The sequence below is a fragment of the Eretmochelys imbricata genome, chromosome 24 (assembly GCF_965152235.1).
Source record: "Eretmochelys imbricata isolate rEreImb1 chromosome 24, rEreImb1.hap1, whole genome shotgun sequence".
NCBI classification, from domain to species: Eukaryota; Metazoa; Chordata; order Testudines; family Cheloniidae; genus Eretmochelys; species Eretmochelys imbricata.
The window spans coordinates 1,159,885-1,261,473 of NC_135595.1; the positions used below are offsets into that span (position 1 = coordinate 1,159,885).

At 62.3% G+C, this 101,589-nt stretch overlaps 5 protein-coding genes across 5 annotated transcripts; 2 read left to right on the forward strand and 3 right to left on the reverse strand.

The window, feature by feature from the left end:
* The first annotated feature begins 12,468 nt into the window (after nt 1-12,468).
* UBE2Q1 (ubiquitin conjugating enzyme E2 Q1) lies at nt 12,469-27,006 on the forward strand. The gene is made up of 13 exons (XM_077841707.1): nt 12,469-12,818; nt 15,748-15,852; nt 16,270-16,374; nt 17,289-17,339; nt 20,853-20,993; nt 21,815-21,899; nt 22,508-22,568; nt 23,142-23,232; nt 23,328-23,386; nt 23,966-24,014; nt 24,796-24,891; nt 25,456-25,522; nt 26,567-27,006. Exons 1-13 carry the CDS (start codon nt 12,543-12,545, stop codon nt 26,596-26,598), a joined length of 1,218 nt encoding a protein of 405 aa, XP_077697833.1. The 5' UTR covers nt 12,469-12,542; the 3' UTR covers nt 26,599-27,006.
* A 2,597-nt stretch (nt 27,007-29,603) lies between these two features.
* On the reverse strand, nt 29,604-40,330 carry TDRD10 (tudor domain containing 10). Its single transcript, XM_077841590.1, has 13 exons — nt 39,913-40,330; nt 39,521-39,860; nt 38,052-38,128; nt 36,662-36,723; nt 35,915-35,985; nt 35,188-35,347; nt 34,623-34,665; nt 33,698-33,779; nt 32,940-33,087; nt 32,147-32,292; nt 31,247-31,401; nt 30,158-30,228; nt 29,604-29,761 (listed from the first exon to the last, which is right to left on the reverse strand). The coding sequence occupies exons 1-13, from the start codon at nt 40,328-40,330 to the stop codon at nt 29,705-29,707; spliced, it is 1,830 nt and encodes a 609-aa protein (XP_077697716.1). The 3' UTR covers nt 29,604-29,704.
* A 416-nt stretch (nt 40,331-40,746) lies between these two features.
* Nucleotides 40,747-50,366, forward strand: SHE (Src homology 2 domain containing E). Its single transcript, XM_077841486.1, has 6 exons — nt 40,747-41,220; nt 43,228-43,354; nt 46,488-46,802; nt 47,285-47,444; nt 48,132-48,251; nt 50,180-50,366. Exons 1-6 carry the CDS (start codon nt 40,747-40,749, stop codon nt 50,364-50,366), a joined length of 1,383 nt encoding a protein of 460 aa, XP_077697612.1.
* Nucleotides 50,367-54,753: 4,387 nt separating this feature from the next.
* IL6R (interleukin 6 receptor) lies at nt 54,754-64,612 on the reverse strand. The gene is made up of 10 exons (XM_077841024.1): nt 64,502-64,612; nt 60,346-60,585; nt 59,954-60,077; nt 59,405-59,586; nt 59,034-59,194; nt 58,046-58,190; nt 57,882-57,925; nt 57,499-57,580; nt 57,023-57,131; nt 54,754-56,019 (listed from the first exon to the last, which is right to left on the reverse strand). The coding sequence occupies exons 1-10, from the start codon at nt 64,572-64,574 to the stop codon at nt 55,812-55,814; spliced, it is 1,368 nt and encodes a 455-aa protein (XP_077697150.1). The 5' UTR covers nt 64,575-64,612; the 3' UTR covers nt 54,754-55,811.
* A 3,293-nt stretch (nt 64,613-67,905) lies between these two features.
* Nucleotides 67,906-95,792, reverse strand: ATP8B2 (ATPase phospholipid transporting 8B2). Its single transcript, XM_077841160.1, has 28 exons — nt 95,654-95,792; nt 92,010-92,077; nt 90,351-90,409; nt 88,364-88,477; nt 88,027-88,125; nt 87,695-87,756; nt 87,338-87,410; nt 87,031-87,101; nt 85,766-85,845; nt 84,419-84,577; nt 84,116-84,204; nt 83,224-83,420; nt 78,894-79,102; nt 78,327-78,370; nt 77,926-78,091; nt 77,439-77,627; nt 76,776-76,891; nt 76,356-76,520; nt 76,149-76,260; nt 75,701-75,806; nt 75,408-75,564; nt 74,924-75,107; nt 74,525-74,748; nt 73,713-73,796; nt 73,061-73,306; nt 72,564-72,702; nt 71,253-71,383; nt 67,906-70,789 (listed from the first exon to the last, which is right to left on the reverse strand). Exons 2-28 carry the CDS (start codon nt 92,038-92,040, stop codon nt 70,505-70,507), a joined length of 3,591 nt encoding a protein of 1,196 aa, XP_077697286.1. The 5' UTR covers nt 92,041-92,077; nt 95,654-95,792; the 3' UTR covers nt 67,906-70,504.
* Between the last annotated feature and the right edge of the window lie 5,797 nt (nt 95,793-101,589).

A 101,589-nucleotide genomic window follows, 5' to 3' on the forward strand; every position in this document is an offset into this window, starting at 1 on the left:
GAGCGTGTGGCTCATGCAAAAGAATTTAGGGCCCTTCCGCAGTATTTTTATCCTGTCTAATGTAATGGCAGCGGCTGTCATCATCCAACTTAGTGTGCAATCCTGCTAAACATTCAGGCTTGGTTATATCTTGTGGCAAGGAGTTCCGCAGGCTATATATGCACTGTGAACATTTATTTTCTCAGTTTTACATTTCTGGCCATTCAATTACAAGTGCGTGCATGTGTGTGTGTGCACCTACCCCCACACACCTGGGGCTCAGGTTTCCAGAGCTGCTCAGCATCCAGCAGCTGCTTTGGTCACAGCTGGGGAGTGCTGGGAGTTGGCCACCTTTGGGGAGTCTGGACAGATGATAAAGATGCACACGCGGGCACACGCAATTGATGTACAGCCAGAGAGCGTGTTTAGATATAACCAAGCCTCTGGCTCTGCCGGAGCACAAGGCAGCCAGGGATGACTCAGGCTGGGAAATAACTGAATGTGAAGTCGGCACCGTATGGGAGAGTCCCCAGCAGCCTGGGCCCGGCAGGGCTTGTCAGTAGCTTTGTCTCTCTGTGTGGCCTGGCAGCTGGACGCCTGCGTTGTGTTACAGCTGTTGACACAAAACCCCGCTGTCAACGCCGGGGTGCCCAGGCTCTGTGACTAATGGGAGTCAGCGCAATAAATCACGTGGAGCAGCCAGCCTGGTGCAGAAAAGCTGGGGGAAGGGCAAGGAGCTGGCGGGACATGTCTGGGGCTAAGCACCACCCTGCCCTGCGAGAGCTACAGGACCATGGAGTCTGCGTCTGGCCCTGGGCATAGGCCCAGACACTGTCTGTCTCTCTCTCAAATCTCCATGCACCCCGCCGCTGTCTGTCTGTCTAGCAGCCCGTGCTGTGGCATCCGAGCACCGTTTCTAGCTGAGGGGAGAGGGAGGGGGGCTTTGAAAGTGCCTGGCTAATAAGGGAGAGCTGACTTTCTCTAATCTCCCTTGTTCCTCTAGAAATTAATATGATCTCGCGCCTAACTGAACAGAGGCGGCCTGCTGCTGCTTGGAGTCAGAGGCACAGAACGTGGCCCGGGGTGAGTGCGTCTGGGGGGGTGTATCTGTGGGCCTGGGTGTGAGCCCACTAGACACACACGCTCTAGAACTGGAAATATTCCCTGGCAATCAATTCGTCTGGACTGAGGAGATTTGGAAAATTCAAGTCCACTCATGGGCCGCCGCCATTCTCTTTAGCAACAGGCAGGCAGCTAACCAAGACCAGCAGTCCAGGGGTGCACAGATCTGAGCCCAGGGGAGATCCATGGAGCGATGGCCCTTTACACCCACGGGGGACACGCGCCCACCCCGCACGGGGGGCAGCAGAGCTGGGACTAACCCGGTAGACAAACCGGACTTGGACAACCCAAGCAGGCGGAGAGGCCAAGGCGCTCTCAGCCCTGGCCCCCTTAGCCCGGCCTCGTGGGGGCAGGTGAGCTTCCGCCTTTGGGGGCACGCAGAGAAGGAAAGGCCCTGTCAGCCCCAGCCCCTGGTGAATGGGAGCCCCAAGGGGCGCGTTGTACCCACCGGGCTGGGCTGGGGCTGTTATTAGGGGCTTTCTCTTATATACACAACGCTCCCCCCGCCCCGAAAAGTCTCCCGATTTCCCCCACTTGCTCTCCGGTCACCCTGCGCCAGCCCGGGCACAAACGGGGCCATGCCGGCCCAGGGCTGCACCGCCCGGCCCGGCCCCCCACCCCGGGGCCGGGGCTCGCAGGGGCCCGGCGGGCACTTACTTCGCAGGAGCCCGAGCAGGCAGAGGCTCAGGAGCGAAGCCAGGGGGGCGGACGGCGGCTGCATCCTCCCGTGGCGGCGGGACATGGCCCCGGGCCGGGCGGGGCGGCGGGGACCCGGCTGCGGGCTGGAGCGGGGCGGCCCGGGCCGCGGACCGGCGCGAAGCGGCCGCTGTCCCCGGTGCTGAAGCGGCTGCGCCGGCCCCCGCGCGGCTCTGTCCCGGGTGCTGAAGTCGGCGGGGCCGCGGGCGCTGCTCAGACCCCGGCTGCCTGCGCCGCCCCCGTGCACCGCCCTCTGCGCGCCGCAGCCGCTCGGGCTCCCCTCCCCGCGCTGCGCTGCGCGGCCGCCGAGCGGGGCTGCCCGGGCCAGCGGCTGCCCGCGCAGGGCGGCTGCGGCGGGGCGGGGACCGGCCCTGCCCGGTGCTGGGGACCGAGCGCCCCGCGGAGCAGCGATGGGGCGGGCGGCCCCCGCCCCGGCTGGCAGGCGGCTGAGCACACGGGGATGCGCGTGCGTGTGAGAGAGAGATCAGTGTGTGTGCGCGTGTGTGAGTGATCACTGTGTGTGTGAGAGAGAGATCAGTGTGTGTGTGATCACTGTGAGTGTGAGAGAGAGATCAGTGTGTGTGTGATCACTGTGAGTGTGAGAGAGAGATCAGTGTGTGTGTGATCACTGTGAGTGTGAGAGAGATCAGTGTGTGTGCGCGTGTGAGAGAGAGATCAGTGTGTGTGTGATCACTGTGAGTGTGAGAGAGAGATCAGTGTGTGTGTGATCACTGTGAGTGTGAGAGAGAGATCAGTGTGTGTGCGCGTGTGAGAGAGAGATCAGTGTGTGTGTGATCACTGTGTGTGTGAGAGAGAGATCAGTGTGTGTGTGATCACTGTGAGTGTGAGAGAGATCAGTGTGTGTGCGTGTGTGAGAGAGAGATCAGTGTGTGTGTGATCACTGTGTGTGTGAGAGAGAGATCAGTGTGTGCGCGTGTGTGTGTGATCACTGTGTGTGTGAGAGAGAGATCAGTGTGTGTGCGCGTGTGAGAGAGAGATCAGTGTGTGTGTGATCACTGTGAGTGTGAGAGAGAGATCAGTGTGTGTGTGATCACTGTGAGTGTGAGAGAGAGATCAGTGTGTGTGTGATCACTGTGAGTGTGAGAGAGATCAGTGTGTGTGCGCGTGTGAGAGAGAGATCAGTGTGTGTGTGATCACTGTGAGTGTGAGAGAGAGATCAGTGTGTGTGTGATCACTGTGAGTGTGAGAGAGATCAGTGTGTGTGTGATCACTGTGAGTGTGAGAGAGATCAGTGTGTGTGCGCGTGTGAGAGAGAGATCAGTGTGTGTGCACGTGTGAGAGAGAGATCAGTGTGTGTGTGATCACTGTGTGTGTGAGAGAGAGATCAGTGTGTGTGTGATCACTGTGAGTGTGAGAGAGAGATCAGTGTGTGTGTGATCACTGTGAGTGTGAGAGAGAGATCAGTGTGTGTGCGCGTGTGAGAGAGAGATCAGTGTGTGTGTGATCACTGTGTGTGTGAGAGAGAGATCAGTGTGTGTGTGATCACTGTGAGTGTGAGAGAGAGATCAGTGTGTGTGTGATCACTGTGAGTGTGAGAGAGAGATCAGTGTGTGTGCGCGTGTGTGAGTGATCACTCTCTATGCCTGTGATCACTGCATGAGGGGGTGCATACAATTACTATGTGTGTGATCACTGATTGTGTGGGTGTGAATATGAGTGTGTATGGGGGGGCATGCGTGCCCCACAGACCCACCTACATTGCTCATGTCCCACTTGACTTTGACTTGGTCCTGTCGCTCTGGGCACCAGACGACACCCTGGGGTGCTGGGACTCGGCGCTCGGGGCTGTCATTTACTCCAGCGGGTGCAGGGTGCCCCATGCTGTCTGGGCACCACCCGGCTCCTGCTTCGCCCAGAGGTCACTGTGCAGGTCAGTGGGGCTGTGTCAGCCGGGCTCACACACTAGACAAGGCAGCAACGGGAGGCTTCCCAGAGCATGGCACAAACAAACCCCCATGGGGCTCGGCTGGGCAATTGTGGGGGGGGGGGAAGGGGGCTGGCACTGGTGAAATGCTTCCTGTAAGGACTTACCTGCAAACAGCGCCAAATGCAGGGCTGGAGCCAGGGGAGGGAGGTTTGCGGCACCCTCCAGCAGGAGAAGCGTGTTTATGGGGCAGAAACTCATGGAGCTCGTTGGCCCTTTGCCACATTCCTCCTCCCAGGGTAATTTTGGGCCTAGCACAGGGGGGCTCCGCAGGGCTCTGGCTACGACGATGGGGGCAGGGGATGCTCCCTACTTTGAAAGCCACATATGAAATAGTGCAGCGAAATCTTACAGCATTTCCCCTGGAGAACAGCCTGCTGGGCTGGTCACCTGGGGAGCGCTCAGATACCGGGGGGACGGGCACTGAGGCAGAGCTGGAGGAGAGGCAGGCCAAGGCGCGGGAGGCAGAATAGCAGAGCCAATCTGGGTTCATGCCTATCAGGCAGGCTTTGTCTCTGGGCAGGGGCCAGCACAAACCCACCCCTTTCTGAGACAGGCCGCTGCAAAGACCTCCTGCTAACCGGCTGCACAGGGCCCAGGTCACCCGCACAGCATCCGGGGTGCTCACACCCTCCTGCGGAGCATGTCCCGGTCGCCCTTTCCCCTGCCACTCGGTGACATTCCTTTAAGCATCACCTGCACGGCATGTCCCTAGCGCCAGGTGTGGAATCACCAGCTCTGTGGTCCAGCCACAGGCCAGGTCTGGCTGCTTCCTGCAGAGCACACCCCTTGTAGGCCAGGCTTCCCTTACCAGCCTATGGGGAGGGGGGTGTCTCTATGGGTGCTTTGCTCAGTGGATCTAGAGGCCCCAGCTGGGATCAGGGCCCTGTAGTGCCAGGCACAGAGCCCTTGCACCAAAGAGCTCACAGTCTAAATAGACAAAACTGACGAAGGGGAAACAGGAGAAACTGAGGCACAGAGTGGGGAAGTAACTTGCCCAAGGTCACCCAACAGGGCAGGGAAGAACCCCAGCCTCCTGCTTCTCTGTGCAACGTCCCAGCCACTGAGCCAAGCTGCCTGAAAACTCTAGCATAGACCAGGATGGGAATGGTGCTTCCGACGTGTTTGTACTAAGGGCCCCCCGACTCTGAACGCCCCACACCAGTCAATAATAACAGCAGCACATTCCTCCCCGCTCACCAGGGGCCGCCGTCCTCGTTATCGCTAATCCCGCCCTGCAGCCTGCGAAGTCGTTGTCTCCCTTTCTCCCGCTGCTCTGTGACCTCGTTTTAGCAAGCGTGGCGATGGCGGTTGCTAGAGGCCACGTGACCTGCAATCGTGTTGACGTACAGCTGGGTAAGGAGAGGGCTCGCAGAACAATCCAATGGCTGGAAGCTGGAGCTGGCTGGATTCCGGTGCAGTTTTGTACCAGGGAGGGTGATTGGCCAAGGGCCAGGGGGATTCTCCATCACTGGCAGGTTTCAATGGAGCTGGTCTGTTTTCCCACACGATACTTCCTAGCGCAGGCCCAGCGCTTGGCCTGGAGGCAGAGTTCATTCAGGGAAGTCCTGTGCTATACAGGAGGTCAGACCTGGTGGTCACAGACAGCTGTGCTGGCCTTAGAACCCCTTGGTGCGGCTGGATGCCCCCTGCCTTTCTCTTCCCGCATCACATGGGTGCAAGGGGACAGGCCACCTGGCCCCACAGGGGAGACCATGGGCCAGCTCCCCAGTGGCTGGAAACCAGCCGAGCCCCACCGACTCCAGAGGAGTTCTGCTGATCTGCTCCTGCTGCAGACCTGCCCAAGGAGCTAGTGACTGTATTTTCCCTGGTCCTGAGCACGCTGAGCGTGGGGGGGAGAAACCAGCCCAAGGCCCTGGCGGTTCTCGCCAGGGTTTGCTCTTAGGCCCAGGGCAGAGAGGAGCTGGGAGGTGGCTGTTCTAGGGGGAGGGGACAAGCCACAGGGGTGGGGTAGGGTGAGGGTGTTCCTCATGGAAAGATATTGCTCTCCGGGGAAGGTGCTCACAGGGAAGAGACCCCAGCAAGCTCCCCATGTCCCCCAGTCTCAGGTGGAACAAGTGAGCCCTCCCACCACTCCCCAGGGCATTTGCATCTGTCCCTCAGCCCTGCCAACACCCAGCTGGGACATGGGACAGGGCCTGCCAGGAGGAGCTCAGACCTCTGTTTACAGGTGTACTTGCTATTTAATGATTAATCAGCCCTGCAGCTTAGGAGCCTGGTTTCCTGCTAATTCACATAATCTGGCATTTCAATGCGGGGTTAATCATGTTCTCTTGCCTGCATCTGCCCGCTGCCTTGGCTGAATGAGACTGAAATTCACCTGCTTGGCGGCAGGGCTGGAGGGGGGTGTTTGTGGATAGGGTCCCCATTGCTGGGTCTAGGTGCTACTGCGGTGTGAGAGGTCAGCACCCTCTGCTGCACTAGCTGGTGCCTGGTGCCAGTGTGGGGGTACGTGCGGACCAGACGTCGCCCTGTCACCATGGTAGGTCATCTCAGCACTTGTGGTCTGTGACGGTGCCCCCCATAGGGCTTTATGGAAATATGCTTATGAATGTATATATGACATAATGGAATGTGTTTTGTGCTAAATATGCCATGGAACGTATCTCTGTAGAGGTTATGATCTACTGAATCTATTCATCCTATTTGTGTGCATGTCTCATTGTTGTATTCGAAGTTATGAATGTTTGCTGTGTACTTGTCTGATTCTGAGTAGGTTTTAGTGAAGCAGTTGGTCGGCTTCCTGAGAAAAAACCATTCTCAGTAAGTGCCCTGTCAAGAAGCCCTTAAGCCAACAATGAACTTGGAGACGCCAATCCACATCTGAGCTTTTCCAGGAATGTGGCTTGGCTGGTAAGGAACTCAGGGCATGGACATGTGTCTTGCCCAGGTGACTCCAAAACTCCATTTTGTAGCTGGGCTTTGCATAGGAGAGAGGAGGGGGTCTCTACCCACAAGAGAAAGTCTATTTAAATCCCTGACAGACCCCTCCATTTTGTCTTCAGCTGGCTAAAGAAAGAGCCTCCCCACTCCCAAGGATACTTGAAAGAAACTGGAACAAAGTACAGTAACTACAGGGGGTGTGAGTGATTGCTGGACCCAGACTAGAAGGAGACTATGCAGTTCTTAAGTATCTAGGTGGTGGGGTAAGGATGTATGATCATTGCAGAGCCCTAGAGGGCATGTGTGTGCAGGAGTCTGGACACAGAGAATGGCCGACACCCTGTTTCCTGGCCACTGATGGCCTGGGCCCTTCCCCCCTGCAAGGTGAGAGCTAAAGGGCTGGAGAACAAAGGAATCAGCTGACCTCCTGGCCCAGGGAAAGGGACAAAGCCCAGAGGAGGAGGGGCTGGAGGGAGTTTCAGTTGGGGGCTGGCTGGGACATGGAGTGAAGGGCAGACGTGGTTGTCTGGCTCACTGCCCCCCAAAATGGACCCAGCTGAGGGGTCCTGTTCTCTGCACCTGCAAGCTCTGTTTTAGACCATGTTCCTGTCATCTAATAAACCTTCTGTGTTACTGGCTGGCTGAGAGTCCCGTCTGACTGCGGAGTTGGGGGGCAGGACCCTCTGGCTTCCCCAGGAGCCCTGCCTGGGTGGACTCACTGTGGGAAGCGCACGGAGGGGCAGAGGATGCTGAATGCTCCGAGGTCAGACCCAGGAAGGTGGAAGCTGTGTGAGCTGTGTGTCCTGCAGACAGGCTGCTCACAGAAAGGCGACTGCTCCAGAGTCCTGACTGGCTTCATGGGGAGCTGTTCCAGAGCATCGCCCGGGGACTCCGTGACAGGCTCTGAGCTGGCTGCAGGATGGGGACAGGCAGGGCACCGTGGCGGGTTCACCCAGGGCAGGTAAGTGAGCAGGGCAGGGCCAGGCCAAGCAGCGCACAGGGTGCTCTCAGCACCAGGGGGCAGAGCCGGGATTGTTTTCCCTCTGTCCCCAGTTTCCACTCTGCCCTTCTACATGGGCTCAGGCCTTCTGAATCCCCAGCGGAGCTGGGAGGAAGCTCCCCCACAGCCATGCCATGCTACGGCCATGCCAGGCCTGCCTGTTTCCCTACCGGAGATGCAGAAGATCAAGGAGCGCAGGGCTCCCGAGGGTCCCAGAGAAGCCCCGTCTATCCCGTGCCCAGGAGCAGCATCGGTCCCTACAGTCTATTCTCCCAGGCTCTGGTCTAGTTTTAAACCTCCCCAGTGAGGGGGCTCCCAGCCTTGCCCTAAGGTCGGTGGAGGCTCATTCAGCCCCAGGCTCCACCCTCTGGGGCAAGTGACCAAGAAACCCCCGAGCCGGAGCCCGTGTCTGCACTGTTGCTGGGGGAGGGGTTCGCTGTGTGCCACGGGGGAAGGGGCGTCATATGCATGTGCCAGGTTGCCACGTGCCAGCCAGTGCAGCTCATGGCTGGGAGCAGCCAGTGGGATCATCTCCCGCCTGCGGCTCCGGCCCAGCGAGGCGGGGAAGGGCCCAGGCCAGGCGGGGCCCCCCGATCTGTGCTGGGAGCCTGGCCTATGAGTGACAGCAAGGGGCCTCCAGCATGTCTGTGTGGCTGGTCACAAATCCTTCCCCAGTGGCTCGTGAAGCTGCCAGTCTCAGCACCAGGCGTCCCCCTCCCCCTGCTGCCGGCGAGGTCCCTTGAACACAGAAACTCCAATACCGCAGCCAGCAGCTCCTGCGACCTTTCTCTGCACAGACAAGGTCAGGATCTGACTGCCCTCCCCCCCCCCCCCCCCGCCGCCGGCCAAACGCCTCCTCCCCTCCCTCTCTGGGCGTATCTAGCTCCAGGTCTCATCTCCCCTCCACCACTGCCAGCCTGTCCCACTGGCAGGCCAGGCCCGTCAGCACAGAGACTTGGCACCAGGCAACGTGAGAGAGAACCGCCGAGAGGAGCAGGGCTGGAGGACGCAGCCACCCCCGGCAATGGCACCTGCTCAGGCTGGCAGGAGAGTGTCGCCCCTCGGCCAGGTGAGGCAGGAGCCGTGGGAGCTGTCCAAGCTGGGCAGTACCCACGTGGCAGAGCAACGCCCCCATCTCTCCGCACTGGGGTGGAGCTGCTGGACGGCCGGGCTGGCGGAAGGCAGGGACACTGGATGCAGCCTCAGCACCTGGGCACCAGGTTCTCCCTGTCCAGGCTGGCACGTGCAGCAGAGCCCAGGGAGTGGAAGACCTGCCAGGGGACTGGATCACGCTCAACCCCTGCTGCCCGCTGGTGGAAATGCCCCACGCTGCCCCCTGTGCACTGGGTGGACACAGGTGTGATTTACCTGCCTGGGCATGTCTGGGTTACATGGGGGGCTGGTAGGGCTCCGTGTGGAGGGAGCCCAGGGCTGGGGTAGCAGCACTGATTCATTGCCTGTAAGAAAGCGGCCAGCCAAGCGGAAAGCTGTCAGATCACAGCTTCCTTGCGGCTGCCAGCCCTCAGCGTGGACCTGCCCCCACCTCTTCCCATCTCTGTCCCCCCTCTCCCCCCCGCACTTCCAGCATGTCATGGTGGAGCCTGACTGAACAGGACTGGTCCTGCAGGGAAACCCCTCCCTCTGCCAGCTGCAGACTCACTCTGTCCACTCCCAGCAGAGGCCATGGGGGGCTGCACTCAGCCCTAACCCTGCTGTAGTTGGGTGGGGTCTGTCCGAAAAGCCACTCCCCCCCCCCGATCGTTCCCCAGTGGGAGACGGAGGGAGCTGGCAGCAGCTCATGTTGCCATGGGGTGACATAAATGGCATCCCCTGGCTGGCCGTGGGAAGCTGCCGTAGCCCACAGAGAGGCGTGGGTATTGCCAGGTGCCTCGGATGCTACCCCAAGAGGCGCCCCAGGCTGGATCCCCCCCAGCCTGTCTGTCAATTCCGCTCCAGCTTCCAGTGACCTTTCCGGACACCATTTGCCTGTGGCAAATGCTGACTCATGGTTGCAACTCTGGGAGCCGGAGCCCCCGCTGAGCTGAGCCAGGTGGTGGGCGCTGGTTTCCAAGGCCAGGGGCGAGTTCCATTTGTCTGCATGTTCAGACAAGCACACGTGACGTGCCACGGGAAGGATGGGAATGCCACAGCTGGGCCCACCTGACTGGTGGGGGGAGACCTCCAGTTAAATCGCTTCAGCATCACTTCTGTGCCCCTCCCGCCCCCCCCTCGGCTCTAAGGTGTGTCTACACTGCAAAGAAAAACCCACAGAGCCCGGTCAATGGACTCAGGCCCACGGGACTCGAACTGTGGGGCTAAAAATAGCTGTGTCAAGGCTTGGGCTGAGGTCTGAGACGTGCTGCTGCAGGGTTGGGTTTTGGGACTATCGTGGCCCTGCTCCTGCCCACCTTCATCATCCCTGTTTAGGAGCCTCAGCCCTCTCCACCAAAGTCCCCCAGGGATTAAAAACATAAATGATGGCTGGGTGGCTCACTGCTCCTAATCCCGGAGAGCAGAGAAGCCTCCCAGAGGGTCAGTGCGGGCAAGGGGTGGCCCCCTTTCTACAGCAGCCCGGATTCCTGTTGTGCCTGGCAGAGTGGGGAGAACTGGAAGCAGGTGCTGCTCACTGAACAGACGTGGGGGGAGAATGGGGGTGTGTTTTGCTGCAAGGAGACCTTCCTGTGTCCAGCCAGGCAGAAAATGCCCGTCAGAACAATCCTGCTTGCAGAGCAGCAGCAGCTGTCGGCAGCACCAGTTCCAGGAAGCAGGGGATGAGCTCTGAATTTTCCACTAGGCTGGAGCCTGGGAGACTTCGCACAGCAACTTCACCCTGGAAATTTGGCAGCTCCAAGGGGTTCGGATCCTCTCCCCACACAAAGGGGGGGACAAGGAGAATCCTAGGGAGCAGGGAGCTGAAAGCAATTCCGGAGCATCACTGCCATGGCCTAATGGCCTCAAGGCCCTGACTCAGCACTGCTGCCCTGAGAGCCGTGCACTGGAGAGGAAGGTGGGTCTGGAACAAGGTGCAGCATCATTCCAAGCCATGCACTTGAGCTGGGCTTTCAGGGCAGAGCTCATACTCAAAGTAACTCTCCAGGTGAGCAGGAGTGTGGTAAGCCAGACATGAGACGCGGTTCTTCCACTCTACTCCATGCCGATAAGGCCTCAGCAGGAATACCATGTCCAGTTCTGGGCACCACACTGCAGGAAAGCTGTGGACAAACTGGAGCAAGTCCCGAAGAGAGCAATAAAAATGATTAAAGATCTAGAAAATACGACTTATGAGGGAAGTTTGACAAAACTGGGTTTGTTTAATCTGGAGAAGAGAAGACACAATAACATGATTTAAGCAACATGTAAAAGGTTGTTATAAAAAGGATGGCAATAAACTCTTCTCCTTAACCCCTCAGGACAATGGGCTTAAATTGCAGCAAGGGAGATTCAGGTTCAACGTCTGGAAAAACTTCACTGCAAGGGCGGATAAGCACCAGAGCCAGTTACCTAGGGAGGCTGCAGAGCCTCTGTCATTCGATGTTTTTAAGAGCAGGTTATAGACAGACGCCTGCCGGGGAGGGTCTAGGTAATGCCTGGTCCTGCCTCAGAGCAGGGGCCCAGGCGAGAGGCCCAACCAAGGTCCCTTCCAGCCCCGCAATTCGCTGATCCCTGAACCCAGCCTTCAGGAGGGGGAGCGAGTTTCAGCGGCGCCTGGCGAACCGCACCGAGCCCTGGACGGAGGCAGGAGCCTCACCGCGGTCACGCAGCTGCCCCGCTTCACGGGGATTCCCCCGACCCGCAGGCCCCGCACAGCGAGAGGGCAGCGGCCCCGCACCCCTGGGTGCTGGATTCCCAGCATCCACCACACTTGGGGGGGCTGCGGGGCCCGGGCCCCGGGGGGGGCGGGGGCTGCGGGGCCGGGGGAGGGGCCCGGGAGGGGGCTGCGGGGCCCGGGAGGGGGCTGGGGGGCTGCGGGGCCCAGGGGAGGGGCCCGGGAGGGGGCGGGGGCTGCGGGGCCCGGGAGGGGGCTGGGGGGCTGCGGGGCCCGGGCCCCGGGGGGGCGGTGGGGGCTGCGGGACCCGGAGGAGGGGAGGGGGCTGCGGGTCCCGGGCCCCGGGGGAGGGGAGGGGGCTGCGGGTCCCGGGCCCCGGGGGGGCGGCGGGGGCTGCGGGGCCCGGGGGAGGGGCCCGGGAGGGGGCTGGGGGGCCCGGGCCCCGGGGGGGCGGCGGGGGCGGCGGGGCCGGGGGAGGGGCCCGGGAGGGGGCTGGGGGGCTGCGGGTCCCGGGGCAGGTCCCCTGGCTCTCGGCCGCTGCCGGGGTCTCCCGCCGGGGGCCTCCTCCTCTGGCCCTCGCTGGCCACCCGCCGGCCCAGGAAGGGGCTCGGGGCCGGGGCCAGTCGGGCGCGCACCCCCAGGCGATGCCACAGCAGCCCGCCCGGCTGGGGGGGGGGTTGTCACGTGGCAGGGGCGCCCCCGCTGCTCCCCCCGTGGCCTGAGCGCCGCCCTCCACCAGGGGCAGTGGGGGAGGGGCCCCGGGATCCTCTGCGCCTGCGCCGGGAGAGTTAGCGAGGGCGGGGGCCACTTCCGGCCAGGGTGTGCCTGTCGGGGAACTCACTTCCGGGCCGCGGTGCGTTGGATCTGGTCGTCACTTCCTCTGTCCGGCGGAGGAGCTCAACGTCATTTCCTCTGCGGCTGCGGCTCCTCCCAGCGACAGGTGTGCGGGGGAGGGACCACTTCCGGTGACGGCGACCCGCCTCCTGGCGCGCGGGCCGGTGGGAAGGGGCGGGGTGACTTCCGGGCAGCGGGGCCCGTCCCGGCCGCCATCTTGGGCCGGCTCCTGGCGCTGAGGCGGGGTCGGCGGGGCCCGGGGCCGTCGGCGGCGGAGCGGGTCCCTCCATGGGAAGATGCAGCGGGCGGGGGCGGAGGAGGCGGCGGGGTCGCAGGCGGCGGCGGGGCCCGGGCGGAGCGGGGGCGGCGCGGCCTCCCCCGGGCGGCTCCTGAGGCGGGAGCTGCGGCTGCTCGAGTCCATCTTCCACCGGGGCCACGAGCGGTTCCGCATCGGCAGCGCCTGCCCGGACGAGATCAGCTGCGAGTTCGTGCCCGGGCCGGGGGCCCGCGCCGGGGGGTCCGGGAGCCGGGGCCCGCCCCCCGGGCCCGTCCGCATCCACTGCAACATCACGGTGGGGGGGGCGGGGGCTCGCGGGGCGCTCCCGGGGGGGCGGGGTTCGGGGGAGGGGCCCCCGGGGGGGGGCTCCCAGGCCTGGTGTCTCGTTTCCAGGCGGTCGCTGCGTGGGGCTGAAACGCCCCAGCCCGGGGCTGGCTCCGGGCCGGCGTCTCCGCCCCATCGCCGGGTGGCTGCGAGGGGTTAAAAGCTTCCCCGTCGCACGGGCCGGCCCCAAACCCTCGGCTCTTCGGCCAGCACGGTCGGAGCGGCCACGCTGCAAAACCAAACCGCGCCGAGCTCAGAGCCGGACCGGCTCCTTGGGGCTCCCTCCGTGGGCCTGGAAACAGCAGCGCGCCGGTCCCCTGGGGGCTAGAGCCCCGGCGAGCGGGTGGGTCTCCGAGCCAGGGCTCCAGCCCGAGGTGGGACTGTCTACACGGCTACTTGTCCCCCTGCGGCGTGAGCCCAGTCACTTGACCTTGGCTCGGAGATTCGCTGCCACAGGATTTTAGGTTTTTTAGTTATTTTTTTAGCAGTGTAGATGTACCCGTTGAGAGGCAAAGTTCAGTCCAGCCTGCTCTTCTTCCTTGCTGTGAATCCCAGGAACTAAAGGGCTGTGGTAGGAATGCTGAGATGAGCCCCTGCCTCCAGCGCTATATTCATCCTCACTAAAATGGTAGTTATCTCTTCCCCTAAGGAACAGTTCCCTTGGCTCATTCAAGTTTAAGCTTCCTGTCCTGCACCTGCTCACTCTCTGGGATGAGCAGGAATGGGTTGGGCGTTTAAATTTAAAAGTAAATGACCCATTTTAGTCCCCTTTTCAACATGAATGTAACTGATCTGAAATGCAAATGCCACGCTGCCCCAAAAGGTGCTGCAGGGTTTCCGAGCAGAGTGGAGCTAGAGCAGGGGCAATACGACATGGAGGGAGAGATGTGCATGGTGTACCTATGAATAAATCTCTCTTCAGTCAGGTGGGATTAGCTTCTGGATTAGACCCTGAAATCTCTGCCCTTTAGACACTCAGCTGTAGGTACTGCTGTATGCAGACACCACCTCAGCTGAGGCTGGCTAAACTGGGGCTTGTTTGATGTGAGGTTAAAGTGCTAGGGGTGAGCAGTTTGCTCCTAAAACCCTGACTGCATGTTCATTTCCAGTAACTAGTGAGACACAGCTGCCTCAGGATGCTGTAACCCACTTCACATGTTATGCTGCCTACGGTGAAGGGGGTTTGCAGATGAGCTGCGCCAATTATTGTCTCCATGGTGCTGGGAATATCACTCAGAACCCCAGGTGCCACTCTCCTCCTGTTCTGATTCAGATCTGACAACTGGGGACTGTGGCACCCCCATTGTCCACTGGGAGGAATTTGGATTATGGTAGACTTGTGCTTGGTGCCAGTTGTGGTTTGCAGCCTGCTCTATGGTGTTGGGTGAAATTCCTTAGGTGGGCACAGGATAACCCAGTCTGACCTTCTGCTATTTCCTGAAACATCAACATCCTGCTTCAGAGCTTCTGCTCTTTGCTTTCACGGGGAGGATGGCAGCAGGATTGCAGTGCACACACAGAAGCCAGAAGGTCACTGGGCAGAACTTTGAAATGGTAAACTGCAGTCTAGAGCAGCCTGCAGTGCACACAAACCTTGGTGCAGAGTGCACGTTGGGTTGGTGTGTAAGCAGGGTCTTACTGCAGGCTTGCCCTAGTATTGGCGCAGTCTCTGAATTGGATTGCTCCTGAGATTGCAGGAGAGGGATGGTGTTGGCCTATTGTGACTGGACAGTTGCAGCAGTTAAACTGGCCACGGTGATTCTTGGGTCGGTCTCCCCTTCTGGGGGTCCCAGTGGGAATTCTGCTGGATAGAACTGCGTGCATGTCTTTGGCCCCAGAGGGTTTCAATTATTATTCTGTTTCTCAGGACACGTAACTGTTGTAAGCGTTTAGTCCAAGACAAACCTCTCTGCTGCCCACCCACGCGCAAGGTCTCTGCCCAGGGTGTTTGCATGCAGCTCAGAATGAGGAATTTTTGTTGAAAACACTGGTTTAGCTGTGTTTGAAATGAAACGTCAAATAAGGACTTGATCTTTCTGGTGCACATGAGACTCCTGGCTCTGCGTGGGCTGGATTTTACAGGACTCTGTTTGTTGTGGGTAAAAAGCAAAGGCTGAGAGTTCCCTTTCAGGGAGCAGTTGAGCATGTGCAATAAGAACATTAGCACGCTGCAGGGGCTTTGGAGCTCGTGGGCCATATGCTGCAGCAGCCTCATTGACTCAAACATTCTTGTTGTACCTAGGTATTGAGGCCTGCTCAGGTAGGGTAGGTTAAAGGCTGGGGTTGCAAGCAGCTTGTCCTGAGGAGAAGCCACATTCTGCACTCCCTTGCCCAGGGGTCTATTTCCATGATGTGAGTTCCGGGATGATTTTCCAGAGGGCTTATTTTAAAAAAAAAAAAAAAAAAGATACATTACCAAGTGCTGTCAGCAGAATGCAGGGCAGAGGGGGCCTGCTGCCTGCTCTTAAGAGGCTGACAGGCAGTGGTCTGCGTAGGATGGGAATGTAGAATTTAATTCACTCTCCTCGCCATTCCTGATCTGGCCCTAGTGCCCGTAGGCAGTAGTGTGAAGTGACATAGACTTTGCACTTTTCTTTCTCTCGCCTCCCCATCCAGCAGAGAGCTTGTGGGTTGGAGGGAGTGTAGCAGCACAGAATTGACACAGATTAGTGCCATCAGAGCTATTGTTTATTTTGCCTCCATTGAGGATTAGTCCGGAGGATGGAGTGCATTTGCTTGGACGCTGTCCTGCTGAGCTATGTGTTTGTGAGGGAGGAGAGACAGGACTGCAGCTTGCTGCACCAGTCAGAGGGATGCTCCCTCTGACATCCTAGGCTGGGTGGGGTTGAGGTGCACTCTGTAACAATGGCCCAAATGTGACCTTTTCCCCTGTTCTGTAGGAGTCTTACCCAGCTGTTCCCCCAATATGGTCTGTGGAGTCGGATGATCCAAACCTGGCAGCTATCTTGGAGAGGCTGGTGGAAGTCAAGAAAGGAAATACATTGGTGAGGGTGGCAAGGAGTGGGGAAGGGCTGGATGTGGAGAGCTTGAGTAGTAAAAGCCCTACGAGTCCCATCTGCTCTGTGGTTCTCTAGTGTTCTGCCTGGTGTGATTGTAAAGGGATTTGGAGAGTCAAGCCGAGCAGTTCAGGCTTGTCCAGCTAGTGAGTCTCCCTATCCTCTTCTGTTGCGTGGGATGTGGCTTGGTTGCTGGTTGCAGCCTGCAGTCATTCTGGCATACAGCCCACACTGGTGCGGTGCAGAAGCTGCGTTCAGTAAGGAGCTTCTCCCATGACCTCCCCACGTATCTGAGTTGCATGCAGTGAAGAGTGTGGTGGTGTCAGGGGCTGCTTAGGCTGCACTCTATTGCTGGGGGCTGTGTGTCTTTTTCTAATGCTGCTTGTCTGTCTCCTCGCTGGGCAGCTTTTACAGCACCTGAAGCGGATAATCTCCGACCTGTGCAAACTCTACAACCTTCCCCAGCACCCAGATGTCGAGATGTTGGACCAGCCTCTGCCGGCAGAACAGGTAACAGGCCTGAGACAGGCTGCTCCGACCTTGACCTGGGGGAAAAGCCTGCTGAGAAGATGGCTTTTGTGCAGCTTTGCCCTGCAATGGCCCTTCTCCCATGTGCCCAGCCCAAGCTGGCACTCTGTCTGTCGTGGGATTCTGTGGTGCTAGATCTGGGGGTGCCCTCCAAACGGGGTCTGTTTTCCAGGGTTGTGGCTTTCCTTGCTCTCCTGGAGCATGGCAGATGGACTAGTACCTGTTTTCACCAAAGTGCTGCTTGCCTAGTACTCAGCAATGCCCTGCATCGCGTGTGCTTCTTGTAACATACAGAGAGGGCAGTGCACTGCACGGGTCCTTTTCTTGCCCAGTCTCTGCGGGTGTCTGTGGAATTGAATGTGTATGTGTTTAGCTTCCGTACCTGAGACGAGTACGTCACCTTGGCATTACTGGCCAGCTTTGTTGAGCCAGGTTGCCTGTGCGGTGCTGGTAGAGCCCCGACTTGGTGATCTCCCCAGTCTGGATATGTATGCCAGTATGTCAGATGTTGCCCACTGGGCTTTCTCTGGTTACTGCCCCAACTTAACCCTTCACCTCTGAGGCAGCTATTCTAGAACAAACAGCCTGTAAAAAGCTTCTGGCTTCACTTTGGCTTTAAGCTGAATTCTCATTGTCAATCCTCATCCAACCTTCCCTTTGAAGCATTACAGGGGATTCTGGGGGCTCCACTTCCTGTTAATGAGGTACAGAATTGCCTAGGCCCCTGCCCCGGAGCACCTGTCAGCGAGCTTTGCCTGGTGGTAGCTTCCTAGCTGAGGTGCTGCTTGTTAGCGCAGGCTGTCTGGGTAGTTGTCACTCAGCTGGCTAGCTCCTCCCTGCAGAATGGCAGCGAATCCACAGGGGCCATTCTGATGCTTGTCTCCGTCCTCCCATAGAGCACCCAGGAAGAGGGGTCCTCGGAGGATGAAGATGAGGAGATGCCAGAGGTAAGTGCCGGGGAAGTTCACACTCTATCCGGCAGCAGGGGTGAGGTGGGGAGAGCGCTGTAGTGACATGTGTCAGGAAAGGAGCTGAGGCAGATTAGCCTGAGCAGCAGTTGTCAGATTCAAACCTGGCTTGTTCCTGTTCAAAGCATGAGCAGCTCCTTATGCTGGCCAGGTTGGGATCCGTCACTGAGCGTGTTTGGGAGTCATTGGGTCTGCTTTACTGAGAGCCTTAAGGAAACGATACTGCTGCCATCCTCTGCATTTGGTTGATATCAGAGACCCATGTTTTCAAGACTTGCCATTGCCAGGGGGAGATGAATTGTGAGCTGGGAACGGAATCCCTTGGCTTGCTGCTTTGTCTGTTTGTACTGCAGTTCTCCAGAGCCTGAAATTTACCAGCTAAGCTCTTTGATCTCCTTGGTGTGGAGTTTTGAGTTGCCATTGCTGGCACTGAAATCGCATAATGGAAATCTGAGCCCTGGAGAGAGAGGGTTAGGCAGGCTTGTGAAGTGTGCAAGCAAGAGACTTGGCCAGGAGGTGAGAGGTAATCGTATCTCACTGCAGGCTGGTGAGGACTCAGTTTTGCTGTAACTCCTGTCGGCTTTAGCTGTTGGTTTGCGCGCTCAAGGCCTTTTCAAGGGGATGGAATAAACCTGACTCTGCGTGGTGATGTTGCCTAAGATGCCTCTGGCTAGGAAATGGGTGTGCAAGGTTCATACAGTTCTTCCCAGCCATTACAGCAGAACCTGGGGGGCAGTTACAGGCCCTGTACAATTAGTGGGGGGTGGTACAGTGTAGGGATAGTAGTGAAGATGAGAGCCTGTTGGATCAGGGATAGGCTCATCCCCTGAGAGAGGCTGTTGTGCGTTAAACTGATACGCGACATCACATACAGTTTGTGTAAACTCACCCACTTTCCCAGCCTGCCTGTGACATATACACTCCCCCACGCTGCGCTGAGCTGGAACTGTCAGTAGTGAATGGACCCTTGAGAACTGGGTGGTAACTAGAGTCTCATGCTTTTTACAAATGTGGAATAACATAATAAAACGAAAAACCTCACCCTGCAGTTACTGCTGCATCCCACAAGGCTGGGCCTCTCTCCTCACTCCAGGCATTGCAGCTGTGTTCAGGGTGCAGTGCTGCTTCAGGTTTGGCCCAGCCATCCTTCCATCATGACAATGGGGGCGCAGCTGGGCCAAATTTGAGTGAGTGGCGATGTGACCCCATGCACCAGGTCACAACGTCACTCTCTCAAATCTGGCCTGGCCACTGCTGTCACCCCTGCACCCACTGTTGTCATTTTGGGCTAAACCGGAGTGGTGATGTAACCCTGTGTGCCTGGTTGTGGTGCCTGGAGTGGGGAACTGGGCTCAGCCCTGTGGGACAGGAACCACCACTGTGGGGTGAGTGCAGGTCAGGCTCACTTTCAGGGCCTCTGAGCCCCTGGGGCGGGACCAGACCCTAGGGGGAGAGTGGGTGGAAATGGATAAAATGAAATGAAAAAATCACATGGTCCTAGTGATAACACACTTGGTCCTGAGACTCAGCTGGACTAACTCTGACACCTCCAAAATGACCCCTGATCCTGGGCCCTGTGGCTTCCATCAATGTGCTGTGGCCAGGATCACTGTAGGGTGCTGTGCAAATTAATCCCGTTTGGAGGGGTTTCCTAGGCAAAGCCCTTCCCAAAACACATCGTTTCTCCGGAATAGCGACAGGTGCCCTGGAGAGTGTCGAGAGCAAGGTGCTCCGTCGCGGAGGTTTAAAACTTCATTGAGGTTCTGCACATAGTGAGGAGGTTGGTGGAGTCGGCACTTAGCTAACAGAGCTTTGTATGGAGGGACACTGCATCTCTCCTGAGTGCCGAAAGCCATCAGTGCCTCAGCGCAAGCGACAAGTGCAGTCTGCGGATGCAATGGGTGTAACGCAACACATTGCTGCGCTGGGGAATGGGGCTTCTGACCATGCTCTGTGAGGGTTGAGGAGCCAGCGTGCTTTGGCTCTATGTGGATAGTGTTTTATGTCCCACTCAGCTACCTTCCCTGGCGAGCTGACTGTGGAGGGAGGGAAGGGGGCTGCAGAGCTGGGGGTGATCTGGAAGACCCTCCACAAGTACCCTGAAATACGGGACTACTTACAGAGAAAAGGGCTCTGAGCTGCTCTGGGTTTCACAAACACAGAGGCCCTGGGAATCTGCCCTGGGTCCCTTCCACACGCTTGGTGACCACAGCGTTTGTCTCCATGTATTGAGACAGCTCCGATCGCTTTCCCCCTTCACGAGCAAAGGCTGAGCAGAGCTACGGAGCCTTCCAGTTCGGGGGAACGTACATAAGGGGATAGTGGCTAATTATAAGAAGAGCTGGACTTGGCAGCAGAGAAGCCGGTAAACAAGGAGCTGTACGTGCCAACTTTACATGTGGAAAGGAAACATGCCTGAGGGGAGCAGAGGGAGCTCACCTGGAGTCTGCTCAGAAACCTGCTTAATTTTGGGTCTGGGTTTCCTCTTTCAGAAATCTGCAGCCTCCGCCAAGGGGTTCCCCGATGAAGTAAGGGAGCAGGGACAGCGTTGGGAAGGGGAAAGGGCAGGATGGCTGGTGGTTGGGGAGCAGTTGGATACACAGTGAGATTCTCATGTGGCAGCTGAGACCAGCAGAGCCTAGTAATGACTGGATGTGGGATTTCACCTTTGAACGAGCTGCAGCCAGTTCCCCGTGGGAGGGCTGGGGCTGTGGGAGTGACTGCGGCTACAGAACCTCAGTATTTCTCTTGCTCTGGAGATGAGAATTTCTCGGAGTCCCATTGTTGAAATCGGGGTGAGTTTGCGTGTGCGCTCCAGGGACACGTGTAGTCTGCATGGCTACACGTGGCCAGTAGCTGTGTAGCAAACGTGCTGTCTCCAGTAAAGGATGCAGGGATAATCCAGAGAGCTGCGTCTGCTCTGGGATCCTCGGGCGTTCTGAGCCTTGCTGTTCACTAGAGGCAAAGAGCCGTCTTTACTCGTGCTCGCCTGAGTGCAGCGACAGCTCGGAGCTGGAGAAGTGCAAAGGTGTCACAGCTGTATGGCGTCAGGGCGATGGAGTTTGCAGCTTCCTGGCACTCTTTACCTACTTGTCCTGGAGGCAGAGCATTGCAGGATGGGCTGGGGGCCATTCCAGGTAGTTTCCTACTCTCTTCCTGATCCTCCAGAGGAGTGAAGTGCAAGTGGTGTGCTGGACCCAGCTCGCTGCCCAGGGACTGGAATTTCCCATCCCATAGCTCAGACCTGGCTTCCCTCTGCCCCACGCTGGCTTCTGACACCACAGGCCCACCAGGATCTTGTGACATCTCTGCACATGTTGGGAAGGGAGTTGCTGAGAATTTCCACTGAGGGAGACTGGGAGCCCAGGGTGCTCCTGGGAGCCTGCCCTGGGTATCGTACGTTCCATTGAGTTGCTGTAAAACTGCAGCTGCCGGGAGCATTGAGGAGTGGAGCTGGGTGTCTGGTGTGAGATCTTTCTTCTCCCTGCCCAGGACACTGAGGACTTGGATCACTATGAGATGAAAGAGGAGGAGCCAGTCGACGGGAAGAAGACTGAGGATGACGGCATCGGGAAGGAAAACCTGGCCATCTTAGAGAAAATCAAACAGAACCAGAGGCAAGATTACTTAAATGTACGTGTCACTAGGAGGGGGGAGGGGCTGGGGCACAGAGGGGGCCAAGGGATACCCCGCGAAGCTGCTGCACCACTTGGGAGAGCAGTGCTCGAGCCTGCGTCGGTCCCCTTCTGCTGCAGTGTTCTAGCTCCCTAAGCACAGTGAGCCTCAGTGACTCCGGTTTCCATGGAGGGATCTGCATTTGCTCAGTGCTCATGACGCTTGTAGTCTGCATGGCCACACCTGGCCAGTAGCTGTGTAGCAAACGTGCTGTCTCCGGCGAAGGATGCAGGGATAATCCAGAGAGTCCACGTGAAGACAACTGTGCTTGGGTGCCTTATCCAAAGGAATCTGGCTCGCTTACCTCTAATGCTACTGGAAGCAAGTGCAGCTGCTTCTCCCACTCCTTGCTGGAATTCAGGCCCCCTCCTCCAGTACAGCTGAGCTGGAGCTCTGCCCTGCACAGCACCAGGAGGTCGGACCCTTCCTGGACTCCTCTGTTTTTGCTGGGGTACAGCAGGTGTCTTGGGGTAACACAGGTCTCGCCATTGGTCTGGGCTTGTCTTCGCTGAGCTCATCTCGGGCTCTTTGCCTGCCTCCTAACTTAGAGGATCTGAATGTCTGGTGCAGCTGTCACTGGGGAGGGGTGGCCGTTACCTGGAAGACTGGAGATCTTGCAGTGCAGAGGAGGGGGCTGCACTGAGGGCAGTAACCCACCTGGGCCAAATCTCCCAGGGCAGGAGTTCTGGCTCAGGCCTTGGCTTCAGTAGGAATGACTGTAGTGAGACCAGTGAAACAATGTGATTGCCTCCCCATCCCTCTTCCCGACCCCCTCGCAGGGCGCAGTGTCTGGCTCTGTGCAGGCCACTGACCGGCTAATGAAGGAGCTCAGGGATATTTACCGATCACCAAGTTTCAAGGGCGGTAAGTGGTGACTAGTCTTGGGCCTGGAAAAGGGGGAAGGAGGGAGGGGCAGCTTCTGACCTTACTTGTGGAGGGCCCTGCTGTGTCTGCCCCGCCTTAATCTGATTGCTTGGGTCATGGTCGTGCCAGCCGGTAACTAATGGCCAGGGAGAGCCGGTCTGTTGAGCAGGTCACTTCCCTTCCCTATGTCCTAATAGAATGGGCTCCCCAGAGCCGTGTTTGGGGTTCAAAGGAGATGGGGGAGCTGGACCAGTGATATCCCGATCAGTGTTAGAGGGGAACAAGGAGCTTATGCGTGGGGGGGCCTCTGAGTTGGTAGTTGCTTCCCTTAAGTCTCTAGATGGGTGCGATGGCCCTTTCACCGTGCGCATTGGTGGCGGTAGGGGGATGACTGTCCCCCGCCCCTACGCCCCAAGACTCTGGGAGGGGCAGTCAGAGTTGCTGGTGCCCCATGGGGACAGCCTGTCTAGACAAGGGCGCTCCCTGCCAGGTTGAGCTCGTGCTTTGTCCCAAGGTGACTTGGATCCAGAGGGCTGCTGCTCAGATCCTTGTCCGAACAGCGACTGCTGTCTGCAGTGGCGCTGACGTGTCCTTTCTCTGCTCCGCAGGAAACTATGCAGTTGAACTAGTGAGCGACAGCCTGTACGATTGGAACGTCAAACTCCTGAAGTAGGTGGCCTGGCTCGGGAGGTTGTAGGCAGAACTTGGGTTGGCTGGGCCCTGGTACATAGAGCTTGTGTGTAGCGGGAGAGGAGGTGGGAGCTAGTGACTAGAGCAGGAGGTGATGCTTGACAGATCTGGGCTGTGCTCCAGACTCTGCCACTGAGACTCACATGCCCTGCCCACTCTGTGCCTCGGTTTCCTCTTTGCTTCGAGGGAGCTGTGGAGCAGAGAGCTATTTGCTGTTTCTGGAGCTTTGGCATGGGTGCATATGACACAGTCCCGCACCCCCCTGCCCTCCAAATGCAGCCACTCCTTGCCTAAGGCCACACATGCTTCCCTAGGAAGCTGTCGGTGTCGCGCCATGCTCCTGCTGGGGGGTCCTTCCGTCTCCTCCCCTGGTGCATGATCCTGCTCTTGCCTGGGGAGCAAGGGGCTGGGCTGTGAACCTGAATCCCTTCGTGTTTGTGTTCCAGTAGGAATGGGCTTGGGGTCAGCCAGGTGCAATTGCCCTGAGTTCCTGTGGGCAGTACAGAATATTGCCTGCCCTGCGCTCTTACCCCATGGGCTCTTCCTTTGCAGGGTTGACGAGGATAGCGCTTTGCACAATGATCTCCAGATCCTCAAAGAGAAAGAAGGGATGGACTTCATCCTCCTAAACTTCTCCTTTAAAGTAAGGCCTGCTGCCCCCGGTCCCTTCCCGCCCCACTCTGCCCTGCCGGAGCTTGTATTGTGGTTCTCAACAGCCCTGTCTCTCTCTCCTTGCAGGATAACTTCCCTTTCGACCCACCGTTTGTGAGGGTTGTGTCCCCTGTGCTCTCGGGCGGGTAAGTGACCATTCAAATGATTGCGCTTGCCACCAAGTGCTTTGGCTGCGGCAGTCCCTTGTCCCAGATCTAGGGAGCTGCTGCTGCGGCACAGTTAGATCTCTGCATTAGTACCAAGGATGGTGGTTCCTCTGGGCTGGGGAGGGGGTGTAGATAGTCTCCGTATCTCTTTGGTCCAAGTCCCCTCGCTGGGTCTGCAGAGAGCATTTGAGGTGACGCTCCAGTGACTCCACTCCCCACCCCAGTAGGTCAGTGGCCATCTCCCCAGTGTGCTGTTTGCTATTGGTGACTGGAGGCGCTAGAGGGGGAAGGTGACTGGCCTTTCGTGGGGGAGTGCAGGGCCCAGCATGGGAGGGTGACTGTGGAGGTGACAGAGGTGAAAGGTGCCGGAGACCTGCTCAGCTCCTGTCTTCATAGCAGCTAACTAGTGCTGTTTGTGTAGAACTGCCACCCCCCTTTGACGGGGAGCAGTGACTAGATACCTCAGGCTCAGGAGGGGGAAGGGACTAGGCATTGCTGCAAGAGATCTGTGTGATTGTCCTTCGTGTAACTCTGACTCAGGTCATCTTCCCTCCCAAGGTATGTTCTGGGGGGAGGTGCCATCTGCATGGAGCTGCTTACAAAGCAGGTGAGTGTCTTCTCTGCAGCGTAGGCTGCTGCACTGTGGGAAGGCCTGTGTTCTCACAGGTGGCCAGTGTGTGCCCTGGGCACCTAGTGCTTAGGTGCTGGGAGCGCTGCTGGTGTCTGAAAATCCTGCTGCTAGTGTTAACGCTCACACGCTGCTCTGACTCCTTGACTGCCTGGCGTTATGGGGCTTCCCTGTTTTGTACAGCACTGCTGTCTTCGTTTTCGGGGAGGGAGAAAACATTTGCTTACAGGATATGGCAAAATGTTCAGTCAGTGGGCAACAGTGCCAAGCAGCAGTGTTTTCAAAGCGGGGGAGGACTTGAAGACTGCAAGGTGTTGAAACTTTCAACACAATCTTAAGCAAAGCAAATCTCTTCCCTCCCTCCCCTTTCCCCCCCCCCTCGAGTTAGTGTTCCATCAGCCTCAGAGAACACCCCCCAGTTCTCTAGGGCTAGCATTGTTCTTGTTCTTTTCACTTTTATAGGCCAGGGTGAAGAGGGTCATGAAAATGTCCCTCTCTGAACAAGGGGTGACCAGCCTGCAAAGATTGACAAACACTGGCCTAGCACACTGGTGCAGCCTGAGGTGGGCAGGCTGCTGATCCTCTGTTAATAGCCGTACCCCAGCATTGCTGGATGGGGCCTGCCTGGACCCCCCCAGCAGAGCCCAGCCGAGAGAAGCCAGCTCCTGCCAGTCAGGAGCAGGACGCCTTCTGTTGGCTGTTGCCTAGTCACTGGGAGGGCAGGTTCCCGCCAGTCTCACTGTTTCACCTTGTTTTGCAGGGCTGGAGCAGTGCCTATTCTATTGAATCAGTGATAATGCAGATCAGTGCCACGCTGGTGAAAGGGAAAGCAAGGGTGCAGTTTGGAGCCAATAAAGTAAGGCCCTGTCTGGAGCAGCAGGGGGAGGAGGGAGTGTTTGAGACCTTGGTAATGTTTCAGAATCATCTACTGTGTGGATGCAGTTTAAAGCCAAGATTCCCAGGTGCCTTAATACTTGGGAGTTGCTGTTTCCTTGGCTGACGTGATGAATCAGAAATGCCAGCAGTGTGCTTTGTCCAGGGCTGTGGGATGGAGCCAATAATCCCGGTGTGAAGCCCCCTGTGCTGTCATGCCCTTTGGGGCCGCAGTACCCACCTGCGTCTCAGCACCCTCAGAGCTGCCAGGCATGCTCGGGAAACCTGACTGGGCTTGGGATGATGTGCTGCGTTCTTGTTACAGCTCTGGAGTGGGGGCTGGTAACCCTGCGCAGATGGGATCAGTCGCAAGCTGCCTGCCACCATCAGCTCTGATCATTTGCAGCCTTAGGTGTTGGTCCCAGAAATGGGTATGAAGTGACTTGGGGTGGGACATCCCATGGTGCTGGCCCGGGGCAGCTGGTTTAACTGATGCCCGTGTTCTGTAGTGCACTGACCTGACTGTCCCTCTGGCTTCCCCTTGCAGAATCAGTACAGCCTGACGCGAGCTCAGCAGTCCTACAAGTCCCTGGTTCAGATCCATGAGAAGAACGGTAAGGCCTCCAGTGGGGGGTGTGTGTGTGGGGGGGTGTCTGCCCTTGCCATGGGGCTCCTGCAGAGGGCACAGCAGAAGAGACAGCATGTTGAGCCTGTCTGTGCCCACTTCAGAATCACTGCTTGAGAGCAGAGTGACTGAGTGGGATGCAGGCAGTGTGTCTAGTGAAATACCCTGGTTCTCATAGTTGGACCTTGTACAAAGCCTCCTCTCTTGGCATGTGGGAAGGACCCTTCGCTCGCTGCAGAAAGAGACCGAATGTAAGTGTGTGTCGCGCAGGGGAGATGCTGTGGCATCTGTGCAGTGGCAGGATGTCTGGCCTTGTTAAAATGTTCCTGCGCCCGCTTCGCGATGTCTGACTCCATGAGGCTTTACCCATCTTATCCGTGTGGAAGCTAGCAGCTGGGGCAGAGCAGGACTGCGAATAACAAACCCAGCTGGATGGAGAACTCGGTTTCTGAAGAACTGCAGCAGCTCGAAGGAGCTGAATGTGTAATACCTTACTTGGCCTGAGACCGAGATGAGTTACTGCTGACACAGTTCTCTCCTGTTTGCTGAAACTATCCATCTCTTCCTCCACCGCTTCTCAAATGCAGGTGCATGGGGCATATTACAGGGTGGGTTAAATTTGGTACCCAGCTAATTGAACCATGTAACGCTGCCAGCTAAAAACGGCTGTGTAGCAGAGCAATAGCTGGGTGATGCCTGGCCTAGCCATCCTGGGGGTGCTTGTGGTCCAGCAGAACTAAACCAGGTATTGCATGTGAAGAGCTGGAGTGCTCGAGATGGAGAGTATTTTCCTGCCCTGTGCGTGCAGCATGCATACTGTGCAGTGCTTCAGTGTGGGCAGAACCTACAGGCAAGGCATGGGAGGGGGGAGGAGACTGTCCAGCTGTCTGCTATCGCAGAGCTGCATGGTCTCACATGTGAGGCTCTTGTCACATAGAAGGTTGCAGGAATCTGGTGTGACTGTTCTGGGGAGTCTAGCTGTAGTAGTGGGGTGAGACTTGTCCCTCCCATGGAGTCTTTGCTCTTGTTTCAGGCTGGTACACACCACCCAAGGAAGATGGCTAGCACTGACAGCTGGCTGGGCTCTGCAGGACCACTTGATTACTTTTGAACGCTGTACTTGGCCCGTAAGATGCCCCTGTGGCTCCCTCCTGGGATGTGATCGCTCTGCCTGTTTGCAGGACAGTAATGTCTGTCATAAACTCAAAGGGGAAAACTGCGTAATCAGTCGGACTGACATGAAACTCTTGCTGGACCTTTGCTAGCAGGCATCCTTATTAAAACAAAACTCTTGAGCCTCTTGTATCGCTGGAAACTTTCGACTCCGCTCCGGTCTAGAGCACCCTCCTCACCTATGCTACGGATTTAATTTATTTTCTTATTTCATGTACACTGCTTTTTTTGGTTACAGTGTATGATGGATGTGTATGGAAAATGTATCTTTGAAGAAAAATTACAGTTTGTTAATTTGAAGATGCTGGTCTGACTATTTTTTCTCATGTTACTGCTGGGCTACACCATACTGCTCTGAGCCCCTTCCAGCGATGGTGGGCCAGCCAAACTCTGTCTTCAGTGTGGTGGTGGAGCCGTGTTGGGGATGGGGCAGTATGTCTGTCTTTAACTTATGGCTGGCCAAAATCTGCTTGAGATCAACACTTCTGAAATCCCCACAGGAGAACTGAGTGGGGAAGTCTGGTATGCAAATGACTTCTTTGAGCATCCAAATTCCATGCTGTAAGGAAGAGGTGGTTAGCCTGCTAATCTGCTAAATCAAGAACAGATTTTCCTTCTAGAAACCACAAAGTGTCTCACTTCTGGAGAACAGAGGATAAAGTAGCTATAATCTGTATGTGCTCTGGGGGGGAGGGGGCTGTCGCTGCTGGGGGGCACTGTAAGAAGCCCTACGCTTGCTTGCATGTGAGATGTTGCCCTGCTCTCTACCCTGTTCCGGTTTTGTCTCTGCCAGGGCTGCTGTTCAGTAAGACACGGGTGAGCAAAGCACCTCGCATTCAGGGAGACAGCAGGTTCAGTACTAAACTGGCTAATAGCTGGGCCAGTTCTGTGCTCCCTGTAGAGGTAACGGAGCATCTCTACCTCCTACACTAGTGAGGCAGGTTACTGGCTGAGGGGAGGTTTGCCTGGAAAGGCAACCCTGTTTATGCCCCCCAAATTCATGGGGTGCTGATGAACTGATTATGGCAGCTGGGCTCTATCCTGTAGCCTGACTCCATTTCTGAAGAGGTATATGACTGCCCCTTTTACCCTTGCTGGCAGTTAACTATGTGATCTCAGTCCCCTGGACCTGCTGAGTACAGCTGGGCTTCTGGGCCTGGAATTGTCAGTGTGCAAGATGATGTGAACCCTCTGGCTTCTGGCCTCTAGCTATGGGCCATGAGACCAGCAGATCATCCCCCATCTGCCTCCTGTGTGGTTGGTTCCTTCCTTCCTGAAGCAGCTGCTGCTGGCAGCTGATTGCCCAGAGGTCTCCAATAGGGTAAACTGCCCCCTACTGCTCTCCTGGAGTTCAGGCACCAGGGGAGGGTGTGTGTGTTGGACAGAGTACTCCCTGCTCATCCCCTTGTTCGCTTCCTGTTCTTATCTTCCATCCCTTAAACGTGGCATTTAGATGGCCAGTACTGTGACTTCATCGCTGCTGTAACATCTAGACCTGTCAGCATGAACTTTCTCGAATAGAAGCTACCAGAACTCACAGGCACTCAGAAGATGCCCATTATCTTAACCAGCAGCCCTTCTGCATCTGTGCTCTGGAATTACATGGACCATTTCATGGCCTGCTTGTAGGCCAGTTCTGTTCACAGAATAAAGGAAGCAGAGTGTCATTTGGGAGGGTCCAGGCTGTTTTCCTTACCAATTTTAGAGTTCCTCTCTGACTGAAACCTGCTTCACAAATGCCCTCCACCCTTTGAACCATGGTAAAATACCCATGTCACTGCGATCCTTCAGTAGAGTAAGACCCCAGGACAGGTTCATGGTGGGAGCTGAACTCCTGTTCTGATGTGCCATCAACCAAACACTGCCAAGCCACTTAATGCTAGAGAGAATTTCCCTCAAGCCCTAGCTAAAATAAGACTTTCCCTGTGATTAGAGCTTTAAACTCACACACTAGATAGCTGGCTATTGTGTTGTAAGCTAGAGCACCTCACTAAAATGTTCGATCCAGCTTCAAAGCTGCCTGCCTCATGCAGGGGTTTTACAGCTTTGTTTTGCCTTTCAGAAAAAGGCTTCTATAAGCCAGGTTCACCATCCTGGAGGTTACTGTGGGAGAATCTCAATGGTTTCACAACAGCCAGCTCTACCACCTGACTTTCACTTGTGAAATTAAGCTTGACAACTTCTGATCTAAAACTGTGGATGAGGTGGGAACCTGAGGCCATTTTACTTTAAATAAGCTTCTCAAGCTAGCTTTGCTCTTTCACCCAGAGGACCAGACCAACTTTGCTCTGAGCTACTTAGCAACTGAGCCCCAAACCCAGACACTAGGGGCAGACCTGAGTTATCCATAGCCCTGATTCAATTAGTTTCTTCCTGCCTTCAAAAACAAACCAACCTCTGCCCTTAAGCCTTGGCAGTTTAGTCACTCTTAAGAACTGTGTATTTGGACCCTGTCCAATCAGAGAAACAGAAATTGGGGATTTGTACCTACACTTTAAGATACTTTACCCAAATGAGCTTGCGGGCACAGCGTGCCACAAGGCAGCGGCTGAAGGCTCTAGTCCTGCTGAAGAAAGGGCTGCAAGGCCTTGTCCTACTAGCACTGAGGGAACAACCCTCCCTTGGGCCCAAAGAGGTGATTTGTTCAGCAGACAGGCACTCTGGACAGACCCACACCTAGCTCCAGCATGCCTGTAAACACATCAGCTAGCTGAGGCAGCATTAGTGGGACTTGCCAGGGTCCATTTAATAGTCAGGCGCCAGAGGGACAGTCAGCAGCTCCCTCACAAGTCTACAGAAAAATCAAAACTAGATAACTTCCCCTTGAAGCTAAGTGGGGACATCACTAAACCTGGAGAAATAAGAGACTCCCCCCACTCACAACAGTGGAGCCAGTTAATAAGGCTGGTTCAGGTTGAAGACTACTTTTCCAAGGTCCAGCAGTTCTCTACCCCGCTCCTCTGGGCAGCTAGAGGCAGGTGCAGCCCCGCAGGGGACTTCAGCTCAGAGCTTCCTCTTCCTCCTCTGCGCAGAAGGTGAAGCTCAGGATGTGAGGCTGGCCCAAGGCAAGTGGGGCAGCGTTAGCAGGTCTCACCCACCATTTCCAAATCCCTCCTCTACAAAGCTGCTATTGGCCTCCCTTTCCCTCCCCCTAAGCCCGTGACCCACTGCCACTCACACCCCTTCCAGGTAGGCTGGTGGCAGATGGGTAAAGATGTCACAGGTGTGGGAAGGAACCCCAGGGGACCTGGTCACTGCTGTACACACACCAGAAAGCTGGCTCAGGTATGTACGTTGGTCCAATGGTTAGACACATTCACACCCAATAAAATAGGACCCCAGGGTTTGTGATGACAGACGTGACCAATGGTAATGTGCATTTTGGGGAGGACAGCATCCCCTCAAATAACAGGAGCCTTTCACACACCAAGTGTGCAGGGCTATGTATTACCTCCAGGCGAGACGGGCCAACCACCTTCCCTCGCAGGATTTGCCGGACCATGGGTCTTGCAGAGACAATCTCTAAAAGACAAGGAGGGTTCAGTGGGGTTCTGCCCTGCTCCAGATGGAGGAACGCAGGACAGTAACTCAGCACTTTAAACAGCCAAGTGATTCCAGAGTTTACAGGGACCTGGCAGGATGCTCCTGTGTATAAGTTGTTGGCCTGGGAGGTGGGAGACCCAGGGTTAAGGCCCGGCTCCATGTGACTTCATTCTCCACCCGTAAAACAGGGGCATGGTACCCACCCTAGGGAGGTTGTGAGGATACAAAGACAGGCAAATAGAAACCATCTCTTCTGTTTCCAAGCGTGCTGTGGTAGACCCCATTAGCAAGGTGGTATTTTAATCAGAGGCATTAACTAGTGATGGCAGGACGAGGGATGCAAACCAGCAACTAGATTGGTAACCAGGGGGAAATGAGAATTCAGTCCACCCAGGAAAGCCAGTACAAGGTGGGCTTCCTTCCTGTTACACCCAACCCACGCTAGGAGCTGAACTGCTCTGAGGAGCAGCAAACATTTTATGGTAAATTAGGAGTTCGTGATACGTTGTCACTAGGCAGCAACCCAGCAGGAGGAGTGAGAAAGGAGAAATAGGCATCAAAGACCTTCAGGGTAAGATAAGTTCTACTATGTTCCTGGACGAGCGGGTGACTGTTTTGCCACTGGGACTGTAAGTATCCAAAGCAGAAAAAGCCACAGTGCTTTTACAGCTGCGGAGCGTTCTTCCAGCCCAGGTTTGCACCTCCGCATTGGGAATCGGGGGTTTTCATACTGAAAATGCTGTTTTTTACTGAGTGTAATGGAGAGACAAGGTTAACCTTGCTGCCAGTCAAATGCAATACACCCACCTGGCCAGCAAGTGGCACCACCCTACCAGAAGGTTGTTTCTACCAAACTGAAGTTTAAAATCCGAGGGCTGTAGCCATGGGAGGCTGCAAAGGACAAAGCGATCCAGTCAGAGCATCAGTGGGACTCCACACAGCAGAAGGGTTCCAGGTGATCGGATCCCTTTGCAACATCGGGGCCTTATGCTAGTACCTTTCTGGAAGATGAAGGGCTGGGCCAGCGGTTTTATGGCCCAGATATCGTCTTCATCCAGCTTCCGCAGTGAGTTCAGAGGGACAGTGGCTGAACGGCCAAAGTCAACAAAGAGAACCACTGCAAGATCTTCCACTTTCTCCAAGACCCAGCACCTGTGAGGGTCAGACAAGAGCCCGTGAGCCCAGAAAGAAGCTACAGGACCTGGGATTTAATATTTGTCCTGCAAAGAGGAGAGAGAGAGAAGCCAGCTGACTGCCTCAGGGGTTAGGGGATTTTGGTTGTTTTTCTTAAACAATGCAGCTTAAAGTATCAGCAATATGGAGTTTTGGCTGCAATATTATCTACTGCCATCTCAGTAACTCCGACCGGGAGAGCGAAGCCAGGGCAGGCCCTGTCAATACCTGCATGAGAGACCTTCAGGGAAGAAGCCAGGTGAGACAAGAGCTGGTTCTGGGCACTCAGCAGGGGGCACGTTTCACCAGCGTAGTGCGAGGTGACACTGTGCGGCTGGTGAACCGCCAAGCTTGGCTAGAGCGGAACGTGCTTTGTTTGAAGGCGGCCAGGGGTTCACCCCAACACCCGGACAAACCCCAGCTTGGATAATTGCACTAGCTGAGTTGGACTGCCCCTCTGCCAGGGGAATTCACGCTTCGTTCCCCAGTCTCAGCAGCAGCTAGGCAGCTCTGGCACAGAGCGGTTGCAGCTCGGTAGCGGGGACAGAGGCTCCTGCACGTGGTGAAGGTGCGCTAGGAAACCTGCAGCCCAGGAAAGGTGCCACACGCCCTAAGTGCACAGTGGGAGGGGAACAGATATCAGTAAATGCCTCCCGCCCCTTTGGTCCCCGCGCTGCCTCGCGCCCAGCTGGTCCATTCTGAGCATGCAGCTTGTTTCCTATACCTGTTCCACGCTGCCCCGTCGTCCCCCAGAATGCACTCTGCCATGCAGCGGGTCCCTCGCTGCACCGCCTGCTTTGCCAGGCAGGGCTGCTTGGACTCCTCTTCCGCCAGCCGGCCGAACAGCTTGTGCATGTTCGAGTGACTTTCCTGCGGAGGAAAGAGCAGACTCCAGCAGCCACTCCACCCCTCGCGTCAGGCTCCCAGAGCTACTGCCCAGCCGCCACCACTCACTTGTACTCTTGTGCCAGCCGAGGGTCACAGCCTTGCTCTCCCCTCCCCTCCGCCCTAGCTTCGGACCACCCGTGCACCCAGCTGGACTCTGACTCCCTCTGCAATCCAGCAAATCATGCTTAGCCCCCCGGGGCCTCAGCGGGATTTCAGCACGATGCTGGCTCAGGAGCGAAGACCCCAGAGCAGAAACAAAACAGGGCGGGGGGGGGGGAGTGGGAGGTCTTGGAACTTGATCCCATTGTGCCTTTTTCTCGTTAGATTTGAGCCTTGTAAATTCAAAGCACAGAGATCCCAGCATGAAACCGTGCTCAGAATGGGCATCAATCATCCCGTTCCCAGAAATCAGAACTCCCTGCGGTTCCCTTTGCATGTTTGGCCTTTTCCTCTCGGGCCTATATAAACCTTACACAGACTGCTCTTAGACACCAGCAGGCTTCTCACCCCAGGACGTGCTAGCCCAGAAATACGTGTTACAGTCCAGTACGTGCACACCAAGACCAAGGCAACCGTCTCACAGGAGGCTCCTGTGAAAGGACTCACAGCCCAGCTTCCGCCGTGCCTACCTCTGTGAGGTGTATGGCCCAAAAGTACGGGGTCTGTGGCAGAGCGTCCGTCACCAGCAGCCCTGCCTCGCCGTGCAGCTTTGCAATCGCCACTAACCAGTTTAAATCCTTAAAGCAGTCTTTTAGCATGAGTGCCAAGAAGGACCCTCTGGAGAGGAAACAAACTAGCTTAAAAGGACAGTCAGCAAAGGGAAGGCGTCTCCTGGGGTACAGCCCTTAGCAAGGTGGGAAAGAGAAGGGGTGCAATCTAGCCAACTGAAAGAGCTTCTCATCCATGGCTGCTCCTTCCCTCCAAGGCTCATTTCCAGGGGTCCTCAAGCAGCAGCTCGGCCTCTCGTCTCCTGCCCTGCACATTCGATATGTGCAAAGCAAGGAGCAGCAGGTGCTCCGTTGCCAGCTGGAATGAATTCGTTCTACGGGTTATGAGAAGACAGTCTGGCAGGGAGAGGAGAGGAGCCAATGAGAGGTTGTGGGGTGGGGATCAGGGACCTGGGTCGGCGGAGTTATGGTGTGTCCAAAAGCTGTTTGAGCTATTCTGGGGATGAGGTGAGTGGATTGGTGCCCTGTCCTGTCCTGGTGGAGATCAGAGAACTGAAATCCTCCAACAAGGTTACAAGCCGTCTGGAACATGGCCGCCTCGACTGAACTAGCAGGGGAGGACTGCCAGAGCCAAGTGGGAGCATTAAACTTCACAGCTCAGTTATCCCTGAGCCGGGGATGCCGGGGTGGGTGCTGGAGTCCCTGGCACGGGTGCTTACCTCATTTCCATGGGAACCGCATAACAGATCTGCCTCGCTGCATCGGGAGGCGCCGGCTGCAGGGTTTTGTTCTCTGCCTGGGCTAGGAGCAGAGGAAGAACAGGACGGTTTGAGATTTAAACGAGCCCTTTAATTAAAATCCGCCAGACAGGATTTCAGTCGCTTTCCCCTCCTGCCCTGGGAGCTCTCGCGGCGGCTGGGGAAGGCTGTAGGAGAACGGGTTTGGAAACCTTACAGCGAGATTGAACAGGAGCAACCGAAACGTGCCCAGCGGCATTTGTCACCCCCAGAACCGAACCCCAAATTAGCTAAGCCGGTCCCTCATGCGGCTGAATTCCTTCGTCCCCAACAGGCCCACGTGCGCCAGGAGCCCGAACGGCACCAGCGTTGCAGCCCCCTGCTCAGGAAGGACAGTTCTGGTGTTTGGAGCCAGTTCTGTGTTTTGTCCTCCACAGGGCGAGCTGCTGACAGCAGGGACTAAGGAAAATACAGGTGAGCTCCTGCCCGCCAGGAAACAGGAGCCCCGCTGCATTTTCCTTAGTCCCTGCTGTCAGCAGGGTTTGCGCGATTAGACAGTTGGCAGCCCAGGCAGGCACGTGGAAGCCCTGGCCATGCCGGAAGAACAGGCCCAGCCGGCAGCTTGCTGGGCACCAGCCAGTGCAGACGCAGCACCGCCCGAAGGTCAGATGTCCGCGTGGGCGCGGCTCGTGCATGCGGGGGCCCCACTGACGGTCCTGCCCGGGGGCCGGGAATTGCCGTCTGGGGGCCTGGTCTAGGAGGACTCCAGAAGGGTGCGGAGCAAAGGGGCGTGGGGCAGCCACCAAGCTTCATTCCCCATGGGGGTGGAAGGTGGGGAGCTGCTGATGGAACCAGTGCCCGGAGGCGGCAGGCCTAGACCCCAACCCCCCGCCCCCCGAGAGCTTACCATGGCTCAGACCAAGCTCTCCCCTGGGGACTCTCTCCAAAGCCTGCAAAGAAAACAGAGCTGATCTCACATTACAAGACAGAGCCCCCACAGCCTAGAAGCACTCAGAGCTGGAGCTGCGTCCTGACTGCTCCCCGCAGCGGGCAGCGCAGGGCTGCGGACAGTTGTATTCCAGCCGGCTCTGCGGGACAGGGAACACGGTGCACCGACACCGGGGCTTTCCTCCAAAGAGCCCAGCGTACTTTGCAAAGGTGGGTTTTATTCTCCTCTTGCACCAGGCAGGTCTCGGACACTGCATCCCCCCGTTCTCCCATTCACACCACGACAGGGCTGGCAACATCCCCCAGGCTTCCTGGTTCGAACCCGGGTCCGTCCTGCCTCCCACGCCCCCCTCCGGGAAGCCACCCCCGCGCCTGACTGACGTAACGTGGAGAGAAGGGATGGGTGAGTGTCTCGGGCGCCACCACAGAGCGAGCAAAGGGCTCGGTCCGTCTTGGCCGCACACACTGGCGGGGGGGCCTCCCCTGCAGAAAACGGCGCAGCTCAGAGCTCGCAGCAGTCGTACTGGCATTTCCATGGTGCTCTGGGTCTCAGCCGGGTCCTTCCTCCCTTTGCCTGCACCCGTGCAGCTCAGAAACAGGCGACGTCCGTTCACGAGGTGCCCGCTGAAGCGCCGGATTGCGGCCTGCGCCTGCTCAGAGGAGCCGAGATCTACAAAGGCATAGCTGGGGAGGGGAGGGGGAGACGTTACACAACTGCGTGTCCAATAGCAAGAGGCTAGAAATGGCCCAGCAATGAACAAGTGCCACTGGGCGGACCTGCAGGGAACTCAGGGCAACGAGCCAGACTGCCGTAGGGCAGAGAGCAGCCCAAACCAAGTTATCTCCAGGAACCGTTCCCGAGAACCTACTCCTTGGGCTGTCTTTGCCTTCCCGTCACACTAGCTTGGTGGGGACACGGGGGGCAGGTGGCAAGAAGCTTCCAGGGTGACCCCAGAAGATTGTTTTGCTGTTTCTGGACAGAAGGGAGAAGTTATGGCGCCAGCTGGGGGCTCTTCTGAAGACGCCCCCTAGAATGAAATAACGTGGTAACTACCCCGACCACCCAGTCTGCGGAGCAAGCTAAGGAAAGGCCAGGGACCAGGTCCTGCCCCATCAGCCATTTGCTCTCCAAGGCGGGTATCAGCAACTAGCCTCTATCATCACAGAGCAAAGCCCCCTGGAGCAGGGACGGGAGCCTGCTGAGCCGGACAACAGGAAGCAACACTAAGGGCAAAGGAAAAACAAACCTACCTTCTCAACCCCGCCTGGCACCTCTGAATACGCTGCGGGTGGAAGTCCCTGAGCAGGAGCAGTATGTCCTCCTAGGAAAGCAAAGCAGCCCAGGGTCAGGGGGAGGCCTCGTTACGGCAGAGACACCGACAGTGGCTGCAGCAGTCGGTTTATTTGTCAGAGTCAGGACAGCGGGTTCGTCCCCTCCCCAAAGGGACAGGAGCACATTTTATCTTGGGTGAGTCCAACCCTTGTCTGTGCCGCCAGGCAGCTGGCAAGGCTGCGGCGAAACCTGGTCCACACAGGCCGGCCGGCCCTGGAACGAGGTCTGCTGGCGCGGTTCCTGGGCAAAGGGTCATGCGAACGGAGCAGACGCCTGCCCCTGGTTCTGAAGGACAGGCAGTAGGGAATGAGAGCAGAGCAACCCCGGGCAACCGGATGAAAGCTCCTCTGCCCGGATCAGAGTCAACTGCTGAGTTCCTGCTGCAGGTCCCCCCCAAGAGCATCACTAATCCCATTGCCAGCACCAACCCGCCACCTCCTTGTCTCCACTCACACCGGGACAAGTGCGGATGCTTGCAAACCGCCTTTCGGTTCCCCTGGAAGAGTATTTGGGGGCAGAGCAGGGAAATCAACCCAAGTAACTGTATTCCGAAGAGAGTTAAGGACAGCAGACTGCACGTACGACTCGGTGGGACGTCAATGTTAATTGCTTAGCTTATATCATTAAAGCAGAGAATGCCCCTTCCAAAACAGCGGGGAAGATACCTCCTTCATATCAGGTGGGACATTTCCAACATAAACTTCCGAGTCCTTTTTCTTGGTGATGCCTTGAAAAACAAGCAAGAAAAACTCCATTTTGTGCTTGCAGCGGAGCAGGGTCTTGACAAGCTCACGGATAAGGCTCGACGCAAATCGCAGGCCGCCACTTTCTTCTGGAAACAGCAACTTGGTTTTTTTAAATAATTGCAGCAAATTTGACTCAAATTTTGGCCCAGCCACCCGTGCACCATGCCTGCCTGTGAGACCCGAGCAGGACACACAGGATCTCCTGGTCTGGGAGGTGTACACCTGGAATGGCCACTCTCACAAACTGTGACTGCAACTTTTGAACAAAGAAACAAAAACAAAAAAAGCCTCCCAAGCAAAGACAGTCTTAATAACAAACCTGAGAGTTGTCTGAAGGGACCCCTCTCTCCCGCTTGTTTAGGGGAAAGGGACAAATACATATTTTGGTAAATAGCTCCCCCTCCACGGTAATACCTGCTATTACATAAATACATTTTGGGCTAAGTTCTGATGATGGACATTAGCCCACAGATGCTAACAATGCCAATCTGCATATCTGTGCACCGCACACATCTTCAGAAAATTCTCATTAAAATTAGTATTTCTGTACACACACAGACATACACACACAGAATCTCTGGGACGTTAGTTACTTTACTCCTCAAGAGATCAACAAGCTGTATTTTAGTTACAATAAAACACGTCTTTTATCTTAAAAGCCAAAGATGGATTCCCCCATCACTCCCAACCTCGTGATCCAGGTTTTGGATATTAGTTTCCAGGAGGAGATGCCAGTTTCCTTTGACCCCTGTAAAAGGGTTTATAATGGAAATTCAGGTACAGACTTTTGATCCTGCAAAAAATTACCCACGTCCTTAATGTGTATTCAGTTTAACATCTGCATTTTGTGGGGCTACGTACGGGTTTAACCATTTGCCAGATTAAGGATTTAGCTTGAACTGCCACACGTGGATTACTTTAGATCCCACTGGTGTTGATAACAAACAAAAAGCAGTCTGTCATTGCTAACAGCAGGAGCGTGCCCCACAAAAGTGCCTGCAACTCTAACGACTGACTTGTTTGCAATATTAAAAGCGCAGTTGTCAGAAGGTCACACGCACAAGAGATACCCGTCCTGTCACAGGACACAGCTGTAAATCACACAGACCGGCTGTTCGACCTCTGACCCCGTAAAGATGACGGACGCCTTGCAGTGCAGCATTAAGCTCTTTTGGAGCAGTGCAACACACAGCGGTAAATCCTAGACCCACAGAGAGTTAATGATTCTCTTGCTTTCCTGGGGAGGATGCAAAACAAACAGCCACATGAGCAACCCCACCAGCAGTGGGGAAAAGGAACCAAGGTTTACCTGAGTATTTGAGCTGCTCCGGTTTCCCATTTGTCTTCTGGGGCCTGGGAGGGCCCCAGACACCGCTGCTGCTTGCCCTGAACGGCAGGAAGGAACAGAGGACATGCGCGTTTTGTGAGCTTTTAACTACAGCAAAACGAGACCACCCACCACCCGACAGTCACAGCGTGGAAGGAGGGTGACGTGACAGGGAGCTGCGGGTGCTCAGCGCCTCTGGGAAGGTAAATAAATCAAGCCAGACACACGCTCACAGGGCCCCGGGGCCTTGCAATAGGCCACACACGCAATTCACCCCTTGCACCAGGGCGCCTCTCTTGCGCTCACTCACACCTGTGTTTCAAGCCTTCATGCCACCGAAATAACCTCAAAACAGGACCAGGGCCTAGATCACAGATCCCAAGCCCAGAAGGGACCACCGTGATCGAGTCTGGCCTAGCACAGACCAGACATTAGAACCACCCCAAAATAATTCTGAGAGCCGACCTCTTAGGAAACCAGTGCTGTGAGGTTTCCTGAGTTTGCAGCAGCCTGAAATGGTAGCTCTGGAAGGCGTGAACGGAGCTGCGGGGCCCTATGCCAGCGGAACCCCATGCTGCCAGATTTAATTCCGGATAAAGATTTTTTGACGCCGCCTCTGGATCCAGGGATGCTGCTGCAGAACTGGGATCCAGTTGGCCATGGGGCCTGACACAGGTCTGATCGGGGGCCGGAGCTTTGTACCGGTAGGGCCGCCCCAGGACGAGGGTGGGGGAGGGGCAGTTGCCCAAGACTCTCCCCAAACCGAGCGGTGGCGGGGGCAGCACCACAGAACCCCATGGCACACACTGCAATGTGGGGGGCCAGGAGCTAGGATGGGCATTTCCCAGCCCAGAGCCAGGAGAGCCCCCCCCCCAATCCCGGCCTGACAGACACCGAGCCCCCCAGCTCACCGCCAGCATGAGCTCATCTCCCCCAGCTACTCACATGGCTCAGGGGTCACAGGGCCCAGCAACCTGCAAAGAGACCAGGAGAGACCGAGTGAGCGTCGGGGGGCCAAGGCCCGTCTGACCAGGCTCTCCCAAGGGTGGGGCCGGCCGGCGCGGGGGCAGCCTGCGGATGGGAACCCAGGGAGGTGCCCTCAGAGATGTGCCCATTGCAGCCAGGTGTGCACCCCTGGGCACCCCCACCAGCTGGCCCCACCTGGGAGGGGCACCAGAGGCCTATGGGGGAGACCCCCTTGCATGGGGAAGGGGGCAATTTCCCTTCCAGGGGTCCCCCCAAAGGGGACTATATAAGGGGGCCAGTTATCCCCAGAGAGCCACATGGGGGAAGGGGTGGGGCAGTTCCCCGAGGGACCCTGATGGGGAAGGTTTGGGGGGGGGGTCCCGTGCTCAGCCCCGTCCCTGGCCGCTACCCAAGAGGGGGACGGACGTGCCGCTTCCGAGCTCGCGGCACCGCCAGCTGCCAGCAGCCCCCCGCGTCCCACGCACCGGGGCCCCCTCGGGCACCCACCCCTGCGGTCCGGGCTCGCCGCGCAGCAGCCAGGGCAAAGCCGCCGCCGCTCAGCCCGGAGCCGGCTCCGAACCCGAACCCCGCGGGAGGAGCGGACGGACCCGCGCCAGGCCCAGAGCCGGAGGGCGCAATGCCCGTCGCTCACTGGAGCCGGGTGTGAACCTGCCCCGGCGGGAAAGGCCGCGGCCGGCTGGATAATCACGAATGGCCAGCGCGGCTCATTGCAATTATCGCGCACACGCAGCTTGTATCCGCCGGCCAGGTCTGCAGAGCGATTCCCGCTGCGGAGCTTGCGCGGGGGCACGAAGGTTTTGCGCCCTGGCTTGCGCGGGGCCGAGGGTTATTCGCAGGCGGAGGTCGCAATTCTCACCCGCGCGCAGAGCGTTCAGCGGCGCGCAGGGGCGGCGATTTACAAACCGGGCCCGCAGGCACAGCGCGCAGAGCGCGCGCCCCAACACCGCTGGAAATCGCCCTGCTCGCTGCGCGGCAGATTGCGCCCCCGCGCGGTGGGGGTAGCTCTCTGCAGGCCAGGCGCCCTCCCTCTTGCGGCCGGCCGGGGCCCTGCGCCGCCCCCTCCGGATCTGGGCGGGGAGCCCGGGCAGCGCTGGCCGGCGGCCTCGGAGCGGAGCTGAGCGGCAAGGAGCGAGGCGCAGGAGACGCGGAGCCGCCCCCGCTGCGCTGCGCCCCCGCAGACCCCCTCCAGGCCTCGGGGCTGCCCGGGAGCTGGGCGCCCAGTGGCGCTTCGTGGGGCCCCCTGGGGCGGGGTGCAGGACCTGGAGCGACTCCATCTGATCCCCCCCGGGGTGAAGGAGGATCCCCACCCCCCTTCTCCTGCAGGTGAAATTCTCTCCCCCCCCCCACTGCTGCACCCCCCATGGGTTAAGGACCAGCCCCCCCCCACGAGTGACTCCAGCTCCCCACCTCTGCGATGGGGGCCCCCTTGCCATGACTCTCCCCCCCACGCTGGGACTGTGATTAACCGGGGGCGAGGGGGAAGCAGGACCACCCCGTCTCCCGAGCTGCATCCCCTGCTGGCTCTCAGCTGGCACGGAGCTCCCACGCGGGCCCCGTGTGTGGGGCACACCCCCTCCCCCAAGCCACCAGGCTCCGGATCCCCCCATCCCCACCAAAGGTCACCCCCCCTTCTCCCCCAGCATCTCAGCTTCAGCTTTTCCCAGCCATAGCCCGGCGGCCCCCCTGCCCCATGGCGGCCAAGTGGTTCAAGGAGTTCCCCTCCAATCTGAAAACCGCTTCAGAACGGGCCAGGCCGGGCAGCGGGAGCCTGGGCAAGCTGTGCAGTGCCTCCCGGAAGCCCCTGGGCCCCGCTGAGCCAGGCCCCGGCCCACTGCAGGGCAAAAACCGCAAGAACTCGGCGGCCGAGCTGGGGGGTTGCAGGGCAGCTCCGGGGCCTGGCAAGGATGGCGGCAGCAGGCTGTCCCGGGACAACCTGCAGGGACTGATCCAGGCTGCCACGGGCAAGATGCGCAAGAACTCGCGGGTGGAAGGCAGCCCCCAGGAGGGCCCCCCCAAGGGCACCGGCTGCAGCACCTACATGAACCGGCTCATCAAGGTGGATGCCCACGAGAAGAACGGGAAAAGCTACCCCAGCAGTAGCCCAGCACCAGCTTCCAGCCCGTCGCCGGAGGAGGACAAGGCCAAGAGCGCCAAGCAGGAGACGGTAAGGAGCCGTGGAGGGCCTAGCAGGTAGCGCCCGGAGCTGGCTTTCGCGGGAGCTGTTGTGTGGGCTTGGGCTTGGCTTGGGCAACTCTCCCAGGGGCGCCTACATGGCAGCAAATGGCTGTTCTTAACTCGGGGTCAGCCCCCGGGAAGACACGGCCACTCCGCTTTTCACGGGCATTAGCAGTGCGGCCCTTGGGGCTTTAACTCCGGCGGCTAACCCGCGGTCAGAACGCAGTGTCCACATGCCCTATGCCTGGAGAAGGGGATGGTGCTGCCCTGCCAGATGGAAGTATCGGTGCCTAGAGGGAGCCAGCGCCCTCAGGGAGAGCGGCGGCCCCCTTGCCTGGCAGAGATCCCGTGCGTGGCCGTGGGCAGGTCACCTTCTCATTCCCCCTCCCCATACCTGCGAAATGAGGGACCTGAGGAAAACTCCTCGAGCAGGCAGCATTCAATGCCATCGGCTCAGCTCATTAGCCCGGCTAATTCTGTGCTCCGAGCCCTTTCCCTTCCGCCGTCTCTTTGTAATTCCCTTTATCCCAATCTCGCTTTAATCCATCACAGGGAGAATAGGCGCTCTGTCCCTCCCGCCCGCCCCAGCTCATTGATCCCATGCTGACCTCGTTTAGTCCCTGCGGGCTTGGCTGCTCATTAAGGGAAGGGGTATGAAAAGTCTGGCTGGAAGGATCCCGTTTGCTGGGGAGCGGGACAGGCTGAGTTAGGGGCTGCGGTTTAGCTAAATAAAGCGTCTACGTCCTGGAATTGGAGAGCCGCTGGCAGCACTGGCCTGAGCCATGATCCTGACCTGCAGCTCTCCTGCTGGCCCAGACAGAGGTGCCCCCGGCCGGTCAGCCCTGACCCACAGAGCGTCCCCCAGGAGCCCCGGGCTGCTCTAATGCACCTCGATTCTGCCCCACAGCTCTCGCTGCTCTTCCTGCCCAGGGCCCCTCCTTGCCCGCTCTGCAGATACGCCCCGTTCCGACCTGCAGCTCTGCCGCTAGCCAGCCCAGCGGCCAGCCCCAGCCCCCCAGCCTCACTGGATAGCGAGAGTGGGGGAAATGGGCGCTCGGCATGTCCTGTGTGCCCGCCGCACCCACGCTGATAGGCGAGTGCGTTTCACGTTGGCTTCTGCAGCCAATGGCCTCATTAACCCTCTGCCCCTGCTGGCACAGGAGCCCTCGCCTGGGCACCCCCCACTGCCTGCAACCCACGCGTGTCTCTGCCTCTCAGGTCCCGGGTCTCGAATTCAGGGTGCTGCGGTTGCACATCGGGCCCCCTTTGTGCTGGGCGCTGCACTGATGCAGAGGCCTTGTCTTCTCCGGGGACGCTGGCATGCTGCCACCAGCTGGTATGATCCCCGTGAGCGTGAGGCCGTTGCGGTTGTCGTGTGCGTTAGCAGGTGACAGGGAACCCCAGGCTCCCCGCTAGCATCACCGCGACCGGCCGGCATCTGTGAAGGCTGCAGGCCGCCTGGTCTGTGCTGGGAGCTCCCCATGTGTCAGCTGCGTCGACGTGAGAGAGAGCCTCTGCGCCGGCGGCCTCACGGGTCCGAACAGGCAAAGTGTGGGAGGAGAAACTGAGGCAGAGAGGGGGGAAAGGGACGTGCCCAGGGCCACCCAGCAGGGCAGGGGCAGAGCAGGGATAGAAGCCAGGTCTCCTATGTTCTCCCCACCAGGCCAGGCCACCTCGTCTCTCTCTGTCCCTACCAGCTTCCGATCCCTCTGGGATTATATTGTCTCCAGCCGTGAAGCATTCCCCTCACCGTGCGTGCGAACGCAGTCGTGTCGCACGGCTGTGCCACCAGTGGCTGTGAAGCAGGGCCTGGAGCTGACGGTGGTGGTGCTGCTGAGCATCCCCCTCTCCATTTGAAGGTGTGGGGGGCTGTGGGTCTCAGCACTGCCGGAAACACAGGCCCTCCCGCCCCAGAACTGGGCCCGCTGGTGCTGCGGCCCTTAGGGGGCTTGTGGTTGTCCTGGCTGGTATGTTGGGAACTCTTTGCCCCCCGCAGGTCATCATTCTGGAGGACTACGCTGACCCGTACGACGCCAAGCGCACCAAGGGCCAGCGGGAGGCGGAGCGGCTGGAGGAGAACGACGGGTACATGGAGCCCTACGACGCGCAGCAGATGATAACAGGTGCATGGCCGGGGAGCCGCGGCGGGGCTGGCCAGTGCCCATCAGACCCCAGGAAAGGGAAACTCTGGGCGGGATGAGGCATGGGTCAATATTTAAATCTGCCCCTTGCCAAATCGGGGAATGCCTGGCTCTGGGGAGGCTCATTCACGTGACGTGAAGTCCCATGCAGGGGGGATATTCGCAGATGTTAAAGACCCATCCCCTGAAGCTATGGAGCTGGGTATGATGTGGGTTTGCTCCAGGCTGGGCAGACTCCATCCTTGCAGCAGCCCTCAAAGCGGCCTGTGGAAATGAAACCGAGCTGGAGCAGGAAGCCGGCTCTTCTGTTTCCTGTCGCTCTGCGGGGAGAGATAAGGAGCAGAGTGGGCTCTGGCCAGGGCCTGACCCGGGGGTCGATGGACTCTGACCTCTGCTCAAATCCCTCAGTGAAGGGAAGTGAAATGAGCACACACCCCCCGCCCCAGGAAGCTCTCCATGAGGCCAGGTACTGAATCCCTCGTGGGCCCGATCCTGGTGTGCAGAACCCCCATCGTCCCTGGAGTCCTTGGCCAGACTCAGGTGGGTCGGGCTCCAGAGCTGTGTCTACCTGTGTCTGGGCCTGTTCGGTTCCCTCCCTCCCTGCTCTCTCGCCCGTGTTATTAGACCAGCCAGCTCAGCTCTGCTGCACAAAGGCCTGGCCAGCGACAGCCCCAGCGCACAGGGCTCCTTCCCCATCGGGTGACCCGGCTGGCTCCTGCCTTCGCCCTGTGCCGACCCACCGGGGCTGGGAGCTCTTCGTTCCCAGGGCTCGAGGGAATCGGGGGTGGGGGCCTGACTCTGCCTTCGGTCACTGACCCCGGGAGGCGGCTGGGTCGTATCTCGGGGCAGGCATGGAGCGTGGCGCTTGGCCCCGTTCGCACGTGGACTCCAGGGACTGCGAAGGGTCTCAGGGAACGAGTACACACGGAAGAGCTTTGAATTCCCTGGGTTACTGCTTACGCCTCCCCTGGGCTCTGATCCAAAGCCCATGGAAGGCCCGATTGGTGTCTGGCGGGGGTCAGGTCTGGGGTAGCCAGGGGACACTGGTGTACTTAAGAAGTGACTAGCACAGCAAAGGGGTGTGTCTCCATCCCCTGCCCCCCCCCCCCGACCTGGTGTGCCGGGTGCGTGGCACCTCACTCTGAGTACTGCTGGGCCAGGGAGTGGGTGGTAATCCGTGCCCGTGAGCCTGCCCTGCATAATTCAGCCAAGCCAGAGGCTGGGTGGCCGACGCCTTGGGGAGAGGAGGGGGCGTGGGAGCAGAGTTAGGGCTCTGGGCTGTTTGCGGCTGGAGCTTTGAGTCCCTCCAGATTGCTGCCGGGTTCCACGCCCCAATTCTGCAAAACAGCCGGGCACACGCCTGAGCCTCGTCCCAGTCGGTGGGGCTGGAGCAAGTGTGTAGGGACTCTGTCAGCCGGGGGCTCGGCGCCTTCCCAAACCCAGGGTGTGTCCATCACTGTAAGCAGTTGGGCCGGGTTTCTGCTGCGCCCTCAAGACTGCCCAGGCCTGGGTAATCGCAGCGTCCCCTGGTCAAATGGCAGGGCTTCAGCAGAGCCAGTGTGCCCCGGGCTGGACCAGCAGGGGCTGTGGGTCAGGAGTGAGGGGCACTGGCAGAGCCGGGTGGGGACCCCTGGGCTGGACTAGCCGGGCTACAGGGTGGGATCGGCAGAGATCGCTGGGTGAGCTGGTGCAGCACGTCTCCCGCTTTCACCTCTGAGGTTCTCCCCGGGCGTCTCCGTGGGCAGAGGTTCTCGGGCTTTGTTCCTGTCTCCAGCGCCCTGGGGGTGGCGTGCTCCTGGGCTGCCTGAGGCCCAAGGGACAGCAGCGGGGGCACGGGGACTATCTGGGAGCGCTGCGGTTCCCTCGAGCCCAGAGAATCGGGGTGATTTACAGCTTTGTTTCACGGCAACTTTCTCCCGCTGCCCTTTGAAAAATACATCCCGCGGGTGCCTAGCAACCCGGCGTGCTGGGCTGCCCGGCTCCCAGCACAGCCGCCTCCAGCCCCAGCCCGTGCCGTGCTGCGCTGGGCCCGGCTCGCCCCGGCCAAGCAGCTGGGTGGAATAACAGGAAGCCAGTGGAGCGGAAGCTGGAAATGAAAGATTTGCTGCTGGCTGATGGGTTTTTTCCATGCAGGGCGCCGGGGTTCGCAGTGGACGGAGAAGGGTTGGGGGCAGCCGGGTGGTTTTATTGAAGGCTCGGCTGTGCCCACGGTGGCCCCGGCCGCAGGGTAGGCTCCTGTTGCGAGGCGCTGGGCAGGGTCCCTTCCCCGGACTGCCCACAGCAGCCATGTGGGAGCTCCCTCCCTCCGGAGCCAGCGCCATGTGGGAGCTCGGCCCTGGGCCCCCTTCTCCTCAGGGAGCAGCTTGGCTCCGTGACTTGGGGGATAAGGGTCCCGGTGCTGAGTGTGAACATGGAGTGGGGACCGGGGTCAGTCCCCAGCCCCTGGTCAGCTGCATGCGTGTCCTGAGGTCGGCAGGGTTAGCCTGGTCCCAGCCCTGCTTCGCTGCGCCCGCTGGCCTGCCGTGGTGTAGGGGCTCCTATCGGACAGCCAGGGCGTAGCTTCCTGCCTGCGTTTCCTCTGGGAGCCTGTCCTGCACGTCCCGCTCCATTCTCCCAGCAGGAAGGATCCCTTTGCAGCTCCAGGATTGTTCCTGTTACCGTGGCGCCTTAGGGAGGGGCAGAGAGACCCCAGACCCCCTGGCACTCATCTCCTGATCTGGACCCTAGTGCTGAGACCAGGGGGACACGCCCTCTTCCCAGCTCCATAGCATTCAGGGAGGACAGCACCTTGCCCTCCCAGCTCCATGTGCTGATGTCCCACAAAGCAGCATTAATCCCCTGCCCCCCGGAGCTTGGGTTTGCAGGGCCGGGGGTTCCCAGGACCAGCTTGGGTCAGCCCTTGGGTACAGGCCTGGCCAACGCCTGTGGGGGTCTGTGGGAGTCTCCCAGGGCGGGGCGTGTTGGATTGAGCCCTGACATTGCAGGTTCCAGGGTGTTCACCCCAACCTTTGGGTCTGGGGGATGACCTGGGCATTATTATGGGACAGGGGCATGCCCCCTTGCTGCCCCCTCCCACCCAGCTCTGGCTGACTCTGGTTCTCCCCTGGCCTTTCAGAAATCCGCAGGCGGGGCTCCAAGGACCCAGTGGTCAAGGCCATCCTGCTGCTGGACGGGCCCGGGGAAGTGGGGGAGGGTGGCGCCCGGCCGGACACAGTGCCCAAGCGGCAGGGCTCCAAGGAGCAGGTGGGGAAGGCCCCGCCGCAGCTGTATGATACCCCCTATGAGCCCAGGGAGGCACCGGCCAGCACCACGCAGGACAGGAGGGCGCGGGCCGTGGACAGCCGGCTCCCGGAGAATGACGAGCGTCCTGCCGCAGAGTACGAGCAGCCCTGGGAGTGGAAGAAGGAGCAGATAGTGAAGGCTCTGTCAGGTAGGGGGAGGGGCTGTGGGGCGCTGGCCAGCGGGGTGCGGGGGGGGCGCACTGGCTGGCGGGACACTGGGGCTGGCAGGGCATGGGCCTGCAGATGACAGAGGCATACGGGCACATGCCTGGGGCCTGCTCTCAGAGGAGCAGCCATGGGGTCGCTCTGGTTTCTGCATGGCCCCAGGCTGCCCCACTCTCCTGCTAGCAGAGGCCAGGATGTCCGTCCACGCCGTGTGGTGCCCATATCCAGTGGGCAGTGCCCAACCCCTGGCAGGGGGCTCAGGAACATGTCCTTGGGGGTGAGGAGGGGATCTGGGCTCCCCAGCTGCTGGAAGCCCAGGAGCTGGGGAAGAGCCGAGCACAAGGGAGACACGGCTGCCCTCGCAGCCATGGGGAGACGACCGCGGCCCATTCAGGCTGGCTCTGGGGTGGGGAGAGTCGGGCACCTCTGCCCGTGGCTGGACGGCAAACGGAGCCCTTCCTTCCAGTCCAGTTTGAGGGAGCAGAGCGGGCGGGCACCCCCAAGGATGAGGTGCTGCGGCAGCACCATCGCCAGAAGAGCTGGACTCCCAAGACCCTGAAGCCGACGCTCTCAGACCACGGCGAGGGCGAGCGAGTGGACCCAGCCCTGGCGCTGGAGAAGCAGCCGTAAGCCCCGCGCCCGGCCTCCCCCTCCCCTGCCTGGCCCCGTGCCCAGCCTCTGCCCGGCCTCCCCCTCCCCTGCCCAGCCCCGCGCCCCAGGGAGCGTCCCAAACAAAATGAGGTTACTTCATGACTTTGGTTCACCATTGCCCCTTCCCACCAGCCTGTCCCTCCGAGGGCTTTGGGGTGTCCCTCGTCTCGACCCCTCTGCCCCAGGCTCTCCCCACTGCCTTTGGGAGATCAAATTTTTCTCTCCTCCCCCTCCCTCCAAATCTTGGCTTTTTGAACGAGGATGTGGAGGAGCTGAGCAGTGGCTCTGGGCCAGCCTCGGTGTTGGGGTCCCTTCCTGGCCCCATCTCCTCCCATCCCAGGATCTCCAGCCACTTCCTAAAGCTAATGAGATTATCAGCCTCCAACGGCCTGGACACCCAGCCCTTAAATGCATCCCCCGCCCTGCTTCCTGGGCCATGCAGGCGCCTTTTACTAACATGAGAGGGAAGTTGGAGACTGTGCTGTGCCATGCACCCCCAGAGCTAACCGCCCAGCAACTTGAGCGCTCCTTTGGGAGAGCATATGAGGGGTTCCTGTAGCCCCCCATTGCTGGGGGAGGGGGCCACCCCACACAACCAGAATTCAGGGGCCCCACAGGACTTGCCATGCTCACAAACCCAGCTCATTTTCTGCTCCTCGCAGCTGGTACCATGGAGCCATCACCCGGGCTGAGGCTGAGAGCCGGTTGCAGCCCTGCAAAGAGGCCGGTTACCTGGTGCGGACCAGCGAGACGGGGAACGGCAAATACTCCATCGCGCTCAAGTAAGTCGTTGAGACTTTTGCCCGCAGGGGGGCGGGCAGAGCTGAGATCAAGGCCCCAGCCTTGGGTGTTGGATGGGCCTGGCTGAGGGATACGGCTCCCCTGTGGCCAGGAGGGTTCAGCTGGCAGGGCAGTGGCTGTACCATGGGCTGGGATCCATCGAAAGAGCCGATCACTGGTGGGAGATGCAGGGGTCAGCCCCACTGAGACAGACTGAACTGGGCGTTTCCCGGGAGCGAGGTGACTTGGCCCGTGGGGAAGCCCTGCTGCTGGAGACTTTTACACGGGATAAAACGGGGGGTGACACCCCTGGGGCGGTCATGTCCAATGGACACCTTGCACTGGCAACTACCAGACCCCAGGCCCCTCTGGGCCAGAGGTAGAACCCAGGAGTCCTGGCTCCCAGCCCCGCTGCTCTAACCCACTTGACCCCAATCCCCTCCCAGGGATAGAACCCAGGAGTCCTGGCTCCCAGCCCCGCTGCTCTAACCCACTTGACCCCAATCCCCTCCCAGGGATAGAACCCAGGAGTCCTGGCTCCCAGCCCCGCTGCTCTAACCCACTTGACCCCAATCCCCTCCCAGGGATAGAACCCAGGAGTCCTGGCTCCCAGCCCCGCTGCTCTAACCCACTAGACTCTGGGCCCTTCCCAGAGCCAGGGAAAGAACCCAGGAATCCCGGCTCCCAGCCCCACTGCTTTAACTCACTGAACCCCATGCCCCACCCTGAGCTGGAAATAGGACCCAGGAGTTCTGGCAGGGCTCTGTGGAGCTGCCTTGCAGAAACATCTTTGCTGGGCAGAAGGGTCTCTGGGGAGCAGACTGACCCCCTTGGTTTCCGTGCCTTGTGGGTGTGGAGCCCCATGGGGAGCCTCCATGCGAGGCATGGGGCAAGGCCCCGCTCCCTGTTGCTGGCTGTGTCCTGGGAGGGCGGCCCTGAGGGCCGGCTCGGGTCGTAACGATGCCTGGCCCCTGGCTCTCTGGCACAGCGCTGGAGGATCGTTGTCGGCAGTGCTGGCGGTGTTTCCTTCCTGAGGAAGTGGAGCCCCTGGAGCCGAAACAATCGGAGAAGGGAAGGGAACAAACAGGGGGGCTGGGCTGGTGACGAGGCAACCGCGGGGCCGGAATGGCCCTGGGCAGCCCCCAGCCAGGCCCAGCCCAGGGAAATGGGCAATATACCCAGGGACTCGTCAGCGCCTCATGCGGCTGCTCCCGTCCCGCCTGGCCGGGAGGACGATGGTGTCGGTCTGGCATGGGAAGCAGTGGGTGCAAACGGCAGCCCAGAGTGCTGGCAGCAGAGAACCAGGCCCTGGCAGCAGGTCTAGCTGGCAGAGCCTGGAGGGGGTGGTGCCCAGGGCTACACCCCGGGAAACACCCCCGCCCCCAAGGCAGCACGCTGGACAAGGAGCCAGCCCGGAGCTCTGCACCCAGCAGTTCCTGTTGGGTCTGATCCAGCTGCTGTCCGTGGAGAAGTCTCCCCCTGGAGCCAGTCACTGCTGCTCTGGGGTCACCCTTCAGTGCACAGTGTGGGGGGAGCAGGGCACTGGGAGACCAGACTCCTGGGTTCTATTTACAGCTCTGGGAGGGGAGTGGGGTCTGGTGGTCAGGAGCCAAGACTCCTCCTGGGTTTTCTTCCTGGCTCCGGAGGGGGAGTGAGTTCAAGTGCTTAGGAGTCAGGACTCCTGGGTTCTATTCCTGGGTCGGCCACTAACTTGCTGAGGCCCAGCCTCCCTGAGCCTCAGTTTCCCCTCTGCACAGTGGGGATAACGAAGCTGCTTGGGCTTTGCGAGGTTTCACACCTGAAGTGCTGGGAGGTCTGGGACGGGAGGAGATAGAGCGAGGACTGCAGCACGCAGGGCCCAGGGACCCCGGCTGCGGTCGCTCCCCATGGGCAGGGCTGATCTCCCCCCCACCCCGTGGCTTTGCTGCAGGACCAGTCAGGGATGTGTCCACATCCTCGTGGCCCAGACCAAGGACAACAAGTACACGCTGAGCCAGACCAGCGGCGTCTTCGGCAGCGTCCCCGAGGTGGTGCATCACTACTCCACCGAGAAGCTGCCCTTCAAAGGGGCGGAGCACATGACCCTGCTGCACCCTGTACACAGCAAGCTGCATTAGCGCGGCTGCGCCCAGCCAGCTGCCTGGGCCTTCGCCATGGACATCGGGGCGGCCAGAGGGCCGGGCAGGCGGGCGCGCGCGTGGAGCCAGGTGCATCGCAGCAGCGGCAGGCTCTCCGGGGCCCGCTCTGGACAGAGTCGAAGGCCCTGCTCACCAGCACGGCTGAGCTTGTTCCGTCCGGGGGAACAGCCTGGGAACACTGCCCCATGGAGAACCCCCTTGGCCCTGCATGGAGCCGGAGCTGCCAGGCTTTGGTGCCGGTATAAAGGGATGTAGGGATCACTAGCCTGTCTCCCAATGGCCTGCCCCGCGGGGAGGTGCCCCAGCCTCAGGTGACCCTGTGCTGCCTGGGACTGTCAGTCAGCATGACCCTGGGCAGCTGGTCCTGGTCTCAATGCCCTTAAGGCCAGAGGGGCCATTTGGCTCCTCCGGGCTGACCTGCCTGACCTGCCACAGGCCAGAGCTCCTCCCCTGCTGACTCCTGCCTCCCGGGCCAAGCCAGAGCCGCTGTCTGAGAGGGTGACATCCCCTTTGGCTTCCTGGGGTCTCGGACGGTTGTGGGCAGCTGGGGCCTGGCACCCTGGGCAGCCATTCTGCTTCCCTAGACTCTCCCTTTGCCCCAGTGCTTCCTGTCCAGGCCAAGATGGTTGACTCAATCGCAAGGTGTCTCCCTGCTGTGAGCATCCTTGTGACCCTCCACTGCCAGCTCATTCCGCCCTCCATGCCTTCTCTTCTCTCCGGTCTGTCCTGCCCTGGTGTAGCCCAAAGACAGGGCCAAACGCCCTGTGGCGGTAGGAACGGAGGGCAACCTCTGTGTTCGGGTAGTGCCCGACGGAATGCGTTCCCACCTGCCGGCGGGGGCGTGCGGGCGTCTTGCTCCAGGTGGCAGGAAGGGCATTTTTCTGACATGCTTTCAAGTCCCAATAGGTTAATTACTTGTGCTGAGTGCCAGCTTGGAATTAAGTAACTCCCGCTCGGACTGTGGCGCTTTACATGCCCTCTGGGGGGAGCAGCAGTTGACAGAGGGGTTCTTCCGGGTGCCCTTGGGCCCGTTCCCAGGGGCCTGCCTGCCCATACTTCTGGCAGTGCCCTAACGAGGACTTGCCTAATGGAATGGGGGCACACGTCGTTACCTATTCCTGGTAACTTGTGCCAGTTGCCTCTCCAGGCTCTAAACACCTGACTGCTCCTTTGGGGCATAACTGACGGGGCGGCCGGCAGCCATCCTGGCCGCGCCTGCATCTAGATTTCTCCCTCTGAAAACAAATTGATGGTGCAAGTGTGTTTTAAAAAAGGGCTCCAGCAACCCTCCCATCACAAACCAGCCTGTGCACGGTGGGACGGCCGCGCTGCCAGGGGGAGAGAGGTGAAATTCACCCTGGTGCAGAGCAGCCTGCGCCAGACCTCGAAGTGGGCATGAAGGACGGACGGGTCCTGGCAGATGGCTGGATTTCCTCACTGCCAGCATGAAAGTCTCTCTTCTGTCTGATGAGGCCAGGGCTGCTGGGGGTAAGTGACCCCTGGGCTTACTGGAGTGGAGAAAGGAGAGAGCAGAATTTCTCAGGGGGCCCTGGGGGCCCAACTTCAGCCTGATCCCTCCCCCTCTCCCCCCACAGTTTGTGACTGGTATATTTGACAGCACATGTTCGTTGCGTTCATGGGGTTCCCTGTGGGGTAGATACGGCAGCTGGGACAGGACGACACCAGCACAGCCCCCAGGGTGGGCACCCAGCTGCCCTGCACTAAGGGTGCTCCTGGTCCCAGCCGGGTGAGGCCTAGCTAGTGTGACACAGCCTGTTACCCCAGGCTAGGGGGTTGTGCGGTTCGACTGCCCTGAGGTGGGTAGAGCAGCACCGTGGCTCTGCTCGGCCCCAGCCTGAGTCAGGTGATTCCCTCCCCATAAGGGGGCCTGGTCAGCAAAGCCCCTGAGCATGTGGCTAAGCCCCGGGGCGTCGCTGGCCGGGGCTCAGGTCAGCACCTGCTTTGCTGACTTGGCACCTGGCAGGGGTTTGTTATGGAGGGGACGCAAACTGCCAGCAGAGCCCCAACTCCTACGGAGGCCACCCCCTCCCCACTGCTCTGCCCCCTACCCAGGGCCAGGGCCTCCCCTGCTGCACCCTTGGGTGGGCAGAGACCAGAAAGGGGCCAGTTAGTGGTTGGGACAATGCTGCCACCGTGTGGCGAGGACTCTGCATTACAGGGTGGGACCAGGCAAGGAAGGAAAATGTTACTCACCCCTTGGTTGCCGATTCGATTCTCCCTGCTGGAGCGTGGCCGGAGACCCGGCTGGCCAGCTGTGGCCTCAATGCAGGGTTAGCTCCGCTCCATTGACCCTGTGCCAGCACCCTCGCGGGAGGGGTGCGGATGGCGTGGGGTTGACATGTGCATTGGCTCAAGCCCTGAGTGCCTTTGCCCCACTGAAGGAATTGAATCCCCTTCCCAGCGCAAGCCAGGCTGCTGCTTGGTCTAGCTGTTGTCCCGGGGCATCAGGGTAAAAGGTGCACGCAGCATCCAGCTGGACCGACGCTCCCGGTGTGCGTATGGCCACTTTATTTTTAGGACAGGGCAAGTGACGGGCAGGTCATCCCGGCTGGTCATCATGCGTTGTTTGGTTCAGCAGGTAGCTGAGCCCTGTGCCACGTGTGGATCGCTAGCTAGTGTTCGACCTTTGGTTTTTGGAGACTGTGTCTTTAACCAGCTGCTTGTCTGTATTAATTGTTTTTAATGTATTTATGATGTTGCCCAAGAAGGTTTTATGACTTCTCTGAATGTCGGGTGAGAACGGGCACAAGGCTGCTTGTAGCCATGGAGCTAGGAGGAAATAAACTCTCTCTTCAAGGAAAAGCCTTGCCCAGTATCTGTGTGTGTAGCTGAGCCCTGGGCAGAAGAGACGCTCGCTAGGGCTGCAGTGGCAGTAAGTGCGTGGTTCCAAGCCCGTTGAAATCAGGGGCAAGGCTCCCTGGGCTTTGGATTTTCTGATTTGCATCAGCACGAAGGGAAAAAAAAAATCTTTCCTTCTCCCTTTTCAGTGACAGAGACAGGGTTAGTCAGCTTCCTGCTCTCAGCCGCACTTGGGGAACTTTGTGTCTTGTAAAATGTGTGACCAGAAGTGAGAGAGAGACAAGTCACACAGCTGGTCTGAGATGGAGTCTGCTGTTAGCCTGGGGTAAATCTGGCTTTACTTCTGGTCAGGCCTTGTGCAGCTGGGGCCGGCAGAGTTGCTATGGAAGAACCCGCTCTGCATTAGCCATTCTGGTCCAACGGCCTTTGTGGAGGCTCTGGTCTGGAACAGCAGCGACTGTCCCACCCAGAGGGGGAATCGTACCAGGATCGCTTTGCTGGGCAGTTTCCCCCCTGTAGACAAGGCCTAAGAGCAGCATGGGTCCCCGGCCCCCCGCCTGCTGTCTGACCAAGTCTGGAAGCTGTGTGAGCTCCTGCTGCTCTTGGGGGGCCAGGTTGGCAGAACGGCTCCATGAGAACCATGGCGAACCCCTTCCCCCAGGCAGAGAGCTTCAAAAGCAGCCCTGGGCATGCTCCAGGGGGTGTTTTCCTGCCCGCGGGCTGGTTCCCAGGTTGGTTCCCCCCAGCTTGGGGGGCCTGGCTCCTGCACACCGGGGTGAGGGTGTTAACTCTCACCCTGGGGGCAGAGGGACGCTCGCTCACCTGTCAGGCCCTGCCACCAGCTGCTCTGGGGGGAAGGGGCTGACTCAAACCCAGACTAGAGCTGATGGTGGCAGGTACTTTCAGGGTAGGCCATTTACATAGCAGGCAGCAAACCTTCCTCTGCACAGCCCTGGGCGGGGGTGGGGGATGCCCCAGCCACTCACACGGAGAGGGCGCAGACAGCCGTGGGGCTAGCACCCCCAGGGAGGCCCGGGGCTCAGCCCACAGCCTGGCCCCTGCCCTGTACATCTCCCCTTGAATCCACAGCCCTGGGCCCCGCTCCCCCTTTGAACCCATCCCTTCTCCCATGTGCCCAGGGCTCGAGCCCTGCCATCCCCCCAGCTGCTGCGAAGAGTTGGCCAAGACCCTGTTGCCTTCGCCCCCCAGTCCCAGGAGAGACAGCTGCATCCTCTAAGGCAGGGGCCAGCCCCAACAGGGACCCGTCCCCTTCACCAGCTGCAGCCCCCGTTTTGCTTTCTCAGGTTTGCAAAACAAATTGTAGGCCTAAGAGCCAGGACGCCTGGGTTCTCTGCCTGGCTCTGGCCTGGGCTCGCCAGCCACGGAGGAACATGTTAGTGCTCTGCTTCCACCTACGCCTCTCCAGCGCCAGGTACGGCTAATACCCCATGAGCAAACCCACCCCAGAGCAGCTCCCCCATCCCATGCCCCCACCCGGCCAGCAGTAGCCCTATGCACGCAGTAAAAAACATTTATTGGACACACGTTTGCCAACACACAGTTCTTCCTGTACAAACCCCTGTTAACACAAACACCAGTTTGATGGGGGGGGCGGAGAATCCCATGCCCAGCGCTGCACCGGGGAGGGGCGGAGGCCAGTCACACGCCCAGCTGAGCATTTGTTACGGCCCCACACAAGCTGCTCCAGGGAGGCGGGGAGGCCTGGGTTCTGCCAGTGCCTGGCTGGGGGACGCTCGGGCGCGTCCTGCCCCCCACTCTGAGCCGCTGTCCCCCACGTCCATTCAGACGGTGAGCTCCCCGCGGCAGGGTCTGTCGTCTGTGGCTGCTGCGCCTGGCACCGCCAGCCCCGTACAATTGGTGGGGGCAGTGGGATGGAGCCCACTCTAGCTGCCGAGGGCCAGGCGTGGCCCACTCCTGCCGGAGCGGGGCAGGCCCTGAGTCCGTCTGCCGCTCGGATGCCCCTGCCCCCCGAGGCCGTGGCAGCTGCTCCCACCTAGCTGCAGTGCTGGCTCAGACTCTGCTGGCCCTCAGGCCCTGGTGAGCGCCTGGCCGCGGGGCAGTGCCCTGCATGCCCAGTGCCTGGAGCTTGCCCGGCTCTACCGGTAAATGCCCCTCTCCCAGCAGTGGGGCCGGGCCAGCCCTTGCCACCTTCCACGTGGAGTGGGCTCATTGGACGCCCTCCACCCCGTGTCACTCGCGGGGGCGCCGGCCCCGCCCACACCCAAGGACTGTCCAAACCCCGTCACGGGGCGGGCTGGGAAACACTGGCTCCGGCTGCTTGGGGGAGACCGTGGGAGAGCTGCTTGGCTGCCAGTTTGAGCCCCGGGCATCGCTGCAAGTGGGCGCGGGTCCATCTCCCGGGGAGGGCAGAGCAGGTTTGGCTCCTTCCAGCAGCGTCCCTGGAACCGCCAGGAGCCCAGAGCGGCCCAGAAGCGTTGGCACAGCGGCCCCAGCCCGCCGGGGCAGAGGTAGAGCCATGGTTAAGGGCTGGGCTAGTTCTAGCTGAGCCACAAGGTCGGGCCCCTGGCTTGGCGCCTGCTGGGGCAGTCGGTGTGTCGCAGGCCAGCGAGGCAGGTTCCCCGGCTACTGGGGGACGAGGAGGTAATCCATGTTGGTGACCTCGAAGGGGCCCGTGGAGCCGACGCTGCCTGGTGACGCCGGAGGGGAGAGGAGCGGGGCTTCGCTTACCGGGGACGTGGGGCTCGGAGGAGCCAGCAGCACCAAGGGGTGCTGGACCACCACGCTGGCCTTGCCCTGGCCCAGCGAGCCCCTCCTCCATTTCTTCTTGTACCTTGAACACAGAGCAGGTCAGGAAGGGGCCAAGATTGGGGGGCTCCTGCCCCACAGACACCCCAATTCCTGCTGGCAGCGGGGTTGGGACTCAGGCCAGCATTGGCAGGGTGCCCATGGCCCCGGGACCGCAACACGGCTGCCCCAGGCCCATGGCTCTCCCCGGGGGCAGGCAGAGGGCAAAGCCCCACTGAGTCTCCATCAGTAATGGCCTGTGAGATGGGGATTCAGGGCAGCTCTCCGTGGCGCAAGGGCCAGCAGCAAACACAGCCGGTGGTGACTGGGGTGTCCTGTTCCCCCCCACACCTGAAGGCAAGCGCTGGCTGGGGGGCCACAGAGAGCGAGATGCACCCCGCTGCTCCCATGGCAGTGTGCCCGAGCCCCCCACTACACCGTTTGGGTCAGTCACTTGCAGTGGAAGGAGGAGAGTCGTGCTGGGGGCAGGGCTTGGGCCCCTCTGTAACAGATCAAGCCCGGCTGCCCAGCACACAAAGATCAGCTAAGGCAGCCCACAGCCCTCAGGAAAGGACCCCGGCGGAGAGCCAAGCAGGAGTCCATGCTGCTGGACTGCAGGGAAACAGAGCGGGGCTGGAGGGGGTTCTCCCAGCCCTGCCGGGGCCTCAGGGGCATCTCTCGGCTGGAGGGAGACCAGGATCTGACTCCCAGAGAGCTGCCCAGGCCAGCAGTGGGCACCCATATAGGGGGCAGGGGCCCTTTCCTGTTCGCCAGAAGGCCCCAGACTGCTTTATGGAGATGGCCTCTCTTGGCTCCGCAGGGGTAAGTCCGGCGGGAACTGGGCTGAGCCCAGCAGGCCAGACCCTGTCCTGCCCTGGGAGTCACTCCAGACTCACACCGGAGTAACAGATCCGACCCAGGCGTGCACTGCTTGGCCCGGGGCACCAGCTGAGAGTGACTGTCCCTCCCTCAGTGCTTCCCCAGCAGGCCAGCGGTAGCATCGCCCCACCCAGGGCCTGGGACCCAGCACCCCCCCGGCCACGTCTCACCTGAGCACGATACCAGCGAGCAGGCCGGTGCCCAGGAACAGGCTCCCTCCGGTGACCAGGAAAGTGTGCAGGGGCACAGTGGAGCGGTCGCTGACACCAAGAGCCTCCCCTGCAAACCGAGGGGACACGGTCACCGTTACCCAACATGGCAAGGCCCAGCGCCCCCCTCCCCAACCTTGTTCACTTTGCAGGGCTGGGTATTGCTGGGCCACCTCCCAGCGGGGGCTTTGCAAAGGCCAGGGGAGCCCTGGAGAATGACGGGGACCACCTGAGCCACTGGCCCAGCCTGGGGCCCACCCATAGGGCTGCCACCTGGCTCACTTTGCCCCGATCAGCCCGTCCTGAGGCAGCTGTACTGGGCTTTCTGTCTGGGTGCTCAGCTCATGCTGCCAGCTGGGCTCTGGGTCGCCCCACATGTCCCTGGCGTGGGAGCCCTGGGCCTGACAGACCAACAACGCAGGGGGGCATCTCATTACCGTTAGCGCCCTCTGTGTTGCTGCTGTAGGGCCCGGGGGGGCCTGTGAACGTGTCGCTGTAGAAATCATAATCCGAGGGGAACTGGAGGAAAGAGACGGGGGGGGGGGTTAACAACAGGGTCCCCCGTCCCCGCCCGTGACACCCTCAACACACAGCATGTCCCCCGTCCCCGCCCGTGACACCCCCCAACGCACGGCATGTCCCCCGTCCCCGCCCGTGACACCCCCCAACGCACGGCATGTCCCCCTTCCTGCTCCCCCGTCCCCCAGACCACAGAGCCCTTGGGTGGAGCACACACAGTGCTAAGCCCTGAGACCTATTCACCCTCCCACCAGGGCCCACGGGCCAGACGGGCAGGCAGCTCCGGCACCACCCGCCTTACCTGCGAGCTGTAGGATCCTGTCTGCCACTCGAGGCTGTTGGGATCTGCAATCCAAGGAGAGGAACAGTGACAGAGTAGCCCTGGGAATCGGGACGAGGGGGTGGGGGTCTAGGGACCCAGCTCCTCCCAGAGGACCCCTCCCCTCCCATCTCCCTTAGTCCTACCTGCCCACGGGGTGCCCACGGCCTCCTGGCTCCACTCACTCCACGAGCCATGGCCAAACTCCTCCAGCCCCCGCACCTGCACCATGTGCCGTTCGCCGTGCCAGGCATCATGGATCACCAGGGACGTTTCTCTTAACTGGTCGACCTGCAAGCAACAGGCAGAATTAAACCATGAGCATCAGGACTCCCACAGCTCCCCTGTGACCCCAGAACCTCGTGATGCCAACTAGCCGAGGGCACAGGGGGCGCAGAGTTTTACAGGGATCCCCCGAGTCCGTTGTCTAGGATAATTCGCCGAAGAGTGGAGGGGGGGAGGTCTCTGCTGGGCGTCACCACCCCCGTGAGACATGCGCACGGATCCTCTGGGGGAGCTGGGTCCCTAGACCGGAGGTCTGTAAGGTCTGGGAGTTTAAGCAGGTCACCGGGTGGTGAATGTCTTCCCTTCAGGCAGGCAGGAGACGCGCTGCGTACCCCAGCTAACCGAGATCACAGACCCCACAGGAGCAGACCCCCCAGCCAGCGGGGGTTGGTTTGTGACGAAGGCTCCAAGGACAGTCTGAATCTCTCTGGGCTTGTAGCGGGCTAGCCAGGGAACAGCCAGCGGGCTTGCTGCAGGAATGGAAGAGCCCAGCCACGCCCAGCAGCAGTACGCTGGGAGGATCGGGGGCAGCGTTCGCTCCTGGCCCCGTACTAACGTCCCATTAGTAAAGCTCCGGCTCAGTCTAGGACGTGTGTTATGACGCTAGCGAGGTGCCTCCGAACCCTGGGTACCCCGGGAAGCATCACAGTCCCCCCTTCCTTTCCAGCCCCAGGGAGCTGGGTAGCACCCTCCCCGTCCACAGGGAAACGCAATGCACCAGGGCCTTCTCCCCAGGCTGTAACTCTGGGGGCAGGGGCCCAGGCATGGGAGCCCATCCTGCCCAGCAGCTGCAGGGCGGGGCATGCGTGGAGCTGGCCTGTCAGGCGCGGGGCGAGCGGGGGGGCTCACCTCCGTGTAGCTCTGGGAGCGCTCAGCCCAGTACCGGACCTGGAAGTGCAGCCGGTAGAACCTGGAGTCCCAAGAGGGCGGGTACATCCAGTTCACACGCAGTTTCTGGGGCGCTCTCTCCACCGGCTCCACCAGCACGTTCACCGGAGGGTCCGGCTTCACTGTCAGGGAGAGGGGGGTTGCCATGGCAGGGGGGTCTGGTGCAGCACGTTTGCCCCACCAGCCCGCACCCAGCAGCCCCTGGGGGGAGACCCGGCCGGAACACGGGCAGGACGGCAGGCAGAGCTCCAGGGAGGGGCAGGGGGGTAGGCAGGGGGAGAAGGGGGGCAGCAGGAGGGGCAGCGGGGGTGAGGGCAGCGAGCCGTACGTACAGACGCGGTTGGCCGAGATGACCTGGCCCTTGCTGGCCACGCTCCCCGCCCCGTTGCTGACAGACACGGAGACCAGCAGGAGGGTGTCGTCCTCGCTGGGTGGCACCGTGACCCGGCACGTGAATTTGTCCACCTTGGGGAAGTAGCGGCAGCGCTTCTCCGTGGCGTTCTCCCCGGTGAACCTGCCGGGGGCCGGGGACACAGCTCAGCTCCAGGCGCAGCACACAGCCAGCGGGCCCTGCCCCCCCAGCTCCCCAGGGTCCCGAGATCAGCTCCAAGTCACAGCAGGGTCTGCCCCGGGCTGCAACATCCCCAGCTGAGCCAGGCAACAGCAGCCTCATGCCCCGCTCGGGCATGCCCCGCTCGGGCATTGCCCCTGGCCAAGCATGGCCATGCATGGCCATGCTGGCTACAGCTACGCCAAATCCTGCCCTGGCCTGGCTCTCATCCCCAGCTGGCTCCACGGCTAACAGCTACCCAGGGCTGGGTGCCCCTCGCAGGGCCTCAGGGTGCTCCCCGACCACGGCCCAGCTCCCCCAGGCCTCTCACCACTTCTTCACCCACAGCGCGGCCCTGGTCCGGGGCGACGGCCTCCTCCGTGGCTGCCACTCGCACAGGACGTCCCTGACATGGCTCCTCCGGTAGCAGGAGAAACCAGGCGGCTCCGGGGGCTCTGGAGTCAGAAGAGCAGCGGTGAGGGAAGCCCCTGGACTGTGAGCAGGGGCTAGCGGCTGCAGAGCTGGGCAGGGGGCAGAAGGGGGGCCAGCCACGCCAGCCAGGCACTCGCCCAGTGCTGCCTTTGGACCCTGCAGGAGGAGTCTGGCAGCCCGGACGCTGCTGCAGCATTCTGCAGGCATGGTGGCCCCCGCAGTCCAGGCGCCCGTGGATCTGGACACCCCCCCCGGCCGCTGGAGCAGGCACCCCCGCCCCGAGCGACTCACCTTCCACCAGCAGCCGCAGCGCGCGCACCAGGCAGCCGCCCACATAGCAGCTGTATCTGCCCGAGTCCCTGTCCTGCACCAGGCGCAGCAGCAGGCTGGCCCCCAGCACCGCGCGCTCCGAACTCACAGCCTGGTTCTCCAGCTTCCAGCTGACGGTGCCGTTTGGCTCCAGCTGCCACTGCAGGCAGGGCAGGGTGACATTTGCTCCCACCGCGCTCAGCACCGTGTCAGGCGGGAGGGCTGCATGAGGGGAAGTTCCATTAGTGCAGAGGGAAGGGAGTGCAGTCTAGGGGTGAGAGCTGGGGGGACCAGGACTTCTGGGTTCCATGCCCAGCTGAGCCACTGACTCATTGCATGACCCTAGGCAAACAACTTCGTTGTGCCTCAGTTTCCCCTTCTGTTCCATGGGGATTGCCACCTTCCCTGGGTGCCACAAGCTGACCAGGAGATGCTGTGACAGGAGAGGAGTCTCGCTGGCTGCTGTGTGCCATGGTGGTGCTGACCCTCCGTCTCACCGCCAGGCTGGAGGCCAGAGCCTCGGCCACTCGGCAGCCCCTTCCCGGCTCCTAGGAAACCACTCGGGAGGGGCTCCCTGACGGAGGAGACAGCCAGCCCGGGTCAATATTTGCTGGAGAGGACAAGCCTGAACGAGCATCTGCCTAGCTGAGCTGTCACTGCCTCACCCACCTCTTTCCAAGGCACTGCGGCTGGGCCCCACCACCATCAGATCCCCCCTTCCCAGCCCGTGCCAGCCACAGCTTGAGACGTCTGGCCAGCCAAGCCCCAGCCTGGGCCCTACCCGGGGTGCGTTAACGGGGCCGTGGGCTCCTCATTTCCCTGAGCAAGCTGGGTGCCCAGCAGCAAGGAGGTGCCTGAGAGTGCCCGGAGCCGGTTGCAGGAGGGGTGTCAGGGCTCCTGGGGTGTGGGGAGCAGACTCAAGGGATCCCTGCTCCTCCAGCTCCCAGAGCCTAAAGCCAGGGTACACGGCAATCACAGGGGACCCAGGACCCTGCCAGCAGGGCAGCCACGCAGCAGCAGGGCCCTGGAGGGCTGCTGGCCTCAAAGGGTTAATCCTCAAGCCACCTCTGGGACAGGGTCACCACCGGCCTGGGGATGGGGCCAGAGCTGGGTTTGGTTCAGCTGGATTGTGGCTGGGCCAGGTGGTTTGTAAAGGTCAGAGGCTGACAGCTCCCCCCGTCCCCCCAGCCAGGACAGGAGCTGGGATTTTTGCAAACCCACAAGCGTCAATAACAAAAGCAAACACTCAGGTTTCCCAGCGCCCAGCGCCCGCACGGCCCTGCCAGGAACAGCCAGTCCTACCCGAACCCACTTACGCAACGGTCTGGCTCAGCACAGGGACCTCTCAGCTGCCTGCTAATCCCGGGGGCACGTCACAGGCGCTGCAGGGACCAGCCCCCCATGCATGGGGCTGAGAGCCAGGAGAGCTGGAGTCGAATCTGGGCCAAGCCTTGGGGGGCAACCCCTGCCCCCCAGTAAAGTGGGGGTAATAGGACACCTCAGGGAGATGCTGAGGGAGGGGGCCACCTCTCCGCTGAAGGGACCAGGCACTGGGCTGGGACCCAGGAGAGGTGGGTTCAGTTCCCAGTTCTGCCACAGGCTCCCTTGGGGCAGCTCCGACACCTCCCCAGCCCTCAGCTCCCCGACGGTCCGGCCGGGGGAACCGCCCTACCTCCCTCAGCTCCTTAGGCGAAGCTTCTGGGGCAGGAGCCATCTGCTTCCGTGGCTCTGCACAGTGCCTGGCTCAAGGACCCCTCAGGGGGGTCCTCTATGCCAGGCCCCCAAACACCCCCGGAACTGGCAGGCTCGTGCCCAGGGGCTGTGGGGCAGAGTTCCTGGGGACTGGAGGCCACGACTGGGCAATTCCAGACCTGTGCTTTTCCCCCCACCTGGGACTCCTGGGCTGGGGCCCCGCCCTGCTGGGTGGGTTAACCCTTCCATCAGCAAGGGGCGCCCCGGGTATAAATAACCAGGGACAGTGCGAGGGCTGCTGGCTCAGGGGAGACGCACGTGGCAGCAGGCTGCTCAGAACCCAGCCAAACCCAGCGCCAGGGGCCTGGGCAGCTCCGCACCGCCTGGCCTGCATCCGAGGGACCCACTCCCTACTTGCCCTGCAACAGCAACTCAGCCCTTGGCTATCGGCACACAGGAGGCCTGGGCACTTCCCCATTGTGCTGGGAAGTTTCAGTTCCTCCCGGGGAGAGCAGTGGGGGGCTGGGAGGCAGGACGCCTGGGTTCGTTACTTGGCTCTCCCCAGAGTCAGCAGCTCATTGCTCTTTGTGTGGCGTGACTCCACCGCTGCCCCGGCCTGGTCCCTGGGTGGCCACGGCCAGACACAGAGCAGGGAAGCTCGGAGGCTCCACGCAGGAGAACCCAGATCCCAGCCACAGATGTGGGGCAGTTGGGAGCCCTGCTCATGAGCCTGGCGCAGCCCAGCCGACAGGGGCCATGGGGTGACGCTGGGTCATGCAGGCCGAGAGTGGGGAGGCAGATGGGCACCAGGCCAGGCCTGACCCAAAGTTACCCTCCTACAAGTGCAGAGTTCTCTGCGCCCCCCGGGGCCCCGTCTGGCCCCGGGGGGAGGGGTCTGTGCGGCTTTGGGGAAGGCAGGATGAGAGCAGCAGCAGCCTCTGCCCACATCCCCTGCCCAGGCCGCAGTGGGCTCCACTCCGGTTCCTGTGGTGCCTGCAGGTCACAAGGGCCCAGCTCCCCCCTTTGCAGCGTGGGGCCCCCCTCCTGCCCAATCCTAGGCCGGGGGCAAGGTGCTCCCTCTGCCCCCACTCCCTGGCAGCTGCAAGAGACTGGGACAGGGGCTCAGAGCACATGGGTCACTCACAGACTGCCATGCCCTCTGGGGACCAACCCTTCCCCCAGAGTGCCCCTGGCACCAGGCAAAGGAGTGGGGCCAGCCCCCAGGCAGCCCCAGCTGGGAGCTCTGGAGTTAAGGGCCTCTGAGCCCCCCGCATTTCCCCCAGCTCCAGTTCAGCTTAGCCCAGGGACCTCCGGCCAGGAAGGGGAGCAGGAGCCCGTGGCCAGCCCCATGGGGAGCCCCCAGTGGGGCCCCGCCATTCAGGGGACAGAGGAGGAGGTTATGTGGGGGTCCCAGCAGGAGCATGCCAGGGGGGTGGGGCAGCGCTCACCCCCGAGTCACAGCGGGGGGAGCGAAGAACAAGGAGCAAATAAATCTCAGCCCTTCTCAGCTCAGACTGAAAATAAGGCGCTGCCATTCCCCAACCCTGGGGAGCGCGGAGAGAACCCAGGAGTCCTGGCTCCCAGCCCGCACCCTCCCTCTAACTCACCAGACCCCACTCCCCTCCCAGAGCTGGGTTAGAACTCAGGAGTCCTGTCCCCGCCCTCCGGGAGCCGGGACCCGAACCCAGGAGTCCTAGACACACACCGCGCTCCGAGAACAGAACCCAGGAGTCCTGGACAACACCCCTCCCCCCCGCCGCTGGGAGCCGGGAGCAGAACCCAGGAGTCCTGACCCCCCTCTTCCCTTCCGGGAGCCGGGAACAGAACCCAGGAGTCCAGATCCCCCCTTCTGGGAGCCGGGAGCAGAACCTAGGAGTCCTGACCCCCCTCTCCACCTCCGGGAGCCGGGAACAGAACCCAGGAGTCCTGACCCCCCTCTCCACCTCCGGGAGCCGGGAACAGAACCCAGGAGTCCAGATCCCCCCCCTCCGGGAGCAGAACCTAGGAGTCCTGACCCCCCTCTCCACCTCCGGGAGCCGGGAACAGAACCCAGGAGTCCAGATCCCCCCCCTCCGGGAGCAGAACCTAGGAGTCCTGACCCCCCTTTCCACCTCCGGGAGCCGGGAACAGAACCCAGGAGTCCAGATCCCCCCCTCCGGGAGCCGGGAGCAGAACCTAGGAGTCCTGACCCCCCTCTCCACCTCCGGGAGCCGGGAGCAGAACCCAGGAGTCCTGGCTCCCAGCCCCCTCCCAATCTTTGCAATGTCCCCATGGCGAAAGAGACCCCCCCGCCCGCGGCTGCCCGGAGCCCCGATCTCCCCGCGGGGTCCCGGCCGGCCGGGGCTGCTCACCTGGCTCCAGGGGACCCCGCGGAGGAGAGGGCGCAGCCCGACGCCCCCCCGCCAGGCGCCCCGCAGCGAGCCGCCCCCCCGGCCCCCGCACCCACCTGGCCGCGGGCAGGGCCCCCCCGCGGCGGCGGCGAGCAGGCAGAGCAGCCCGGCGGCCCGGAGCGCCCACATGCTCCTGCGCCCCGGGGGCTGCCGGCGTCCGCCCCCCCGCGAGCATCCCGCAGCTCGGGCGCCGCCAGCCTGTGCGCACGGGCGCCGCCCCCGCCCGGGGCTTCCCCCGGCACGTGGCGGGCGGGGGGCGCGTCTGGCGGCGCAACAGCAATTGAGGAACTGGGGGGGCTGCGATTGTGAAAGGGGCGATTGAGCAAGGGGGGGGCGGAGCGCGTGGGAGGGTGGGGGGCACCTGCAGAGACGCCCCCCACCGCGCCCGCGACTCCCGCCCCCAGGTGCAGGCTGACGTGGTGTCAAGGCGCGGGGGGGAGCCGGGACTCCTGGGTTCTACCTGGGGCTCTGGGACCCGGTGGGGTGCGGTGGTTAGAGGGGGCAGGGCTGGGAGCCAGGACTCCTGGGTTCTAGGAGCCTCTGGGGGGCACGGAGGGGGGTAACAGGCAGCCCCCTCTCCTAGGGCCTGCTCTGAAGAGTTTGGCTGGGATGCCCCCAGACAGGGGGAGCTTTGTGGGTGTGATGGGGGATCCCGCTGGCAGCCAGCCTTGGGCAGGTCTCTGCCCCCCAGTACAGCACTGGTTACTCGGCCTGGGGGGGGGACGCGTGAGCAGCCCTTGGCACTAACCTAATGGGCACTGGGGAGACCCAGCTTATGCCCCCACTGTGGGTATGGTCAGGGCTGGGAGGGGGCGGCTGTTTGTCTACCAGCCTCGTTAATCAGTGACAGCCCGAGGGACATAATGCAGGCAGAGGCCTGGCCTGCCCCCAGTTCAAGGTGAGCCCCCTCCCGCCCCAGCTGGGGCCTGTTAACCCCCTCCTGGCTGGGGCTGTGTCCCTGCCCCGCTCACACGGGGGTAAAACTCCTGATTTCCAGGGGCGGGCAGGAGAGCGGGTGGGGGCCCCGCTCCAGCAGCTTGGTGCCAGGAAGCAAGCACATGCTGGGGGCCGGGGGCGAGGGGGGGTGTTACAGGACAGAGTCAGAGAGTTTAGGGCCAGAAGAGACCCCCACAGCTCCACACTAAACCCAGCCACCAGCAGGGACCGGCTATCACAGGAGCCCAGACTAGCACGTGCCAGGGAGTGGGAGGCCCTGAGGCCCCACAGTGGCACAGAAATGAAGTGAGACACCCCGATAATCCTGCCAGTGACCCGGGTGGCAATTCCTCCCCACCCCCACCCCTGGCCCTCAGTGGGACCCTGAGCATGTGAGCAAGAGCCAGCCGCTGCTCCATGCCACCTCAGGGCCCCACCACTGGTTCTGAGGGAGGAAATGAAAAACCCTCCCAGAATACCGGGGGGGGGGGATCCCTGGAGCTCATGGGCCAACTTCTCAGCTGGTGTAAAGCGGCCACGGTGCAGAGCAGGGGCGTTACAGCAGCCGAGCACTGGGCCCCAGGGGCGTTTAGAAGATAGGCCCAGTCCCTTGGGCCAGTTCAGGCTAAACACTGGTCATGGGAACTTGCCCTGCAGGGCTGGCCGGGGAGCGAGGGGGGGCCTCTCTGCCTTTCCTGTGCCTGTCCAAGTCGGTGCTATTTAGCTGTCACCCGCAAAGCAGGAAGAATTTGGAATTTAAAATAAAGTGCATGAAGTCCTGACCTCAGGTGATGCCCATGCAGCTGGGGGGGCTGGGGGTGTCCCGGAGTCCCCGGGTGATGCTCTGGACCTGCTCCCCACAAAGCCAGGCAGGACTCTGGGGAAGTCTTCACTCTGGGAGCAGCCTGTCTGCAGGACACACAGCTCACCTGGCTTCCACCTTCCTGGGTCTGACCTCGGAGCATTCAGCATCCTCTGCCCCTCCGTGCGCTTCCCACAGCCAGTCCGCCCAGCCAGGGTCTTGGGGAAGCCAGAGGGTCCTGCCCCCCAACTCCGCAGTCAGATGGGACTCTCAGCCAGGCAGTAAAACAGAGGGTTTATTAGACGACAGGAACATGGTCTAACACAGAGTTTGTAGGTGCAGAGAACCGGATCCCTCAGCTGGGTCCGCTTTGGGGGGCAGTGAGCCAGACAACCCCGTCTGCCCTTCACTCCACGTCCCCAGCCAGCTCCAAAATGACTCCCTCTCCAGCCCCTCCTCCTCTGGGCTTTGTCCCTTTCCCGGGCCAGGAGGTCACCGGATTCCTTTGTTCTCCAACCCTTCAGCTCTCACCTTTGTGGGGGGAAGGGCCCAGGCCATCAGTGGCCAGGAAACAGGGTGTCGGCCATTCTCTGTGTCCAGACCCCTGCACACACCTGCCCTTTAGGGCTCTGCAATGATCATACCCCCTTATCCCACCCCCTAGATACTGAAGAACTGCCTAGGGGAAACTGAGGCACCCCCACAATATTCAGAGGAAACATTAAGAACAGTCCCACTTCATCACAGGGGGGGTTCAAAGCGACAGTTATGCTGCTTTAAGCACCTAGGGAGCTAGCTTGTATCTCCAGGGAAGGGGGCCCAAAGCTGACCTGAGAGGCCAGTTGGGGCTCGAAGAGGGCAGCTCTGAGCAGGCGGATGGTGCATTCTCCTATGCAGTGAAGGGCTCAGGTTTGGGGGAACTTTTGCTCTTTAAACAAAAGGGGGGCTAGAACTGAGCTGACAGGTTCCCCCAGTAACACAGAGTTAAAATCCAGAGCCTGCCCCACAAGGGAGCTGTTGGGTAAACACCCCAGGCTGAGCCCCATGGGTACCCGGGTTCCACACCCAGCTCTGCCACGGACTCCCCCACCCAACTCTCAGCGTCACGCTCCCCAGCTTAGGTCCTGGCTGCAGAACAGAGAAGACAATCCTGCCTTGGCTGTCCACGGAGAACAGAACCCTGAGCTGGGCTAATGCTGGGCAGGGGCGGAGGCTCCATGCGCCCTGCTCCCGATACAAACAGGGCCCTTGGATTCCACAGACACAGACTCAAGCCCTCGCCCCAGCATCACAGGTGCTGCATTACCAAAAACAAGAAGTTTCTCGGCTGTGCAGATGTCGTGACAGTGTAGCTGATGCCTGCCTGAGTTTACAGAGAGCCTAAAACAACAGCTCCACAAGGTGTGAACTGGCCCATGCCCTCGCTCAGGGCCCCAGTTTGTGTGTGCGAGCAGCAAACACACACAGAATTCAGCTTTTCAGCAGCCAGAGGGGTGTTCGCACTGCAGAGCCCGGCGTGTGCAGGGTTTACATGGAGACACAACAAACGAGCGTTGTGCAGAATCTGGTCCGTTGTCTGCAGAGCACCCGGGGGCGAGGATGTGATGGGTGGCCCGGAGGCAGGGCTGGAGGAGTTGGGGGCAAGCTCCAGCCCTCTGGCACAGGCAGGGCCTTGGCCCTCTCCCCTTTCCCAGCAGAAAACAGAGGCTACGTGAGACGATCTCAGAAAGAGACGTTTTTATAAAAGGCTATTTTTTTTTCTCTCTTTATACCCATAAAATGATACAATTCTGCAAGTATAGAAATGTGTAATAAATTATACCGACTGCTCCTCGGCCCGGCCCACGCCACCTCCCCCCACCAAACAAACAGAAAAAACCAAAAATAGATACTCTAGCACACGCGCACCCAGCCAGCTCCCAAACAGACAGTTCCTCTTTGGTATAAAAGTCAGACACGGGGGGCCACGCCCTCCCCCAGCCAGGCCGCGCCAGCCCTCGCCCCTTCCCAGAAGGGCTTAACACAACCACAGCAATGCCCGAAGCTGCCTCGACCTTCCAGAACCCAGCCCCCCAGGAGACTCTAGCACTTCACGGGAGGTGGGGGGTGGGGAAACTGAGGCACAGAGCCAGTCACAGGGTGTCAGTGTCACAACTGGGAATAGAACCCAGGCGTCCTGGGTCCCAGACCCCACTCCCCCGCTTCAAGCACACTGTTCCTTCGTCAAGTGGGTCGAGCTCTGTAGTCAACCCCAGCGGCTGCGGGTGGGGAGAGAATGGCTGAAACTGTGACAGCACCCACCCGAACCTGCCCCTGGCTGGCAAAGCCCCTCCCATTCAAAGGCAGAATGGGACGGGGGGGAGTGAACACTGGGTCCTCCCTCCCCCCACACCCATCTTATTTGGCACCCTGGACAGACACGGATCAAGGGGAGGGAGGAGGGGTGGATCAGGAGGCATGCCCTGCACAAGACTGGCCTGGGCCCATTGTGCCTCCCCCCCCCACCCCGACTGACCCTCCCCAGGGGGTGTCCAGGAGCAGTACGGGAGAACCCCTCTGCCTCCAGCTGGATCCCACATCGCTGGGGGCTGACACCTGAGCTGATCCCCACACTGGGGGCCCTGGGACCTTTCCCAGCCTGCCCACAGCCCCGGGTCTCCTACATCCTGCAGCCTCAAGCAACTCAACCTCCGAGGGATCCAGAGCAGCTGGGGGTACTGACCGCAGTGAGCCGGGCGCGGGCAGTGTGCGTACCAGGCGTGCCGGGGGTGGTACCGGTGGGTAGGGGCCGTGCAAAGGACATGAGGAATGCATCACAAGAAGCGTGCAGAGATGAGCTACGAATACGTGTGCAAGAGAAGGGCCATGCACCTGCCAGCGCGGCACGAGGGAGCAGCCAGCAGGCTTGACGCTTCCCCAGGGGAGCGTGGATGGGAGGTGGAGGGGCTGGGGAGCCCCAAGGAAGGTGGCTCAGGAGACCCACCCCCCGGGACCCTGCCCATTCCCAGCACAGAGGGGAAGGGAAACAGAGCCCAAAACACCCAGACGATTGTGAAAGGCTCCCTGTTGCGGGGAATGAATCACAATCAGCCCGTCAACAATGCTGACCCCAGGACCCAGCCCCTTGCCTAAGCCTCTGGCACGCAGAAAAGAAAGGAGTTGGGGTGGGGGGGGGGCTGGTTCCCCTTTCAAATCCATCAGCTGGGCTGGTCCCAGGACCTGGGCAGAGGTTGCACGAGGCCAGAGCCAAGCTCCACCAGCTGTCGGGGTAGGGGGGGTGAACTAGCAGCCAAAAGCCCTGCGGCTGCGCCCCCCACCCCCAAGCTGGGAGTACCTTAGGGCCGCCCCTGCAGCCAGGAACCCCCAGAGCCCGGCTCAGGTCAGACGCTGGGCGTTTCCTGGCCCTTTCCACCGCGGTTTTGCTCTGGTCTGTAACAGCTCCCTAGGGCCCGGTTTCCTCCCCGGCTCTGGCCTCGGCTCCAGGTGCCACAGCCCTCCAGCCCAGGGGTGGGCACTGACTGGGCGCAGCACCCAGGGGGTTGGGTCTCCGCCCAGCCACGTAGGGTTTCACCATGTGTAGAAACCAGCCGGGGCAGAGGAGAGGGCCCAGCCTTGCTACAGCACTTGCCCTGCCCCAGAGAGGGCAGGACCCATAACTCCTCCATGCCTGGGCATCCCTCTCCCCACCCCACCCCTGCCCTGTTGCAGGAGAAGGCCAAGGCCATAGCCCGCCCTCCTGGGGCGCCCACGCAGCCCTGGAAGTGGCACGGCTCGCGTGGGGAGCACGTCTGTGCCAGTCTCTGCTCAGCCAGCTCCTCCCCAGGAGCAGCCAGTGCCAGCGGGGACAGAGAAGAGTCACTTTGTAAACGTGGGGGCTCCGTTGGCTGCTGTTTTTCTCATTTTATATATATAAAAAAGACACGTGTGGCGGGGGGGGCACGCGCTGCCAGGCCCAGCTGCCCCCTGCCTGTCTCCAGCACGTTACATTCGCGCGTGACTCAGGGTAGCTGTCCGCTCCGGCTGGGTGGAGGTCCCGATTAAAGACACTGCAGGCTTTCTGCGCCCGGGCTCCGGATGGGGGAGCCGCCTGTCCCTCTGGGTGGGGGGATTTTTGGTTACACGGTTGGTTGTGGTCCAGATTCCGCCTCCAAACCTCAGCACCTGGAGAGCCTCCCGGGGCGCTCCTCCCCCTTGCCATGGGTGGGGGTCTCCCAAGCGAGCAGCACCCACAGCAGCCAGCCACGGTCCGCGGTGGGAACAGCCGGGGGCGCTGACGGGCCGCCCAGCCCCCGGCGGGGGTAAGAATCGGAGCCCCCCAGCCTCACCCCTTGAGCGGCTTGTCGGCCCCCCCGCTGGGGCTGCTGGCGGTGCTGTCCCCGCCCTTCTTCTTGCGGAGGGTCTCGATCCAGCTGGAGCTGGAGCGGGCGGTGAAGCTGGAGAGCGCCAGGGAGCTGAGCGGCATGTTCTTGCCCGACATGATGAGCTCGCCGAAGCCCTCCTGGTGGGAGAAGGCGTAGCCGGAGCGCCGCGAGCCGGCACGCCCCACCCGCCGCATGCAGCGGTGCTGTGCCCGCTGCTTCTTCCGCACCAGCTGGGTGTAGCGCACCTGGGGGGGGGCAGAGTGAGCAGCCCAGCCAAAGACCCCACAACCCGCCCTCTTGTGAGACTGCAGGGGGCCAGGCAGAGGCGAAGGCCCAGCCAGGGTGAATGGGGGCCGTAAAAAGCCTGCCCGAGACCCCCCAGCAGCTCCTGCAGAAGGAGCTGGTCAGAGACGGGGGCAGGGGCCAAAGCGATGGAGACATTCCAGTGAGGGGGCAGTAACCTGCGGGGGAGGTGAGATCACTGGGGGCAGACAACTCCCCACACAACCCTGGCCGAGTGGAGATGGATCCGGCCCCCTGCTCCATGGCAAGGCCTTTCCCGGCACTGGTCAGAGGGGGCGCTGCGGGGCAGCCCCCTTGCCCTCAGCTGAGCATGGGGGGCTGGGGGTGAGAGACGTCCAATCCCTGGGGGGGGTCTGCTCCGCGCTGGGGATGCGCAGGGGCCCCGGCTTGGCCGCACGCACTCACCGTGTCCGACAGCTCAGGCTTCAGGTCCAGCTTGAGGAATCGGAAGGCCACGACTGGCATTATGCAGACCACGGTGGTGAGGGTGATGGTGAGCCAGACTGTGGGCTGGGCCAGCGTGTTCTGGGCATTACCTGGGCAGCAGAAGGGGGAGAGACCTGAGAGCCAGGCAGGTGGGAGCAGCACCAGGAGCGGGGTGCAGGAGGCAGCAGAGAAATGAGGCTGTCACCGGGGTCTCCCCCCGGCCCCCGGGAATCAGGCGTGTTGCAGGGAGAACAGCAGAGTTCACAGGGGGCTCTGATCGGGAGGGGGATGGGGCTCCTGTGACGAAGTGGGAATGTTCTTAATGTTTCCTCTGAATATTGTGGGGGTGCCTCAGTTTCCCCTAGGCAGTTCTTAAGTATCTAGGGGGTGGGATAAGGGGGTATGATCACTGCAGAGCCCTAGAGGGCAGATGTGTGCAGGGGTCTGGACACAGAGAATGGCCGACACCCTGTTTCCTGGCAACTGATGGCCTGGGCTCTTCCCCCCTGCAAGGTGAGAGCTAAAGGGCTGGAGAACAAAGGAATCCGGTGATCTCCTGGCCTGGGAAAGGGACAAAGCCCAGAGGAGGAGGGGCTGGAGGGAGTTTCAGTTTGGGTCTGGCTGGGACATGGAGTGAAGGGCAGATGGGGTTGTCTGGCTCACTGCCCCCCAAAACGGACCCAGCTGAGGGGTCCAGTTCTCTGCACCTACAAGCTCTGGTTTAGACCCTGTTCCTGTCATCTAATAAACCCTCTGTTTTACTGGCTGGCTGAGAGTCAAGTCTCACTGCAGAGTTGGGGGGCAGGACCCTCTGGCTTCCCCAGGAGCCCCGCATGAGCGGACTCGCTGTGGGAAGCGCACGGAGGGGCAGAGGAGGCCGAATGCTCCAAGGTCAGACCCAGGAAAGTGGAAGCTGTGTGGGCTGCTTGCCCTGGGGACAGGCTGCTCACAGAGAGACTTCCTCAGAGTCCTGACTGGCTTCGTAGGGAGCAGGTCCAGAGCATCGCCAGGGACTCCGTGACGGCTCCCCAGCAACCTTGCCACTGCCCCACTAGAAACCTGCTCTCGCCTGCCTTGGGGAGCCCCGCAGTGGGGTCAGGAGTGAATTTCCCCCCAGGCCAGATCGGCAGGCACCAATCTGGGGGGTTGTTCCACCTTCCTCTGCAGCATGGGGCGCAGTCACCAGGGCATGTCTCATGCAGTCAGGCCCTGGCATCGCGGGGATCTCGGGGACCGGTCGGTCCCGCCTTGGGCACCCAGCACCAGGCAAATGCAGCTGCTTGGACTCACCCACGAAGCGGAACTGGTTGGGGAACATCTGGAAGAGGCCGTCGCTGTGCATGGCGAAGAGGATGGCGAAGTACACAGCCAGGCTGCCCCAGATGAAGAAGTGGTTGATGGCCGTCCAGAACCCCGTGTCCAGCCCAATCTGGGGGAAGAGGGAAGAGCTCAGGGGGGAGCGCAGACAGGCTGCCGAGCCAGGCAGAGAGAGCCGATGGGCAGCCCCGGGGCAGTGCCCTCAGTCCCCCAGCATCACAAACCACATCGCACTGGCCCACCGCCCTTCTCAGGGCTGAGCACCACACACTCCGGCCAGCGCCAAGATGCAGCCACCTCATCAACAGCTTAGATCCAGGCTGCTTCACTTCCTGGGCTACCTGACCCCGTATGGGACCCATGAGAAACGTGGGGCTGGAAGGGACCCGTGAGGTCAGGGAGTCCAGCCCCCTGCGCCGAGGCCTGCGGGACCAGGATACACGAGCCGGGGCTGGACGGGGGCCGCCCACCTGCACGCTGACCACGATCACCAGGGAGGTTGCCACGGTGACAGCGAAGGACTGGTAGTCGGCCAGCTGGGCACCGTCGTCACGGGTAGCGTCGGCGAAGACGCCGTAGGGGATGAAGAACATGAGGACGGAGGTGTAGATGCCCTGGGCGATGCAGATGAAGAACTCCCGCTTGTTGAAGAGCAGGTTGAGCTGGCCCGGCTCGTAGAGCTTGGGGTACTCCATGCTGCGCTGCTCCGTCACGTCCTGTGAGGGGGGGGCATGGCAGGGATGAGCCTGGGGTCCCCGCGCCCAGGAGCAGCCCCCTGCAGGGAAGCTGAGGGCTGAACAGGCCAGGGACAGAGCCCACCTCTTGCCCCTGAGGAGGGGTCCCAGCAGGGCAGACGAGTCACATGGCGGGGGGGAGGGGAGGGTTCGCCCTGACCCCACCCAGCTGGGTTAGGGCCCTGCAGTGCCCAGGGCCCCAGAGACGGGGGACCCCCAGCCAGCCTCCTGCTGCTGCGGCCCCTCCAAGCGGCCCCCACAGAATTCCCTCTCTCCCCGCCTGCGGCCCCTCTGCAGGGTGGGGGCTCCAGGAGCACAGGAGACAGGCTGGGCCCCCCCAGCCACCCCAGCAGGAGCAGATCTCCACCCTGCCCCAGCCCCACCATACCTGGTCGAACACCCCCATTGCGAGCACGGGCAGCGAGGTGTAGACAATGTTGTACAGGGTGATGAAGTACTGGTCATAGACCGTCTGTCGAGAGAGGGGAGGTCAGGGCAGGGGGGCGGGGAAAACACCCCCTGCCCCACTGCATGCAGGAATGGACAAGGCACTCACTTGCCTGTCTCAGAGACACACATGCCCCCCCCCGACTCGCTCCCCCCGTCAGACACCCCCCGGCTCTGTGCTCCCCCAGCCAGACGTGCTTCCCCCCCGGCTCTGTGCTCCCCCCGGCCATCCCCAAGCGCTGAAGGACCCGACGACCAGCCTGGTTCTCTGCCCCCGGCCAATGAATCAGGCCCGGGCAGGGTGGCCAGAAGGGAGCTCACCTGGGGCCTGCCAGTCCTGCCTGGGCATCCTCCAGGCTCTTCCAGCAAGGCAGGGAGGATGCAGCCACGGCAGAGCCCAGCTCTCTGAGCCCAGCCCTGGGTCGCAGTCACACGGCAGAGGCTGTGCTTCCACCCAGGTTCAGTGCCAGCCGCTGACCCGCGACAGGCTGGGTGCTCGAGGCCCCAGCGCAGCCCTCCCCCGTCATCACCCTGCACACGGGGACCTGCCGGGCAGGGCCCCTCCCTCCCTGTGTCCACGCAGCAGCCGGCACGGCAGGGCCCTGATCCTGGCTGGGGCCCCTGGGTGCCGGCTGGGGCCCAATCCAGCAGGCACAGCCTGGAGGGAAGCCCCACGGCCCCGGGTAACCCTGCTCCCCCAGCCGCAGGAGGCTTCAGCCGGCCTGTCCGGGGCCCAGCAGCCTGGCACCACACCTGGGCCGAGAAGCCGCAGAAGAACCCGAACCAGAAATGGACCATGGTGAAGGCGAAGTTCTTGTAGAAGAAGTAGCAGAGGAACTTGCACATGCGCAGGTAGGACCAGCGGCCGTGCACCAGCAGGAGGCGCTGTAGGAACTTGAACTGGGAGAAGGAATAGTCGGAGGCCAGCACGGCCTGGATGCCCTCCTGCCCGCTGATGCCCACGCCAATGTGGGCAGCTGTTGGGGGAAGAGATGTGTGGGTCAGCAGGGAACTCAGAGCAGCCCTGGCCGCAGCAGCTTGTGCCCAGCCCCACACAACCCCCTGCAGTGGGAAACCGGTGCTCCCCTCCCACCCCCAGCCCGGCCCCGCAGGCAGAGCCGCCCCCCCGGCCAGCACGCCCCCAGCGCTCACTCTTGATCATGCTGACGTCGTTGGCGCCGTCCCCGATGGCCAGCGTCACGGCCTTCTTGTACTTCTTCACCAGCTCCACCACCTGGGCCTTCTGCAGCGGGGTGACGCGGCAGCAGATCACGGCCTTGCAGGCACAGGCTGTCTCCAGGAACTCCAGCTCCATGTCGGCCTCCAGCGCGTGGGCCTGTGGGGAGGGGCACGGATGGGTAAGCTCATGGGGGATGAGGCCCGGGGTCTGACCTGAGCCCAGCAGGGACACCCAGCATTGAGGGCAATCAAGGACGGCAAGGAGCACCGAGGGAGAGAATGGCAGGGGGTTACCGGTTGGGACGGGGGGCACCGGCAGAGCTGGCGGTAGAGTAGGAGGAAGCCAGGGGGCTGCGGGTCAGGACTGAGGGGTACTGGAAGGGGAGTGGGGAGTTTGCCCTCAGTAACACCACTCCCCTCCCCACCCGGCCTGGCCAAGTGTCGTCACACCCCTTACCAGGCTGTGGCCATTGATGACCAGGGCGTACTCGCCCGCAATGGCCTCCAGCACTGAGGCGAGCCGGGAAGCGGACGAGGAAGAGGAGAGTTTCTCCTGGCAGGAGAAGCCATTGCCCATGGAGCGCGACGAGTCCATCATCTTCTCCCGGGCTTTCCTAGGGGGGAGGAGAAGGCTTAGCCGGGCTCCCACCAGCAGCGCAGGGACTGGGCTGGGGTGTCCTCCCTGCTCCCCCCCCAGCCCTAGGCCCCCCCCCAAGCTCTGCTTTCCCGCAGCCCCCCCCCAGCCCTCACCTGAGCTCCTCCCGCACCTCCAGCACCGTGTGGCCTGTCACGATGAACACCTCGGTCATGTCATCCGTCAGCATCTTGCAGGAGTAGCCAATGTTCACGGCCGTCTCTGGGGACGGGAGACACAGGCTGAGCCAGGGAGCTTGTGCCCAAGCGCTGCCCATTGGACCCCCTGGGGAGCACCCCTCCCCACAGACCAGCGGGGATCAACTCCCCCAGCCCACTTCCCCTCTGTGTCACCCCAGTCTCCATCACCACCCCCCCATGACCCTGGGGGCACCAGGGCTTTGCGCCCCAAGGTGCCTTGCAGGAGGATTCCCTACACTGCTGGCCATCAGATGCCTACGGGGGTCCTGCCCCCAGGACAGAGGGGCTGAGTGCTCTGCCTGAGCCTGGTGCCAGCCCAGAATGGCTCCCCTCCACCCAGCCCCTGGCGCAGAGCCAGCCTCACCTTGCTTGTCCCCGGTCAGCACCCAGATCTTGATGTTGGCCAGCGTTAGGATGGCAATGGTTTCGGGGACTCCCTGCTGCAGTTTGTCCTCAATGGCGGTAGCCCCCAGCAGCTGGGCAGAGAGAGGAGACACAGCAGTGATTCTGGGGCACCGCCTTGCGCCATGGCCCCGGCCTGCCCCTCAGGCGGCGCCCCCAGCCCACCTACCATCATGTCCCGCTCCACCTCCTCGTACAGCCGGGCCAGCCGGTCCTCGCGGCCGTCAGGGGCAGTGCCGGCTCGCAGCAGCTGCTCGGCCCAGTCCTTGTAGTAGCCGTCCTCCAGGTCCTTGTAGGCCAGCACCAGTGTCCGCAGCCCCTCGCCGGCGTACTCCTGCAGGGCAGTGGCTGCGTCAGCTCCCAACCCAGACGGGGGCCAGGCCAATCCCAGCGCAGCGAGGATGGGTCCCCCCAGCCAGCCCTGGGGGGCAGAGGCTGGCAGTGGAGTTCCAGGTCGACGCGCCCCACGGCGGCACCCAGGACCCCGGGTCGATTCGAGGCTGCCCTGTGATCCACCCAGTCCCCGAAGGATCAGGGCCCCTGGCCCCCGGAGGGCCAGCTGCAGCCCGCGCTCGGGACTCCCACTCACATTCAGATGGTCGGTGGTTACGTTCAGCAGCTCGTGGTGGGCTGGGTGCAGCCGCTCCAGGAGGATGGTGTCGGCCCCTTTGCAGTACAGACGGATCCGGCCCTCGGGGCTCCGCACTGCAGGGGGAGCAAGGGACTGCTGGGACATGCAGGGACCAGAGCGGCCAGAGACCCCGGTGCACCAAGGGGAACAACCCCCGAGCCCAGCGCTGCCTGGGCCCAGCCAGGTCAACGTGCTCTCCCTCCATGGGCAGACGGCAAAGGTCAGGCCCCTGGTGCCGAGGGAGGGGAGAGGGGTCAGTGATCCTGCACCTCCCCAAGCCCCCCCGTGTTCCCCAGTCCCACCCTGCTCACTGTGTGGGGCATGGCACGCTCGGCGGCTGGACCCCCAGCCCATCGGGCAGTGGGAGCTTGAGGACCAGCAGCCTCAGGCTGGCAAATCCTAGGGAGCCGAAGGTCCCCTCCATAACCCCTGCTCCCAGTCCCTGCGGCTGATCCCCCTGTGACCCCCAGGCACACACACTGCCAGTCCCCATGGGACCCTGCCCCTGCCGTCCTCCACCCCACTGTTCACAGGATCTCCCCCAAGCCTGCCCCATTCCCCACCCCCCCACAATTGCCACCACCCGCTGCCACCCCTCTGTGCCCAGCCCGCCCGGCTCACCGATGACGGACATGCGCTTGCGGACGTTGTTGAAGTCCAGGATGGCCAGCAGCTGGTAGGTGACGGCCCGGCCCAGCTCCTGCACCGTGATGGTCTTGGGCGTACGCGAGCGGAAGACGAAGCTGAAGTTCCTGGCGGCCGTGACCAGCGCCCCCTCGTCCGGGGACTGGGCCTTGTAGTACAGCTCACCTGGGGGGCACAGCGGGGGGGGGGGGGGGTTGGTCAGTGCTTGGCCTCCACCAGCAACACCCCACACGGGAGACAGGCCGAGCCCCTCTGCACCCACTGCACCCCAAGGGGAGACGGCCCAAGCCCCCCAGCCCCTCAAAGCCAGAGCCCACCCCAGGGGGGACAACCCGAGCCCCCCGCTGGCCCGAGCCCGCCCCAGGGGACGGCCCAAGCCCCCTTCCCACACCCCCGGCTGGAGCCCTCCCCAGGGGACAGCCTGAGCTCCCCCCCGACCAAAGCCCCCGGCTGGCCCACCCACCTTCGCTCTTCTCCTCGGACATGACGGTGTGGCAGAGCGAGAGCAGGCGGAAGAACTCGTGCACGTGGGGGTTGCCGAGCTGGACGGCCTGCAGCAGGCTGGCGTCCCAGAACCGGAACCGCGGGTCGGCCAGCGGGTTGAAGGAGAAGTCGACCGGCTCCCTCCTCTAGGGAGGGGGAGAGAGTTACCCCCCCCGTCCGGCCCCCGCTGCCATGGACAGGGGCACGCCAGAGCCTGCCCCCCACAACACGGAGAGGCCTGGAGGGCAGGGCTCCCCCTTGAAATGCAGAGACCACCCCCAATGCCCGGGATCTGCACCCCAAGCCCCCTATGGAGCCCACCTCCCTGGGACTCTCTGACCATCTCAGTCACCTCCCCCCAAGGGATGGGGCAGCTCCTACCTCCCCCAGCTCCGCCTTGTGCCCCAGCACGTCCAGCATGTCACCTGCAAATGCAGAGGGCAAAGGGTTAATGTGGGGACACCAGCCAGCACAGCATCGCTGGGGGGGGGATGCTGGGAGCCCCCCGCCCCACAGGAGCCACGCTGTCCCCAAGACAGAGCCGCCCGACAGAACGAGCAGCTGCCCCCGTCCCACCCAGCTCCACCTGCTTCCCCCACACCCCGAAGCAGGCACAGACGGAGAGCAGGTGGACACAGGGAGCCTGCAGAGGCACCAGGACTGGCTCCTTTGGCTGGTCCCCTCCCAGAGCTGCTGCCTGGACAGCCCTGGCAGGAGGGGTGTCCCAGCATCCAGGGAGCTGGGGGGCACCCCACAGTAAGTGCCCCAGGGAGCAGAGGAGCATGGCCACCCCCGCCTGACCTGGGGATGGGGAGAGCCACCACCAGGGCCACGGAAAGACGTCCTCTCCCCCTCCCACTGCCCTGCTCCCCAGCCCCTCTGGCCGCCAGCCCCCCAGCCGCTCTGGCCCCCGGCCCCCCCGCGGCTCTGGCCCCCGGCCCCGCTCACCGTAGCTGCGCCCGTTGATGGAGCACTTGCTGAAGATCATGATGTTCTGGGTGAGGGTGCCGGTCTTGTCGGAGAAGATGTACTCCACCTGGCCCAGCTCCTCGTTGAGCGTGGTGGTGCGGGCCTCGGCCGGCGTCTGGCGCTGTGCGCAGTACATCTTCTTGTCCCAGTTGATGAAGTAGCTGTGGCCGAGGCGGATCACTTCCACACTGCACGCAGGGAGGGAGGGGGCACAGGGCTCGGCACGGCTGGGTGGGGAGCACCCCGCTGGGGAGCAACTCACTGCCGCCAGCCGCCAACCCCGCAGCACCCCTGGCACTTCCATCAGCTAAGCCATTTCACAGGGTCAGCACTTACCCTACAGTCACACAGGGCTGGGGTAGAGCTAGGGAGAGAACCCAGGAGTCCTGGCTCCCAGCCCTCAGCTCCACTCTAACCACTAGACCCAACTCCCCCTCCCAGAGCTGGGGATAGAACCCAGGAGTCCTGGCTCCAAGCCCCCATCCCCGCTCTAACCACTAGACCCCACTCCCCTCCCAGAGCCAGGGATAAAACCCAGGAGTCCTGGCTCCCGGCCCCCACACACTAACCCACCAGGCCCCAATCCCCTCTAGGGGGATAGAACCCAGGAGTCCTGGCTCCCAGCCCCCACACACTAACCCACCAGGCCCCAATCCCCTCTAGGGGGATAGAACCCAGGAGTCCTGGCTCCCCGGCCCAGTGCCCACTCTCTGGACCATGCTAACTCCTCTTACATTGGTTTCCGGGCCCCCCTACGCTCATATTGACCAACACAGGCGAGCGCAGCCCCTTGGCCGCGGTCTCTGGCCTGGAGAAGCAGAAGCGCTGCAAGCCGAGGGGCTCCGGGAAGGGGGGTTTGAGTGGGAGTGAGGGGCAGCACCAGCTGACCCCCAGGAATCCTGCGCCAGGCCCGGTGCTAGAGCCATGGACTAGAGCTGCCCCCATCTCCCCCCTGCCCCGGCAAGACCCCCCAGCTCCCCCAGCAGGAAACGGAGGGGCTAGGCTCAGGGGAGGGGCGGGAGTGACCCGTTCTTACCTCGGGGCTAAGGGGACAGAACCATGCTGGGGAACGAAAAGAGAGAGACATTAAGAGAGGGAGAAGGGGCGGCAGGGGCCGGGCGAGAGGGGCACAGGCAGCTGGGTCAGACAGAACCGCGGCAGCCAGGCCCGGGGGACCAGCAGGATGGCACGGGGGGCCCTAGGCCTCGGAGACGCCGACGTGTTTCCCCACCAGAGAGCAGCAGCACCGCCCTTCTCGGGCACCCCGCACGCAGCCCGGCACCCCCTCCCTGGGCACCCCACACACACACGCAGCCCAGCACCCCCTCCCTGCACCGCTTCCCCCCACACGCAGCCCAGCACCCCCTCCCTGCACCCCACACACACACACAGCCCAGCACCGCCCTTCCCGGGCACCCCGCACGCAGCCCGGCACCCCCTCCCTGGGCACCCCACACACACACGCAGCTCAGCACCCCCTCCCTGCACCGCTTCCCCCCACACGCAGCCCAGCACCCCCTCCCGGCACCCCACACACACACGCAGCCCAGCACCCCCTCCCTGCACCGCTTCCCCCCACACGCAGCCCGGCACCCCCTCCCTGGGCACCCCACACACACACGCAGCCCAGCACCCCCTCCCTGCACCGCTTCCCCCCACACGCAGCCCAGCACCCCCTCCCTGCACCCCACACACACACACAGCCCAGCACCGCCCTTCCCGGGCACCCCGCACGCAGCCCGGCACCCCCTCCCTGGGCACCCCACACACACACGCAGCCCAGCACCGCCCTTCCCAGGCACCCCGCATGCAGCCCGGCACCCCCAACACACACACAGCCCAGCACCCCCTCCCTGCACCCCTTCCCCCCACACGCAGCCCGGCACCCCCTCCCTGGGCACCCCACACACACACGCAGCCCAGCACCCCCTCCCTGCACCCCTTCCCCCCACACGCAGCCCAGCACCCCCTCCCTGGGCACCCCACACACACACGCAGCCCAGCACCGCCCTTCCCGGGCACCCCGCATGCAGCCTGGCACCCCCAACACACACACAGCCCAGCACCCCTCCCTGCACCCCTTTCCCCCACACGCAGCCCAGCACCCCCTCCCTGCACCCCACACACACACACAGCCCAGCACCGCCCTTCCCGGGCACCCCGCACGCAGCCCAGCACCCCCTCCCTGGGCACCCCACACACACACGCAGCCCAGCACCCCCTCCCTGGGCACCCCACACACACACACAGCCCAGCACCGCCCTTCCCGGGCACCCCGCATGCAGCCCGGCACCCCCTCCCTGGGCACCCCACACACACACACAGCCCAGCACCCCCCCCTGCACCCCTTCCCCCCACACGCAGCCCAGCACCCCCTCCCTGCACCCCTTCCCCCCACACACAGCCCAGCACCCCTTCCTGCACCCCTTCCCCCCACACGCAGCCCAGCACCCCCTTCCTGCACCCCTTTCCCCCACACGCAGCCCAGCACCCCTTTCCTACACCCCTTCCCCCCCCCACAGCCCAGCACCCCCTTCCTACACCCCTTCCCCCCACACATAGCCCAGCACCCCCTCCCTGCACCCCTTCCCCCCCCACACAGCCCAGCACCCCCTCCCTGCACCCCACACACAAACATGCAGCCCAGCACCGCCCTTCCCGGGCACCCCGCACGCAGCCCGGCACCCCCAACAAACACACAGCCCAGCACCCCCTCCCTGCACCCCTTCCCCCCACACGCAGCCCAGCACCCCCTCCCTGCACACCCCCATCACACTCACAGCCAGGTACCCCCTCCCTGGGCACCTCCCTCAAACACAGCCAGGTACCGCCTCCCCAGTAACCCCCAACACACACAGCACAGCAGCCCCACCCCAATACCCCTGCCACACACACAGAGCCCAGCACCCCCCCCACACACACACAGCCCAGCACAGCACCCGCCCCCCACCACACACAGCCCAGCACCCCTTCCCCAGCACCCCCCCCAACACAGCCCGGTACCCCCTCCACAACATCCCCCCCCACAGAGCCCGGTACTCCCTCCACAACACCCCCACAGCCCTGCACCCCCCTGCACACACACAGCCCGGCACCCTCTCCCTGGTACCCCCCACCGACACACAGCCCAGCACCCCTTCCCCAGCACCCCCTCCCCAAACACAGCCAGGTACCCCCTCCCCAACACCCCCACAGCCAGGTACCCTCTGTGACGAAGTGGGACTGTTCTTAATGTTTCCTCTGAATAGTGTGGGGGTGCCTCAGTTTCCCCTAGGCAGTTCTTAAGTATCTGGGGGGTGGGGTAAGGGTGTATGATCCTTGCAGAGCCCTAGAGGGCAGGTGTGTGCAGGGGTCTGGCCCTTCCCCTCTGCAAGGTGAGAGCTAAAGGGCTGGAGAACAAAGGGATCCGGTGACCTCCTGGCCCGGGAAAGGGACAAAGCCCAGGGGAGGAGGGGCTGGGGAGAGTTTCAGTTTGGGGCTGGCTGGGACATGGAGTGAAGTGCAGACGGGGTTGTCTGGCTCACTGCCCCCCAAAATGAACCCAGCTGAGGGGTCCCGTTCTCTGTACCTACAAGCTCTGTGTTAGACCATGTTCCTGTCGTCTAATAAACCCTCTGTTTTACTGGCTGGCTGAGAGTCAAGTCTCACTGCGGAGTTGGGGGGCAGGACCCTCTGGCTTCCCCAGGACCCCGCCTGGGCGGACTGGCTGTGGGAAGCGCACGGAGGGGCAGAGGATGCTGAATGCTCCGAGGTCAGACCCAGGAAGGGGGAAGCCGTGTGAGCTGTGTGTCCTGCAGACAGGCTGCTCCCAGAGAGGAGACTTCCCCAGGGTCCTGTCTGGCTTCGTGGGGAGCAGCTCCAGAGCGTCGCCCGGGGACTCCGTGACACCCTCTCCCTGGGCACCTCCCTCGAACACAGCCCGGTACCCCCCCCCCCCCGCATCCCTCCAAACACACAGCCAGGTACCTCCTCCCCAGGCATCCCCCCTCAGCCTGGTACCCCCTCCCCGGGCACTCCACACACACTGGACTCTTGTCCCTCCCCCCATCTCCACCACCCCACACTCCCTGGATTCCCCCAACACACACCCTCTTTCCCTGAGCCCCCCAATCACAGACCCCTTTCCTTGGCCTTCTACCTGCACCTCCCATGTGCCACCTCCCCTGCCTTCCCAGGCTGCCCCACCGGGCCTGGGCTTCTGCCCCCCAAGTGACTGTGCCCCCTGACCCCAGGGAAGCACCACGGCAGGAGCCCGGCAGCGGCCCCCAGCCCCACTGCTGCCGGCTCCTGCTCTCCAGGTGCTGCCTACCTGACGTAGAGTGAGATGGGCACCACGGTGTTGAGGATGATGATGTAGGACCAGAAGGAGAGGAAGCCGGAGAAGAAGGCACTGTCCACCGCCTCGTCCCAGGGCAGGTAGATCTGGAAGCAGGCTCCCACCTCGTGCTCCCAGATGGCATTGCCGATGGCCAGGATTACCCCCATGCACACCAGGAACCCGAAGATCTGCCAGAGGGAGAGCAGGGGTCAGAGCCCATAGAGAGATTTGCACTGCTACCCCGTTCCGACTGGGGCTGGCCACGCACCTGGGGGATGGGGCCAGGTCCCCCAGCCCGGGATCGGGGCCAGCCGTGCACCCGGGGGGTGGGGCCAGGTCCCCCAGCCCGGGATCTGGGCCGGCCGCGCACCCGGGGGGTGGGGCCAGGTCCCCCAGCCCGGGATCGGGGCCGGCCGCGCACCCGGGGGGTGGGCCCAGGTCCCCCAGCCCGGGATCGGGGCCGGCCGCGCACCCGGGGGGTGGGGCCAGGTCCCCCAGCCCGGGATCAGGGCCGGCCGCGCACCCGGGGGGTGGGCCCCGGTCCCCCAGCCTGGGATCGGGGCCGGCCGCGCACCCGGGGGGTGGGGCCAGGTCCCCCAGCCTGGGATCGGGGCTGGCCGCACACCCGGGGGGTGGGGCCTCTGCAGTTCTTTATGCCTTTCTAGGTTTAAAAGCTTCCAGGAACGTCATGTCCTGGTGCCTCAGCACCACTAGGGGGCAGCCCTGCCCTTTGCGCCCGGAAGGGAGCGATCCGGGGCCAGCCCGGAGGGCCGTGCGTGGGGGGTGGCGGGCTGTAGCCGAGACGGGGTAACAGAACCAGCACACGGGAGATCTTCCACCCGCCCGGGGCGTCTCCTTCCCACAGCCCCCATCTCACTCGCACCCAGAGCACCAGCGTGTTCATCAGCCGGTCGATGCTTGTCCTCTTGAACTTGGTCCGCCCGCTGTTCTGCATCAGCTTGGTGTCAGGACCTGGGGGGTGGGAAACACGTCACTGGGCGCCCCCTGGCTCCCACCCCAGTGCCCCCCGGGACTCCCACCGGCCCATGCAGGGGGACCCCGCTGAAGCTCTGCCCGACACCTGGTCGGCCATGTGGCCGGGAACAGCCCCCTCCATGGGAGGGCTGACTCCGGGCTGTGGGGATGAGGGGACGGGCCCCGGGCTGTGGCGGCCCCACACCCCCACCTGCGAAGACGACGAGGCCGAAGCACCACTCGGTGTTACGCAGCACGCAGCCTCGCAGCAGCATGTGCTGGTTGCTCAGTGGGTATTTGTTCTCCTTCCAGTACAGGGTCCCGCTGAACTTGTCCAGTTTGTTGTTGGGGGGCTCGCAGATCACCTCACCTGGGGAGAGAGCCAGCAGCCTGGTACCCCTCAGCCCAGCGCTGGACACCGGAGCCCAGCTCCGATCCCAGTGCTCCTGGCACAGCCTCCAGCCCCACAGACTTCGGGCAACCTGGGTGCAGGGGCTGGCATTCAGACGGGGCTGAGAGCTTCCTTCAGACATCCCCGGCCCCCCCCAGCAGGGGGCGCTGGAGAGAGCGGGGCAGGAGCAGAGCTGGATCCAGGGATGAGCCACCCCGGTGACACAGACACACCAGGGCAGGAGCAGGCAGGTCTATCACCCCGGGTCTGACCCTCTCCTCAGCACTTCGCCCCAGGGGGTGGGTGCTGGCCTGGTTCCCGCGTGCTGCCGTGAGGGGGAGGCAGGGAGCTGCCCCAGCCAGGCTGAGACGAAGGGCAGCTGCCAGACCGCCTGTGTTTCCTAGCTGGAGACCTACGGGACAAACAAACCCCGAGCGCTCTTGGCAGCGGAGCCGCTGGGCTCAAAACCTGTGTCGGAGCAGAACCAGCCCCAGAGGTGACCCGTGACAGGGACTCCGCCAGCAGGGTCCGGCTCATGACAAATGGCTCCCTACTCTCCGGACGGGACACGCGCTGCAGGGACCAGGCTGTGGGTGAGAAATACCGAATGAGCCAGGAAAGTCACTGGTTACTAAGTCCAGGCTATAAACTGCGTCTTACGTTCCTTTTACCGGTAGCCTTAACGTTTCCAGATCCTTAGGCTGGCTTATGTCGGAATCTCTCCCTCGAGCTCTGTTCAACCAACGCCAGGTTGGTTTTACTCTAAACCTGCCAAAGTGCCTCGTGCTAAGGAGAGTGTTGAACTGGGGGGGAACCCGTGACCTGGGTGCCCTGCTTCCCCAGAGGCAGCGAGTCGGTGCCCCTGGGGGTGCTGGCAGCTGGGGATGGGGCACTTGAGCGTACCCAAGTGGGCTGGGTAAACCGCTGGCCTGCATTGGGAAAGGGCAGGGCTCCCGGAGCGGAGCACCTGTGTGGCCAGCAGCTGGTGGCTGGGGAGCATTTCCCCTGGTGGGCACAGACAGGGCTCCCTCCCGCTGTGAGCAGGGGGTAGGAATTCACCCCAAACGCCTCAGGTAACCCCCAGAAGCGTCACCCCCCCCAGCACGTCATGAGAATGCAGAGACAGAAAGGCTGAGGGTGCAGAGCCGCCCCGACCCCCGCACTCACCATCAAACTGGGCCAGCTTGCGGATGTCCCCCAGCTCCGAGGTGACAGGAATGGCCTGGCGCACTTTCATGTTGGTCTCTCTGGAAGGAGAGGCAGCGTGGGCCGGGGCGAGGGCACAGAACAGGGTCCTGGACACCTGGGTTCTAGTCCCAGCTCTGGCCCCACTCCCTGCCTAGCCTGGGCCTGTCTCATGCCCCCGCTGCATCTGTGCGGTGCCCGGTGCGATGCCCCCGTCCTGGCCAGCGGCCGTGCCCACACGGGAAAGGCCTGTAATACTTGTGAGACTGACGCGCCGGGCCGCAACTCACTGGGCTTGGCGCTACCAGCCCGCGGGTGCCAACGGGGGGACGAACTGCTCCGGGGCAGAGCTGGGTCACAAAACGGGGCAGCACGGCCTGGCTGGGTCCTGGCTCAAACCCCGCACGGGGACGGAGGGGCCGCAAAGACCGAGCAAGTGACGCTCCTGAATTCAGCCGGGCCTGCGGGAGCTGGGATAAGGGCAGGCTTGCGGGGGAGACAGCTCTCAGCGGTGCCTGACTGAGCTGGAGAGCCTGAGCCAGGAATGGAGCCCACAGCACCTGGCTGGGTGGGACGTGGGTCAGGCCAGCCGATGACGTAACCTTTATTCTGTGGGCGAGTCTCAGGACTCCCCACACTGGGCTCCGGGGCTCTGAGAACGCTGCCGGGTGCCCTGCCAACCCCAGGGATGCCTGGACCCCGCAGGGGCCGTGGGCGTCGGGCTCAGTCGGACTCGCTGGGCAGAGCTGACGGGGCGAAGCAGGAGGGCTGCAGCCCAGAGGCTCGGTCTGGGAGGTGCTGCGGCCGCAGGGCCTAGCCTGAAGGAAGAATGGGACCCCTTGGGGCATAGCCAGGGCTGGGGCCGAGCGCCCGCCCTGTGGGTCCGTGACAGCGGCACCTGGCAGGATGCCCCCATCTCAGTGGGGGCCTTGAGGAGTCTACAAGGGATCGAAAGTCCAGGTCTCCCCTGGCACCTCAGGGCTGCACTCAGCCCAGATGGTCAAACTGAGCAACTACCCTGCCCCCACCCCAGCCCCCCACCCCACAGCCCCAGCCCCAAACTGCCCCTGGCTTGCAGATCCTGCTGGTTCTGAACCGCCATGCTGATGGGCGCAGCATCCATGCTGGGGGTGCCCCCACCTTACTCCCCTGCCCCCACTCCCTGAGAGGCTGGCGGTCCCGCCCCCTTAGCCCCGTGGGGGGAATGCGCGTGGCTGGCAGGGCGAAGGAGAGGCGAGGTCACTCACCCGTCGAGCTCGGCAGTCTCTATGTAGCACAGTCCATGGGGCTCGCTGCTGGAGAGGAGCAGGAGGTCAGCCTGCCAGGAGAGAGGAACGGCCGGGGCTGAGCTGCCATCGGGGTCCCTGCCACCCCCCAACCCCAATGCTCCATATCCCTGCCACTGGGGGAGACGTGGGCTCCGAGACCCAGACAGGCCAGCCAGCCTCCGGCTGCCCAGAGCGCCCCTCGCCAAGGCGGTGGGAGCCAGCACATCCCCGGGGGGAGGACCTCTTGCCCCCAGGCTCCTGCCCCCCACCTGGAAGCCAGACTCACCGCCACAAACTGGTTGTTCTCCAGCTTGATGATGTCTCCGACGCACACATTCATCCACTGCTCCTGCTGGAGGCTGTGGGGCGCGAGGAGCAGAGTCAGGGGGGCCAGGGAGTCCCCCTCCCACCGTTATCTCAGCCGTGCCCTGGCTCCAAGGCCTTTGCCTGCCCGAGCCCACGAGAGCAGCGGCCCTGAACCCCCCCCACCCCTTCTTCAGAGGTGGCCTGCTCCCCCCAGCCCCTCTCCCATGGGACTTCTGTGCCGGATGCTGGGGGGGGAGACAGCCCATCTCCAGCTGGGGAACCTGCCTCCCTCTGGCCCCCCAGGGGCTCCTCCAGGCCGGGGCCCCGGGACACTTACGTTCCGTTGATCAGCACCTGAGATTGGCGATTGTTCACCTGGTTGTCGCTCTTGTGGCGGAACTGGAGGGGGAAGGCAGAAACCTTGGTCAGGGGATCCCAGGAGGGGCTCCATCCCCCCACCTGCCCCCAACACGGGCTGCCGAGCCTGGGCCTTGCCAGGAGTGGGGTGGGGGACAGCAGCTGGGCTTGGCAGAGCCCGAGCAGCGCCCCGCTCCATCCTGACCACACACTGGACAGCGGAACCAGCTCCACCTCCCCATCCCCAGGGGCCGCTGGAGGGAACACTGCTCCCCCCCAGCACCCGCCCCCCCCCACCCTGGGGGCACTCACGTAGTCGTCAGTGGCATCTTTGACAGCTGTGATGGTTAAGACGAGAACCAAAGGCACGATGGTGGTGAACCAGGAGAGCGAGGAGATCTGGGGAATCAGCTGGAGAGAGGGGGCTGGGGTTAAACACAAAAGGCACCCCACCTTCGCCGCCCCGGGCACCCCAGAGGGCACCCGTGCAGGGAGGGATGCTGCATGCAGAAGGCACTGGATCCTCCCCCAAGTCTAGGCAGGGATCCCCAGCAGGGCTCCACACAGGGGCCCATCCCTTCCCCTCCCCATGGGACGCCCACCCACCAGCCACTGTATGGTACCCCAGGGCGGGACCGTGTCCCCCCACCTGCAGGATGAGGAGAAAGAGGAAATAGGTGTTGGCCACTTCCTGGAACTGCTCGAAGAGGTTGACGGGCAGGAAGGTGATGATATTGTACTTGGAGGTCTGGATACAGTTACTCTGGGGGTGAGATGGGCAGGATTAGGAGAGACACGGACCACAGGCTCCATCCTGAAGGGCCCAACCCCAGCCATGGGGACCCCCTAAGAATCTCCCCCCACCCCCGCCCCCAGCTCTCCAAGATTCCACACGCCCCAAGGCTCAGAGAGGAGGAAAACCACCGTCTGAGCTGGCAGCCTGGACTCCTGGGTTCTGGTCCCAGCTCTGACTCGCAGGGCCGCCTTGGCATGTCCCGGCCCTCTCTCAGCCTCTGTTTACCCCCCTGTACACGGGGGGTGGGGGGCGGTGTTGAGAGTCCCAGGAGGGAGAACGGGGCAAACAAGCAGAACCAGCTGTGATGAAGCGGGACTGTTTTTAATGTTTCCTCTGAATAGTGTGGGGGTGCCTCAGTTTCCCCTAGGCAGTTCTTAGGTATCTAGGGGGTGGGATAAGGGTGTATGATCCTTGCAGAGCCCTAGAGGGTAGGTGTGTGCAGGGGTCTGGAGACAGAGACTGGCCGACACCCTGCTTCCTGACCACTGATGGCCTGGGCCCTTCCCCTCTGCAAGGTGAGAGCTAAAGGGTTGGAGAACAAAGGGATCCGGTGACCTCCTGGCCCCGAGAAAGGGGAAAGCCCAGAGGAGGAGGGGCTGGAGGGAGTTTCAGTTTGGAGCTGGCTGGGGACGTGGAGTGAAGGGCAGACGGGGTTGTCTGGCTCACTGCCCCCCAAAATGGATCCAGCTGAGGGGTCCTGTTCTCTGCACCTGCAAGCTCTGTGTTAGACCATGTTCCTGTCGTCTAATAAACCCTCTGTTTTACTGGCTGGCTGAGAGTCACGTCTGACTGTGGAGTTGGGGGGCAGGACCCTCTGGCTTTCCCAAGACCCCGCGTGGGCGGACTGGCTGTGGGAAGCGCACGGAGGGGCAGAGGAGGCTGAAGGCTCCGAGGTCAGACCCAGGAAGGTGGAAGCCGGGTGAGCTGTGTGTCCTGCAGACAGGCTGCTCCCAGAAAGGAGACTTCCCCAGAGTCCTGCCTGGCTTTGTAGGGAGCAGGTCCAGAGCATCGCCCGGGGACTCCGTGACACCAGCATCTTGGGAAGTGACGCTGGCCCCCTCCGCGGCAGCTTGCCAGGCAGGGCACCACCATCTCCCAATGCCAGACACTCCCAGACCAGGCCCCGAGCAGCAGCCTGGCCCCCGGGTCCAGCTGCCCTGAAATAGCACAGAGGCTGGGCCCGGGGAGCAGCTACTAGTAACCTTTCCCTGCCCCCTCCCACAGCAAAAAGGGGGAAGCCAAGGTGAGCTGCTCCCTTCCCCCCACCGCGTGCAGGCTGAAGGAGCTGGTGGGGGCTCCCCTGGGACCTCCAGAAGCCGGGGGATGGGAGGGTTTGCGGCGCAGGAGCAGGGCCCCATCCTCGGCCCGCTCAGCTGGGACCTCCCAGCCCGGCGTTATTAATAGATGCTCAGCAGCAGAATTTTCTCATGGACAAAACCCATTTTTAGCTCCCACCCCCGACCCCCAGAGGAGTCAGATGAGGTCTGTGACCCGCAACCCAGAACCACGATCCCCCCAGCACTGCAGGCCCCCCATCCCCCAGGGCTAACAGAGCCACCCCCCCAACCCCGCATTTCCCAGGCTGGGCCCCACTCCCCCAGCCCCATGCAGAGACCTCAAGCCAAAGCCCACCTCTGCCGGGGCCCTGCTCAGGAGAGGAGAGCAGGGGTTCGGGGACAGATGGGGAGAAACCTTTGGGGTGGGCCCCTCCACCTCCCTAACCCCCACCCCATGAGTCCTGCCCAGCTGCCCTGCCCGGCAGCCCCCCTGCCCGTACTAGCCGGGCCCTGCAAGGTGGGGGGCAGCTGCATACACCCCCTGTGGGCACCGGGGCACTCACCGCATACTGGAACTTCTCGTTGTACTCTCGGGCGTTGGCCTTCACCCGCCTTTCTTCCTCTGCAACAGAACCCGGGTCAGAGGGAGCCCGACGGAGCCCTGGCACATGCCCCCCACCCCGCCCGGGCCACCACCCCAGCCCATAGCCAACGCTCTGGGTACAGGATAACCTTGATGGGACACGGGCCCACTCCCCCCACCAGTTCTGCCGGTGCCCCTCACTCCCGACCTGCAGCCCCTGCTAGCCCAACCTTGGGGGAGTTTAGGGGGCTGGCCGCCCTCACTCGGAGCCGCTGGTTACACAGGCCCCTGTGCTGAGGAAGAGGCAGGAGCCATAGCGGGGTGCACACTGCAGCCCTGCCCTGTGCCCCGTCTCTGGGAGGATGCACCATTAAGCCCCCTCCCCCCCATTCACACTGGAAGTCACCCCTGGCCTCCAGCCCCCCTGCCCTGCACTCCACTTCCTGGGAGCCAGGGCCAAGCCCTCCAAGGTCACGCAGGGACTCGGGCGAACCCTGGGGCAAGCCGCCCCCCCACCCCAGGAAGGGGCTGCAGCTGGTCCCGCCCGAGGGGCTGGTGCACGGAGACCCAGCCCCCAGGAGCTGCCGCCCGGCCAGCTCCACAGCCCCACTGGCAGAGCCTGAGCCCCCCCCAGCTCCTCCCAGCCCCACTGCACGCGGAACTGCAAGCCCGTCCCCCAACGCTGCCAGCCCCGCCCCCCATTGCAGGCACCTGCCCCCCCAGCCCAGCTCCCCACCCCTGCAGGCACCTGCCCCCCCAGCCCACTCCCCATGCAGACCCCCTCCGCAGGCACCTGCCCCTCCCTCCCCCCTGCTGCAGGCACCTGCCCCTCAGCTCCCGCTGGCCCCCGACTATTTCTCCAGCATCTCCCTGGGGCCGGTCATGGCTCCGGGGCAGCTCCGTGCTCTGCAGCTCCTGCCCCCGTCCTAACCGGGCCATCCCCACTCCCCTGCCTGGGATGCCCCCTCGGGAGGGGCTCTGCCGGGCTCACCCCCACCACGCACCAGCCACTGGGGCCGGGACGGTGTTGCCGGGGCAACCGCTGCACTGAGCCCGCCCCAGAGCCCCCCATATCCCCCCCCAAGCAGACACGTGCCCGGCTGTGAGGTTCCGGGGGTGGGCCTGGGAGCGAGATGGAAGCTTCCCTAACGGCCCCCCCGTAGCTCCCCAGCTCTGCCAGACCCCCCCAATCCCTCCAGCTCTGCCAGGCCCCCCCAGTCCTGACCCACAGCCCCCGCAGCTCTGCAGAAGCCTCTCAGTCTGGATCTGGTTTCAGGTCAGAGCTCTGGAGTGCAGGAGCTCTGCTCTGCCCCCCTTCCCCAGAGATTAAGGGGGTGGGAACTCTGCGCCCCAAGGGATGTACAAGCGCCCCCAGCTCTCCAACCCCCCCAGTCATACAGGAACCCCGAACCCAAGCTGCAGGCCCAGGGCAAGGGGGGAGAAGAGAGGCAATTTCTGCAGTGTACGTCCAACCTCATTGGCCCCAAAACTCGTCACTGCCCCCAAATTAACCCCCCCCCCATGACTTTAGCCTTATTTAAATATTTAAAGCAACTCTGCTCCCGCGGTGGGTGGGAATTGCAGAAGGAAAATGTGACATTCTTCATTACACAGACCTGCCCCCCGCAGGACCCCTTACCTGGGGGGTGTTTTTTTGCACACAGCTCCATGGCATCCACGTCCGGCTAGTCAGGCCCATGGGAGACCCTGCACCGAGGGGAAGGGGGAGAAAAACACATCAGGAGAGCCAGAGACCCCCTTTCCCACCCTGCAGCTCCTGGACCCACAGCCCAGAAAGTGCCGGCAGCTTCTGTGGCTCCCCGACTACCCCCTCCCGGGGGCTGAGGAAGGGGAGGGGATTGGGGGTGATTGTGATCAAGTCAAACTGACCAGAGCCAGGAATAGGGCAGGAGCCCCCAGTGCCAACCTGTGATGCCCCCCCCGCCGCACACAGACCTGTGTCTATGCTCCTCACTCCCGACCTGCAGCCCCCTGCTACCCCAGCCCTGAGCGCTCCCCCCTCGCCCCCCACCACACACAGACCTGTGTCCATGCTCCTCACTCCTGACCTGCAGCCCCCTGCTTCCCCAGCCCTGCCTCCCACCGCTCAGCAGTTGCTCTAGAAAGTCCCTAGATGCACCCCTGGATTGGGTGTAGGCACCCCCTTCCCACACGCCAGCGGAGAGTCCCGCGGATCCTGCACCCGATGGAGCCCGTGGGGAACGGAGGCATCCCAGGCTGTGGGAGCTGCTCCCTGGGAGCCCAGCAGGGTGAGCGGCTCCTGCCCGGCCAGGACACAGCTCAGCTATGCAGCCCCAGGACACGTGTGGCTGTGAGACCCCCGAGGCAGGGCTCAGCCACCTCCCGTCTGGCTCGCTGGGCCTCCTCCCACGCCAGTACCTGGGCCAGGCCTGCAGTGGGGGGAACGCCCAGCACAGGTCCCGTTCCCATGCTGCCGATAGGGGCACTGCCTATGGCACGCACAGGGCCTAGAACCACCGACCCGTGTGCCCAGGCCTGGCCCTCCCAACCTGCCCCCGACACACCCTATGAGCCAGGTTACCAGGCCACCCAGCTCTGCGCCTGGCCCCAGTGGAGACTCGGAGCTCCGGGCCGGCCCCAAGGGTCTGAGACCGTCACTGCTGGGCTCAGCGTGGCAGGAGCCTCCTCAGAACCGTCAGAGCAGGGGGCGATAGGGGCCCACACACGGCAGCACCCGGGGGCTTGGCTGTTTCCTGTCCAGTGTCCGTGGGCAGCAGGGGTCAGCCGTGTCTGGAGCTCCCGCCTGGGGACGTGCGTGGCCTCCTCCAAGCTGCCCAGAGAGCCGGGGTGAGCTACTCCGGGAACCCCAGGCATTGAGCTCACACGCAGAGCACCCTGCCCAGGTTGGAGGCGGCTCCCGGAGACCCTGGCCTAGATCTCCTGCACCGTGTCCCAGGAGCCGGGAGAGGCTGCAGGCAGCTAGACCAGACCCCACCTGGCTATGTCAGACGGAGAGCCATTGACAGCACAGAGAGTACGGCCCCATGCACCCCATCGCCCCATCTTCCAGAGGCTGGCCGGGCCCGTGTTTCCGGTGCTGGGCTGTGACTTGGAAGACCTGGGTTCAGCTCCCAGCTCTGAGGCAGACTCCCTGTGAAGCGGGGAGGGTCTCCCTCTCCCCGGGTGCCTTGCAGCCCCTGGCCAAAGGGGGTCCCACTGCGCTGCTGCTGCCCGCGCACCCCCAGCTTGGCTCTGACTCCCCGCCAGGCCCGGGGGTCTGCAGAGGCTGCTGGATAACCCTGCCACGGGCCCCCGCCAGTAACACGCCCAGCGCAGAGCGGGGCCACGGAGGGGCCACGGAGGCAAGAGCCTGAAGGGTGGGGAAAGGCCGCCGAGGCAGGGGCGCAGCCGGGCAGAGGACCCAGGCGTCCTGGCTGCTCATCACGCCCCTGCGCGTGGCCACGAGGTGCAGGCCAGCGAGCCAGGCCCTGCACGCCGGCCTCGGCAGCCCCGCCAGGGCCTGAGAGCAGAGCCGCCCCGGCGACAGGAAGCGGAGGGGGGTGGGTCGGAGGCCGTAGGTGCAGAGACCACAGTCATGCCACAGGGGGCCCAGCCAGGGGGGTGGAGGTAGGGCCCCAGCTTCGCCCCCCTCCCTGCCCCATGCTCACGCCTCTGGGGACTCCGCAGGCGGCAGCAGCTGGGCCTTCAGGGCAGAGAAGGCCCCAGGCGGGGCGACCCAGAGCAGAGAGCCCTAGCCAAGGACTCCTGGGTTCTATTCCCAGCTCTGGGAGGGGAGTGGGGTCCATGCATCCCCCGCTAGGGGCCTGCAACCCCGAGAGGTTAGTAACACACAGCCCGGACTGCAAGCAGGGCTCGGGCTGCACCGCTCCCAGGACCACGGGGCCACTGCAGCTAGGCTGACCAGACGTCCCGATTTTATAGGGACAGGCCCGATTTTGGGGTCTTTTTCTTATATAGGCTCCTATTACCCCCCACCCCCGTCCCGAATTTTCACATTTGCTCTCTGGTCACCATAACGGCACCAGACATTTCCTGCCCGGCTGCAGCTGCTCAGAGGCTGATCTAGGACAGGACACCCAGCTGGGAAACCAGAGAGCTCGGTTCCACTCCTGGCTTTGCCACCGAGGGCCCTTGGACCCGTCACTGAAGCCCTCTGGGCCTCCGGTGCCAACTGTAAAAGGGGAGAACAATCCTGCCTAGGCCCATTCAGGTGGTGATTGCAGGGACTGCGTTTTCCTCGGTCTCCACAGACCTGGCACAATGGGGCAGCCCCTGGATCTCGGTCAGGGCCCGGGCACCCGGCACAACAGGGTGGCCGCCCTCGATCTCGGGGGGGCCAGGTGCTACTCTGACAGGCAGAATAAAACTAGAAGAAACGGCCCCAGGGGAGCTGGCTGATTTCTGCGCCCAGGGGCCACTTGGGCTCCGCCAGCTCCTTCCACTGGGGGTGGGAGAAGGGGCCCCCCAAAAAAACCCTCCTGCCAGGTTTAAATATGTCCCCAACACATTTGGAGCCAAACCCAGCTGGGCTGGGACAGGAGGTTTATTCAGACCGGCGGGTGCGACACCCCCGAGCTCCCCAACACGCGCTCAGACCCCCGGGGCGCGGTCCCCAGGTGGGGGCTGCATGGGGGGTGGAGGGGCTGGACTCCAGCTGGGGCTCACAGAGCTCGGGGGTAAAGCGGCCTCCACGGGGATGGGCCCAGCCGGTGCCTCTCCCACGGGGAAATCCGGGTGTCCCCCCCCAGCCCCGGTCCCTGCCCCCTTCCCCAGCCCGGCCCAGGAGCAGGGAGCGGCCCAGGCGGGGATGCGGCGCGGGCCCTGCAGGCTGCAGCACCGGCCGGGGGGGCCCCCAGCCCGGATGACACGAAAGCAGATTCTGCTCCAGCCGCAGCGAGGGCCAGAGCCGGGCCGAGCCCCGCAGCGGGGAGGGGGGGAACCCCCCCCGCGCCGCCAAAAACCGGAGCGGGGCTGGGAGAATCCTCCGCAGCGTCCCCCCCGCTGCCCGGCGGAGAATTGGGAGCAGGGGTCCCGCATCATCTCCTGCCGCCCCGCGCACGGTCCCCCCCCACTGCCCCCCTGCACCGCCCCCCTCCCCCCCACCTGGCCCCTTCCCCTCCCTGCAGGAGCCCCCCCTCTTCCCGCAGCACCTTCCTCATCCTCTTCCTCCCCCCCCATCACCTCCGAGGAGCCGCTGCCTGGCGGGGCTGCCCCCCCAGGGGCAGGGACCCATCGTGGGGGGGGGCAGAGCCTGCATCTGTCCCAGCAGCCCCCCCTTACCTCTGCGAGCAGCCCCCCCGCGCTCCGTCCTTGCAGCTCCGGGTGCCCGACGGGGCGTGGGGGAGGCGGCCCCGGGTGCTGAGCGCTGCCCCCCTCGGCCGGCCCCGCCGCTGTCACAGCCCCATCGCGGCCCCCGGTGCAGCCGCAGCCCCAGCGCCTCGCCGCCAGCTCCGGGGGCTGGGGACGGAAGTGATGAAAGGACGCTGAGCCCGGCCGCTGGGGAGGCTGCCAGGGCGGTGAGGGGCAGGTTGGGGGGCGGGTTAACCCCTGGCGTGCCGGGGGGAGGCGCTGCCCGGCCTGTGCAAAAGCGGGGGGATGGGGGGGACCCGGACCCTCATCAGCGAATTCACATGAACCGATCCTGGTCCCCCCAGAGCGCCCTGTGCAGCCGCTGGCCCCTGTACCCCCCGTCTGGGCTGCCTGGACCCTTCCCTCTCCAGCCCCCTGCTAGCCCCTTCCCCGGCTAGCTGGGCACCGACCTGGGACATGGCCGCCCGGCTCCTTCCCCGGCTAGCTGGGCACCGACCTGGTACCCGGCTCGCCTGGCTCCTTCCCCGGCTAGCTGGGCACCGACCTGGGACACGGCCGCCTGGCTCCTTCCCCGGCTAGCTGGGCACCGACCTGATACCCGGCTTGCCTGGCTCCTTCCCCGGCTAGCTGGGCACCGACCTGGTACCCGGCTCGCCTGGCTCCTTCCCCGGCTAGCTGGGCACCGACCTGGGACACGGCCGCCTGGCTCCTTCCCCGGCTAGCTGGGCACCGACCTGGTACCCGGCTTGCCCGGCTCCTTCCCCGGCTAGCTGGGCACCGACCTGGGACCCGGCCGCCCGGCTCCTTCCCCGGCTAGCTGGGCATCGACCTGGGACCCAGCCCCTTCTCTGGCTAGCTGGGCCTGGTGCCTGGCTGCCTGGCTCCTTCCCCGGCTAGCTCTGCGCTGACCTGGGACCCGGCTCCTTCCCCGGCTAGCTCTGCGCTGACCTGGGACCCGGCCGCCCCTCTGGACCCATCTCGTTACCTGGCCTGCCCGGCTCCTTCTCTGCCCGTGGTGCTGTTGTGCCCAGTGGTCCCAGCGACAAGGTGGGTGAGGGAAGATCTTTTATGGAACCAGCCCCTAAAAGGGAGAAAGTCTGGAGCAGGGCAGCTCTTCTCCAGACCTGGGAATCCTATGTTACCTGTGGCAACGTTGGGCGAAAGCTGGAAAGCCGGGCCCTGCCCCCTGCAGAAGTGGGTCCAGTCAAAGATATCACTACCTGCTCGCCCTGACATTCATCTGTCTCCGAACTCATCACCAGGCGGCTGCTCAGGGCGGCACACGCTCAGTCCGCGCCTGGCAATGCCGCCTACCGGCACGCAGCGTCGCCCAGCTTCTAACAGTTAACGTCAGCGCTCCCACCAGGTACCACACGCCCACCCCCTGACCCAGGCCGGGAGCCTGCTTTGTGGGCTACACCCTATACAGTGCTGTAGTGACTGGTACAGCCAGCAGGGGACGCCCTCCTGCTGCCCACCCCCGGGGCCCCGTGCCAGCCACACACGGAGATGGCAGCAGTTCTGGGGCGTGACGCAGACACAGCCGGGCTGCACTGCGTGCTGGGTCCAGTAGCCTCTTCCAGCCTTACCCCCCCCCCCCCACGCGCCACATTGGCTGGCTCTGTCCCTGGGACCACCTCGTCCCTCACTGCAGAGCAGCCACCTCTGACTAGCAGTGGCAGCTGTTTATCCCCCCCCCCAGCAGGAGGCTGCCTTTAGCATGGAGGTGGATGGGATGAGTGGGGGTGGCTAGGAGGGAAGGGGTGGGAGTCACAAAGGTTTATAACGGGCTGGGGGGCAGCTGGGGGACATTTACACCCCAGCCCTAGGGAACAGTCAGGCACAAGCCTGGCCGGGCCCCTGGAGCTACCTCAGCTCAGAGCCTGGACCAGGCTAAGCAGCCCAGACTGCCCCAGCTCCTCAGGTGCAGGTGACTCTGGGAGTCCTAGAGTAGCAGGCTCAGGGATTTCTCAGAGGGGGAATTCTGCTGCCCTGCACACCCTGCTCCCTCCAGGCCCTTCCCAACCGGGACCTGGGCCAGCCACTGCTCTGGCTTCCCCTTCCACATTGCCCCATGCCTGGTTCAGCCGAGCCCCCCTGGGGTTTGCTGCACTGGGATCTAGGGAGGAAGCAGCCCAGGGTCTGAGCAGGCCCCAGCTTCTGCCTCCCGCCCTGCTCAGCTCACATTCTTGGGCACTCCTAGAAGGCCAGGAATGCCGCAGCTGGCAGCTGGCGTGTGTGTACAAGCCAATGTGCGAGGGGCAGAGGCGGCCTCTAGTGGGGCACACGCACACCCTGGGAGATGCTGCACCAGGGCCAGGCATGCTGGCATCGTGCTTGCTGGCTGCCCGCCCTGCCAGGCTGTGAGCCTGCCAAGGGTGGGGCGGGGGAGATAGCGGGGCAGCCAGCGGCAGGGTCAGGGATGGGACAAGATGCCTTGGCTTTCGCTTCCCGTGCTGGGGGGAGCTGGGTCTGTAGGAGGCAGAGACTGAGCCAACCTGGAGCCCCAGGCAGTGGCTTGGCTCAGTGGCAGGCTGCAAACCCATACCCTAAAGGGGCCCCCTGTGCAGAAACTGAATAATGCTGGCTACATAGCCCTGCTGCTGCCCTCAATCCCAGGCTGTAGCCCCCTGGACTCCCCTCCTCCATCCCCATTTTCAAGCCCGCAGCCCTGTTGCACTGAACCAGCCACACCCCTGCCCGCCCCCCATGTCCTCTGGCTATTTTCTGACAGTGCAAGAGCAGAACTTCTGCTCTGGCCCTAAGGACAGTTACTGATGCCACGATTACCAGCATGTCTGTGCTGTGGCCAGCTCAGGGCCCAGGAGTGCCAGCCGCTGGCCATTTCATGTCTATACTGCAGGTGAGGGGGAAGGACCGAGAACTCCCTTGGATCCACACACGAGGATGCCTGAGGAAGCCCAGCGTCCTGCACCGAGCAGCTGCCAATCGCACTGGAATCCATCAGTTGCTCTTGCCAGGATGGGACCTGCTGGTTAATTTCCCCAGCCACTGACTTGCAGAGTAGCCAGGCACTTCTCCCAGTCTGCAGTGCTGCCAGGCCTGGGGATCTCGGGTTGCCAGTGGGGTAAGAGTGCTGTCCCCGATCCCTTCTCACCTGATTGCATGCCAGCCTGTACCGTCTCTGCTTGGGATTTCCCTGGAGCCTTCGATCTGCCCGTGTCTGCCCCCTCTAACAGCAGGCTGCCCCTCGGGGATGCTACAGGCAGGGACTGCGGCTCAGACATGTGTCTGCACAGGCTTCACCAGGGGGCATTAAGTGCAGAAAAATTTCACGTCCCTCCTACCCCGAGGCTGGGGGGCCCCGTGACTGAGCCCTGCCTGGCCCAGCCTCCCCCCCAAGGGTGGCTGGCAAAGCTCAGCCCATCTCTGCTCTCAGCTGGGGCTTTCCCTGGGCAACTCCCAGGGGCCGTTCCACTCCACGAACAGCTGGTAGAGGGCAGCGCCCCCTCCAGCCATTGCCAGCACCAGGGGAGAGCGCCCAGGTCAGATGTGCCCAGGGACGCGCAGCCAGGGTGCTGGTGGGAGGAGGGTGTTACACCGAGCACATGCTGGGCTCTGGGATGCAGGGAGGGGGGTGGCCCAGGGGCCACAGCCCAGCCCTGGCACAGACTTTCGCGGGGGGTCATGCTGCAAACCAGAGCGGACTGAAGTCCAGGTTCAAGTGCAGCTGGCAGGGGCTAAAGTCCCAGCATGCAATGCTGCACCCAAGCCCAGCAATGCAGCAGCTGGGGCCCCTGGGGTAAACAGAAAGGGGAGGGTGCTCCTGAGCCAGATCCGTCCAGGCGCCGGAGCCATTTGAGGACAGGCGTGGGGGATACTAGGACACAGGAAGGGGCGGCAGCTGCTGGAGGGCAGGGACTGTGCCCCCGGCCAGCCCACCCCACACAGGCAGGAGCTGCCACCGGCACGGGGTACATTTCCCGTTGGCTGAAGGGCTCAGGGGCAGGGCACAGTCCAGAGACATGCCGCCCTCCCCCCGGCCATCGCAGGCCTCCCTCTCCATGGGGATCGAGCTCCCTCTGACCAGCTACAGGGAACTAGGCGGGAATCTTCCCTCCCCTGGCCCCACCCAGGAGATGGTCTGCCAAGGAGATGGGGCCCAGGGTTTTCACTATCCCCTTTCCTCTAGCTGCAGGCTGGGGCCCTGAGCCCCTTCTGACCCCCACAGTGCCTTGGGGCTGGCCTGGTGCCCAGAGCACCCCCGGCAGCCAGAGGGGTTTTGCCTTCACACCCTCCTGAAGACCTGGGCGCCCCAGCCTGCCAAGTTTACGGAGTCGTGGCCTGAAGTCCCAGGGCTGGCACAGCTGCAGTGGGAGCCCCTGGAGAGGCCCCTAGACAGAACCAGCAGCCCCACGGCCCCTGGGGGATGCCCTTGTTCCTGCATTCATGATGCCCAGCTTCAGCAGGTCTGTGCCCATCACCTGCCAGAGCAACTACAGGGACAGGGAGCTGATCTGCCCAAGTCCTAGCCCCACAGGGCAATGGGGGGAGGCGGGGAGCAGGCCAATACGCACCCCTAGGGGACCTGCAGGACCACACGGACCATGTGTTGGAGCAGACAGACAGGAGACAGCGTGACTGACAGACAGATGCTGGAGGCTGACCCATTCAGGGCACGGGGGCACCTCTGCCTCTCTCCAGTTCTTAGACCCTGGGCCATGCGGGAAGGTGACCATGGTCGTGGCCCGGAGGAGTGCATGCTGGGGGCTGTAGTCTCCACTGGCTGCAGCTCCGCAGGGAGCAGTGGCCCCAGGTGGCTCCTGGTGACCCCATTTCATGCCAGTTCAGCCCAGCTTGAGGGCTCCGGATGGGGTTCTTGGCTGAGTGCAGCCTGCGGTGGGGGCACATGCTGTAACCTTGGTTTTGGGACAGGGGAAAGGGGCTGCAGCAGCCTGCCCTGCATGGTGCCCCCAGCAGGGTGGGTGGCATGGTCTCAGCACAGGCTGCCTCTCAGCTCCATGCCCCCAGAGGCGAGTTATAGCATAGCAGTACCCAGGATGCTCAGCACCTCGTGGCATGAGGTCAGACCTCATGCACCGGGGTTCCCCATGACTCCTCTGCGGGGCTCATCGGGGACACGTGCTGCCTCCCGGCCTCTGCAGCGAAATCAACAGCGTTCCTGGGACCGTTTGTTCCCCACAACCGCAGGGTGCTTGGACACTGTCCCGGAGTCCCCAGGCGATGCTCTGGACCTGCTCCCCACGAAGCCAGCCAGGACCCTGTGGAAGTCTCCTCTCTGGCAGCAGCCTGTCTTCAGGCCACACAGCTCACCCGGCTCCTCCTTCCTGGGTCTGACCTCAGAGCCTTCAGCCTCCTCTGCCCCTCCATGCACTTCCCACAGCAAGTCCACCCAGGCAGGCTCCCCAGGGAAGCCAGAGGGTCCTGCCCTCCAGCTCCGCAGTCAGACGTGACTCTCAGCCAGCCAGTAAAACTGAAGGTTTATTAGACGACAGGGACATGGTCTAACACAGAGCTTGTAGGTGCAAAGAACAGGACCCCTCAGCCAGGTCCATTTTGGGGGGCAGTGAGCTAGACAACACCGTCTGCCCTTCACTCCATGTCCCAGCCAGACGCAAACTGAAACTCCCTCCAGCCCCTCCTCCTCTGGGCTTTGTTCCTTTCCCGGGCCAGGAGGCCACCTGATTCCTTTGTTCTCCAGCCCTTTAGCTCTCACCTTGCAGGGGGGAAGAGCCCAGGCCATCAGTTGCCAGGAGACAGAATGTCGGCCATTTAGGTACCCTGGCCCTTTGCTCTGCAACAATTACACCCCCTTATCCCACCCCCTAGAGACTTAAGAATTGCCTAGGGGAAACTGAGGCACCCCCACACTATTCAGAGGAAACATTAAGAACAGTCCCACTTCATCGCAGACACACACACAG

Excerpts from the sequence above, each read along its gene's own strand:
- UBE2Q1 (XM_077841707.1), top strand. The coding sequence starts at position 12,543 with ATGCAGCGGGCGGGGGCGGAGGAGGCGGCGGGGTCGCAGGCGGCGGCG. Across the intron at positions 12,819-15,747 it reads GCATCCACTGCAACATCACG|GAGTCTTACCCAGCTGTTCC; the intron begins GTGGGGGGGGCG and ends CCTGTTCTGTAG. Across the intron at positions 24,015-24,795 it reads TGGAGCTGCTTACAAAGCAG|GGCTGGAGCAGTGCCTATTC; the intron begins GTGAGTGTCTTC and ends CTTGTTTTGCAG.
- TDRD10 (XM_077841590.1), bottom strand. The coding sequence starts at position 40,330 with ATGGAGTCGCTCCAGGTCCTGCACCCCGCCCCAGGGGGCCCCACGAAG. Across the intron at positions 34,666-35,187 it reads AGAGCACCATGGAAATGCCA|GCTTTGGAGAGAGTCCCCAG; the intron begins GTACGACTGCTG and ends TTTTCTTTGCAG. Across the intron at positions 33,780-34,622 it reads AGAGCTTGGTCTGAGCCATG|CCCAGGCAGAGAACAAAACC; the intron begins GTAAGCTCTCGG and ends CTCTGCTCCTAG.
- SHE (XM_077841486.1), top strand. The coding sequence starts at position 40,747 with ATGGCGGCCAAGTGGTTCAAGGAGTTCCCCTCCAATCTGAAAACCGCT. Across the intron at positions 46,803-47,284 it reads GATAGTGAAGGCTCTGTCAG|TCCAGTTTGAGGGAGCAGAG; the intron begins GTAGGGGGAGGG and ends CCTTCCTTCCAG. Across the intron at positions 47,445-48,131 it reads CTGGCGCTGGAGAAGCAGCC|CTGGTACCATGGAGCCATCA; the intron begins GTAAGCCCCGCG and ends TGCTCCTCGCAG.
- IL6R (XM_077841024.1), bottom strand. The coding sequence starts at position 64,574 with ATGTGGGCGCTCCGGGCCGCCGGGCTGCTCTGCCTGCTCGCCGCCGCC. Across the intron at positions 59,587-59,953 it reads GCGCTGTGGGTGAAGAAGTG|GTTCACCGGGGAGAACGCCA; the intron begins GTGAGAGGCCTG and ends GGCCCCCGGCAG. Across the intron at positions 59,195-59,404 it reads CATCTCGGCCAACCGCGTCT|TGAAGCCGGACCCTCCGGTG; the intron begins GTACGTACGGCT and ends TCTCCCTGACAG.
- ATP8B2 (XM_077841160.1), bottom strand. The coding sequence starts at position 92,040 with ATGGAGCTGTGTGCAAAAAAACACCCCCCAG. Across the intron at positions 73,797-74,524 it reads TCTGCGGCTTCTCGGCCCAG|ACGGTCTATGACCAGTACTT; the intron begins GTGTGGTGCCAG and ends CTCTCTCGACAG. Across the intron at positions 72,703-73,060 it reads TGATCGTGGTCAGCGTGCAG|ATTGGGCTGGACACGGGGTT; the intron begins GTGGGCGGCCCC and ends CTCTTCCCCCAG.